Raw genomic sequence first — 121,896 nt, forward strand, 5'->3', positions numbered from 1 at the left:
CCACGTGAAGTCAAGGCAGCTATGGATCAGATGCACGTAAGAGCTGAGCGTAAGAAGAGAGCCCTTGCTCTAGAGTTTGAAGGTCTTTAATTTTTACTCTTCCTTTTAAAATTGTCCATTATTTATATCTAATATGCTTATAACCAGTACTTAAGTAAAAATGGGTAAATCGTCGTGATCCTGAGGCGTATAATGCCCAATGATTACAGATTACTGTTTCGAATTAGCAATGTTTTGTTGTACATAATTGTTACGTAAAAAGTTAATTCCGACTAAGTTAAATTCACTTCGGAGAGAAAAGATATTTTTTATCTTTGTTTTATCTTTGTAACATGTGAACACCATAAGAAAAACAAAAAGTTGACTTCGTCATGATTAATACAAATTAATTAAAAGTAGGTTGGAAATCGTGAAAAATTATATTTCATGATTTTAAAATAGTAGGAAAGATTTATTGGAAGCACGTATTAAATAGTAAAGGAATGATATTAGAAATTATTTTATATAAAAAAGTTTTCAAAAATGATAGGAAAGTCAATATTAAAACGAATTTTCTATGGTGTGCCCATGGGCATACAATAGTCACTAACTCCCATGAGAATAGTAGCTTTTGATTGGTGGATAGATAATAAATATTAATGGCCCCCCTGCATTTACATCAAGTCCACCAATCAAATGAAGTCATTTCCATCAGAGTTTGTGCTTATTGTGTGCCCTTGGGCACACATTAGAAAGACCGATATTAAAATGTATAAATTGCGCATGCGTAGTACTTTTTGTTATTAATAAATTTTTACTATTCTATTATGTCAATAACTAAATTTGACTTTTTGATATATTTTATTTATAATGTCAAAGATATAATTTTAATAAAAAAGAAAAATAAGTGTAAGCAAATAAAAATAAAGTAAAAATATGCTTCCATTCATATTTGTGGAGAACACATGTATCAACATAAATTATTCATTCATCATTTAGATAACTCATTTATTTTAGAGTTAATTGCAAATTGCATCCGCTTGATTTCGCCTATTAGCAAAATGGGTTCAATAGTTTTACATTAGACACTTTACATCCTTTTATTTTGTTTGAAAAAATAAATTTGCACCTTTTCCGTTAATTCTAACCGTTAAAATTATCAGGGGGCATTATAGGAAATTTTATTATATTTAATTAAAATCAGACATTTGTTTTAATTTTCTGACCACCTAAACGATATTTTTCGGAAAAATTTAAAGAATGAAAGTTGCAGAGAATAAAAGATCTTCTTAGAACTATAAGGTTCAAAATTATCGTAATTCTTTTTATAATTATTTTAAAAAAATTCAAAAATTAGCAATCTTGTAAAAGTGAACAATCTTTTTTAAATAATTATGTAATTTTGAACTTTATTGTTCTAAAAAGATCTTTTTATTCTCTACAACAGTACAACTTCATTCTTTAAGTTTTTCCGAAAAATATCGTTTAGATGGTCAGAAAATTTAAATAAAAATCTGATTTTAATTAAATATAATAAAATTTCTCAAAATGCTCCTGATAATTTTAACGTTAACGGTTAGAATTAACGGAAAGGGTCCATAGTGATTTTTCAAACAAAATAAAAGGATGTAAAGTGTCTAAAGTAAAACTATTGAACCAATTTTGCTAATAGGCGAAACCGAGGGGGTGCAATTTGCAATTAAATATTTATTTTAATTTATATTTATAATTATTCTGTATCTATATCTTCATCCATTGTACAATTTTTTTATTCATCCTAAATTCATTCGCTTATATATGATAATTTTTTTTGTTTATTTATTCGATTAAACTTAAATTTGGTAACTAATGATCTTAATTAATTATTCACACTTTTCATTAATTTCATTCTGTTCAGATCTTAAATTTATATTTATGTGCGTGCGTAATTATAGATAGGCATTTTTGATTCGAATTGCGATGAGGTGTGTATCTGTGTAGGTGTTGCTTTTCGAAGGTTACGCCGTTATGGAATTGCTTCAGATTTAGAAGCTGTTTAGTTTTGTTGTTTTTCGTGAGATTGTGTCGATTTACGAACATTTAGGCTGTGTTCACTTCATGGAATGGAATGGGGAGAGAATGGAATGAAAAATTATATAGAAATTTTAAGTAGAAAGAAGAAAGTATGAGATAATGGTGACAAAATATGAATGTAGTTAACTTTTTTGTGAGAAAGATTGTGAAGAAACATGATGTTGAAATGGAATAAGCATTCCTTCCAAAACATGTGAGTTAGAGTTATAGTTAAAATAGTAAGGTTAGAATGAATGAAAGAATGAATTAGAGTATAAAATTCATTCCATTCTCCCTCTATTCCATTCACTCCAAGTGAACACAACCTTAGTTTCCATTGATTTTTAAAATGATCTTGGGTCTGATGTCGTGAGATCAAATTTCGTAGTGTTTTGTAGTGTGTGTTTATGAACATATATAAATAATTATTTCTTAATGAGATGTCGTGTTTTATTGGCTATAATTTCATTCAATTGAAATTAGTTATATACTTGTCACGTCATTTGAGAGAAAATTTGAAAATATATTTCAGATATGTACTACTTATATATTCAGATTTTTCAAATAACTCTTCATACATGATCAATATATTCTAAATACAAGTAAATGATCATATTATTTCATAATAAATTTTTACTGGAAACTCCCATCCAGCGCGGACTTAAATTTATAAGATTGGGGACATGAGCCCCAATCAAATTTAGCCTAATAATATTATTATAAGCTATAGAGATATATAGATATCCCTTCAAAGAAGCTCAATTAGTTAAATTATGTTTTAAATAATACTTAATAGGTCCAATTTACAAGTAATAAGCAAGTCCAATATCTAAAATAACAAGTCCAACCCATTCAATGATTTGAAGTAATAAGTAAGTCCAATATTTAAAATAACAAATCTAATGCATCAATGATTTGCAGTAATAGGCAAGTTTAATATGTAAATAATAATCAACCTACAATATAGATTAAAACTGAAATAATGAATAAAAAAATCTTAAATTATGTCCTCACTAAATTTTAATCTTTGGTGGGTCATTAATCCCATTACGATGACAATGGGTTGATCAATCTCGGAAAAACAAAAAGATATACAAATTGATAGTTGATGGTCATATATAGGGATTTCAGTAAAATTCCGTAGCCGTTATGGTCTTATTTCTGGTATTTGTGTCTCGTGCTTAAAAACCATTCTGGTGTCTTCATGTTCTTATTTATATTAGGTGAGGTGGCTGCCAGAAAGATGAGCTGGCTAGTCTAGAGTGTATAGGTGGATGAGATGGATGGGCTATGTGGCACAGGTGGAGATTGATCCGGTCTTTCAGAGATGACATGGTAGTAGAGCGACTGCCACGTGTTCAGCTACTTAAGGATGATCAGTATAATGCTTACAAGTAACTGGATCACCTTCTTTGGTTGAGTTTACGATCCTTCGGGAGGGATTTAGTGGCTGCTAGGGGTGGATGCCGTAGGAGAGCTTAAGAGCCTACGGATTTGGAAGCCATCAATAGTAGTACTGTTTTGTTCGTCTGTCACTACTGGCCTTATCCAGGTACTAGTTTCTTCTATGAATACGTACAAAAGGATCACAATGCAAAGGTGCTCTTATGCTCTGCTTGTCCATTGATAACATCACATAATGTTGCTACTTAATTACAACATGCATGACTGCATGAGTCTCAATATGTAACATTGTACTGGTTTGGTCCATTATGATTTCCTCAAATATGAAATTGACCAATCTTTTTGTATTCTGGAAACAAATTAGCTAGGACGACATTTATTAACATGAAATTATTTGTAATTTGTTTTTAGCTTTTAAGTCATGTTTAGGTAACGATCTAGGACATGCCAAGACTTTCCCCTTAGTCAAATTATATATAAGTGTACGCAGCCCGGTGAATATATATACTTATTAACTATGATCTATATTTTATAGAGTAAATGATAAAATGGTAACTGTAGTTTTCTCAAATTTTATGTAATATTGGCTGGATTTTAAAAATTACGGAATGATAGCTCAAGTTTACTTCCACCTTATTAAGGTGGCGGTCGTTAAATAATCGTTAACTACATTTATATGATTATTATTATGCTATATGATTATTATTATGTGTTTGTTCAATTTTGATTATATCAGTAGATTTCACATGTTTTTTCATTATTGAATTATTTATTTATTTTCAAAAAATAAATAAATTGTAACTTAATATCTAAAGCGAACAAAAAAAAAGTAAACTACAACGATGAACTTGACTTCAGGATAGAAACATGTAAGAAGACGTGAAACATATATATTGAAATTATTTTTAACATCTTATATTATTAATTAGATTTTGCGAACAAAAAAGATAAACTACAACGATGAACTTGCGTATTTAAATATGCATTGAAATATAGCTCGTATTTTACATTTTGAGTAAAACTCAGTACGATAGGTTTAATACAACTAATAATTCAGTAAAAATGCTAGAGCATCTAAAATTAACTTCAAGGACAATGCAAGTCATTGTTTAATTGGTTACAATTTATTTCTATATTTAAAACGCACCATCGACGTCACAATCATTTGTAAGATATCGGGGCCGTTTGGGATAGTTTAAAAAAAGTGACTTCTTACTTATAGTAAAGAAGTGGAGTAGAATTGAGAAGTAAATAAGTTAATAAAGGGTTTGAAAAAAAAAGCAAAAACTGTGAGAGAAAGGTTAACATTCTCAGTTTCTTAAAAATACTTCTATTTCTTTACACAAACGGATAAAGAAAAGTAGAATTCAGAAGCATGCTTCTCTCGACCAAAGTAGAATTCAGAAACATGCCTCTCTCGACCAAACAGGCCCATCAACTTTGAATTTCCATCGTCGCTTATAATTGAGAGACGGGAGAGTATTTATCAAACAGACTTAAAAGATTCCGATTGTCTCAAACGATTACAAATATGTAGGGAAAAGAGCTAGAGGGAGGGGCTCACGGTCCCCCGGGGTCAAGGACAGCAAGATTGCTCAGCTTATCGACAACATACTAAATTTTATATAGATACTCATTTAATGTTTTCTCCTTTGAGATTGCACGAAGATATCGTGCGGTAATACACCTTCGGTTCTGTTCCCTCTCATTGAATTTGGACTCGCATTTTAAAGTCCATTGACCGTATAATTATATTATTCATTTTTAAAATTTTATTTTTGCAAATAAAATTTAAATATGAAATTTTCGTTACAAAGAAAAATTAAAAAAATTTATTTTAGAACTATAAGGTCAATGCACCTTAAGTTACGTGCACAAAATCAACTAGCTCATCTAATTTGGGATGGAGGGAGTATTTGACTGTGTCCCTTTTTATACGTTGACTTTGACTTTTAGCCAGTGAAATTGATTATATTTTGACCAAAATTTATATGTATTATTATATAATTAAAATAATAATTAAAATTATATCATAAAAAAATATATTTTAGTCTATTTTAATATGCAACTTTCAAATCAATATACTTATATAAAGGAGAAACGTGAGGCGTGTAGGTGGCGCCTCTCATATCGCTCCGTTCTATTTTTCTAATTTTCTGGAATTTTTGGATGAAAAATACCAAAAATTAGAACTACCTTTTTTAGTTTCGGATATATTAGAAGCAAGTTTCAGAATCTGATTTTGTTTCAGATTATTTATGGAATATAGTAGTTTGAAAGTTTTAATTTGATTTTGTTTCTATATAATCTGATTTTGTTTCAGATTATTTATGGAATATAGTAGCTTGAAAGTTTTAATTTTATTTTGTTTCTATATAAAGAAGGAGCGAGGGGTTGTAGGTGGCGTCTCTCACATCGCTCCGTTTTATTTTTCTAATTTTCTAATTTTCTGAAATTTTCAGATGAAAAATATCAAAAATTAGAATTGTTTTTTTTAGTTTCGGAAGCAAGTTTCAGAATCTGATTTTGTTTTTGTTTCAGATTATTTATGGAATATAGTAGTTTGAAAGTTTTAATTTGATTTTGTTTCTATATAATCTGATTTTGTTTCAGATTATTTATGGAATATAGTAGCTTGAAAGTTTTAATTTTATTTTGTTTCTATATAAAGAAGGAGCGAGGGGTTGTAGGTGGCGTCTCTCACATCGCTCCGTTTTATTTTTCTAATTTTCTGAAATTTTCAGATGAAAAATATCAAAAATTAGAATTGCTTTTTTTAGTTTCGGAAGCAAGTTTCAGAATCTGATTTTGTTTCAAATTATTTATAGAATATAGCTGCTTGAAAGTTTTAATCTGATTTTGTTTCAGATTATTTAATTATGGGAAAGAGTAGCACACAAGTCTCTCTGCATCTATGCACCTATAAATACCCCTATAGATTGTAGGGTTTTGGATCATCTTAACACAACCTTCTCTCTCGGTATCACAACCCTAGCTCTCTCTGGTGATAGTTCTATTGCTCGATTTCTAACTCGGTGTTGCCGTTCTTCTGGTGAAGGCTGTTTATACGGTATTAAAAAAAATAAAGGTTGTTGTAAGCAAAGGTAGTTATAGACCGTTATGTGGGAGTCGACAAATCTAAACACGGGAGAAGAATATAGTCTTGACATGATATTGATGGATGATATCAATAAATTAACTATTAGTGATGTATGTTTGTTTGTTATTCTTTTATAAAATTTGTTTTGTTCATCGGACATGTTTGTTGTTGTTAATTTTTATATGATTTACTTTGCACACAAGAAAATATTATTCATGCATTATCTGTTTGCTCCGTTCAAACAACTTTTAAGTGAAGACTGTTCATACAGTATTAAAAAATAAAGGTTGTTGCAAGTAAGGGTAGTTATAGACCGCTATCGCACGGATTTAAGTTAGATGTTTTTGTGCACAATCAATCCAAAAAAATTGGAGGAAGGTGACAATATAAGAACATGATTACTTTTCAAAAAAAAAAAACACAAATAAAATTAAGATTTGTCGTGCTTTAAATTGTTAATTACGTGTGGAAATTTATTTTCATATTTTCAACATGAATTATAGTCTAATTTGCAATTTTATATATTAGTATTGGCATTACATCAAGATTTTTATAATATAAAATTTAGTTTATCCTACAAATATTAATTTTTAATCATTAATATATTTTTTATATACAGCCACAAAATTATTGCATTCTATAAATATTAATATTAGATCGTTTATATAATTTTTATAGGCCGCCGCAACGCGCGGCTTCTCAACTATTTATTATAACCACATTTTTGTGTTAATATGATCATATGTTTCATGCATTTCAATCTATAAAATTTATAATGAACGGGTAGTTAGGAGTGAAATTATATAAAATTATTTTATAAAAATATTATATCAAAAAGAAACATTAGTGGAGTGAGATGGTATTGTTGCTTTTTTCGTCGATCCTTCGTGTCCTCTGGTCCTGCAGATCGTTCATGGTGGTTGCCGAGTGGTATTTACTCGATTGCAAAAGTATCTCGTAGCTTTTGTTTAGACTTTAGTTATAACAAAATAATTTACACTCGAGTACTATATACTAGCCATATTTTCTTGAGGTACTATATACTAGCCATATTTCTCCTAATCCAAATTAAAGTACTGCATACTCCGTCCCACGGATTCTTTACTTGCTTTTTAACATGTATTTTACAATTTATATAAAATATAATTTCAGAATACTTTTTAAAAAAATTTCTTCTCTGAATAAAAATTTGACGTTAAATTTTTATTCAAAGAATAAAAAATAAAAAAAATATTATGAAACTATATTTTATAAAATCTCAAAATGCGTGCAAACAGTAAATATAAACAATCCGATGAGATTGAGGGAGTATATAATTTCACGAAGTCATATTCCTCGAATTCAGGTACTATCCTCAACTCTCAAGTCTCAAGAAAGAAATATTTCCTTAAAACAACCGCCTCGAAAGATCCAGGCTTCTCTAAAACCTTCTGTGAAGCATTCATTATTCACATCAAAAGCAAAAGTTTCTACTCTATCCAGATAATTTAACTCTCTTAACACATGAGCAGGTCTCCACAGCCCTGGTTGCAATACCATGGGGATAGCTAGGTACTGGGACTGGTTAACAGAATTTAAGAAGCTTACAGCATCATCCTTAGAATCGAAGTGTCCCGTCAACAGAATTGTGTAGTTTCCAGCCCAAATCGAAGTGTCCCGTCAACAGAATTGTGTAGTTTCCAGCCCACACCACAAAATCATCAACGGCCGAGACATAGAATTTCCTGAGAGTAATTTCTGCAACATATATTATCATATTCATGTTGAAGATGGAATGAATGAAGCTGTTACTGGAGATTTATAGAGGGTCGAAGTCTCTACTAGTTTTAAATATAATGAATGATTAAATTATAGAAGGAGACTGGGAAGTATGTTAATAATTCTGAGCTAGCAGCAGTGCTTGGAAACAAATAAAATTATTGTATATATTCCAAAAGTAATACTATCTCACAACAAAATATGATTTCAAAACCAGTGACAGAGATATTAGTTATTGGAAAAAAAATAGATGTAGGTAGAAGATTATATTTTATAATAAATATGAATGGTAAATTGGTGTTTGGAAACAGAATCCTAACTGAATTTAACATTGAAATTAGGATGTAACTTCGATTTGTCCTTGTGTCTTCGTAACCAATCGCCATCGCCCTTATCATCACCGACGCGAGTTTATCAATCAGTCTCCTGAACATGAAAAATATGACAAACCGACAATAATTTTTGTATGGTGCATCCATGACACATACTTAAACATTAAAATTTATGAATTTGGATGATTTTCAATATCAAAATAAATATATATATGTCTGTGTAATAAGTAGCCGGCTTGAAATCAAAAATAAACTAAAAACTAACTTAAAATCATAAGTCAGTTTGAGTTACTTTTTTCGGTAATTTAATTTTTTTTGAACCACTAATTGTTAAATAGAACTGACATATGCAGTTGATTATGTGTTGCCGAGAAAATTTTACACCGTGTACAGGGGTGGTCAGTCTGGTCACCGCGGTCCGAGCCAACATGAACTGTAACAATTAGTTAAAGAAACAGGTACATGATAGCCAAACGTTATCGCTGAATCCATCTTTCCGCAGTTTAAGATTTGATTTTTTACGTGAAAAAAGAGTGAATTTTATGACTAAAAGACTCGGTGTTTGATATTTTCTACGTAATTCTCAGTTAAAGATTAAACAGTCCTTCGTCAGTCGTCAGTATCAACTCCCATCAGTTAAAATGACAATTCATTGTAGCCATAGTTGTGGGCGGAAAGGAAGCACGTTGAACGTTTGAAGATTCACCAAGTGATCACGTAGACAACAAAAAATTCATTGAAGGGCCGGCTAGCTAGTATAAATATTAGTACTGCTAGCTTATCCTCCAATACCAGCGCATTTGCATATATGTATTGTGTAGTAGTGACAATGAGCTATTCGAGGGGCATGAAGAGTGCTGGAAATGCGGCTTCAAAGCTGCGAAAGGGTGCATGGGATTTCGAGGAAGACGCTCTTCTCCGGAAATGCATCGAGAAGTATGGAGAAGGAAAGTGGCACCTTGTTCCTCAGAGAGCTGGTATTTTAATCTCTCCCTCACCCTACATGTTAATTTTGTTTATTAGCTGATAATATATATGAGATTCGTTAGAGCGAAATAGGACAAAACCGACTGATACTTAACCGCCCATCATTTTTGATGATCGATTTGATCATGTTAACGGGAATTATAATAATTGAAAATAATATATATAATTATAATTATTTATTGATAATTATTTATTGATATTGAAAAATTAGCCGGGATTTTAATGAAAAGTATATTGCTTTTAAAAACACAACATGGCTACAAGTAAAAGTGAGAAGTTTAATACTCCCTTCCTTTCAAATTACATTTCCGCTTTCTAAAAATCACTTAGTTTAAAAAAAATGGATTTTGAAAAAAAAAAGTTGTATTAAGTCATTAATTGCACATAATATGCGGCATATAATTGATTTTAGAAATATAAATTTTGAAATTTGAAGTGAACAAATATATTGGAACAAATTTTTCCTCTAAAGTGGATATTTATTTTGAAACGGAGGGAGTAATTTTCTGACTCACCCAGTCACCCGCATTCCGTCCATGTACATGTCTAGTCATTAATTCATTTGACGTATTAACTGTATTTGCAGGGTTGAATAGATGCAGAAAGAGTTGCAGGCTAAGGTGGCTTAACTATCTGAGGCCTACCATCAAGAGAGGAGAATTCAGTGAGGATGAAGTGGATCTTATGATGCGCCTTCATAGGCTGCTGGGAAACAGGTAAATTACTAATATTATTATATTATATTATTTGTCTGCTAAAATGGTTTTTTAAGAGTTTTAAAATGAGAGTCGAACCCTCTGCCCCAAACATATATTCCCTCCGTTTCAAATTACATGTCCACTTTAAAAAAATCACATAGTTTAAGAAAAGTGGATTGTGAGAAAAAAGATGTGTATTAAGTCATTAATTGAACATAATATGTGGTGTATAGTTGATCTTGGAAATATAACTTAGCAATATGTGAAGGAGACTTGATTTTGGAAATATAAATTTACATTGAGAGTTGAAGTAGACAAGTATTTTGAAACAAATTTTTTTTTCTAAAGTGGACATGTATTTTGAAGCGGGGGGAATATATGTTTGGGACAGAGGGTTCGACTCTCATTTTAAAACTCTTAAAAAATATAATTTCATAAATTGTGTTAAAAAAAAAATTCTGAATAAAAATATATAAATTAAAGAACTGTATATTTTATAAAAATCTTAAAATGTGTGTTAGGTATTGGAATTTATATAAAATGAGTGGGCCGGAAAAAAAATAGTTATTAAGAGCGCGATTAAAGTGTCTAACGAGTTTCCCTGGAAACATCAGTGATTGTACTTTTTTTTTTTTTTTTTTGATAATGAGAATAAATCTCAACGAATATGACTCGGCAATTCACCGTGATAATTCTTTCATTCAAGAAAGCTTATTATCTAACCGTCGGACATGCAAGATGACCGGGGAAATTTAGACAATAAAACTTTAATGTCCGAAAAGAAAACCGGTCTTCTTCCAAAAATCCTGAAAATAGAACAAGGAAAACAAGAAAAATATAAGTCAATATATATAACAGATTATATCAAATATTCCCACAATCATGATAACTCATAATTGAGACAATTAAACTCTCAATTAAGGCACAATTAATAAAATATTAACGTCCTTAATTAAGACACAATTAACACCCTTAATTAAGGTCCAATTAGCGCCCTCAATTAGGAGACACAATTTACGCCCTCAATGGCACAATTAAGGCCCTCATTAAGAGGCACAATAAAACGTCCTCAAGGCACAATTAAAGCCTTCCTTTTTGAAATCGGATCACGTACTGATCCCGGAGCCTCTGTCACCGCCATCCTCAGCCACCATCGCTATGCTATCTCTCGTACATGACCGTTTCGATCAAAATTGAGAAAAGAGTATACCAAGAATAAGCATGAGCAGATTCATGACTGCGTCGAGAGCTGGAGGAGTGATTTTATTCGGGAGTCCAAAACAGATTTAACATAACTAAATCCAAAAAACTAAACAAACACATCAAAATTGCCGACAACAAGCATTCCATAGCCAAACAAGGTGCAGTTTAAAATACATACATAGCCAAAAAACAAGAACTATAATGAACTAACACACAATCTATTACCTAATTAAGATTATCAAAAACGCAAAAACAAAATGCAAAATTAAAGGGTGTCCAAGATCTGACACAAAAACAAGTCTTGACACTGAAGTGAACCAAAATCAATGAGATTAATCTCTCTAAAAAGAAGAAGAGATCTAAATAATAATAAAAATAATTTACATTTGTAGTGCAATAGGAGCAGATAAAAGAGGAACGGACTCACCGGACAGGCTTCAGACTATAATATGATGGCTGATCGGATGATGGAGACGATGGAAATATCGATCAACGAATCCCGAAAATCATAGTTGGAAAGATGAGCGTAGAGAGGCTGAGGATGAGGTGGTGCCTATCCCTTATCGGGGGTCTTTTTGATTTTGTTGATGGAATGAGTTTAGGCTGATGTTGACGATTAAAGCAAACAGTAACAGGAATTATAACCAAAAGACTGATCCTTTTGCTTATATGAAAAAAGAGAGTATACATATGTGACTGATATGAATACAGGGTTTTAGATGGCCGGAAAGGTTTCAAATTTGGCTTCCTCTTCTCCATGGATTCCCCGAGATGATCTCCTCTTAAAGAATGCAGTCGAGGTAATTAATTTTTAACTTTTTTCATTTTTTTATCAGTGATTGTACTTTAGTTACACTTAAGTAATCACACTTGGAGGTATGTAAATAGATTGTAACGCTGTACTATATCAAAATTACGGAATAGTACCGCTGACACCTTTAATAAGTCTCATAGAAATTGGATGGTTAAAGACAACAAAGGCAAAGTATAATGATAGTTAAGTTTAACGTGTTCAATTTAACATAAATTATAGTAATCCAGTTTTCTCAAAATAAATACTCAAAAATTCAGCACGAAATCCAGTACCCCTAATTGTTTACATTGTGAACGATATGTATTCTAATGCTATCATAAAATAATAAAATATAGTTTGATAAATTATTTTAAACTTTTTTTTCCTTCTGAATAAAGATTTACTATCTAAATTTTTATACAAAAAAAAATTCAAAAAGAAGTTATGAAATTATGTGGGTGTTTGGGAGGGCCTTTTAAACCTCACTTCTGCAGTTATAAGTTAGTAGCACTTATTCGTACCGTTTGTGTAAAAAATCGAGAAGCACTTATAAAAATCTATGATTCCTAACTTTTGTTTCATAACTTCTACATTTTTCCTAAACGCTTTAATTACTTATAAGTCTTAACTAACTTCTAACTCCCACTTCAATTTTTTACTTTAAGCAAAAAGCACTTATTTTAATCTCAGCCAAGCGGTCCTTATATTTTATATGTGCCTTAAAATGAGTGTTGAGCAATGAAAAAAAGTGTAAAGAACTGAGAGTGACAGAGGGAGTATAATGTATGCAGATGGTCGTTAATTGGGGGGAGACTGCCGGGAAGAACAGCTAATGATGTTAAGAACTACTGGAACACCAACATTCAAAAGAAGCTCACTACTGGCAGCAACCAGAAAGAGGTGGCAATAAGAGAAGAGATCGTTCAAAGAAAACAAGACGGTAACGTTGCTGCAACTAGTACTAGTGATCGTGCTACTACTGTTATCAAGCCTCTTCCCCGGATGTTATCCAAAGGCACAAGCCTACCCTGCTATAATCTTAATCTCAAGAATCGCGTGAGCTTTGGTTTAAATGACAAGACACTACAGAATAACAACAATGAAAACAACAAGAAGCCATCATTGCCAGCAATGCTGCCACTGAATGACGAAGGCAATGAGACCTTGACACCGGATGAAGATGGCACAGAGTGGTGGAAGAATTTGTTTGCAGAAATAGATATTGATGGTCAAGAGCAAGATTCATCACAAGGACTGTTGATGGCATCTTCGAGTGGTTTAGAAAATGCGGATGCAGACATAGACCTAATGCGGAAAACTGATAAATCAACCACTGCAATAATGGAATTTTCAGATGACTTGAGTGACATTTGGGATCTTCTCGATCCACCAGACTATATCTGGTTGAGTCGGTTATAATATATAAAAATCCAGCAAATATTCTGTTGGTTTTATTAAGTTAAAGGTTTGAAATAATGATGTAATTTCATGATCTTGCTTGTTTTATGTTTATGTGTGTACTGCTCTTATTCTGCTTAGCATTGAACTTTGTTGTTCAATTCTTTGTCTTTGCAAGTATATTTTCTTTGATATACACTGTAATAATTCTTATTTATTATTCAAGATTTGGTGATGGGATCATAGTTCTACTTTTCACTAAAATCAAAGTTTTGGTAATTTCTTGACTTGCAGAATCATTTACACATATTTTAGCCATATCTACTCAAGATCTAGGCTTCGCATTTAGCAGAGAAAAAAAAGATCTAGGCTTCGCAGAAACACAAACATTTCCGACTCACGAAAACAGAGTTTATCGATCAAAAAGTCATACCTGTATGAACTCGAGAAACAAGAAAATACATGATACGAAAGTACACGACTATACGATCCAAGCCAAAATTGTGAACTGAAACACTGCTTTAATTGATTCACAATTATTCTCCAAGTCATAATTTTCACATTCACGGCTCTTCTGGTTCTCCAACATGACGGCCTTGATTATGATCATCTGCGTCTGAGGTGAAATCTAAAGTAACATCAAGAAAACGTAGCAAGCTCACCAACACAATGCAGGAAAGAAACATAGGAATAGGTCCAAATATCCATAGAAACAGAGGAAACGAAAAGTAGAAGGCCCTCAACCCCAATGACCAAAAATAACTTCCACGGTTTATTGTTTTCGCGACATACTCTGAACCGAGGCGCTGATCATAGCTGTAATTGTAAGTAGCTGATAACTTCTTGTAGGGTACATTGATTAAAATGCTTGCATGGCTATAGTATCGAATTGATTGTACGTTTAGCAAAAATGCTGATAAAAAGCAGACCATTATGCAAAACAACTTCACGGAGTAGCTAAATGCGCTTTTGTCACCGAGTACAAACACGGTCGTGCGATCACCCAGTGTTCCATTCTTGTTAGTCATTAACATGGCCATGAGTGAACTTAGCATAATTGCTGTTGAGGCCAAGAGGGTTGATGCCATTATGTTGTTTCTTAATGTTTGTACGGCCAGAACACCCTTAGATGGATCCTGCAGCCATTACAGACCAAGCTAAAATTCTTCATTTATGTTAAATTGAAAAATAAAATTCTGAAGCAAATGTTAGTGAATATAATATATGCAGCAGGGACAAAAATAAAAAATTGGTCATTTAGATGACACATAGAACCTAAAAAAAATTACAGCACACCACTTCTTGACGGAATAAAAGTGCACGGGCACATCATGAAGAAATTTGTCAAAAAATCAGTCCAATACCAGTAAAGTAATAAAATCTCCAATCTTCTTGAACCGAATCTTGGAGAAAAAACATATAAACTTTCATTTGCTCGATGTCATAAATATATCCATATAAGTGCTACAATTATGCACACATGTTCAGTGCAACATAGTGAAATGATATTTCACTATGAAAGGAACCTAACTATACCATTTAAGCGGCTCTTGTCCATCACTTCAACAATATTAACTTTCGAACAGGTGGAAAACACATTAAAACTCATAAATTCTGGAATCTGGTATCTGGATCACACAGAATATTCTAATCAATTTCTGAAAATGTATATAGGCAATATAGCAACTTTTTGAAGTACCAACTATCTGAATTCTGTCTTTAAATTCATAATTGATCATGCTTAGACTTTTACAGGGAAACTCTATCTTAACATCCATAATATATAGTAAAATCATATCAATGTAACTCATGAATTGTTTCCTATCCCAAAATTTCATCCTACGTTAAACAATAACAATCATCCTACAATCGAGAAAAGCAATATTGAATTTTCACTGCAATGAACCATATTCTCAATACTTATTGTTTAGAAACAAAGAAAAGCATGGGGTATAGGGAGTGGCAGAACCTAAACTCCAAATTAGAAACCCAAATTAACCCAGTCTAAAATCCAAATTTTCAATCAGTAGGGACTTGTATGAAAAAATATACTGAATAATTTTAGGAACAGAACATTACTGAAAAATAACAAATTTTATAGACTTTTTCCTATCTTATTCGGATTTTCACCTATCCCAAACAGAGTTTATTAGCAACCTAAAATCGAAGGTTTCAGTAAGAGCCATGGAAAAAATTAATCAGATAACGAATTACAAATCACGATAAGGGTAACAAAGTTTTGAGCACATCTTACCATATAATTCTCATATAGGTATCTTATATCAATATTATATCGATAAATATACAATATTAACGTACCTCCATCATAGCGTTCACCCAGAAACGTCGATTAATAGCATTAATACCAATAACAGTTCGAGATGGACATTTGAGAATCTGAAAAACAAGCCAGACATGATATCCCACCATTATCGCCAACCCTGATGGCACCATCACGTAATCCAGCATATCTTTCTCCATATTTCGAGTGTATTCTTGTAGCCTAATTTCGACAGAAAATTTTTGTCCCGAATTTTATATATAGAGGAAACTCAGGAAAGCGATGTATGAGACTCCAAATGTGATAGGGGTGCAGGGGTTTGAGATTTGGTTTATAGACACTCGTGAGCACGCATGATATTGAGCCACCTCTTGTGTAACTTGCTTTCTTTAAGTGCCACGTGAGCATTTCTCGTATTGCTGAACTTTTATGAGCACAAAAGGTGGACTTCGTACGTATGAATTAATGCTTCTTCTATCCTTAGTTCACAGTTGACACGGCAGTATTAAATGATGGGATGATTTAGGATTTTAGAAAATTCGGAGTTTTTTTCCCTCTTGCCCTTTCAAGATAATAATTTTTCAATTTTTTATATGTCATTTAAAATAAAAGAAAATATTTTTTTAAAATATTTTTTTCTAAAAAAATATATATAAAAATTAGATTTTATTTAAAAAATATGTTTAAAAATATTATATTAAAATATAATTTTTATATCTCAAATTACACACAAAAATCAAAATAACTATTATTTTGAATTTGTTCAAGTTAGGAGATAGTTTTCTGTTCATATCAATCAATGCTTCTTTTATCCCCCAGTTGAAACTACAGATAATTTATTGTTTAAAAGCTTAGATTTGGAAAAATCTGTAATATAAGTTAATAATTTATAATATCCTTTTATAGTATCTCTTTTCTTATTATAAATATTAAATAATACCTTTTTTGATTAAAACTATATTATTAATAAATATCTTCTCGTTTAATATTTTAGATTTTAGATGAATGGATAAGAATTTAATTTAATAATTTTACTCAACTCTTAATTATATGTCCATTTAAATAATCTATACTATAATATAATAAGCCAACATACGTTTAATTTGTAGTCGTACAAAATTTTGGTTTGGTCATCTGTTTTATAACTACAAGTCGGTCACGCGTAAACTTCTCTTACTCTTACAATATTAATTTATAGTCGTACAAAATTTTGGTTTGGTCATCTGTTTTATAACTATAAGTCGGTCACGCGTAGACTTCTCTTACTCTTACAATATTAAAGAGTTTTATACCGTTCAAATTACAAACACTTGTGATGTCATACAAGATAAAAACTCCACCATTATTTTTTTAAATATAATTTATATATCAATTATATACTATATTATAATAAACCGATATTGGTATAATTCGTAATCGTCCAAAAAATTTAATCAGTAGTCGTACAAAATTTTGGTTTGGTCATCTGTTTTATAACTACAAGTCGGTCACGCGTAGACTTCTCTTACTCTTACAATATTAAAGAGTTTTATACCGTTCAAATTACAAACACTTGTGATGTCATACAAGATAAAAACTCCACCATTATTCTTTTAAATATAATTTATATATCAATTATATACTATATTATAATAAACCGATATTGGTATAATTCGTAATCGTCCAAAAAATTTAATCAGTTGGTAAATATAATCTGGTTAAAACTTAATTCATTAATACTAAAATACTAATAAGATTAAGCCAACATAGGTTTAATTTGTAGTCGTACAAAATTTTGGTTTGGTCATCTGTTTTATAACTACAAGTCGGTCACGTGTAGACTTCTCTTACTCTTACAATATTAAAGAGTTTTATACCGTTCAAATTACAAACACTTATGATGTCATACAAGATAAAAACTCCACCATTATTCTTTTAAATATAATTTATATATTATTTATATACTATATTATAATAAACCGATATTGGTATAATTCGTAATCGTCCAAAAAATGTAATCAGTTGGTAAATATAATCTGGTTAAAATCTAATTCATCAATACTAAAATACTAATAAGATTATGTTAAAATTTAAATTATAATTAATAAATTACGAATTCTATACCCGTCCGTACTTCGCACGGGTTAAAGGCTAGTATCTGTTTAATAATATTTTATATTATTATAATAGTTAAATTGTAGAATTAGGTGATGGATGTTGAACAATATCGGCACTGTGTCTCAGAAAAAATCTCGTGTGACATAGACATACACAATCTCGCAAAACGTACAAGAGTCGATTCATTTTTAAATATAATCTGATTTTAATATATTTACAATAATTTTAATTAAATGTTGTATAAAGTTTAAAATAGTTTAAAATCATAAATAAATATGTTAGACATTTTATAATAATTTAAATTATTGACTGAATATCTGATTCTGATATAGTTTGGTTTTCAAATTATTTTTTTTTGAAACACTGTTTTTCAAAATCTTATTCATGAAAATTAAATTTTAATTTTCATGAATAACTTTTTTGCGGATCTTAATAGAGCACTCCTAATATCCCAATGTGAAGAAACATTTAATAATATATGATTAGTCCTCTTTCAAATAAAGAATCATGTATGCTTTTAAAAATAAAATAAAATTTTAATAATCTCAATACAATATTTCTCAAAAGAAAAATATTCTCAATACTATTAATAATATTATTATCAAACTTTTACTTCGTTTTTATATTGTATGGACTATGGAGAGCAAGTTGGGGATGCGCGGATGCTGCCGGGGATTTCGCATGCATTAACTTTTTTCTTTGTATGGCTATTTTATTGGGTGGGTTGTTACAAATCTGAACAAGTCAGCAACCTAAATATATTATTTAGTTAAATATGAGGCATATCATTAAGAAACTAAATGTCGTAATATTTAAATTTCAAAATATAAATTAACTTTAGATAATATAACTTAGCTTTATAATATTAACAATTTTTCACCCGAGAATAAAATGATCTTGAAGAGAATTTTATGAACGTGGAGTTTTTATTATTGTTTATATATTCGGGTTGTTGGTGCTCCCATATTAGTTGATTTGAGTGATAGTTGTGAACTTTGGCCAAGAGATGGTAGTCATGTCATATTAGTAGTTTCATAAATAATGTAACTTGGAATGCTTGAAATATCATTTTAATAATTTTTAGATTAGAAAATATGAATATTCCATGTATTAAGAGATCTTTAAATAAAATGACTATTTGTATAACTCGTTTTTTTCCACAATAATTGATAGTTTGGAATTTGTTCTTTGAATTTTAATATCTGCCTTGTTAAATGTTTGTATTAATAAAATTATTTGTTTGTCAACAGTAAATTTTAGAGGGTAAACGTCCTATATACTCCCTCCTTCCCATTTTAATAGTCCACTATGCAAAGAAAAAATTTCCCATATTATTTGTCCTACTTCTTTGTCCAATACAATTTAATACAAGTTTCAATGTTAACATTTATTAGCATGTACAATTTTCATGATTTACAATGCAAATTATGTTGACTTTTAACAAAATGAATGAAAATTTAGTAGTGTTTTTTATAACCAATGCATAACAATGATAACAACATATCACATTTAATTTTTCTTAATATGTGTGATTTGAGCAAAATGGACAATTAAAATGGGAAGGAGGGAGTAACCTTTTTTAATTAAATATTGTCCATAATGACTACCGGCAAATTAGGTGTCCAAAATAACTAGAGCCACACGCATATGACAAATGCGTGTACTGTATACACATTCATGAGAAGCGGAAAGCTGCATCACTCGCTCATCCTCCTCACTTAAATCCTCAATCTCCACATGCTGAATCTTTGTAAAAGCGTAGTAGACGCATTTGTAATATGCGAAGACCATGTCGACGCATATATAGTATGTATTTTATTACACCCGGCTAGGCCTGTAAATGGATCGGATATCCGATCCGACCCGATCCGATCCGTGGTTAAATAAATGGATATGGATCTTTATTAAAAAAATCCGATCTGTTAATAATCCGATCCGATAATAATCCGGTCCGATAAAGAATGGATATGGATATGGTCAAATCCGATCTGTTAACGATCCGATCCGATTCATGCTTAACTATATTATATATTTTATATTATATTGTATTATAATATAATATATTATTAATAATATATTACATACAAAATAAAAATTTCTAAAAATACAAGACGAAACCCTAAATCATATTTTCTTCTAATCGATCAGCCGCTCCTAATTCTTGACATGGCTCTCACTTTTGTTATCTGGTTAATGTAATAATCACTTTATTAACCACTCTTTTTTTTATGTAGAGTGAGTATAAACACAGGGGCTAACTCTTCCACTTAAAACCTCCTCAATCACCTAAATCCGTATTTAAGACATATTTATCGATTTTAATCTTTATTAATAGATGAGCAAATCATAATTTGCTTCCTCCAAAAGTATTAAGCAACTTATTTATTATTTTTCTATTTACTTGATAAATTTCGTGTTGAAGTTTTTATAGGAATAACCAACAACGTTTTTATTAAATACTGCTTTATTAGTTTTTTTTACCTACCTATTACACTAAAGTTTATGAATTAATATAGCTAGAAATATCACTTTTTTTATGGAAGTTAAAACATTGTTCACGGTGAAAAAATATATTTCATAATTTTTAGTGGATCGGGGCTCCGATCCGATTATCCATGATCCGAGTGGACCGGATATGGATTGACTTGTAAAATATCCGACTCTCGATCCGATCCGATCCGAATCCGATAAATTTAAATGGATTAGGATATGGATTTAGCTAGATCCGATCCAAATCCGATCCGTTTACAGGCCCACACCCGGCACACGCGGCGTGTGTTTACGCATAGCCTATATGCGTTTTTGCTAGCAACAATACGTGAACGTTAGTGAGAATGGAATGCAGCTTCTCTTTCCCGTGCTCGTTTCGATAGTTGATGTTTTATTTTTGAGTTAAAATTAGGAACAATGCACGCATTGGGTAAAAAAAACACAGTAGTCTGACAATTGTTATTTTGGGCGGCCTATATATAAAATAACGTTATTTTGGGATTTTCTCAACGAGGATGAGTAATCACCTCTCGGCCCACGTTAAAGTCTAGGTTGGCCAGTTAAAAGTCCAAAAGGCTGCAATCATTTGATACCGAACCTAAAACTTGAAACAAGCCCAACAGATATGGTGCATAATGGCCTAACTATTTAAAAAGAAAAAAGTGCCGACCCTTGTGCGCATGGAAACAATTGAAGGACAAAACAGTTATACTCCTGGTAATGACTCACAATTTCTAAGTTTTTGTCCTTGGAAAAAAAGAAAAAACCTCAAACATTAGGATTTTGTCCTCCATAACTTACATGAAGAGATAATCTGACGCTCTAATCGAAAGAGATGGCTGAAGAAACGAGCGAAGAAAATCAAGAGCCCCTTATGATGAGGGACTTCCAAGGTGATTATTTGGACGTTGCTTCCATCCCTTTTCTCGCGAAGATTCTCGACAAACAAGGTCACTTTTTCGATCACTCTAACGCTATGCTGTCATTATATATGTGTCATGTGTGTGTGTGAATTGTGATGATTAGTAAGTGTTTGTTTGGTGCCATGAATTGTTTTCTTGCTTTTGCTAATTTATCATGTGATTTTGGTGTGTGATCAGAGCTTGATTATGGAGATCGTCAACAACAAAACTGAATATAATGTCATTGACTCATCTTTTAGTGTTTAGGCATGTTCTCTGGGCATGCATTATTTCCCGGACACTGATTAGTGTCCGGGAAATACAGTTTGCTTGTAATAAAAATGATTAGGAAGGGGATATAAATTTCGAAACAAGATTAAAGAGGAACTAAAGAAAGAAAGAGGAAGCATTGGAAAATTAGAGTCAAAATTTTTTGACATGAAATTGGTGAAGAAAAGAATCGGAAGGAGGAATGGGCTCCACCCCAAATCGGCATAATCAAGCTCTAGTGTTAATATGTACAAATGGAGTAAGCAATAAAACCGATAGATTTTTTTTCAGAGCATGGTATGAAATTATTTCTTCACACCTAATTTTGTTATGTCCAACCAAATGGAGCATGATGTTGTGTTCGGGGAGAATGGAACGGGATGCAATGGAATGAGTGAAAATAAAGGAAGAGAATGGAGGTAGGAGGGAAGCTTTTTTAAAAAAATAAAAAATAAAATGGGTGAGTGCAAAACTCTATGAAAAGATCGGGGGGGAAATGAGTAGAGGGAAAATGGAGCATTTTATTTTTTCCAGAATAGGGGGTTTGAACTATAGTTTAGTTTGTTAGGAATGGAATGGGGAAAGGAGTGAAATCTTGAAAAATGTACTCATATTTATTTGAATCTCATTTCATTCCTTCCAAATTCGTTCATCCCAACCAAATACAACATAAGTGTTTGCTATATATTTATGTTTTCTCTATTCTATTCTATTGTCTGATTTAAACAGAGTTTAATGTCTTCATCAAGAGGTATGGAAGATTCTGCATAACGATAATGTAAACTGATGCACCTGCGCTTAGAGATACAAATTTGGCACTTAAAATTTGACTAAAAGATACAGGACCTCTTTTAACTAATGGAGTACAATTGAAGAGAAACCTTTGTTTCCTTAAAAGGAGAAGGTAAATTCAAGGCATATAATGGCAGTGATGCATCAAATATTGTAATGAATGAAATCATCTTATTTTGAGTGTCCCTCTGCAAATCTGATATTGATGCCTCTAAAGTTCGGTTCTTGAATGTTGATATCCATTGTAGAACAATCTATCATGCTATTAACTTCACACCAATTCTGCAGGTGACAAAATGATATTCTTTGCAGACAAAGTATTAAAATTTACCAGCACTGGGAAGATGAAGAAACGCATTCTTCTTGTCACTGATTCTGCAGTATACATGGTTGACCCAGACATGGGGACAATTAAGAGACGCATCTCTCTAGCTGCTGTCGAGAAAGTTTCTTTGAGTGAATTAAGTGACAATTTCTGTGCCATTATTATACCAACAGAGTATGATATTCTCTTGGCTAGTACTCGGAAAACTGAAATTGTAAATATGTTAACGGAAGCTACCAAGACTACATCAAACTTTGAACTTGAGGTTTATATATCAAACAGGTAAATAACATGTACATATATTTATTTATGCTTTTTTTATGGTAAAGGAATTTCTTCACCTGAGGTGATTAAAGTGTTGCCGTGGAGAAATTAGATTTTTTTATACTGTGAATGTGGTCTTTCAACATTTTACATCCAATCCTCAAATTACATGTGTTTGCAATACCTAATACATATCGGAAAGTTGATGCTGAGCAAAAGGTCCAGTATCACTAGAAATGGTGCCGAGAACAGGGATCATTCTTAAATATAAGGGCTTATACTAAAGTGCTGTCCTTACTCAACTTTTTGTACTCTTTAATGTTCTGAGTTTCCCTCTGAAATTGTTCCCTAAAATCGTTATATCTACTCTTTGTTTTTATTGAAAATATATACTGTAAAAAGCTAACATATACAACTTCCTATTCTTGGCTCCGTACCCTTCTATTCAACAAAACCAAGCAACTTCTCTTAGTACTTTTTGTTAATTGTTACCTCCTGTCACATCATTATTCTTTGTCACACCGACCTTATTAAGCCCTGTGATATATCTTTAGAACTGCAAGAACTAGTTTTCCAACTAGTGCCTTAGGACACACCACCCCGTTTTATTTAACATAATATATGTGCTATGGATTTGTACAACTCTAAATACTCACACTGCATATGGACAAAATTGTGTCGTTCTACAGTAATTGTCTTGGAAGTCATCATAGACGGTTTATCTACAATGGACTATTTAGAGGAATGTTGTAGTGTTATCAGGAGTATACTTAATTTTCTATGGAAGTCGTGAGCTATTAGCTGTATTAATAGCTGGTAGCATTGTACCATCATCAGTATATTAGCATTGAGGAAAGTCTCCTCCATTAACATGATTTTGCGCAATTTTGATTGTAAACCTGCCTTTTTCTTGACAACAGCTTTAACTCTTTAAGCACAATGTTTTCTGAATGCATTATTTATCACTTTTTGCAGTTTTGAGTACAATGCGGCTGCTGATGTGGTGAAAGAAATAATATTTGAGGAAGTTGAAGGTTGGTAATACTGTATTCATAGGAACTTACTAAAAGAATATATCTTTAAATGCTAAATGTTAGGGTTATGTGAAACTGTCTTCATGATAGCCTTTAATATTTATACATATAAATATGGGTCATGAAGGCACTGTATCTCCTGATTGCTCTATGTATCTTTTAAATTCAGGTGGAGTTAAAACTAAATTTCTTCGGAAATGAGTTGCAGTTTGGTTAGGACTTGATTCCCAGATTGCTGTTGCTCTGACCTATATGTCTCGAGTAAATTGGGGGATTAATAATGGCCATCAGCTCATCAGCTTATTCTGTAGAAGTGATAAATTCTTTTGTTTGCTAAGCTATCTTGTCAGCCTTCTCCCTAACCGTGACAGGTGTTATACATCATATTTCTTGCAGTAATTGGTATTTGTGTATTTGTTTGATTTACCCATGTATGTACAACTTCTGATTATAAATCCTGATTGAGCGCTTTTGAGTGCCCAGCAAATTTTTGGAAGCAGAGAATTGAGTGTAAAGAAATAAATTTGTCTTCTATAAATATACGCATATTGTTAGAAAAATATTTTCCGCGCTGAGGAATGATATATTTAGTTGAAGCAGGTCATCTAAAGTGTAACATTATATCGAAGCAACACATACTTTGTGTTTTAAACCATTCCTTGTCTTTGTTCCACATTGGTAGTGGAAAAAATTAGTAAATATTTTTTATGATTTGATGAATTATTACTTAACTGCAGAGGTGGTCTCGTAGTTGGGTTAAAATTTTGACTTGCTTTGTCCTTCTGATATACTTGCTGAAGCTGGCTGACATTTTCACCACCTCTGACATTCTGCGGAACCTTAAAAGTTCTAAATAAGACACTTGTGCAGTCCATTCCCGTCCTCTTGGACGACTAAGTGACCCATCTTACCCAGTGGATGACCTGATCACCTCCTGCTGTATGTATTGGAGACTTCCAGGTTAAGATCTCAGAGAGCAGGACTCCAAACTGTAAACATCAGATGTCTGGGATACTTTGTGGGTGTCCGTTCCTTCTGGTGCTAGGTACCCTCCTAAATATGGGTTTGCCAGATAAGAATAATGAAAGTGAGGCTGATTGATTACTAACGTACCATGTGATATAGACTGTAATAGTCATACACCACCGGCTTTCATCCTTACCATGCTTGATACTTCCAACAACCTCCATCTGCTGAGATTATCATCGGATTGATGTAGCACTTGGAGACTAGAGATATTGAGATCAGGTAATTCACCCGAAAGCAAGTTGTTAGCAAGGTACAATGATTTTAGGTGAGTTAGATTTGATAGAGGAAGGGATACTGCCATTAAAAGCATTGTTCGACAAATCAATCATGGTACAGAACGAAAAACCTCATGGCAGAAAACCTTACGAGTTGCTGGATTGAAGGTACAGGGCAGCAGTTAAGTTTCGAAGCTTATCTAAATCACAAGGTAAAGGACCAGTTATGTTGTTGGATCTCAAACTCAATAGCTGTAATGCTAACAAGCTGGTAAGCGTGTTGAAGGGTATCTGGCCTGAAAATCAGATGCCAGGCAATCCAAGGGCTATAATCCTAGAATTATCACGATTTACATGTCACTCCAGTCCAATTTCTACAGGAACAAGATTTCTCAGACGGTGTAAATGTGACAAATTATGCGCAAAATCAAGCAAAACCTCATTATCTCCAGAAGGCTTCCTAGTCACTACCAATAAAAATGATGCAAGTATGCAACAAACAAGAGAACTGCCAAGAACTTGAACTTCAGTGCCAAGAACAAGCGAACATGTTTGCTGGAGGAAATGAACTCAAATTCCTCTCCACTAACTTGGCTTCATCATGCTTGTTCCATAATTTCATGTGGTCTTGTTATGAAATCTTTTTTACTTGTATCTGGATCATAGAGATCGAAGATGATTCTAATTCAAGTACCAGCACTATACACCAATCAGTTGTAACTCTAACAATCCATTGCACTAAGACACTCTTACATATTACAGGTTAAATATATCCATCGTTTAGCTTTGGTTGTACACTCAATAGGACATAAAGTTGCCCACTGTTCTTGTTTCAGATGTCGATAAAGGAGTTGGTGGTATGGCGGATGTGGAAACAGATGACAATCAAGTAGGAGTTGGTGGTATGGCAGATGTTCGAAACAGATGAAACTGAAGTGTCTCAGTGATGCAAAATATCATACAACCCGCTTCTTTGTAGTCTCAGGGGTGTATTCAACCGGGTTTAATGGATTGTATCTGATTTTGATTTTATGCGGATTCTAGATAAAATGCAGCACTTTGCATGTAACGTCCGTGATCAGCATCCTCACCTTGCTTTACTTAGAACACCTCAACCTACTTTTCTTACATAAGGTTGTTTGTCTTTACATTACTATAATTAAACAAGAGACATATATATGACATGCCTAACCTCCACTAGTACTTATCTATTTTATGTTATGTACATAAAAAGGAGTTGAGTAAATTAGAGTTGATCAATGGAGAAAGCCGAGCTGAAGTGGCAGATTGAAGAAGAAGCACCAACAATTGAAGATTTGCAGGTGAGGCAGTGTTCGCAGTTACCTACTAAGCATATAGAAGAAGGTCACATGAAACATGTGGATATTAATTGCGAAGTTGATGGTGATTTGGTATATGCATTACCAGAGGAGCTTCTATCTGGTGACAATGGAGCACTTAAATTCTCACAAGAAGAATTAAAAGAAGAAGTTGATCCAAAATGCTCGGAGAGATGTGTATATTACCAAACTGATGAAGGTAATCAAATCATTACAGATTTTTACTTGCATATACACACACTTAAAACACTAATAGTTCCCCTCCCTCCCCCCTATGATTATTTGTAATACACCTTTCTATTTCTTGATTATCTGTCCTGGATATGTGTATTGCTTCTCCTGTATGATGCGTTTTATCAAGGTAAACAATGCAGATTTGCTTGAACATGTTTGTCTAGGATTCAAATTGATTACAAACTCTTGTTTAAGATTAGTTTTTTTTATAATACTTTAGCAAAAGAAAGGAAATAACTCTGTGTTAAGAGTTTGTAGTCATTGTGAACGGAGGATCAAAAGTTCATGTTTTAAGTACGTCTAAGTGATGCTTCAATTTATGCAGATAGTCAGAGTTCTGTGAGAACTGTAGGTGCCCTAACTCCTCTGTAGACCTTGTACTGGATTAGTATGTAACCAAATAGGAAGTCTTGCAATGTCATATATAGAAACATCGATCATGTGTTCATACCTTGCAGAACTGTTACAGACAACATAAGCACTTAATTAAAACCAGTTTCTTTCTTTTTGTGTGTGTGAAGGACTTTGGAAATGTCGAAAGTGCTGTTGGACCTACCAAAGTGAACGCGTTTATAGTGATGATATTCAGAACTCTAAGCAACAGTTGCATGAGCCAACACATTTCGGTACTGAAAATCAACAAGAGTCATGTTTCTCTTATGAAACTAGAGGTCAGCAGATATTTATGGTATTTTGTTTCCTAGGACTTAGAATGCAATTTTTAAGCATCGGTCAGTTGATGAGACTACAGTCTACAGCATGATATATATCCATCGCCAATTGTTATTGTTAAGAATTTCATGTATAATTTTAAATAAAAGAGGGAGGATAACAGTAATCAACTCCAGTGGGTAGGCCTGCCTATATCACCAGGTCTCTTAAGCAAGCATACACGAAATTTCTGTTTTAAGTATGGGATTTCCTCTTTACATTTGAAAACGACTTTGTAATGGAAACATGTATTAATTCTGTAAATCAGGTACAGAATGCACTGGCGGACAATTTTTGAGTGGACAAAGTAGCATTTTGCACACCGATCAAGATGAAATTCACGCTGACAGTATATTAGAGGTGACAAAAGAGAGTTCAGATATTGAACAGCATTTGAGGCAGGAAAGTAAACTTGAACATGAAACACAACTAAAGCACAGCAGTTGGTGTAGTTCGGATATCTTGCCTTCTGAAATTTCTCCTGAAGAAGATGGCAAATATTTCAAGTCCTCTAGATATAAAGAAATAAGAAGTGGAGATGCTAGCCTGGTACATGAGAGTGATTGTGAATCAACAGAATTGGATGTTGAGAGAGTATTGAGTAAACAAGATACACATGACTTGTACTGTCCCAACTGCAAATCGTGTATTACCAGGAGGGTTATCATCCGTAAAAGGAAACGCAGACTTCGATATTCAGGTGAAGACAGTAAACGCAACAAATTAGAGGAAGGTTTAGGGTCTGACCCTATTTCTGTATCAGTAGCAACAACCATAAATCCATTTCATGGTACAGTTGACACTTGTTTGGATGGTATTGCAGCACCTACATCCATTAATTATGTTCAAGATCAAGAGCCGGAAATATTCAGATGCTTATCTTGTTTTAGCATCTTCAGTCCCACAGGTAAATATTGGTTTTGTAATTGAGAATTTCTTTCTTTCCTGCAACTTTTTGTTATATTTCCATTTATAAGTTCTAATGTTGATGATGAATTTTTTCACCAAAATTATTGCCTAAAGTTAAAGTTTGAAAATTAATGACATTGCAAATGAAATGCTCTTAACTTTCTCAAGCACAAGGTTGAACATGGTAGACTAATATTCTGTCATGATTTCTTGACGGATATGTTTTAAGTTATCGTTAGTTAAATGAGCCTAACTTATTATCACAAACATTAATCTCTTATAGCATAGTCCCTTAGTATGGAGGAGACATTTTGGTATACTTGTGCTTAACTTGGACAACATTGTTTTGATGGAAGTGCCAAATATATGCTATTTGCAAAGTTTAAGGATAGGTGTTCTGCGTGTTTTACTAGTTGGCTTGTTGGAAAACAGCTGGTCTCGTATTACAGGTAATATGCTCATGCTTTTATCTATATTGTAGGTAATGGCTTCAAGCTGCTAAGAATGTTTGGAGACAGAAGAGACGAGGATAATCTGCAAGATCATCCACAAACACCAACTGTGAAGAAAAACTGGTTTTCAACTCTTTTCAAGATAGACAGAAGTAAGTACTTAATGGAGTAAAGTAGCATTGAATGTATAACACCGTATTTTAACTAACTGATAGTGAAAGATAGTATCCTGTGAGCTCAGAAAAATTGTAAACAACTATCTTCATTAAATTAATTATTTTATCGTTTGAAATTGACCTCTGCTGAAGTAATCAGCCTTGGGTTCCAATCTCAAGAATGATCAGCAATGTAGGTGTTGATTGACCATGAGGTATAAAGAATGTACTCCGTTATCTCATCAAAACCTGCGCTGAGCTTCTGGAATCATCTTTTTAAGTCTTATCCTATGAAAGATAACATGTTTGTTAAAGGAACTGACCTCAAATCCTTTCCACGAACTAGGCTTCGTCATGCTTGTTCCATGTTTTCATGTGGTCTTGTTATAAAATTTTTGTTACTTGTATCTGGATCATAGAGATTGAAGATAATTCTGATTTAAGTACTAGCACTATACAAGCTGTTACACTACAATCTCTTGCATTATAGGTTTGTTCATCCCTTAGATTTGGTTGTACACTCAATAGGATTATTTCACTATAAAGTTGCCCACTATTGTGTCAGATGTCGATAAGGAGTTGGTGATATGGCAGGTGTGGAAACAGATGACACTGAAGTAGGAACTGGTGGTATGGCAGATGTGGAACCACATGACACTGAAGTGCTTATTCCTTCAAACTCCACAAGGGAAACTGGTATTATCTCAGTATTACACAATTCTTCCTCTCATGCTCAGACTGATTTAGGCAGAGAATATGTGGAACCTGGTGCTCCAGGATCTACGGAGGATGGAACTAATGCATTACCTCATCAAGAAGTTAGTTTGGGAACATCTGGAGGCCAGGAAAATCTTGATTATCAAGTATTTATGAACATGGATAAGCAGAATGGGGATTCCTTGGGAGGCGAAGCTCCCCCACCTGCAGTTTATGATGATAGAGAGATTGTCCAGAGTGAAATCACTGGACCCGAGGAAGGTGGCAACAAAGTTCTGTTTCCTTCGTCAAAAACTTTCACAGAATATAATATTCATTTGGTTGGCAGCGGAGGATTATCAGACAGTTCAATATGTAAGGGCAAAGGTGAGTAACAGCGAATAATAAAAGACGCCATTACATTTCTTGCTGACTTGATATTTTATCAGTTTTTCGTACACGTTCCTGCAATTTCTTCACCAACACTCAGTCTTGTACAGACTATGTAGATTGCCACTACTATATTTTTCCTCAGTTTCCTGTTCTCCTTCAGGTCTGAGATTTCAAGATATAATTTTCTACAGGCAGAGATCACATTTCACCAGACGAAAATTAAAGTTCAATGTGAAACTGCCAAATAAAAGTTCAGATGCAGGATTCGATGCTATAAAAGGCAAATGGAAAATCAATTCTTTTCTAGTATTCCAATGCTTATACTTTGAACTTTAAATATTGCTAGGAGTTGAGGCAAATTTATTGTTTTACATCTTACGAGTTATTTTACTAGCAAATGTATTGGTATCAAAATTTGCTTTTAATGTAATGCAGATGAGATAACTGTTGAAACCTGTCCAGTTGAGCCACTTGCTGCTCAAAGAATGCAAAATTTAACAGATCCAGCAGAATCTGGAAATTTACAATATCCTGAGATTCGAATGCAAATAAATGAACAAAGACACACATCTACGGAAGGAATTCAAGGAATGGAGATAATTAAAAGCATTATATATGGAGGGCTGGTAGAATTAATAACAAGCCTTGCTGTTGTGTCCTCTGCGGCTGGCTCTTATGTCACAACGCGTAAGTTTTTTTACATTTTGTGCACTATAATTGTATGTTGAATATCTTACATCACATTTATTTGTAGTCTTCAGTAAACGTAAAGAAAACATGGATCATAGGGGTTTGTAGGTTGATTTAATGGCCAACACAGTTATGATTTGTTCAGCAAAATGTTTTTGGTAGTCAGAAATACTCTAAATATCTTCCAATGTGAAGACTGCTACCTTACATTTTAAAATCATTTCAAGGTTCTTCAGTTGTAGATATGGTACTTCATAATTCTTATTTCACTGGGTCGAATGTACTAAAGCCGATGTCAGAATAAGAGCGCACTAATTTGTCTTTTATTGCAGTGAATGTTTTCGCTTTGGGAATGGCTAATCTCATCGGAGGACTATTCATTATCGGTCACAACGTGAGTAATTGTTTTTATTGAAAAATAAACGGATGCATATCTGTTCCTACCAGATATAGATAGTTAATTTGACAATTCTAATAGTTTAGGCTGTAATTTAATTTTCGAGTAGACTTGTTTTATACTACAAGTCTTGCAATATGATTCAGAACATTAATATTATCTTTGTTATCTTTCATATAATATCTGCAAAATCTATGTCTGGTTATGCATGTATAGCCAGAGCACTTGCATTATTAACAAAATTTCTATCTTTACAGCTTTCGGAACTGAAATATAATCAGAAGACTGAGGCATCTGATCAATCAGCTGAGCCAATAGACCAGTACCATGAACTACTAGGGCAAAGAAGAAACTTTCTGCTTCATGCAGTCTTTGCTATTTTATCATACCTTATATTTGGCTCATTACCTCCTGTAGTCTACGGCTTCTCCTTCCAAAAGAGTGACGACAGGGACCTCAAGCTTGTAGCTGTTGCTGTAGTTGCAGTTTTAGGCATTATTATACTAGCTGCTGGAAAGGCCTACGTTCAGAGGGCGCCAAGATCATACGTAAAAACTGTATTGTATTATGTTGTTACTGCGCTGATGGCCTCAGGCGTTTCTTATGCAGCTGGTAACCTGATCAATATGTTCCTGAAAAAGTTTGGTGCCTTCCAACCAAATTTAGTTGTCACTCTGCCAGAGACTACGGAACCAGCAGCATGGGCATCCTTCTAATGCATAGTTGATACATGAATCTCATATTTCACAGACTAGCATAGTAGTCTTAAGAGAGATGCTAACCTTTCTGTCATAAATTTATATTACTTTTAATCGCCCTCTTGGTTTTATTACTGTTCTTCTTGAATCTACATAACAAGATTTATATGAATTTGTTTCAATAATTTGTGGTGATGTGGGTATATTTATATATATCAATTTCAACAAATTGATTAATTGTCTTTTCTAATGAATTGATCAGCGATATAATATATTACTCCCCCTGTTCCCCTGAGTAGTATATACTGGGGACGGCGACGCGGCACGGAGCACAATGTAGTTGTGCAATCTATTTTTAAAATTTTTCTTTTTTTTAATTAAAGTTTGGATTTTATATTTTGATACAAAAAAAGAAAATCTCAAAAATAAGTTACGAAACTATATTTTATAAGAGTATTGAAATGCGTGTCGAGCAGTTAAAAGGAAACGTATGGAATTAAATGGGAGGGAGTATATGTTATATATTTGTTCGATTAAAATATTTTTCTAATATATTATATAAGTTTATATATATATATATATTGAAATAATAAGTTTATATTGTTAAATTAGTTCCTCTTAAAAACAATTCATGATATTAAAAAAAAACAATTCAAATATCGCATATCTATCCCAAAAATATAAAATTTGACGAGAGAAGAAAATTTGGCGCACCGAAACGTAAATACGTACAGCTTTTCCCAACCTGTAAACTCAACCTCACAAATATCCATGGCGACAAGCCTCCCATGGCGCACCTCACTCGCATCCAAATCACAACCGCTCCATCTCCACCACACAAGAACTCGCCTTTTGTCCACGCGCCACTCCACGCGTCTCCGCGCGTTCCGCCGCAACGACTTCGATGACTTCTCCAGCCGCTTCTCCTCCGGCAAGCTCTGGACCGACCTTTGGAAAAGCGCTAACGACGGTTTCGAGCAGTTCGCTTACGAGACTAGGAAGACTGCCGAAAAAATCGACCGGAGATTCGCGGTTTCGCGGCGATTATCCGACGCGGCTGAGTCGGCGAAGTATCGCGCCAAGGAGATTGATCGTGATTTGAGGATTATGGATAAGTGGAGGAGTTTTAGCTTTGATTTTAGTAGAAATTGGCCTTCGGTGAGTGTTTTTATTGGTTCGATTATTCTTTAGTGTTCGATTTTAGGCTAATTTGATTTTAGGTTAATTTGTGTGAAATGATTGTGTATTGATAACTTTAATTGAAACATGTGTATTTATAAGTGAAATGATTTTATGAATTGGCTGTGAATATGTGTACTATATAAGTGAAATGATATTACAAATTGGCTATGATTATGTACACTATATTAGTCTATAACCAACTCTGAGAGTTATAGGCTCGGTTAATGTTAAGTGTGGTTCGATCATTTGCGTTGATAAGTTTAATTGATTCATATATGTGTATTACTTTTAGATTAGGTTATGTGAGATGATTGGTTGTAATTATGTATATTAACCAAAAGTAAGAATTAATGATTTGATTAAAGTCAAGTGTTTGAATTTATCTTAATCTGTGTGAACTGATTGTGTACTGATATGCTGAAATGATTGATATATGTGAAACGATTTTTGATTTGTTATTAATATATAATTGAGGGTTGATAAGTTTGAGTGTGTTTGATTTTGGGTCAGGTTATGTAAATTTTTAATTTATTGGTAGCAATTATGTATTTGATAACCAACGGTTAAAATATCGGTTTGACTAGTGTTATGTTTGATAAATTATAGGTTAATTTACACGAACTGATTCGTTATGGTGACACATATAGTGTCGATTTTAGGTTAATTTATGAGAAATGATTGCTTATGATGACACGTATAGTGTCGATTTTAAGTTAGTTTATGAGAAATGATTGTTTATGATAACATGTAGTGTTGTGTTTGATTTTAGGTTAATATATATGAAATGAATGGTTATGATGATGTATAGAATATCTAATATATTTTTGTTATTGTTGCAGTACAGGAAGCAGCTTATTGAATTTTTCGATACTCCGTTAGGCAAAGGAATTACGGTATGTATTGTCGTCTATCGCTGAATGTATGAAAAAATTTAAATAGATTTGCTCATGGTGATTTTATCATCAAAGATATCGAATTAAAACATGATAAAGAAGTATTCTGAAGTTGAATTCCAAAACAAGTACTAGAAACCTATGATAGTACTTGGTAGGCCTCTTTCAGTTCACGTGATGCAGACTTGTTTTCTTAGCATTTTAGTAATAATAAACATACGATATCTTAATATTTGTAATCATTTATATTTATCTTGATAATAAGATAACATAGAATTCCTGTTAATGTTTTTAGAAGCAACTATTTTATAACTGTTGACAAAGTGCCGGTGACTTTATATTTGCTGATCCATCAAATGTTACATAGGATACCTTGTTTGCCTAAATTTTGTCATGGCTTAATGCTGTACAACTACAATGTTTATCTTTCTGCCTAACAAACACAATAAAAATCAGGATTTTAGCTTATTAAATCTGATGTTGCTTATCAGTATTTTTTTTCCCCCATGGTTGTGTTGTGGAAAAAATATCAAGTTTTCAATACTAATATTTAGTCCCGCTTATATAGATATAAGAGAAAGGGAGGATTACCTAGATGTTCCTTCACAAATTATATATAGAGTACATGGGATGTTTTCGTAAGTATGATACACAAGTTGTTATATTAATAAATTAAAAAGAGAGGACAGTTGATCAGTTGTTGCGGAATTACTTTAGTTTTTAAGCATCCTCTTTCTGTAGGTACACTACTTATATAGACACTTGATGCCTCATTAATTTGTTTTTTGTACATGTAGACAATCGTCTTCTTGTGGGTTGCGCTATCTGGATGGTTATTTCGGATTGTAATATTTTCAATATGGGTACTACCATTTGCTGGTCCTCTTCTCTTGGGAGCTTTTGCTAATTTTCTTGTTATCAAGGTAAAAGCTGTGTGCAGTAATTTTTTTTAATTTTTTGAATGTTTTGCTTTTGGGATAATAGATAATGAGGTGCTTGACTGCTTGCATATTGTTATTATCTGGGATGTAGACAGCTCTTACTAATGCATATTCTTATTCCACGCGTGTTTCGTGATTTCTGATTACAATAACAATATGACTTGCACTAGTATTATATGCCTCTTATATTTGATTTTTCCAGAGACTACTGATAGATATCTACATACCTTAAGCCATCAGGAGATACCAAGTCACTAGAAACCATGTTTTGCAGCTGTTGAGCAGAACTCTAAAACAATCTTAGTTCTATCTCACTTGTAGTTCGTGCAGAATTGATCATTACTCTTGTGTCTGATAGATGTTTGTTATGCTTAATATTACTAGATCTGATATTTACTATTTTATAGAAGTTTTCCACTTTTCGGTGGTTGTCTTACCTCTAAAGTCCAGGCCTGCTGATCTTACTGAAAAGAATAGACTAGTTTTTGGTCTTAAGACAAAAAATAGTTGTTTAGTCCCCTTCGCTTCGGAAGCTGTTTCTATTTCTACACCTGTTTCTTTGGCTCTGTGATCGTGATGTGTATCATTGTGGTAGAGAGAATACTTATAATCAATACGTTTTAAGAAGAAATATTTGAATTAGGTCTTGGGTTCGATTTTCATTTTTCTCACCCGAGAACAGACACTACTTTATTAGCTTATAAGCTTACTATAAAAACAATAATATTCAGAATTTACATTGAGTAGGGAGTTAAAAAATCTTGCTACTTTTTCCAGAACGCAGTCCGATATAACCGTATCCGTGTATATATATAAAAATCTATCTTTGATGCTGTCATTTTGAAATCTCCACCTCCACCGTTGTTTTACCTCCCAAAGGGCAAAGCGGGCTAGATGAGCGCAGTGAGGAAGTGGGAGCAAGAAAACCAATAACATATATTATACGTATATGTTAGATATTCGCATGAATGTCAACTCATAATTTCATTTAGTAATTTGGAAAAAGTTCTACAAGAGAAATGCACATTTGAAAACTTATTGTCTTCTCCACGGTTGAAGTTATATTTAGAATTTTGTTTCTGGGTTTGGTTTTAGTAGCATGCTTTTTCTTGTTCATCATTAGCAGTTCATAATGCTTTCTAAAATGAGGGCTCATGTATAAGTGTGTTTCATGTAGTTAAAGCATTCTGGTCTGGTGCCATATTATCTTTTGAGAAAAGCCAGATATACATAGATGTATTCTTATTGATTTATTTTCATTAGCAGGGGTCTTGTCCTGCCTGCAAAAGGCAGTTTATTGGAGCCAAAACCCAAACAGTCCGCTGTGCAGGTTGCGGTAACATTGTGTGGCAGCCACAAGGGGACCTCTTTTCAAGAGGTAGTCAAGGAGGTTCCTCAAGCTCGAAATCGGAGATTATTGATGTGGAATTTGAAGAAAAATAACCGCTGCTTCAGGAATGGGATACAATCTCCCACATCGATGCAAGATGGAAAAAGGGCCGTTCAAGAAAACGTTGGAACAAAAGGTTTTACTATTTTATACCACGACTATAATTTTTGCCTTTGGGGAGGGGGGGGGGGGGGGGGGGGGGGGGGGGGGTAGCATGTAATAATTGCTAGTCTTGTTGCTAGTTAGGAGTCTTAGTACTTCTTCAATGTTGTCAATGTAATATATAACTACTTTAGTTGATTAAGTTAAGAAAGTGAAGCAATAGTACGAGGCCCTTGTATACTTTTTTTTTTCCTTTGTAGAGTATCCTTAAATGATTGGTGAATACTCCTTGCACGGTTTTAAATAGTGAGGTTCATTCTCTTAATTATATTCTTTGTATTCTTTCATGCAGTTTTTGCACTTAGCTTTATGGTTTAAAAAGTTTTGCCAGTGTCAAATATCAGTATAGATAATGATGAAACTCTTCATATCATTGAAGTACCCATTTTTGTTTTGACATGGGTAGTCGGACACTTGGACATGCAACTACTATAGAGGCTCCTAGCCTGAGTCCAGATAACATAGATTGCAGGTCTGTTCAGGTATATATGTGCGCCCTTTAAAGTGTACCGATACAGCTGAATAACATAGCACGCATCTGGAAGATGAACTGGAAATAAAAGGGATTAATTTACAGAAATTCCGGCTTCCAAGTGTTTCATTAAGTAATCCTTGTATTAGTATCCTATGCCATAAGAAAGAGACACATGAACCACAAACAGAAATTATCGTACTTAGCCTATTTCGTTCATCTCGTCTTTTCTCTTCCCGCAGCATCTGGACCAAGTTGAATTCAGTCGAGCCATCCTTTGAGGCAACTTGGCTCAAGAAAGAGCATGAATCCTGTTGTCCCCTCCAGTGAACTACTCCACAAATACGGCTGTGTTTGGTGAAGGTTCTGTAAATTTTGCCTTCTCACTGAGCTCCTCGAATGATGTAACAAGGTTCTGAAGCCTTGCAACAAACTCCATCAGCAAGGAAGTGAAGGTAGCTAATGACAGCGCACTTGCACTTTCATATGTATGTACCTCGCGTTCATTAAGAACGGTGTCACCAAGCATGGATAAACGTGAGGGCCATTGTTGCTGCCTGGAAATATCTTCAGACGAAGCAACTCCAAACGACAGAGCTTGGCTCATGTTCGGGTGCTTTGGCGTGTGCATTGATCTTAAATGGCCCGCTACTTGACTGAGGGAGCTTATAAGCAGATTCTTGTTTTCAGAATCCTTCAGTTCTTGTATATTGTTGGGATCCTCAAATTCCTTTGGCATTCTGGTACTTGCCCAACTCTCAGCATTGATCAGAAGGTATGATTTCTTGTCAATTGCCAGTTGCAACTCTTCTGCAGCCTCATGCACTTCTGCTAGCAAATCTTCCGGGCTTAATTTCTCCATCCTTTCAACCTTCGCGCCAAGCTCAAGTAACACTTTAGCACCTGCAGTGCCAACTTTCTGAATCTCACTCCTGAAAACCTGTCTCAACTCAGCCGCTGCCTACAAAAGTTTAATTCCAGCATTGATTCTATGCAAGTAACTCTTAGAGTGGGAAAGCATAAGTTGTTTTGTTACCTGTATCTCGCTAAGTATACATCCATGCATAGCCATGATTGTAAACGCGCAATGCCTTAATGCACCACTGACTTTGACATAGGTACTCCACGGATAATTGAACATTTTGTAACGACCATGAGGCGGTTCCCATACAGCAAAACCTAACTACAGAACAAAGAAACAAAATCTACGTGTCAGATCATTTCTTAGCCAGGTCTGGTATTCGAGCTATACAGCAAAGAATGATGTATACCAAGGTTTCCTCTTGGCTAGTAGACTGTACAGCAGCTCTATATCCGCTGTACAATGGATCATCAGAAGCTTGATATACAAGAATTTTTGAAGGAATTCTTTCATATTCGACACAGTCCAGGTACCTCTTAACGCAGCCTGTAGGAAGGAGAATCCGAGGTAATGTTATGTTCAGTCCCCAGAACAAACAGAAGATACTTATAGAAGAAAAATTCTGACCTTCCAAGGAGTTGGCAACACCTCTGAAGTTTTTCACAACCAATTTGTGCAGATCCTCTCCTGACCAGATGGGGTAAATGCATATGTTTATGACCATACAAACACCAGCTCCGACAGAGATCAATAACAATCTTGAAAAAGCTGTTTTAACAAAATGTGACATCCCGGATACCAGAACAATACAATACGTCAACAAGAAACAACGAAATCCATATTCATATTGCTTCATTGCTGGATGTTGTTTCAGATAGCTCGCGAAGAAACCTAATAAACAATATGCAAATGACAGAAGTCTCAGAACTATTAAACCAGGAAGGGGAAAGGGACATTCGAATCAGATTCATGAGTTTTGGCAACAAAGGGATAGCGTAAAGCTGGAGCAGGCCTTCCTATCCTAAACTTACGCCCATGAAACAGACGCGGTGAAGAAAACCAGACCTGCAATGAAGATGCTAGTAACAATCACAACTTCTTGAAACTTTCCAGCCATCTGGGATAGTTCTGCATTACAAAGAGCCAACGCTCCAGCTAAAAGCGTCCCCACAGCACGGTTAAATCCCTTACTAAGCGTAGCTCCTATGAATTTACACAAATCCAAAACACATACATATTAGGAGAATCAAGAAAACACATAGATAACTTTGAGTAAAGAATTTCAAGCACAAATATAACAAAATCAATTTTGAAAAATGCTAGGTATCCCAAGAATTGTTCCCAAAATTTTCCCAGCAATGTCTGATTCGTTCTACTCACATAAAAATGGGACCCCTGTATGCACATAAACCACCCAATCCACGTCATTTGGTAAAAAATTTGGGACAAAATTTGGGGTACGTAGCATTACTCGTCATTTTTATACCTATACTAAATTCAAACACAACCACGACAGTAAGAATTGCCCAGATTGACTGTTGCCCGATATAAGACAATGGCTCTCTAAAGAAAATAAGAAGCGAAACAATCACCAGAGCCAACCCCATCTTAGCTGCAAAAACAACTTTCCTGGGATCTGATCGACCCATTTTAAAGGCCTTAAAAATACCATTCTCAACATCACATCTAAATTTAATGAGTTTTTCGTGAAATCTTGACCAGAAACTCTCATCTTCATTAGGATAGTCGCCTTCCAGAAACCCCAGTTCAGGATAGGTCTTTCTTGATAGCCACCTATCTCTAGGTGTTCTTAGGAAACTGTGCTTGAATGATCCAAAATTACCCGCCATTTTTCTGTTAAGCTACCATGAAAAGAGTAACGATATGGTTGTGTTTTCGACAAGCATGAAAGTGTACACATATGGAGAGAAGAACAGGGATCAGAATGGGACTAAATCCTCCTGGAAAATTGGGTAATGTTACACATCACAGAGGTCACAGCTCTCATGCTTAACTTGTGAGTTTATTAAATACAAGCCTGTGAATAGGCAAAAGTATGGTTAATAATTTGTTGATACAAATAAAATGATCAGTCTGATTTCTATAAATTTTAGTAAGAATCCCTTATGATAAAGCTGTAATACATAAAACTGAATCAAAGATTTTCCTTTTTTGAATCATTTGACAATATGGCAAACAAACTATTTTAAGGATAGTGACCCTTATTCCCTGAACATGTATCGTAATTTAAAAATTCAACTTCTTTAAAAATGTAATATGGGATGTTCTCCTAAGAGCATATCTAAATTCAGCTCAAGAAAACAGAAACGATGAACAAGAATTGCTGGACACCCTATCTGTTTTTCTTTCTCGGCCTCCTATATCAATCTTTTCAACAAAACCAAGAAATTCAGAAGTAACCCCTTCTTTAAGGATCTTGACCCAAAACTGAAATATCATTGCATATGATTACATACTTGTTACTAGATATCAGAACCAAAAATATCATTCTGGCAAAGAAATTCATAAATTTCATTAAAGAAGAAATCCACACAAACTTCATTACTGACAATGATATAAAATGATGTCCTAAGAGAAAATTCAAATTCAAAATGTGGGTGGCAAAGCCAAGTGACCAGAATGGCAGAGCACTCTACTTCTTTTCTTCCTTCTCGGCCTCAGCAGCTCTCTTCAACCTAGCACCAAGATGGCGCTCATTTGTTCTCTCTGCCCTAAGCTTGGAATAGGCTTTGAATGCCTTCATCTCATCTGTTACCTTAACCAGCTCCACAGTTGGCTTCTCACGAACAATTGGCATGTAGTCCCCTATTACTTGAGTGGCATTTGCCAGCTCCTCAGGAGCAGAATCACCACCCTAGAACAGAAAATTTGTTCAGATAATTTGCAAAGAACCTGTCAACATTTATTTATTCAGTATCAGATCATCGGCCATACCTTAACCTTGCGAGCACGCCTTGGGAAGACAACAAGCTTAGCTTTGTAGGTCTTTAGCCTTTGCACATTTGTCTGGAGGCCTTCCAGAGAACGATTGCGACGGCGATGGTCAACTGCAATGCCAATGGTAGGGGCAAGTTTCTTTGGGATAGCTGCAGCCTAGTAGTAAATAAAATAATTGGTTAGCAGGCAGTTACGAGAAAAGTACCAAATAACATGTTATCATACTTCCACTCACCCCTAATAGTCATATATTCATCGACAGCTGGTGTAAAAAGAATGGTTTTCATTGCCTGTGTGCTAAATGATTCTAGTATTAAAGTTTGAAAATGTGCACGCACTATAACACACTATAGCAGAAAAACTACAAAACAAGTTCTACACAGTTAACATTATGCAGCAGCACAAGCCATAAAGAATAATCTTCACAGCAATGTCTCTAAAATTCAAGTACAAATTCAATATATTAACACCAGAGCCATATCATTAATTTAAATAGCATGTACACTTTAAAGTCCAAACTAGCTACACGCTGCCTAAAGAGTAGAGCCTAATAAAAGACAATAAGACCAATTTTCACTCCCTAAAGAAATAAGAAAGTCAAGAAAAACCATGCTTTACTGTATTTAGGCAAGAAAAAAGGATCATGCAGGACAAGTAATCTGAAGCAAGTAAATAGTTACCCACCTTAAGCTCCTCAAGAGAAAATCCCCTGCCAGCCCTAACTTTCATGTTATACTTCAGTGTCTGTCCATGAACAATGGGACGAAGAGGCCCAGCTGTGGGACGAGGGAAGGTCTTTACTGCCTTCTTTTGCCTAGCTGCATTAATAATAGAAGATACAGTCTCAAAACCCATTTTCATTCTGTTAATTATTCACTTTTTAGCCATAATCTTACAAGCAATGAACTATAACAATCACATCTGGGAAAAGGTATACAACGGAAAGAACACTATACCATTCCTTCTCCTGGTCTTGCGAGCAGGCTGGTTGAACCAGGTCTTGATATAGTTCTGCCAGTGCTTCTTAAAGTGACCATTGGGAATAACATTGTTATGCTTCATCTCTTACCTAAAAACATCAATATATACCAGAATTTATTAACACAAATTCAACTCCCCCGACTATACAACACAAGAAATTCAACCAACATCTCGAAACCATACAACAAACATCATTCCCCTCCATAATTCAACATCCACATTTTCCACCGACAAAGCATCGAAAAACAAAACAAAACTTCCGAACCACTATCTAATCCACCAATTTTACGACTCCACTATATAACTCAAATCTCACACTACAAAATACATATAAAACATCAACAAAAAACAAATTAAAGTTCCGAAACAGCCTATTCAACAACACGATTGTAAAAATGATCAACCTATACATACAACATACATACAAAACAACTGAAATCACAAGTACACAACAACCTCGCATCTCTTCAACATTATTAATCACACATTTCAAATACACAAACAATTCAATAAAATCAATTTATATAACAAAAAACAAAACGAGGTAATTGAAACAACTATATACAATCTGTTGAGTAAAATTATATGATATATGGATTAGAGATACCTGTGGATGTGACGGCGGCGGCGATTTTTCCGGCAGAGCTGTGCCTCCTCTCTTGTGCTAAGGCCTTCTGATTTGTGGCGTTTCTGAGCTTTTATAAAACCCTAGAGAGAATAGTGAGTTTAGGGTTTATCGGGCCGGCCCAACTATTTCATTCTTGGGCTATATAATTTGGACTGGATTGTCATTACCTTTTGGTAGGGCTGTCAAAAAAATCCGAAAGATCCGATATCCGTCCGAAAAATCCGTCACCGTATCCGGGAAAAAGCGGATATAATCCATATCCGGAATAAAACGGATATTATCCGTATTCGAATCCGGGGTTTGCGGATACGGATATGGATATAGGCGTATTCGTATCCGAAAATATCCGTATCCGAAATTATTATTATATGTATATAATAATACATATATAAATTTATTTTTTACTTATATTTTTTATTTTATCATATAAATTTTGAAAAAGAATTAATATTTAAAATAAAAAAGAAACATTAAGTATCTTGCAAATGGAGAATGGAGAAAATGGAACTATCTTCATTAAGCTTTTTCTTTTTAAAATTGTTGCAGATAGTGTTGTTTTGTGATTTAAGTTGTTAAAATTAATATTTTGTTCGAAATATTTGGCCTGAATGCCCAAATTTCGGTTAAATTATGTTATTAATTTCCGATTGGGTATACATTTGCTGTTGAACGGTTCAAAATATGTTTTTCTAATTAATCTCAAAATGTATATTTGATTTTTAGTGATGTTTGAAAAAAGGGATACGGATATTATCCGTATCCGGATAATATCCGGCCGGATACATATCTTTTTATTCTAAAATTTGCGTATCCGTATCCGGATCCGAATCCGATTTTGAGTAGGCGGATACGGATATGGGCAAATCCGTATCTGTTTTATCCGTTTGACACCCCTACCTTTTGGTAATAGACAAATAAATTACGGGATTTAATAAAATATATAGTTATATTTTATAAATGGGATTCCAAATAGTTATCATTAATTTATAAGATAACTAGTTAATAAGCATATTTTTGGGTGACATCGCAACATTTTTCTAAAAATCATAGACAAGTAAATCAGTACCAATCATGTTATATTACATAAATTAGCTAAAAATATATATTACAAATTCGATCATATGAATGAATTATTTTATTTTAAAAAATTTATATAATATATATATATATATATATGTGTGTGTGTGTGTGTGTGTGTGTGTGTGTGTGTCTAGGGAAGGGTTCTGGTACAAACTTACAAACTTTTTTTGTTCAACACATATATAACTTGAGTTCAACATTTTTTTAAGATATTATGTTGAACATCGATTAAAACTGTGTCGGAGAAGTACATAAACTAGTTTTGCAATATTATAACTAAGTTAAACTTATTATATAACCAATATTTATCTTTCTAGACCCTACCCAAACCCCAGAGGTATAGTTTAAGCATCTCTATAAATATATTCAACACAATGGTAATTGATGTTCTACACCCAATGTTGAACCCCAGTTACGAATGTGTTGAATGCACGATTTATCTGTGCGTTATTTTTGAAATTATGATGTTTTTTTAATAATTTTCAACATGGATATTTTCTATAATTAAGGATTAACAGGTTGAGAGAATAAAAAAAATTCAAAAAAAAAGTTTGTAAGTTTGTAACTTAAAAAAAAAAATATTTGACTTTATCCCTATATATATATATATATATATATATATATATATATATATATATATAAATGAATGTTTTTACTTGTGTTCTTATATGTAAGATAACATACAAGTTGAGGACAAAGTCGACTCTGGTTGTATCAAATTCGCCTAAAGTATTTAATAACAAATAACTAATACTTAAAATTATTATTATTTACTATACTTTTTAGTTTTCATTTATATAGACACACACACACACACACATATATATACATATATATAGAAATCAATAAAATGTAAGAAACTAGAAACTACTCCCGCAATTATTGTTTATAGTTACAGTATCACTTGTTCATACACTATTAGTCGCTATTATAAAATAGTTAATATTTATTTTTATAATTGAGAAAAATTTCTTATATTTATTATTGATTTATTATTGATGGTCAATTATTGATGATTAATCATAGTTATAGAAGGTCCGTGATGATAGCAAGGAACGAAAAGAGGTATGTAGTGGTGGTGAATAGTCATCAATAGTGTCAAGTTAAGCAAACAACGATAGGCTAAGCGTGATTGTATGCGATGACGACAGTATTGAACAGGTCGATAATGATGTTAGGAGGTTCGTCAATATGAGTGAAAATGATGATGATATATGTACATTCTATATATGTGTATTTATATTTTTGTATTTGTAGTTGAAAATAGTGATAAAAAATTGGTCAATAACTATTTTCTAGTTTCTAACCTAATTTGGCTTTTAGTATATATAAATGTACATTGGAATATATGTTAAATTTTAAAATTAAGATGTATAAGTCGTTTTCTAGGTAAACATGTTTAAGGAGAATAAAATACTTTCATTGTTTATCAGTCTCACGATGATAATTCACTAAACACATTATAGCATTTATTGAACTTATTTTATAATATGATCCCGAAGTTTCACCCATATTTTTGTTACTAATTTTAAAATTAAGATGTATAAGTCGTTTTCAAGGTAAACATGTTTAAGGAGAATAAAATACTTTCATTGTTTATCAGTCTCACGATGATAATTCACTGAACACATTATAGCATTTGTTGAACTTATTTTATAATATGATCCCGAAGTTTCACCCATATTTTTGTTACTAATTATAAATACACATTCTTGTTATATTTTTTAATTAACCAATACATTTCTAAAACTTGAAGGGGGTTACCGAGTGAACTTATCATGATTATATTATTTTACACGCTTGCTTAATCGTAGGTATTATTGAACCAAACAAAAAAAAAATCAAATCAAACATGTCACCTTTGTAGTACTTCAATATGATATTTCTCCCTCAGCCCCGGACTTTTTAGGGGCAAAAATATATGGGCCGGTTGGGTGGGCCTAAAATAAGTGCTTCTTGCTAAAAATAAAAAAGTAAAACAGAAGTTGGAAGCAAGTTAAGACTTATAAGTGATTAAAGTGTTTGGAAAAAAGTAGATACCATAAAACAAAAGCTAGTATTCTTAACTTTTTATAAGTACTTCTTGACTTTTTAAACAAACGGTACGAATACATGCTTTTAACTTACAACTCCGCTTAAGAGCCCGGGCCAGACACCCACATAGTCTATCGGGGTATTAAAAAGTTTAATCATTAAAAATTTAAAATTTTGATTTTTAAATAATATTATTTAAGATGATGTTTTGAACTTGTCTAATATTAATTCTATGTTAAAAATATTTTTTCTTTTGATGTGAATGTTAAAATTATTATTACTATCTCAATTTTAGTTCATATGTTTAACACTAAAAATTGACTTGAAACTTGTTATTTTTGGAAGAAATAAAACAATAATTAAATATAATATTATGATAAACTTAAAAGTTATAGTAAATATACCAAAGAAAAGCATTAAATTATTATTTGTGTAATATTTTGATTATGAGAAAGGTCGGTTCACAAAATTTATTGATATATACGCCATTTAATATCTTGTGTATAAAGAGTCTATAAAACCCACCATCCAACTATCCAAACCAATTAAAACTCTGTATTATTAAATTCTCATTAATTTTATAACTTACTCATCTTTGTCGAAAGTAACTTTTACATCCTCGTTATTCCCGAATTCATCACTCAGATCTAGTTTGATTGAAGACTTTACATGATACATACAACTATATTCAAGAGTTTGCAAGATACATAACATTCAGATTTCATCAGGTATTACTTGGTAAGTCATTTTCTAATTCGATTCATATTCAAATTTTTTTTACATTTATTCCAAAACAAAACGGGCTGAAATCAATCTAATTCGATATATTCTGTACACGAATTCATTTACGTTGTTGTTTCATTCTTAAAATGTCGATTGATTTGGATTTGATTGAAATTTTGTGTTTCAAATTAATCGCGTTGTATCGAAACCTCGCGATTGAATTTGATTTTAGATATTTGGGTTAGATTCAGATCTTAATCAGTATTCATTCTAAAAATTTTGTTTTTTTTAGAATCAACCAATCTACATATTAATATATTAAATTGTGGCACAAAACTATTAACACCGCTTATTATTTGATTTGATTTTTTCGAAACTGCACATATCATGAGACGTATAAGATATTTTTTACTTGATTATTATGAATTTTTTATTTTAAAATAACATATTAGATTTTTTATTATAATTATTAATTTTATAAATTTTTATGATGCAGGAAACAATGAAGAAAGTGCTTCAAATAATTGTCTTTTGGAATGGGCAGGTTACATTTTCATATTTAATCTCCGGAACAGGTATTGCACTAGCATTTAATTTGATAATTTATAAGTTTCTTCTTTATAAAGAAAATAAAACACAATTTAATTGTAATGCAGGTATCACCTGGCTAACAAGAATCATCTTTTTAAGCGGAGTTATGCTCATAAAAGCTTGGTGCCACTATGAATGTCGTATCCTTGGCGCATTTCATGGTTTACTGGCTACATATGCTTTGGAAGCTTTGATTCTATTCATATTCCAGCTGTTCAATTCATCTTTAAATGGACTTCTAGATTGTGTGTGTATGACATTGTAGTTATTTATGCATTTGATGAGCATGTTTGTTCAGTATTGTATTTTACTCTTTTTATCCGTGTAGGTGCTTTATCGATTTTTGGATTATTATGCAAACTTTGATTGGAAGAACTGTTGTATCAGTTTGGAGGGTCAAGTTCTCACATCATCCCTTCCCAACCTAGTTGGTAAACATATATTTACAACTAATGTGTCTATCTTTATCGTATAACTACTAAGATAGTGGTAGAAATGATGATTTTTTTTCTTTTGTGTACATGTAGTTACTAATCAAGGGAATGGCAGAGCATAACCATTGCTTTCAAGAAAAGTTATGAGATTATATACCGAATTGTTTTCATCATATATGCTTGGTTGATCTTCTTGATGAATTCGGAAAGCTACACGATTCTTATGAATACATAAAACACGTGAACCAGATTTTTAAGGGGCAAACATTTTATTCGACTTGGATCATGAGAATGCTTGATATTATATTTTGTTAACTAATATGTATATAATTACTAGAAGATGGAGCAATATTGTTGATTTTAGAAGCCTTGTAACTAACCAATTAATGTTTTTCTCTTTTGGCCTTAAAGATTCAAGTGGTTTACAGTTCACCATGCCATCTCAATAGAAGTAGATAGCTTGTTCCTTGCAAGTTGAACCTATTACTTTATTTGGCTAGTGAGTAAGAGTGCCTGATAAGTGGCAAAAGATTATTTAAGTGTTAGCACGAGATAAATTATCAAGTTATTAGCAAAGTTCACAAGATTCGGTATCTGTTCACGAGGCGGCAAATAGCTTTACTAAAGGGAGCTTAAGATGATAAAGAGATAACTTATTCCATTATCTTCTTTGTAATATGAAAAAGATGTAGCTTCTTCATATTAGAGATTTAACGAAAAAATGCTTACTATTCTGTCTGTCCATTCAAGAAACCATATCTGTCACTTCTTTTCAACTAGCTAGACATGTTCTGGCGATGGTTTGAGTTAAAATTTAGACACAGATAAGGGCAATAACAATATAATTTGACCATGTCTTTTCACAGTTAGCTTTTGGCATGCAGTTAAGATTATAGTAACATTTACCTCTTTTGCTTCCGTTGAATTACCAGAAGCTGTACATATATAAAAGTATAATAACCTACTTATCATCTTAAGAGGATCACAAAGACTTAATAAGTAATAGACCATGCATATTGGTCTCAGTATCATGATTAATGAACATCTACTTGTTTCTCTTCAATCTACAAACTTATATTCATCATCTTATCACGTTGCCCCTGACCTTGAAAGTCACACTTTACATTTTTCCAAGGAAAAATTAAAAACAGAGTAAATATTAAATGCTTGGACTTCTCTTATTAAATTACCCTTACTTCAATGCTCAAATGCTACTATTAGCAGTAATTTTGGGCTTATAATTATGTCAAGACTGCGGGCTTTGCTTAAAAGTCAGCTGAATGTAGGTTGCAATACCAGCGACAACTGATTAGCCAACAACATCATCCGCCCAGAGGCTAGCATCAAGCAGTTTGTGAAATTTTGTAACAAACTTTGTCATCTTCTCATTCACCTCACATTCTCTTTCATTTCTAGCACCACAGCCTGCACCGTCAACTCTAAAGAGTAGGTTTGTACTACTAAGCGTTGATGCCTTCTTTTGAATATTGTTTTCTAAACCTACATTTGATGCATGTTCTGCCTACGCATTTTTCATCACCTCCTACAAATTTAATATTTTAAAACATATATTATACACCAGAAGTTTGTTAGTAATAAAAGTAAACAATTTATAAGGGGGCCAATAGTTGCAAAAGTGACGAGAAAATACCAGTAATCTAAAGTTATCAATTGTTAGTTTCTCTGCAGTCACTGGCGATCGGTTAATTTCGGCATAAGTGTCATACTTTCAGCAGTTAAAAGAGTCTACTTCTATTGCAAGTTCTTCATGGTCCCTTCCTGTGAGAGAAAATTTTACAAAAATGAAATGAGGTTTCTACACCTACCTTCAACTAATCAAGCTATCTAATTTTTCACTGAACAAAATGTATGCAAAAAACTGGTACCTGTTTTCTCAGCCCTGACCTTGCAGATTCACGATTAACCTGCTTCCGCCTTTCTCTTCAAATCTTGCTCATTCTATACACAATTTGAGGCAGCAAAATCATATTCATGATGATATCTAAGATCAATTTAACTGAAATAACTGATTATGTAATATATGATCCAGAATCTTTCTATATGTAAGTATTGCAACTTGTTCATCTTGATGAGCTTTTAACAATGTAAAACGAAGATGAATAAAACTAAAGAGGTACAGAGATCTCACGTGCAACCACGAGTCATTTAGTATCATAGCAGAAGGTTGCTGACCATCAACTGGACTATTTATTGCAGGTTAGAGGAGGTATGAATTTTTTTATTTTTATTTTGAAAATGAGAATGTATGACATTATATTTTAATGCTCGTTAGTCGATGACGTGGTACTAATACTGCAGAGTATATTAATGAATAATATCGTTGCGAACATGTCCCCTCCCATTCGAATTGAAAAGTTATAGATTTATTGATAAACATACCCACACTTCCATCTTCAAAGCTCAGATATATGGATTGGCTATCACAAGATATGTAGCATGTGTGATTGGACCACTTGCTTCTCATGGAACCGACTACAAACAAGAAGGGGGGAAAAATTAATGGTGTCAATTATAGAACCTATGCCCAATAATAAGTTTTGGCAACTGAGGAACCAACTACGTATTCCTGATACAGATGACTATAATATGCCACCACAATAATTTGCTGATGGTGCAGTAAAATGCACCAGGCAGCATGACATGAAAAAGATAAGAGTCATGCAGACAATTTTAAGTAGTTATGGTTAAGAGTAGTACACAATACCTGCTTGAGGCATTCAAGTTTAGGTGCTTCATATATTGCTATCTGTGTTTCATGGACTGCTATCAGATGGGTCTGATGCTGGTGAAATTGCACACGGGAATCAGCAAGGGGAGCTGCAGCCCGACCTGCCGGAATTTGCAATTGTCTACTTGTTTGTTTTTCCCATCCATCTGTGCTCCAAACACATAGATGTACAAACAAATAGCTATAATTGGCTGAACAAAAAAGAACTTGCGTTTTAATAATGTATCTGGTTTGGCGTGTAGCATTCTAGAATTCCATATGTTATTACTGGTTTGATACAAAGCTATTTCTGGTGACCACATATTCAGCAGCTTGGAACAAAAGCATGACCAAGAAGACATACAGCATACGATAGTAAAAACCCCAATCCTTAGGGCCAAATGTTCAATAGATGCAAAATGTAAAATAAAATTATGTCAATAAATCCTTAGAAGAGTCAATGTAAACATAACAAACAATATATCACAAATTATATATGCACTTATGTAGTCTGAAGGGAGTTTAAAAGTATAAAACAAATTTACATGTGAATATCTCTTCCTTTTAATGAAGCCAGCTACTGCAGAATGTAACCATGTACAGAGAATTGTAGTAATTTATGTAAATTGATACTTGACCATTGATCCCTTGTTTTAATTTACTACCAGACTTTATTTGTCGCAATGATTTAAGTATACTTGACCATTGATCCCTTGTTTTTGACATCATTTCATTCTCACTATTTCTATAGTAGTGCTAGCCCTGAACAAGGAGAGTAGATGCTAAAATCAGACACAGAATATTTAAATCAGACCCAAAAATATAAATACCCTTATTTTGTCTATGATTTCAAAGTTTATATACACTCACACAACTGAGTTTCTCTAAATACAATCATTATATTATATTAATAATCATATGAGCATTTGCCACACCAGAAAATGTCTCTAAGATGCAAAATTAAATTGAGATACAGATATATAAACTCGATGATAGAATTCTTACCAATTTTTTTTTGTTTGGTCTGTCACCACTCACCACCACAAAGTTGATATTTTCCCTTAAAAGTTGAGCTTCTGGACTCATGCTACTCCATAAAGAAAAGAAAGGAAGGTAATTATAAGATAACTTAAGAAGTGAGATTGTGGTCTTATAGCATAAGCATCACTGTGGCCATGATAGGCCTATTTGTGTTATTTTCTTGTACACATAGTATCCCGATGCGAATACATTCTTTAATTTCATTTATTGTACCTCAACTTTTTCTTAATAATGCACCTCTGACACTAAGAATACGCTGCTAACATATATCCATCATAATTTATGCATAGTATTGAATTGTGTAAGATCGTGAAATGAAATTCGTTCTTATTATAGTGCTTAAAAAGTATGTGTTCTTATTATATGTATTTTATATCCTTTTGACGATAAGTGGCATTCAATGGATGGAGAGTTACTATATTCCTATGATTCTACTTGTAGTCCTCAAGTCCCGTCTAAATTGACTAATCTTGCGAATCCTGGTAAAATCTTTATATTATAATTTTGCCACTAATATGCCTATAAATTAGCAATCTATTACAAATTCTATCACTAATAATATAACACCTTAATACCTAAGGAGCCTGAAAATTTTGTTAATTTAAGTTAACAGAGTTTTAATTTAAACATTCTCTTATTTTGGTAATATATTACACATCTGCTGAGCTAAATTGCAAGATATTCTGTCCAAAACTTTTGAATATACTTGGCTGCAATAGAAATGTTTGTGGTGAAATGATGATCTCCTCAAGGCAACCCCATGTACATAATTTAGCATTATATTGACCTTTGAGCTTAGGATATCAGGTTCGGAAAATTTAAGAGATCAGCAACTTAACTTAGACCAACACTTGTGTATTATAGAATGTAACTGTATATATTGATTAAAAAGGTACTGTTATGACAAACAGCAAATCACATAATAATCGTGTAAGTTGAGAGTTTTAAAGAAGGCACCAAATAGCGTCGATACCAAATCAAAAAATGATAATAAACCCCTTGACCGGCATAGAGCATCTGAAGCACTGACGGGGATATGCTGATCTGCTATCCAAAGGATAGTTGAGATATAAGTTTATTGGCGTTAGAAACATGGAAGAGGTGCAGCAATTATAAATAGCAGATGACTAATGGAGTCATAAGAAAACAATGATGATATTAAATAACAGAAGGATAAGATGAATTGATGGAAAGAGATAAACGTAAAAGTTCTTTGTATATTACCACAGAGAACCCTGACATTAGAGCTGGTATGGAGTTAATATCTAATTCATGGCAGGCACTAAGCCAAAGTGATGGAAAGTAGCACCGAAGGTCATATAATTCAGAATGTGCAAGTCAGCTAGAAATAAAAAGTAACCAGCAGGCCGCTTCCTAAATTAGTAGATCATTATCACCTCTGCCTGTTTAGGCCTATCACTTGGATCGAGTATTTGGAACTGAAAAGTAAACACTTTGTCAACACACTCATGGGAAATCAGGATATACCTCAAATTTTGCTCTCTTTCGAAGTTTTGGCTTTTCAAAATTAGATCAGTTAGGATGTTTGCGGCACTTAGTTTTTGCAAATAATGAATCGCCCTCTTTCCAATGTTCGCCATGTCTATGACCTGCGAAGAAACAAAGTTACACTGTAAAACCAAAACTATATAAGCTTCATGTAAAAATGCCTATATTAAGTAATTAGCACCAAGGCTTCAAACATAAATGCCATTAAATTAAATTCCTCTGGTACTTGAGCACCTAAATCTACTGATTCTGACTCCATATGATTATACTTCTTAAGCACCTATCACCACAAAAGAATATGATGAACATAGAAAGAATTACCAAATTCCAACAGAAAAATTACCCTAAAGAACCATGGTAAAAGAAAAAAAAACATTAAGGGGGACTCGGTTTTACCTTGAAGCAGATGTCAAGACAATTTATCAAACAGGCAATAGACGGTTAATAGTTTATATATCTAACATGATCTTAAAGAAGCCAGTTCACATCTTACCTGTCGGAGAGGACCAACTTCCCGCAAGAAAAACTGTAATTGTTCATTTGGCGTCCTACGCTAAAGTCTTCCAAGCACGAGCATTGAACAAAAATATTGATGCAAAAATGATCTGAAGAAGTCTGGAGTCGAGGAGTCACACAAATTAAGCGAGAGAAATAGAAGGGGGAGGTGAATGAGTTTGAGAGGGAAACATACAAGTACGTAACGGAGGTTTAACAGAGGCGTGATGAAGGAATAAATTGGCTCATGGAGAGCTGACGGAACCCCATGTTGGAGTATTATATAGATAATAGATTACAATATAACACAATGCAAATCAATCTATTATATATATATAATGTTTTTTTATTGAGATGATATTATTTCTAGTATCTTTAGTAGTTCATATTGATTTCATAATTGTTGTCGTAAGAATCATTCTCCAGTCCAGAGATAGTAACAGAAAAATAATGATTTGAAATATAAACATATTGAGCCGTAGCCAAACTATATGTTATTATCCAATTGCATGTTGTAATTATACTTTTTCGGTAATATCATTATCTTTATCATGTTCTGTAAGTTGGAACCAAGAATGTAGAAATAGAAAGTGGTTACCTAAAATTAAGAAATGACTTGCTCCGCTAAATGATAAGTATCTAACAAATTATGATTAACATATACTAACATTTCCTATGATAGCATTAGAAAAATTAAACATCCAATACAATACAATGCTCTTAGATCTTTGATCATATACCTTACCTTCAGTTATATCATGGCATACACAAGTGTCACTGAAGAGTATCAATAACCTCTAGGTGGGTTCAACCAGACATCCCGAACAAACGCTGCGACAGTACCTAATTCAACTTGAACAAAAGATTCAATACTACTGTATTCAAATCAAGAGATCCAAGGTTTCTAGCCTTGTCATAGATTTCTGGTTCTGCTGCTAGACAACACCGCATTGCCATGGGAAAACCTCGATATCCCCGACAAAGGTCACAAGATCCGGTAGCTCATGAGGAGTCACATACATAGACTAAGGGAGGCTAAAGTATTAACAAAAATTAATTATTCCGTCATCTTTTATGTAATATAGAAAAAGCTCATTATTCTGCCAATTCTAATTCACAGAACCATAACAGTTTTTCCTTCCAAAGTACAATATGATACAAATCAGCAGTGATGATAAATACAGAAAACCTAAATGATGTCCATTAAAAAATCCAATCAGTACACGTCACAATAAGTGTACGTGTTGGTTTTTTTCTATTCAGTTGCGCAAAATCAACCTTTTTTGTTACAAGTGTATAAATAAACAAAGCTTAATGTGTTATGCACAAATAAATACATGGTATATCTTCTAATCAGTTAAAGGGACCTCAAACTGAAATATATATATGTTAAGTCTTTAGTACTTCTATGGTGGTTCTTTAAATATCCTGTTGATAGATCACAATAGTCTTCTACTTTACCGAATGCGATTCAAGTGAGCAAATGGCTCTTGGGCTGCCTTTGGTGCAGGTTTTGCTACTTCAGGAGTTCCAAAAACATTCCAGAATCTGAGTGTTTCATCTGCAGCCGCCGATGCAACAGTACATCCATCTGGGCTCTGAAATGGAAGGCAGAAAAAAGTCAGAAAAAGGAACATTAGGAACAAAACTGTATTCACTCAATCATTTTCATAAATTACACCACGCACTAAAATTAGATATGTACCTGAGACATGTAAAGTACCCTAGATGTATGACCAGTAAGTTCTGCAATCTTGACCATTGACGGGTACTTCCAAAGAGTAAGTTGATTCTGAGTAAAACCATGAGAACTGAGCAACTCTCTCTCATTTTTATTCCACAACAGAGAACAAACTTGTGATCCTGTGTCAACAGAGTTCAAGCATGCACCAGTGTGGGTGTTCCAGAACTTGATGCATCTATCACCTCCACCTCCTCCGGAGGCAAGCAAATTCCCTTGAAATGGGCACCAGGCTAGAGCTTTGACAGCAGCAGTATGGTCTTCGAGCCTGTGAAGCCACTGTGTTGGAGAATTAGAAGAAGCCGTTGACCTATCCCAAATGTGTAGGAGATTATCATTTCCTCCACTAGCTAATTGCTGACCGGAGGCTGACCATCTTAGTCCACAAACCTCTTGATGGTGTCCTCTGTAGGTCTCAACAATATGATCTCTAATTCTTACATCGTTGTTGACAATCTGACCATCCATCCCTCCAGTAGTCAAAATTTGATTGTTCCAATCAAGTGCTCCAACTCGGGAGCTGTGGCAACCTCTCAAAGTCCTTAGCTGCAAATAAGGTATACAAATTAGGCTATGTAATTTGCTATAATAATGTTTTTAAGTTAATCACTGAGTAGCACATGAGAAGTGACAAACCTGTTTATTGGCTGTTGAATCCCAAAGCTGAACCTCAGAGTTGTTCAAACCAACAGCAATGTGGCGCCCATCAGGAGCCCATTTGATGCTTGTCACTGGACCACTTTCCTCATCAAGTGTGACTAGTTCAGAAGTAGCGCCATTAGAAGCATCCCACAGGTATACTGTGTTTCCAAGAGCAATGGCAAGAACATTTGCACTACCCCAGTCCAATAAATTCAAGTAGTAATCATCCACAAGATCGGGAGCGTCTAAGGTCCTCTCGGATGTCTATGATATCACAAAAAAAAACAGTTATAATGCGAAAATATAACAAAGATTTAATTAAGACTAAAATTGAATAAATAAATGGAAAACAAACACTAGGTGTGGTGTGTGCCTCTACCTGTGGAATGTAACGACGTGTCTTGGGCTTTGCTTGGTGAACAGCTCCCGACAAGCAATCAATTTGAACAGCCTTGGAGGGGGTTGGTGGCTTGTTCTTGAAAGCTAAAATTCGAGTTCTGTTCATGTTGAAAGTTTCAGCTAGCTGCTTCCTGTAAGCTTCTCTCGATGGGGAGCTCACAGCTGGATTTTCCTTACCTTTCCTTGCCTCCATCAGCATGTATTGAGCATAGTCAAAATCCATGGCAGATCTATTCGGAATAAACCTATCCAACTGCAAGTACCAACCAATTATAAATACATCAGAACAATAATCAACAAGAACATATAACCTCACAAATCAAAGACTCAAGTCAAGTCAATCATTAACATCGACAATGGACAACCAAAACAAAACCCTGGATCATAAAGTCAGTGCTTACAACACATAAAAGTATAGGAAAACTGAAATAAATCTCAAGATCAACCACTCGCTAACTTTAGGGGAAAAACATAAGATAGAAGCGTAAATACACACATATACATGTTTTAGAAATTCAGACTCATTTCAACCAACAAAACAATTACACACATGTTTTAGAATTCAGACACATTTAAGAGCAAACACACACACACACACCGCAGATTTTAATCACCAAACCTAATTTCAACCAACGTCAATTACACAAAACCCAAACTAACTCGATACAAAACCCTAGCTAATTTCTTGAATAAAATACGAATCAAAGAGTTCGTGGCAATTAACAACAACCAAACACACACAAAGACAAACACATTAATACTAATTATACAGACAAGGAGATCACACATACATCGTCTCGAGAATTCTTTCTCTGCAGAGGAGATCTATAGTTAGTCGCCTTGTTATACGAAGAATTAGCGGCTCCTGCATCCATAACGTTAGCAACAACAGAAACAACACACAGATATATAATAATAACAATAATAAACACACAAATCAAAACAATCAAAGACAAAACAGTACTGAATTCCTGCAAAACAAGAGTTAGTTCAACAGAGATGTAATAAAACTCAAGAGGCAGAACACAATCAGGAGATTAAGATGAAGAAGCAACGAAATCAAAGGATGTTTGATTTGATTGCTTTCTTGGAGTTTGAGCGGCGGTTGTAATGAAATTGAGGATGATTATGAGTGTGTTTATATACTGCTAGGTGAGTAGTGAAATTAGGGTTTATGAGGATTGGGGGAAAACTGTAACGGCTAGTTATTTCGGTGAGGAATAAGAAGCACGTGTACAGAGACGTTGAGATAATGATGTGACGGAAGTACCCTGCTGCTGCGTTGGGCTTAGTAAATGCATTGGATCACTCCATGGTTGTCTGAAAATATTCATGGGCTTATGAATTCTGGATTTCTGGTTTTTGGTCCCAAGGGCCCGGTGGGGCCGTGTGTTGTCTGCATTTGTTGAGGAGCACATTTTTTATTGGAAAACAAAAAATTCAAGAACCAATAATAAAAAAACTGTGCGTTATATAACTTTTATTGATATAAAAAGTTAGAGTTAATATTTATTGTTAATATTCTAAACAGAATTTAATATTAAATTTCTATTTAATATTTATAATATACTTTCTTTATCTCAAATGATTATTTTTTTCCCAATTTACTTTATGTTTCTTGTATTAAAAATTTAGTACTTTTAATATAAAAATTTACTCTTTTATTTAAGTATACTCGTTTTCTTATGATTTTACCTTTGTTTTATTATTTATTTTCTTGATTTTATGTACAATCAGCATAGTTAAAGTCAATTTAAAAAGGGCTTTTTTCATAAATACCTAAGTTTAAAAGAAATTTTTCAGAAATACTATCATTTTTTAAAACAAATTGCAAAAATACTATCTTTCAAAAAAAATTGCAAAAATACGGTGGTTGCATATGCAACCATATTTGCAACTCCTAGCAATCATATATGCAACCATAAATGCAACTTTGAAACAATCAGTTGAAAATTACATTTAGTTGCATAATAAGTTGCAAGCGGTTGTAAATAATGATAAATGAGCGCCCCTGCAGGGCCGGTATTAATAAGACAAAAACAATCCGAAAATCAACTAAAACAATCACAAAATCAACTAAAAGCAACTAGATACTATATATCAACCTCAGTACTTTCAGTCTTAAATGAAAGTCCACCACTCTCTTCCAATCCCTTCCGCTTGTGTACACCACACCCCTCCGTTTCGGATCCCTGACAGTTGCAAATCGGTGAAACCTGTGATGGTGAAAGAGAGAGTTAGAGATGCGTGTTGAAAATGGAGGTGGATGTTTAAGAGGGACGGAGGGATGGTGAAGGTGATTGACGAATAATCCACTAATTAGATGAAGCTGACGAAAGGTGTGAACCAATGAGATACTCGATTAAATAAGAGAGAGAGAGAAAGCGTGAGAAATAGGAAAGAGAGACGGCGATTGATTGGGAAAGAGAAAAGAGCTGATGGTACATACTGTAATAGTACAGGGCAAAATGTAAGAATAAAATAACAAAATGAAATAAAATTTTAAAATAAGTTACATCGTTTATGTATATATAAACTAATTTTCAGATTCTAAATATTAATACATATTCCAAATATTATTTTTAATTGTTTTACATTGTTGTGTGTGTTCAAAAATAATTTCAAAATAATATACATAAATTTTGAGGGGTCACATAAGGTAAAGTAGCTGTTAAAAACTAATATACACACTATTACTTCTCAAACATTTAAAATTAACGACTATTTTTAACAGGGTTAGGGTTACAAATCGAAAGCTAAATAAAATTTAAAGTTACAAACTGTCATGTTTCAAAATAGGAGTGATTTGCTAATGAACTAAATTCTGCGGTCCAATACACTCATTTTACAAATAGGAAACATCTAACGTGGACCCTGTTGTATCACCAAAAGGTCCCACCTCACAACTCCTCTGCTCTCCGCGTTTTCGACTAATCAGACCACTCATGTTGATTCACCTAGCTCTCTAATCACTGATCACAACCAGGTACTCTTCACCCACTAATCTATCTTTAATTTACACATTTCTTTGCTAATTTTCTTTAATTAATACTGCAAATGATATTATCTGTGCTTTTTTAGGGTTCTTGATAATTGGGATTTCAAATTATAATTTCTTGTTATTGTTCGCTTACTTTCTCGTGTTTTTGAGAAACCCTTTTTAATCTTTAGTTGAATTGTTGTTATTGTTTTTAAAATAGCTGTAGTTTGATTGGCAGTAATGAATAGAATCAAGGGCTTTCGTATTTCTAGAGCTAGGGAAGAGATATGGAAATGTGCGTCGTTGTATTCGGGTATGATGAAGCTGGAATCTTTTCTTGTTGATGTTGTGAAAGTTCGGTCTTTTCATTGTCGAGGACAAGGAGACGGTGGAGGTGTTGCTGGAGTGAGCAACGGGGATCTTGATGTGGGGAAGTTATCCGTAGCGATAAAGAATTTGAAGCAGAGGTTTGTAGTGTCTTCGAGCTATGAAGTCAAAGGTGGGAATTTTTTTCGGGGATACTCTTCGAGGTCAGGAAAGGATCCTAATATAAGCCGAGATTTTTTAGTTCAGCTTTGGGTTGATGATCGGAAGAAGAGAAAAATTAAACAAAAGAGAAAGCAGATCAGGGAAAGCTCTGTGAATGTAAATGATGAAGAAACAGTGTATGATAATCCAGCTTCTCTGCAGCAAGTATTTGGAAAATTATTTTCAAAGGCATTTGTTACAGATGAAAAAACTAGTGAGCCGGAGAAACCAATTCTGAAGCAACCGCCCCCTAGTCAACGCATGACAGGCCCTCTAAAACCAGCTACATCACTTGAGGTGGGTACTGTTTATTTCACTGTAGTCAACTTATTGTGCAATGTTTACATTGGGATATTGATGGAACTTATTTGTGCTTTTGATTTTTGTTTACTGCTCAAACGTCTTGTGTTCTGTAAATGTATAATAATTATTTCAAAGATATAACAATAGTCCCTCTCAGAAATAAAATTAAACAAGCATTTGGATCATACTTTAAGATCGAATATCGTATATTATTGATAGTTTCAATGATCATTGATGTAAGAATAAAAAGAACGGAAAGTCGCTCTTGTTTAGTTTAGGACACACATACAGCTTTTTCCCTAATTGGTAGCAAATTACATGGGTATACCATATTTTTTCCATCTCGATAACTTCAAATTTGTAATCTGTGGATTTACCTGAAAGTTGTAATTTTTCTATATACCAAGTTTATTTTGGTATAGAGATCTGTCAGTTGCACAAGCTGAACTTCTCTTTTCCCTCTATTTTTTTCCCCCGATTACATATTTTTCCCTTCCCGGGTATTTTACTGTTATGGTTGGGCTTCCAAGGAACCTCTTTATCCTTCCCTTTTATGTTTTTCCATTTGTACTTCTCTCCTGTACCTTACAACAGTGTTGTTATATTTTAAGGGTTTTTTAATTGCAAGGAACAAAGATAACATATGCTGTTGATGAAAACTATTTTATGCATTGAAGTCCTGGCTAATTGTTTAGAGAAAGAGATAGTTAAAGTTTTCTTGCAAGGACTTAGGTCGCTGAGCTGTTGTAGTGTTGAAATTTGGACCTATTACAAATATATTTTATTTGATATGTTATAAAAGCACACATATATATTATCCTACCTAAAATTTCGTATCCATGTGTGGCCACACACAACGAAATTGATTGTTACAATTATCGGGAGTGTGAGTGTATACTGTCTAAATCTAGTATTCCCTTTATCCTTTTGTAGGTTTGTGGAACCTATTGTTGTATTATGAAAAATGACTATATGTCCATTAATATCTACAGGCTCAGGTTGCACCTCTTCTTGCAAGATCCACTTTGTTAATTACCAGGGATATAGAATGGGCCAATCTCATGCTGGGTTTTGAGCAGGTAAAGTTATACTTCTTTCATTATAAGTATGTCAGCACTTGATTGCACTTAAGCTCCACGCAAGTAAAAGTTTATATAGATTGATATATTGTACATTCATAAAACTAGTGTCTACTGCAGATAAATCACATACACTAATTATGTATGTTAAATTTTAGCACAAAATTAATAGAATAACATAGAAACAAGTCATTCATTGACCCTGATCTCTATAAGCAAGTTGTAACAACACCTAAATTTTCATTGTGAACTGCGATGCTCAAGGTGAAGTGTCTGGTTGCAATAAGAAGGATCCGACTAAGATCCTGTACCCACACCCATGTCATGTCCGGTGGACACGGCTATAAGCACAAAAATGGAGTGTCCGGGTAATGTAGATTAATATAATATATTTTATTTATAACAACGTGAAATAATAACAACAAAATCTGTATGATTGTCTTCAGTTGTTAATCGTTGTGATGAGGTTGTGGTATTTAATAACTATAGTAATTTTATACCTCTTCTATGTTTGTTTTATTTTAGTTTGCTTAACCACTTTAATTTCAGTCTTCAATTTAGAATACAGGAAATTGATTTTCACATTTTTACTTTTAACATATAGCTTTAACTGATTGAGTATTAATGTATCTCTTGGAATTGTAGGAAAATCGTTACGGTATAGTTGATGTCAGCTATCCTGGAACAGTATGTGCCCTTTTCACTTCTTTTGCAGTTTGCTATATATGATTCTACTAAGAAGCTTTTGAATTTTGTATGGAAATCAAAGGCTCTTTACATGTGAATCTGATATCAGTTCTTTTAGCCTGTAGGTTTGATTCGTGAGCAGAGTAATATAATTGCCAGACAGGTCTGTTTTACACTTTGAATGACAGTTTTATATTTGTATTGGTATATGTTGGATGCTTAAACTTCAGATGATTATAAATCTAAGCTAGAATTCTTGCCATATGAATGTTGTTTTATTTCAATTTTTTATGCGATCAAGCAGATCTTGGAACACCCGGAGATAGTACTCCCTTTAACCTATATCAACACACACACACACATATAGAGGGTCGTACTCCAATACAAACCACTAAAATACAAACTAATGCAATTAAGGGGGGAACGTGAATGGTTGTGGGGCCCGGGGATACACCCCAAGGTGGGGCTAGATGGGGACTGGGTGGGCCTAGTAGGGTCGTTGTGAGGCCTAGTGGGACTGGGGTGGGGCCAAGTTTTTGCTCTTGGGCTGTCTGTAGCCTGTCCATGAGTCCGTCTGGAGCCTTTGTGAGACTCTGGTGGTCCCAGCGTGGATTGAGTGGGGCCGGGTGTGGCCCTGGGCGGGTGATGTCATATAGGGTTGTTTTCCTTAGTTTGTATTTTAGTGTTTATTTTAGTGGTTTGTATTTGAGCAAGTACTTACATTATATATATGTGCGTATATATAATACATTTTATAATAAATTATATGGGCTTCTCAGTGGGTAACTAGTAAATTGGGTAACCTAGTAACTCTCTAAGATAGTTAAGATTAGTAATACGCCACAAAAATAGGCACATTACTTATTAAAACACACAACCATTAAAACCTAAACAGAGACGCGTGACATATATGATTTGTTTATAAAATATAATGTAGAAAAGTACAAAACATATACACGGTACATGATATTAAATTTTGTTGGGTACTATATTTTTTTGTTCTGTATATATATTTTGTGCTTTTAAGTGTTATGTATTTGTTTTAGTACAATACTATATATTTTTATTTTTTTGCTAAATGCTTACAGTATAATTCTTGCTTGTTTGTGTAATTCTTTTTTATTTTCTTAGTTTACATTCTTTTAGAAATTTTATTTTATACATAATTATAAAATGTATAAAATAATTTTTTTAGGAAACTAAATATATTATACTAATACATAGAAGAATCTTATAATCAAGAGAATACAAGCAAACTATGAAAAAAATAAATAATAAATAAACATATTTTAATTATTTTGTGTTCTGTATTTTATATATAGAATACAGAACATATAATATACAGGATATATTTTAATTTTGTTTGTGTACTGTATTTTTTAAAATTATTTGTATATGTTTGTTTTAATACATGGAAGGATCCCATAATTTACAAGAACGCAAGTAACTTATGAAAGGTGGGTACTGTACACTGAGAGGAGCAGTTACACACAAAGGTAGGTACACATGAGGAGCAGTTACATAAAAGTAGGAAAATTTTGTGTGGCTAAGATTGAAGGTTACCCCACGATAGGAGAGTTCCTCATTGAATCATCCCCCCCCCCCCCCCCCCCCCCCCACACACACACACTATTAATGTTTTGTGATGAATTTTAAATCTTCGATGTCATTAACTTCAATAGTATTACATTGCCTCAACTAAGCAACCAATTGAAGGTACTATAACAAACTCATTTTACATCAAAAATGAATATGATTGAAATGAGAATATTTACATATGTATCGACTAATCCACGTTTGGTTGTTTGAATGCTATGATAATACTTTTGGCTTATGCCAGAGTTTGTACTTCTCTGCAGTTGCTACGCACCAGACGCCCTTTCGTAGCTCACATAACTGATGCCTCCGGTAATGAACTTTTCAGGGTGAGTTCCTATATTAGCTTTTACAATATCTGACATTATCCATTTACTTGTGAAGTTATTAGTTCTATGAGAGTTTTTATCTACTCATGCCTGGTTTTAGGTTCGTCGTCCCTTTTGGTGGATAAATAGCTCAATCTATGCAGAGATAAATGGAAAGGTGTGTCACCTTCTGTGGTCCAAAATGTAAAATAATTTCTGAAAATGTTTTGTGCCCTGGACCCTCATGTTTGTGTTATGTGGTTTCCAGGAAGTTGGTGTTGTGCATAGAAGATGGCATCTTTGGAGGAGGATTTATGATTTGTATTTAGGGTATGCGTATATGTAAAATATTACAAAGATTCTATTTTTCGTCACGTATATTAGGCCACAGTTTTTCAATCAAAGTGTGATTCAAAAAAATAACAAGACGGATAGATACCTTTAATATCAAAATCCAGTAAATATTTTGAAAGCCTTAAATGTAAGCAACAACCCTGGATTTCTTTATCAACAAACAATAACTTTAAGATTGATGGTGCATAATTTTTCAGTTTCTTTTAAGTGACAATGTTTTTGTCTGTTTCACCTAATTTAATTTTAAAAGATGTCATGAAGCATTCAACTGTATCACTGTATTAGATCCTCGACCTAAAATGAATAGGTTTTCGTGTTGTTTGGTTACATATTGCATATTGTACCTGAATGAAAATCTGTGCTACTGAAATTTGTGGTATGAAAATCTCTTTATCATAAATTGACATTTACTTTACAAGTTTCTGTTTCCTAAATCTGAAAACCGTATTTCCTTTTAATCACTACATTCAAATCATTAATTATGCGTATAGACGTTGCTTCTTTCTTGCAAGTTGTCAAATATTCAATATCATGTTTATGTGTCCAAGCAAATCTGTTTATGACTTATATGTAGGAATGAGCAGTTTGCAGTGGTTGAAAATCCCGGGTTTTGGAACTGGACATTTACTTTGAAGGACGTTAATGGGGAGGTGCTGGCTCAGATAGATCGTGACTGGAGAGGTTTTGGTTTTGAGGTTGTTTTCAGACCTTTCTATGCCTTTCAGTTTGTATATATTTTTGCAGTTTAATCTAATCTTTGAAGTTTTGTCTCCCTCCAGTAACTTTTAAGTTGAAAAATGTATATGGAACAACAAACGGTTAGGACTTTTCATTTTGCTTTCATATAATTTTATAAGAAAAAAAATGTAATGGCCTACATGCTACGTATTGACTTTAAGTATTAACCTAGAGTCTAACACTTAATGTGTCTACAAGCGAAATCTTTGTGCTGATTTCATCGATTATTACATCTTTTACCATCTTTACATTTTCTATCTTTTAATCTCTGACGCCTTCTTCTTTCCTCTCTTATTCTTAATCGGGCAAGTTGAATAATGGTTTAAGGACTCATATATAAGGTTTGGGACTGTAGTCAAAATAATATTTGATTGGCAGTTCAGCTTTTATATCCATGAAACTAATGTTACGTCTACAAATTTAAAGCAGTGCTCTTCTTTCTAGACTTTTTGAATTTTAATTTTGTATGAGGTACTGGTTTCTCTTTTATTTTTGGGAAATTAGGTATAAAATGTTGAAGGTCCAGCTTTTATATCTTTTAGTTTTACAATCTTCTGCAAATAACTTTAGGACGATACCTTTCTTCTGATTTTAGATAGAAAACAAATGTTAAACGATCTGAAACATTGGAATTAGATGATTCTGAGCGAATTCTTTTTGCCCTTGTGCACCTTTTTGTGGGGGTGTCTTGAGATTTGATTGGCTGTGTTATTTGTGTATAGTGTATAAATATAATTACATTTCTGCCTATTTGGATGTTTCTTATGTTAGTAAATTGCAGATATTGACAGATGCTGGTCAGTATGTGATCAGATTTGGGACTTCCGACATTGTATTAAAGAGTGGTCCTGCATCACTGGTAATTTACTAGGCTATTTTTATTAGTTAAAATTTTTGTTATATGTTTATAATCGACTAAGCTTCTGGTGTAGACTGAAGAGTTACAGGTAGTTCGACCTTTGACTCTGTCAGAAAGGGCAGTAGCTGTAGCACTTGCTGTGTCGCTAGATAATGATTATTTTTCACGACATGGTGGATGGTAAGCTATTTAGTTCTTAATTTATTGTTCCTTTGTCACACTCATCAATAGCAAGTGCTTGTGATCAGCTCTTCATGGCAATTGTGGGCTGAACTAGTACCTGATTTGTGTACTCTGTATAAGGAGACCTCCATGTATAAATCTGATTGATAATTACGTAAAAATTTCTATCACTTTCATTTCTTTTGCAAGTACATGCTAACTAGACCTGCGCGTGATCTATTCCCAATTCATCACACATTTAAGCATTTGTTGTTATGGAGGAGGCAACTGATTCGTGGACTCCAAAGTATTACAGGGCCAAGACATAGCTTTTATAGAAATGCTAAACTTAATTCTATGTATAAAGATATTCTTTAAATTTCTTCTAAGATTATATTAATAATATTGAAGATCGGTGTTATTCCTTCTATTTCATAACAATTTTTATTTCCTAAAAGGCATGCCAGTTCAATTGATAGCAATCCTACTTCAAGAGCTTTGTTCAGCATAATTCATTGCTATTATTTTTGGTTGCTTTATCTATATAATTTTTAATTGATGGAATAGTCAGTTGACTTGACTCAATTCTTTTTGCACAGACTTTCGGGTGCTTTATTTTTTGACAAAGTTAACTCAACTCTAGGTTACTAATATGTTTAATATAATAGTAAGGTCTTATTTCCTTTTTATTTCGTGGTTGCTGAAGGGGCAGTGTAGCCACTGTCTTCTTTGTAGTGTGGTTTTGCCAACATAGAGTTAAATGTGAAGACATGTGACTAACATTGTCTAAATTTGTTGCCAGGGGACTTCCTTTTATTGGAATAGACGAATAACTGACATCAGAAGTAGTCAGAGTCATTGCAGATTGATCCCCTCAGCGCCACCTTTTTTAATTTTCTCAGCTAATTGATATCCTTGTCTGAAACTTCTGCTTTTATCAGCTAAAACCCGACAGTGCTGAATGTTATGATTTGAGTCTAGCCCTAGCAGAGTGATCCAGTCATAATTGATATTGACGAAATATCAGTAGTATCAGTGATCTCTAGTCTTATTGTGTTTAACTTGCAAATTACGTTAACAGGGGTATGTATATTGCACGTTTGCTCTTACTGTATCAGCTTGTCTGTCCTCGGTTGTTTGAGTTCTTTCTTTTGGTTGAAGGATGGGGCGTAAACTTGCATTATTGCTGTTTGCCTCAAGGTTGGTGTCATAATTGATTTGAATTTGCATCACATTTTTCCGCAGTCAAGTAGAAATGATAAGTTTGATAATCCTCCCAGATAAAGGTTAACTAAAAATCAGTCAGAACATCCAAATGTTGAACAGAAACAAAGAAACTTGCATATTTTGTTGCATTTTATGCTGAAGAATTCTCATTATCTTATCACATTAAATGCATTTTGAAATGCAACACTTTTTGTGTGATATATGAACATATATTTACCATTTTTAGTATTTAGAGTATTAGAGTATTAGAGTATTTAGTTACTCTTTGTTCCCATGCTAATTATTCTAGTAAGTTCTGTATCAAGATTAAGATATTATAGAAAACTAATTAGTTGATTTTAATTATTTGTTTTTGATGGAAATTTATATTGTTTGAATTTATACTGTTTGAATTTGACACTGCTGGAACGTACGTGATAATATAAAAATATATGTATAACTATAGCTAGAGGCGAGCAGGAAAAACCGAAATCGCAAAAAAAAAAAAGTCTAAAAAACTGAAAATCCACACCGAAAAATACCAAACCGAAAATAAAACCGAAATAAAAAATCGAAATTAATAGTGCGGTTTTATTTTCGGTTTTATACTAAAATCGTACCGAAATTAACAGAACCGAAACATATATATATATAGAGTCATGTTCCAGTAAGAACCAATTTTATGGTGGGATATGAGATCTAATATCCACCACTCATTTAAATACATTGTATTCATCTCTCACCATTCATTTAATATTTTAATATTTCATCATCTTCAAATTCAACTACCTATCACCTTCAACCACCGCTGACCAGCACCACCACCTCCGGCGACCACCAGAAAATCACCGTCAAACATAAAATCACCACTGGAAAACATAAAATCAGCGCCGGAAAATAAAAAATCAACTGCAGAAAATTAAAATCACCTCTGTAAAAACAAAAATCACCACCAGAAAACAAAAATGCCACCGTAAGAACAAAAATCATCACACCACCGCCATCTACAAACAACCACCACCACCAACTACAAAACAAAATAATCATCGGAAAATCAAAATCACCATGATTTACTTGATTTATGTCACATAACTGAACACCTACCGGTGCCGACTGTGTTGACTATGTCGTACACGATCTACGCGTACATTCATAACACATCAAATGCGTCGCAAGCTAACTTTATTTTGCTCCTGTGACGGAGCTCGCGATTTACGGGGAGGCGGAGGGCAAGAGGGACAAGGGAGTGTGTTGAAACAACAAATCTGGTGTTAGGGTGGAGAAAGAGAAGCAGATGAGTTTGGCGTCGGGGAGATAAGGGAGAACGGAGAGAGTTGGGCTGCGGGGAGAGATAGGCGGCGACGAGGTGTGGTGAGTTGATCGGAAGTGGTGGCCGGAAGGTTGGGGAAGAACAAGGTGGAGAGGTTGGAGATGGAGTTTATGGAAAGTGAGAGAGACGGGAAAGGTGGGTGTGATGTGTGAGAAAAAAAAGTGAGTGGTTAAGATTTAATAATATTTAAACTTTTAATGGCTGATATTAGATCTCATATCTCATATTAGTTGGGGTTCTTATTTGAGCACTTGCCTATATATATATATAGGCCAACATTCCAGAGAGGGACTCCTTATATGGAGTTACATAGCGCGCCACTGTAAATCATCAATTTTATTATAAATTCTGTTATAGAATACATATAAAACGTGATTATAATATAGAATACTATAAAATATGTCTATTTTAAGTAATTTAACACTTAAAATTTGATAAAAAAAAGTATATTTTCAAAACTGATTCTACAACAGAATAATTCTGGATGATTATTATTCTGCTATAGAATCATGTTGAGATATTGCATAATTTTAGATGATTTTTGAAATAAAAAAATTGTATAACTTTGTTTTCGGTTAATAATCAAAATTTGCAATTATATTTCATAAAAAATATATTATAATATATATTATGTATATATTTATAATGGTGTGCTACGTAACTCCATATAAGAGGGTATGCTATGGAGTGCTACCCTATATATATATATATATATATATATATATATATATATATATATATATATATATATATATATATATATATATATATATATTAATAATAATAGTAATAAACCACTTCAATCATTTTTAAACTTCTCATCTTATTTTATATGGAGGCTTGCTGATTAAATAACCGGGCACCTAAATATTTGGAGGAGTGGTTAATCGAAGACTAGGGCTATTGCGATTTGCCACAGAGCATAAATATTTCTGTTGTTAATCTGCTGATCAAATTTTATTATGAAACATATTCTACTTGTTTTATTTATGTACTTTTTGAAGACTTTTTATTTGAATTTCATGATTAGTTGATTTTGAAGATTTTTTATTGACTTGACATCATCTGATTCCTTGTCGAAATACGTATGTTTTAGTTTTTATTGTGTATTAAGTTTTTTTAGATGAAAATATGTAATGTTTCCTATATCCTCGTATGAAAACGTAAGCAAACATACTATACATGTTCATAGAAATTTTATATTTTTTTAAAAAAATCATTATGCATAGAAGTAGCAAATAATAGTGGAAAAACTGAAAAAAAAACCGCAACTGACTAATGGTTAACCACAACTGAAAAACCGTTTTAATTGGTGTGTTTACGGTTAATGATAATTAACCGAACCGAACCGCATTCAACGGTTCGGTAACGGTTAATGTCCGGAACCGCACCAAACCGCACCATGCACACCCCTAACTATAGCTGATGAAATGTAAGGTGAACATGATAATATAAAAATATATATTATACATATTAAATGTATCGAATTGTGTAGGTGATATACACTGATTAGTTTTCCAAAAAAAATTTCAAATATACATTTTCTTAAAAGAAATTTACGACTATTATTTTCTAAAAATATTTTCAAAATTTTTAAAAAATAAAAATATATTCCAAAGAATTTTACGACTTTACTGTTTTCCTAAATTTACAAAGTTCATCACGAATCGACACTTATTAACTTCATAAATAATTAACTTTTCAGAATCTTGATAAAAAGAATTACCTTCGTTGAATAATTCTATATAACTAGTTTTATTAATATGTTTTAACTAAACTATTTGTAGAAAAAAATTGAAGAAAAATAATTATATTTTATTTAAACTTGCTATTAACAAACACAACTAAATAAGAACACAACGTAGATAGGATTCGATAACAAGTTCATCACGAATCGACACTTATTTGAAAAAAAATCCAAATTATAAACTCAAACCTGAATCGATATTATAACAGAACTAAACTTTAAATTATGATTCATCTCAAATTTGAACTAAAATAATTGAAATATATCTAATTTTATGATTTATCAACTTGATATGGTTTCATCTAGACAAATAAACTTTTAATTTTTTTTAAGTCGAAGAAAATTAAGCATATCATATGCTTTTGTATATAGACACCACATCAATTAAAACTTAAATTCAAATCTCAAAACTGAGTTTTTGGAATATACATACATATATACATAAATATATATATATATATATATATATATATTTATATATCATTTAAATGACCATACACTTTTTATACTAATCCAGCTAAAAACATTATAATATATAAATGTTTTTCTTTGTTAGGATAATATAATTTATATGAAATATAAATGATTTTCAACTCTTTCAAATTTTAGTTGTTCTTCTCTATTTTGACTGTCAAGAATCAAAAAAAATAATTAAACTTATCTAAAAAAAAAAAAAAATCACCCATGTATTATCAGGAACGGAACCGATCCTAAATTTCGCGGTTCGGTTTCCGCTATGACCCTATGTTCACTCGCCAGTACAAACCACTCACAAAATACTACTCCGCGACTTTCAATTTCCAAAGATTTGTTTCCAAAAACACTGAAAACTAAATGGAAACCATTAAAACCGCAGCTTCCCAATAAAACAAATCGACAAATTCAAATTTAAATCTTCCGCGCTTTCTCTTCCTCTTTACCATTCTCTCAACTCTATAAATACCCGCTCAAAACTTCTCATCCTCTTTACCATTCTCTCAACTATCATAAATCTGTATCTCGATCTATACATACACACGTTTGTATCACACACGATAAGATATTGAACACTATGGATTTTCATTGCCTTGCGCGAAAAGATCTCCAAACTCTGTGCAAAATGAACAAAATTCCGGCCAATAGAACTAACGTCGCCATGGCGGAAGCTCTCAGTTCTCTGAATATCGTAAGTATATAATTATTCGATTCGGTTCGTTTATAAGTTTTTTTAGTCTATATTTGAGAAATAATTTATTTTAATGATTTGTATTTATCAGTGTTTACTGTAATTTGATTTGTTTTTGTTGTTTGTTCTTACGTAATTTTCATGATTTTGATGTATAAAATTGTTCTGATGATAAATATGTGTGTTGTATAATTTAATATGTGAATGATTTTTATGTGTGTGTTATGATTTGATTTGATTAATTTTGTTGTGTTTATAATGATCAGGTGAAAGGAATCGAGAAGTACTGTAAATCAACCGAGTCATCAGCAGCGGGATCATCGGTGGAGTCACCGGAGAAGAACGTTGTGACATCCCCAAAGACTATTGGAAGGCGAAAACAAGTAACAGCTACACCAGTCACTCGTCGAAAGAAAAGAGTTTCTCCTGTGAAAACTTTGCAAAGAGTTTATAACACGAGGCTGTCTGCTAAGCTGTTGAAGAAGGAAAAAGTGGAGTCGGAAAAAAAAGAGTGTTTAGAAGCACTTAAATTTAATTCGGATTGTGAAGTTGTATCTGATTGTGATCTCGGTGAGGTTTTGGAGGATAAAAGTGTTCCAGGTATGTTTTGGTTCGTTGTTTTGTCCTTTTGTCGAAGTTGCTACTTTGAAATTTGAATGCATATGTTGTTACTGTTTTAGTAGTAATAATATTGTTCTGTTTATCATTGTTGAAACTTGAGAGTATGCTTAGCAAAGGCTTGTGGATGTGAATTTATCATCACTAAATTTGAGGGGATTGTAGTGGTCCATGGAAAAAGTGGTGATTTTTAGAATTAATCTGTTATAGTGGTTGAATTCAAATCTCAATTATTTATATTGTTTATTCTTCAATACTATAAGCAGCTTTAATGTTTTTATGCTGACTTGAAATATGTTATGGCATGTCTTACAGGCTGTGATAATGTAGGAGAAAATTTGTCCGTGCCTGAAATTGAACAGCAAAATATGTCTGTGTTGTGGACAAATGCCAGTGAAGATCTGGATTTGAAGGAATCGTCTGCAACAGAAATGAAATCTGTTCCGCTGCAAAACAGTGGTAGATTGAACATTTTATCTAAGACTTTTTAATATAAGTTTTGATATGGTCATTGGTCGAATGTTCTATATGTTCTTTACATATGTAGCTAATAGATTATACAGTAATTTTACCTGTTTATTCACAGATTATGGGTTTAGAAGTTTAAAGAAGCCAAACGACAAAGATATGGTGGTATTAGAAGTGCCATTTTGTGAAAAGAACGGTAACTATTGTAATTCTTTCATGTCATCATTATTTATCAATATTTTTATTTCTTGTGTACACATTAGCAGCTTAATGTTGCTGCAACTTTATCTGATTCTGATATACTTCGCTACATTTTCAGATGATGTTGGGGTTGGTTTAATTTTCTCTGAAGTACATGCTGAAGTGATACCAAATGAAGGTTGGTCGAACATTTCTTTTTCAATTTATTATATTATATATGTCTTAATGTTATGTTTTTGTATCATATCCTGGGGCTTCTCCATTATTAGATTTAAATGGCATGTTATTTTCACAGTTAAAGTGTTCCAAAAAGATGCTAATAAGGCTGAGACGCCGGTCAGTGAAAGGAAAGATGCTATACCAAATTTATCCCCGCAAGAGAAGGGTAAGTTTAAAACAGTGACTTTTACTAGCACCATTTTCGATCATTCAAATTGTTTTGCCATTCTAGTCTTTGTAAAAGTGTCCAATTCTCCAAGAATTTTTTTCAGGGTCTCTTGATGTTGGATTTTCATATTCGAAAAATGAACTCGGAAGGGGGACTTCACGGAGGGGAAATGGTGAGAATTTGAATGCTCAGGTTACTGCTATAACAGATATGAATGGTAAGTGTAGGTTGAATTGTTTCTCATCCAATCTGTTATTATGCCTTGATCATGCATTTGTTGTTCTTTGCATATATTCAATATTCTGATCTGATGCATTACATGGTCAGATGATACTGGAGTTGGTTTAATTCACTCTCAAACAGATGCTGAAGTGATACCTAGTAAGGGTAGGATGAAATTTCTCTTTTTCAGTATATATTTATTTGTATCATATCTTGGGCTTCTCCATTATTAGATTAAAAGGCTTGTTATTTTCAGTTGAAGTGTTCCAAATAGAAGCTAATAAGCCTGAGACGCCAATCAATGAAAGGAAAGATGCTATACCAAATTTATCCCCGCAAGAGAAGAGTAAGTTTAAATCATTGACTTCACTTGTACCGTAATTGATCATTCAAATTGTTTTTTCCATTCAAGTCTTTGAAACTGTTTCAAATTTTTATAAACTCCTTTTCAGTGTCTGTTGATGTTGGATATTCTTATTCGAGAGATGAATCTAAAAGGAGGGCTTCACCGAGGGGAAATGGTGAGAATTTGAGTGCTCGGATTACTGCTGTAACAGATATGAATGGTAAGGGCAGATTGAAGTTTTTCCCTTTAATTTGTTATCATGTCTTGATCAAGAATTTGTTGCTCTTTGCATACATTTGTATATGTTCTGCAAAGGTGAGTTGTTTGCCAAAAAGACTGGGATCAAAAAGAATAAAAGATGTTAAAGCTAATTCGATTAATACTAAAGTTCTTGCAATGAAAAACAGAAATATATTTGTTATATTTAAGCAAAAGCAGTGGTCAATATTTGAATTTAACTTTTTCTATACTTGGATATTGTCCTGTATCTTTGAATTTGTTTGTTGTTTAATGCAGTAATCAGCTGGAAGTTGTTGATTCTTTTTTATTGAATATGACCTGAATATATGTTTCTGTATCTTACAGGGTCTGATTATATGGGAGTTGATTCCTCTTATGAAATTGAAAAAGTAAGGGGGTCTCTGAACTCGAAATATGCTGATAGAGATCTGGATTCAAAGCACACAGCTGCAGAGAATATGAAATGCAAACAGTTAGAAAACAATGGTAGACTGAAAAAAAATCTAATTTGGACTTTAATCTATGTGTGATTTTGTCATCGGTTGTTTATTTACATTTTTTTAAGTTCTTCATGTAAGTTGCTAATAGCTGACGCTGTCTTGTCACTTGCATATACATAGTTGAAGGGTTTCAGATTTTGAAAATGCCAAGCTGTAACACTATGGTGGTAGTAGACGTGCCTCTTTATAAAAAAAAAGGTACCTTTTGCAATTCTTTTATGTGATTATAGTTTATACATTGTATATATTTATTGTGTATTTATAAGAATCTTAAAGTTGGTGTAACTATATCTGATTCTGATACTCTGCATTACATGGTCAGATGATGCTGGAATTGATTTATGTAACTCTGAAACAGCTGATATTACTAAAGTGATGCTAAATGAGGGTATATTGAACATCTCTCATCCCTAAGCTGTTGTATGAATTTAAATCTTATGTATATGTATCATAGTCTGGTTGTTCTCCATCGTTAGCTTAAAAGGTATTATGATTTCACTGATGAAGTGTTCTATGTGAATTCTATTAAAGTTGAGACGCCAACCAGTGAAATGAAAGCTGCTATACCAATTTTATCCCTGCAAGAGAAGGGTAAGTTTAAAACAGTGACAACTTTTTACTAGTGCCATTTCTGATCATTCAAATTGTTCCAAATTCTTATAGAATTATTTTCAGGGTCTGTTGATGTTGGATTTTCATTCCTGACAAACGAAGTTCAAAGTGGGAATTCAAAGAGGGGAAGTAGTGACCATTTGGATGCTCAGTTTAGTGCTTTGACAGATATGATAGCAGGAGACTTGAGTAGCAAGGGTAGGTTGAATTTTTTCTAATACTCTGCTATATTTTGTTGATCATGAATATATTGTTAGTTATCATGTCAAAAACTTTTAGATTGCATACACTTAGATGTGGCTTGCAAAAGTTAGCTCTCCAAATGATGAGGGATCAAAAAGAACATAAGCTGTGGAAGTTATTTTGTAAAATACAACTTGTTAAGCATATAAACTTTAAAGGAGCTTAGTTAAAATGGAATTCTGCAAAAGCTGGGTTTAATATTTAGTTTTGACTTTAAATACTCGAATATGAATCTGTATCAATTCAAGTTCTTTGTTCTCCTATGATTTATTCAGCTATAAGGTGTTGATAATTTTTTATTGAATTTGACTTGAATATATGATTGATGTCTTACATGATATGATAATATGGTAGGTAAATTTCATCTTTCTGAAATTGAACAATTAAGTGAGTCTCCAAACTCAAAATATGCTGATAAAAAGCTGGATTTTAAGGACACAGATGATACAAATTTGAAATCTGAATTCCTTACCAACAAGGGTAAGATTTTTTATTTTCGTATTGATCAATTCTGGCCTTTTCTGTCATGCATGTTTAGTACTTATGTTTCTACATATATGTTGCATAATACAGTATGTTGTTTTGTAGCTAATTGTTGACATTATGTTTTGCAAAGGCTCATAGAATGTAAATTTATCTACAATACCATCAACTCAGATGGGATTGTAGTGGTCCATGAAAACAATGGAGATTTTAAAATGATTTCGTTATAGTTAAATGCTAATCTCCAACTCAGATGGGATTGTAGTGGTCCATGAAAACAATGGAGATTTTAAAATGATTTCATTACAGTTAAATGCTAATCTCCATCATCTAAATAGTTGTTCTTAAATACAATAATGTGGTTGCGGTTTTTCTGCTGACTTGAAGTTGTACCCATATTTGTAACAGGGTCTTGTAATGTTGAAGCTGATTCATCTGTCCTGGATATTGAACAGCAAATTGAGTCTTTGAAGTTTAAAAATGCTATTGAAGATGTGGATGCAAAGGAATTAGCTGCTAAATATTTGGAATCCATTGTGTTAAAAATGAACGGTAGGTGGAAATAAATCTTTTTTGATTGTTGAATTTGTATTTTGCTTAGTTGTTTACTTGTAACATTTTGTAAGTGCTTCTCGTTGTATTACCAATAGCTTACACGGTCTTGTTTATTCATAGTTGATGGCTCTAAAATGGATGCTGTAGATGTTCTAGAGGAGATACCATGCCGCGAACATATGGTGGTCGTAGACCCACTGCACCATAAAACGAAGGGTAATATTTTGTTTGTACCCTTTAGTAGCTTAAAGTTGCTGTGATTAATTAATATGATACTGAAAGATTATGCCTTGTATTACTAGATGTAGATGATGTTGATTTCTCACCCCGTGAAATTGAAATCACAACAGAAGTACGAGCCAATGAGGGTAGGTTGAATAAGTCTCTTCTTTAAACTAGTCTCAACATTTTAATCTCACATATCTGTTGTTTATCATGTCCCGTTCCATTTGTATTGATAGTAGCTTAGAAGTTCTTTTGTTTTTAGCTAAATTTTTGCCGAAGGGTACAGAAAACGCAGAAGTAAAGACTCCAATCCAGAGAGCCAAGGTTACCGAAAAGGTTTTTTCACCAAAAGAGAACGGTATGCTTCCTTTACTCATACTATTACTGATCATCCATATTGTTTATTTATATGTATTTGAAACCTTCTTATAATTATGATAGACTCCTTTCCAGGGCCTGATGAAGTTGGAGTTCATTTTTCCTTCTCTGAAGGGTCTGATGATGTTGAGCTACATTTTTACGTTTTAGAAGCTGATAAAAACATGGATGCTGCAGTTAATTTTTCAACAGAAAGCTATGGTATGTGAAAGTGTTTCTCATTCAGTTTGTTACTTTGTATTGAACATGCATCTTTTGTTTAGCATCAGGGCCCGACCTTTTCTCCTAATTTATGTTTTATGAATCATAATGTTTATTTCATTGATACTTTCAATATAGAAAGAGAGAGTCTGAAAGAGCATTTGAACATGGAGAGCTGTGAAAAAGTCGGCTTCGGTGAAGGGGTGCATGATTTAATGATCCAGCCAAAGTCAGAGAAAGTTATGTTGGAGTGTTTGTCCTCCGGTGTGGACAATTCTGTAGATGGAGAGAATTTTGATAACAGTGTAAAAATTCTGGAGGATATAAGTTGCAATTCAGAATCAGGTGCGGCCTATGGTGATGTCAAAGGACTTGCATCTCAGGAGGAGATAAGTTGCCAAGCAATTGCCTGTGGTCCACCTATATGCTCAGAAAGTAGTGAAAGACTTGAAAACTCAATTCACAACAATTCTGATGATGATACTTCCATTGATACAGAATTCTTTCAACACAATGCTTATTCCAAGCAATCGGACAGCAGTAGAAAATCTTCTGAAATTTACAGCTCTGATGGTGCTTTCAAATATGCTGATAAATTAGAGATGAAAGGCTCCGTCAAGGCAACTAATGATTTTTCTGGCAGAGTACTATCTGTTGATGAAATGGGTGATAAAGATAGTTTTTCTGATGATCCAGAAAGCAACTCAAAAACATTTGACAACAGTTCTTGTGATACCGAAGCTGAATCTTACTTCCTAGAATATGCGATTTCTTCCAAGCAGCAGAACAGAAAGAGAGAATCTACAGCCTCCCAAATTTTTGACAGCAGTTGTACAAGAGAACCAGCGGATCAGTCTGAAATGCCAGAGTCATTTGATTCATCTATTGGCTACTCTAGTGAAATAGCAAGTTCCAATCAACTTTCTGCAAAATCTATATCCAAGGAATCAAGATTACCTGTTGCAAGTGATATTTCTTCTTGTTGTTCAGGAATCAAGAAATTGAGCTTTGATGCGAGTCCAAAAGCGTCAGAAGCTAAGTCTCCCTGTTTCTTGAAGCTAGGTGGACAGATGTGCCCCTCGTCAGCACCGCCAAGTTTACAGTCCCGGAGAACCAAGATTCATTTGAGGGAGCAACCCCTGCTTTTAGCAGATCATCCATTTACTGAAAAGGTCTTATCCAGCTATATGCTATCATCGGGACCATGTCAATTTGCCAATATGTCCAATTACATGCCACTGTCTAAGGTGGATAGCAATGTTTTAGATGACAAGGAAAATATCGAACAAAATGATATTTAGGTGAAGCTTACACAAGAGAAGGCATGCAATAGTAAGGATGCAGTTGTTATCTCTGAGAATCATGAAGTTTAGGTGAAATTTTGAGGATTCCTTAATATGGTGAACTTCGACATTGAGACGCTGAGTTTGAACTAGAATATGGGCTTGCTTCCTGCAGTTTTTGTTAGTTATCTTTTGCTTTAGTTTGTCTAAGATATAATGGTGATTTGCATTTTGATGGATTTCTTCATTTTGTCAAGTTTTGGAGATTTATAATATGAATGATTTATGTTCTCTTAATTCTCTATCACGATCTTGTTACTGATTGGAGTTCACTTTAACTAGCCAAAATTTTGAAGCTTGTCAAATGTGAAAATGAGGAAAAGGATATGCAGCAAAAAGTTTTATAACAAATCTTTCCGGTTATTGAATGGTAGTGAAATTTAAAGTTGATGCTTCAAAATATTTGTTTTTAATCTTTTGATGTATTGTGAAATTTTGATGCATATTCTCACTTTGTCTCTCCTCCGATCTTTGTTGCAACAGCGTATTATACGGTTTTAAAACGATAGTTGTAATTTAAAATCAGCTAAATAATAATTTCACAGTCCCCTTTTATATGTATATTTTAACTTTTAACCAGTAAAATTGATTATAACTTAACTGAAATTTATATATATTATATAAAATTATATAATCGAGAAAAATAGTAAAAATTATACCGTTAAAAAGTATATTCAATCCATCTTAATATGCAACTTTCAGATTTTAAAAATAATGAATATATAATTTGTAATGTTTAGTCAAAAATTGGTTTAACTACGAGCACTGTTTAGCAATTAGGTGCAAGCTACTCAAAGGCTCAAAGCTATTAAACTAACTGTCTAGCTCAACTTCCATTAGTTCACCTTCCTCCTACGTCTGAATACTTATAAATTTCTTAGAAATTATGCAAATGGTGACATTTTTAGCACAATTGCTCACAATTGTTTTAGTTAACTTGGTATTACTTTCTTGTAAGTGTTGATAGTTGTTACTCAAGATAAATGATGGAATATATGCCACAAGATTACTGTGCTCATATGGTCTATGCTATAATGCTGTGGTCAAAACTCATAATCATAAATATAAAAAAGAAGATGATAACATGGGGGTCGATAGAACAGACAAATTACTTGGCCCAATATTTTGTGTGAGAGAGAAGCCAAATCATTGTAAATCCCCTTTCTTAATTCTATTAACATTCAATTGCAACGGGCAAGGCACTTGTACAACCCAAGGGCTTATAGTAATATACAGCGGAGTTCGTGCTATATCAAGTACCAACCATGATATATTTTCATTAGCACGCTAGTTCATAATATCTGAAAGTTAAGTACAGCTACAGCACAAAACGTGCTGAATGCGCACCTTGAGCATGGTCAAAAAGTTTATGTTCGAGTAAACCTGTGAAAAAAGACGACCAGAAATTGTAAGGAAAATATTTCCATCTCCAAATGTAATAAAAAGTATGATATAGGTATCAACCTGGTTAATCAGGAGGAGGTGCCTATTGAGGAATAGCCTGCCGCCTTCAACTCCTTTAGAGTGCTCGCCAACCAGTCCAACCCTTCATAAAGGCCATCTCCTTTTAGAGCGCAAGTCCCCTGTATATGCCATTTCCTGTTTTTAAGATCAAGGAGGCCCAAGCCTTCACATACCTCCATAGGTGACATTGCTCCTTTCTAAACAAGGGAAGATATAACATATAAGTATGAAGCCTAATTTGTATGGCAACACTACTGCATATGCAGCAGCAATTCAAATCTTTAAATCTACTCAGTAGGCATTGGGTGAGTGTTTGTGGGTATTTAATTAACATGGCTATTGTTTAAAAAAAAGAAAAAAAGATACAGGATCTTCCCTAAAGTCTACAATTTCAATTTTCTTTGCATATGTGAGATCTTTCAAAAAGTTCATTCGTGAAAAAACTCAAGAAACAACAAATATAGAAAGGCTACGACGTTTTTCTTATGTTGTAGACCACTTTATAAAAATTTAAAAAATACAAGCAGGACTCTAGCAACACGTGCACAAGTCATGTTCGGTCCTGATCTGAACTTGACTGACAGTAATTCTATTCCCAAAAACCATACCAATTCAGGAGATCAGGTAATGTAGATGATTTAGCAATAGTGAACATTCTGGAATTTAGTCGCTATACCTTCAGAGGCTCAGTAGTCATGAGGATTTACTAATGTAGCCCATATTCTTCAGGGTGAACATGACACTACAGTTCCTTCTATCTATTGCTAATTGACACTACTCTTGTTCATAAACAAACTTTAAATTACTAGATCAAAGGACTCGGGCATAGGTGTTAATGAGTGGTTGTGTCATTCGGAGTGACCTGACAACTCAATACATACCTAACTCCTCTATTCATGTATCAACATTACTAGTATAAATATAATTGTCTTGAAAATTCAGAGCATACCATGTCCTGTTTGTTTGCAAACACCAAGATGATGCTATTAAGCATAAATGGATCTTTGATAATTGCCTGAAAGAAAATAAATAGGTCAAGGCATATAGATTCCCCCTTACTAGAGTATTAATCTACAAATGACTTAAAAAACAAGTATTAATCTGCAAATGACTTAAACTATAACCTGGAACTCTGCCTTAGCTTTACCAATTCTTTCACGGTCGAGAGAGTCGACAACATAGATCTGCAAACACAAAAGTGGTAAAGTCCAATATCTGTTTAAGCTTTCTAGAACATAATAAATTGGCTCAGTAGGGTGAACTGAATCAACTATTTACTAACTTTAGTACAGAAAGTGACTAGCTTGTTCCCCATATTAATTTTAACGAGGAAGCAGAAGGTAAACAATAAGGTTGATGAGACAAAGTATTATATCTGCAATTCATTTAATTCAAATTTTAATTGCAACTTTTTTTGCTCTGCTTTCCTTTAGCCCAATATTTATTTGGAAGTGGAGATAATTTTATTCCCCTTATATCTGCTTTCCTCCCTATTTAAAACTTAGGAACATGGCATAACTGGTCCAACTTAAAGTGACTGTGAAAGATGAATCAATTTGACCCTTAATGATGTAACAATGGCACTTTGATAATTGGCGTAGGTGGTGTAGGAAGATTACAAAAGTGCGCTAACAGAGCCATTTCGGTATGAAAAAAATAGACCAGCGGTGAACCATGCTAGAGTCTTGACCATATATAGCATGTAACAACTTATAGGTTTTTAAACCAAAGCATGTAACAAGTGTAAAGTTACTAAACCAAATTGATCTGGTCAGGAGTTTACCAAAGGCACTTATGGAAAAACTATATAAAAAATGTAGGACAATCGCACTCCATGACTCCAACAAGTTTCCTTCAACCAAGACATTGCAGAAAAAAAAAAAAAAACAGAAACATGTACTTAGCAGTTGCAACTAAATTCTACAATTATGAAAGCATCATTATTTATTTAATTAAGGATATATAAAACCATTATGTTAATATACTTTATACTTAAAATACAGCCGGGCCCATTTAGTATTTAAGCCGAGTATTTATTAGTTTCCAAATGTTCACCATTTATCTATGGTAAATGTTGAGAGAATCTACATGCATCTTAAATGACAGTGCACAACAAATAAATTAGTGCCAAGGACCCTTCTCTCTACAGTCTACATGGTAAACTAAATGATCTTTTCACAGAAACTAGAAAGGCTTCTGACCAATACATGACCCACCCTCCCCCCACAAAGCAGATTTCAACTGGATTCAATACATCATTGAAGATTTATTATATAAACAGTATCCAGTACAGGAATAATGATACTGTGGGCCTGTGGCTGTATTAATTGCATACTAAAAATAATAGCATACAACAAATTATTTTTATAATGAGGAAAATTGACTTCCAAAAGTCAAAATAAGCATACTGAAGGATTAGAGCACACGGAAAGTTAAATAAAGGAGATAGCTATGACTTGGTCAAGCGAGGACATAAAAATATCTGGCCACAATTTTCAAGGAATCATTACCAGTCCATCTGTATTATTGAAGTAATGCCTCCACAATGGCCTTAATTTCTCTTGTCCGCCAACATCCCAAACAGTGAACACCACATTCTTATACTGAACTTTCTCCACATTGAAACCTACACAGGCAGAAATTAAGAATCAAATAACATCAGCTTCCCACTCAGTCTCAACATTGTGAAGCCCAAGGTATGAATTTCCAGTGGCATATATAGATGATGAATTCTGCACATATAGCATACCCTTTTTTTTTTGCTAAATACATTAAGTATACATATTGTGCACATAAACTAATTTGTCTTATGATAATACAGAAATCCACATCCAGGTTTGGCATACAACACGGCTGCGTGTCTTGCATTAATAGAAGTGACCATTTAGAAAGAAAGAAAAAAAATGACAAGTTAAAAGATGAAAGAGAATTAGTTCAACAGAAAGAATTACAATAATATAGGCTTGACCCAGAGGAATGTCCAGCACACAAGCATCTAATATGATATGGAAACATCGTTGAGAATGTCTAAATATGGTGTAGCCAACCTAAAAAGAGTGCAAATCACAAACTCTGACCACAAAAAGTTCCCTTAATAACCAATACGCAGGATCATTCATTATAATACTGAGTAATGAGATACATCTTAAAATTGTAATTGGACTCCAACCAGAGACTACGGTAACTAGCAAATATATATTTTAGCATATTTCTAGTGGCCGTACCCCTGTCATGCTTTACTGGAATGGCATCTCCGCAAGCCTTGCATAAGCACTGGAGTTTCAACAATTAAAAGATTGATCTAGCTCCCCACTATGATAGATTGAAAGGGGCATTTAATGATTGATTGAATATAAACAGATTGCTTATCTAATGAGCTACTACTCAAATACTATCATCATGTTCATGCCTCTGCATATATGTAAACTGAATTCTGCAGAATATGAAAGGAAATTACTATCTCAGCATACTTCCGTCTAAGAATAATAATCAAGAATAGTATTTTTTTTTTTTAATGTATTAATTAGTTATGCCCGACGGGATAAGCAATGTGAAACCACATATACAATTTACATCTGTATTTTACAGTGACCTATCACGTGTGCGCGCGCGCGCGCCAATTCCCAATGTCATATTGTTCAAATTTCCCATATATAATGTTTACCTATTGTGGGAACAGTTGATAGAACTTCTCCAATGTGCAGTTTGTATAATATAGTCGTTTTGCCAGCCGCATCCAGCCCAAGCATTACAACCTGGCAATCCGAATAATTTAGAAATAAACGAGGCAAGCATATTAGGCAAGAACAGCAAGAACAACATACTGCTAGATATTATGCTGAAACTAATTCATAATTTAGGTAATCATGATAGGAAATGTTGAAACTGAGAAGTTCTACAATAATTGCCTTAAAAGTTCCGTAGCGCCATAAAAATTATTTCCATTTACTTTTTGTAAATATAACTACAATAGTTTAACAATAATTACTCAATACCTACAGTATACAGATACGCAGCTGAAATAGAATCAGTAACACTTACTGCGACTTCAAAAGAAGACTCGGTAAATGCAGAGAAATGCAACTATACAAGATTTTCAATCAATATCTTAAACCGGAAATTAATCGCTTCACATGTTTTATTCTCTTAATCTTTATATCTCAATCATCAGACACAGACACGGGATCAAGTACTGGATAAATTCCATTAAACCAGCTCAACCGAAATGCCAAAAATCAGTTTACGAAAATTAACAGCAACTACACACATTTCCTAATCCGTACCGATGACAGTGTGACACGATGAAAAAAAACTAAATCTCAACCAGAATCAGCATAAACAAATATAAAGCAAAATTAAACATACGCGCAAACACGATACATACAAATGATCAAATAAGGAAGTCATATACGTACACGCATCTCACTGTTACCGAAGAACGTGTCGAAAAGCTTTCGAAACACTTGTCCCATCGCTACCGGCTCGAATTAAACCCTAATTTTTCGAATCGATGAATTTGATGAATTGAAGCTCTGTAAAGACACGAATGAGTGTAATTCAGAGCTTAATTTGAGTGATTTAAGAGGAATTGATGGATCAGAATTGCTCCGTGTTTGAACTGGACTGGTGATTTGTTGATTTCTAGAGAGAGAAACAATGGAGCCAGAGTGTTGAATTCCTGCTGGCGGAGGTTGTAGAGAGAGAGAGGAGCGAGAACAAGGTTGCGTTTGGGTTCTATTATTTTTATTCCTTTTTTATTTAATTTTATTGATGTCGTTGAGTTGGTCGAGAAGGATATTCTTCGAAGACTATGTAATTAATGCCGAAATACAACGATTTTGACATGATATTCTGTTTATTGTTGAGTGGTGGAGCTGTATTTCTAAGTTGGCAAAAATATTCGGTCCCGAATTCATCAAATTCGATTCGATCCAAAATCGGAATACTTATCCCGTATTACAAAAGTTTGGAATAAATTATAACATTAATTTTTTACATAAATTTAAACTTTATTATTATTATTACAAAAAGTTCAAAAATAGTAATAATTATGTAATTTTAATAAGATTAATGAAATTTTATATCTTACGTAATTGATATAATTGTAATAATTAAATGATTATATTTTGTATAAGAGCAACTCCAATGCACTCATTCCTTACCTATATTTGATCTACATGGACAAGATTTGAGGATTGAGAAAAAAAAGAGCTCCTCCAACGCAACTCCCTATCCCCTATTAATTTTAGGTGAGAGAAAATTCAACCCCTTATTTGAGGGATGAAAAAGCAACCCCCTATATGCTCCATGTCATCACCAGCTCATATCTTCTCTTATTTTTCTGTTATTTATTAGTGCAATTTTTCTCTCTCCTTGAATTGTATATATAGATTTAAAATATAGGGAATCAAATAGAGAACACCGTTGGAGCAAAATAGCTTTTTGATCCCTAATATTTTAGGTATTCATTAATATATAATATTTTAAGGGTTGAAAATAGGGAATTGCATTGGCCTTGCTCTAATGGATCCATATTCTATCCATAAATTCGTTTCATAGATTTATTGAAGTCATGTCTCCTCCGATTCATTTAATGTTTTGTGTTATTAATTTGGATTTATAATATGCTGAATACTAAGAATTTATGAACACATATTTAGTATTCTAAACTTTGTCGATTAAATCTTGATTTTTAATTAATTTATCGACTATACTTTAATTTGATTAATAAATTTAATTTATCTAAAAGTTGTCTAATAAATCTCGTATAAATTTGGAAAGAGTAAATCAACCGGATAATTTAAATTCTCAATCTATATACACATGTGGTACATAAGATGGGATTTTCATTTATTTTATATTTTATATTCATATGACTAACAAGTCTCCTTCTTTGGATAAAAAAATGGGTTTCTATTTTTCATAACCGTTTGTGTAAAAGATCGGAAACACTAGTAAGTTTTAGTTTATTTTTCAATTCCAGTTCACTTCAAACAAGAAGCACGTTTTTAAACTTACCCAAAAGACCCTTACATGATTTTCGTTATATCCTGCTCCTCCAACCCATATAAACATGTTAGCTAAATCTGTAAATACACCTAGAGGGGGTGAATAGGTGTAATTAGCTACCAATGTCAGTTTTAAACTTTTATCGGATATTTCAGCTTACTGTTTTGCAATTATAGCAGGCTGTTATGAGAGCAGATATCAAAACAGTAAATAGCAGAAAAGTAAATCAGACACGAGCGATTTTAGCCAGGTTCGACCCCTATATCTAATGGTCTACGTCCTGGTCCCTTACCAACTCGGTAAGAGAATATATTATTACTGAAAATCAAACAATTACAGAATAATAATATATCTCCCCTTTACCCAGTCACCTAAAGCAGCTTGCTGAAATCTTGAGCAGACAGAAAACAGCTCGACACTTTAGTCCTCTGTGCACCTGTTCTTGAACCTCTGAATTCCTTGAGCTTCCCTCCTTGAATTCACCTTGTTCCTCGAACCTTAGCACCTCAGACCTTGTGAAGACTAATTCTATCTAACTCCCCCTTTGTTCTATACCAAGAACCCCGCTAGCTTTAGTGACTAATCAAATACAACTTTGAATAACAATGAGAGATTACAACTCAAACTATATTCTCTAATAAGATATGAATCAAACACACGATATAAGCTCAGAAGAGAATTTCAGAATGTTTTCAAGATGGTGAGTTGTTAACTATACTTGAAAACAGCAAGCCGTATATATACTGAAAGCTATAACGGCTATATTGAAACAAACCTCCATGAACGTTGCACAAGTGAATGTTGCAGGTTGTTAGTTCAATATTATACTCCATAGAAATAGAAGACTGAGTTTTAGAAAGACGTTTGAAGCAACAGTCCCTATTAAAATGGGATAAGGAAGTGTGTTTGAAAAAGATAAGTTTAAAGCATAACCACTTCCTTGAATTTAGGAAACGTTTTCATTTAAATAATCTGAGCTTATAATATGTATATCTAACTCATATTCAGATTAGAAAACGTACACCTTAAGTCCTAATATTTGTAGAAGTCAACAACTGCAATCTTTGAAGTGTTCTGCTTCTGGTAGGACTCTATTATAGCTTGCTATTATAAAACAGCTCGCTATAATTCTGGTATAGTAAATTTCCTGCAACACAAGATTAGAAATACAAACAGCAGGCTAAAATACTATAACTTAAACATGTCAAGCTAAGATATGACAATAGCTTGCTATATCTCCGTTTCCTGCAGAATCGGATTAGACAAGTAATATGGCAGGCTATAACAGAGTAAATATAACATGTTAAGCTGAATTGAAAGATAGCTTGCTATTATGTGTGATCATCAAAACTTGTGATTTACAAAATCCTGCTTAGTGACTAATTAATATGTATAAAAAAAAATCAGATAACTTCACTTGATCTCTGTATTTGTTGATTTATTTTCATTATCTATAAATATATCCCTCATCTTCTCCCGACTTTATATTTATATATTACACTTATTGCACGTCAGCTCATCTCCCTCCAATAATTATAATAATAAGATGGGATATTTTCTTTTGAGATATAACTAACGATTATAACTAATAACATTGAAATAAAGCCATCTTTTCAGCTAATTTTAGATAATAAAACGATTATAACTAACGATTATACATTCTCTCCGTCCCAACCATTTTTTTAAACTTTCCATTTTTGGATGTCCCATCTAATTTTATACATTTCAAAATTTATCAGATATAATAAAATTTTATAATATAAAATCAACCACTCTTAATATTTTTCTCCACTATACTCACTTTATACATTAAATATTAATAGCTCACACCACTATCCTCACTTATTTTCTTCACCATGTTTTATTATATTTTCCTAACCTCCCAACTCAAATATAAGCATTTGAGTGTGACATGAACTAATATTTTAGTTAACAGGGATTTACATGGTGTTCTGAAAATCGTCGATTTAACTGATTTAACCCCTCTCCGATCGATTCGATTTTTGATATCCGATTAATCTTTATAAGTTTTTCTTAATCAAAATATGTAGCTAATTCATTAAAATTAAAATACTATATTATTTTAAATATAAATAATTATAGAATTTATAATATAATAAAAATATATTTATCAATAAATAACTAATACAATAATAATTAAATATTAAGTAATATTTTAATATTAAATTATGCCCAATCAGACCCGATCCTGAACTTTGCGGGGCCCTAGGCCAAAAAATAAATTGAGGCCCCATTATTTTTTTAAATATATTTAAAATCATCAAATATTTATTTAACAAATATTAAAAAAATACAAAAAATTATAAGTCAAGATTTAATACACAATCTAACAATTCATTGAAAATGAGTACGTTATAAGAATATTTCGAGATGCAAATCGTTGATGATATCATCGGAATTAATATTTTCTTGAAATTTTTTTTCGATCGATAAAATTGCAAGACCATTCAGGTATCATTCTCGTGACATTGAGAATCTCAAGTAGGTTTTTATCAACTTTAACGTTGAATAACTTCTTTTCACTAATGTCATCACCACCGAAAATTTGAGCAACTTCTAATTTTTTATCAATCAATTTTAATATTTTCTCTTATGACAAAAAATGGATATTATAATTACATTGAGTAAATTTTTACAAATACCGTTTTTTATTGGAGACCTTGCATGTTCTGCAATTAAAATATTACAAAACGTATAATTTTGAAAATTATATTTATGAAAATTAGAATTTAATTAAATATCTTGAAAAATCATATATGTTTTGCTAGTAGGACATTGCATTGTTGCAATACATGTCTAGCTTGTAAAATATATATATATATATATATATATATATATATATATTTTAGATTTATAAATGAAATAACACTATTTATAGTTTGCATAATGAATATGCTTTGTAAAAAAATTATATTTTGTTATATTTTGATGGTTGAACCTGCAAGGTTTTTTGAGTTCTCCAACAAAAAATGATTTACACACAATTTCGACAAAAAGATTTTGGGCCCCTCCTAAATTTGAGGCTTAGCCGTTGCTCCTCTCGCCTACCCTCGGAACCGGACATGATGTCCAATTTTTCCTCTCATGTTGATCTCTAATTTTTGATTAATCCTCGTGTGAACCGCTTAGGTCCTTGTTATGAGTAATGTGGTCACCAACAGTGGAAAAAGTATTTTTACCATTCAGCATAATCTAGCTAAGAGAGGTGTAGCACAGGGTGAGGTGGTTACAAAGCAATGTGGAGCATGCCCAATCTGATTACGACAGCTGGCACTCATCAGCTTTATATTCAGTACTGTTTAGCTATAAATAGAGTTGTAATGTTAGTTTCTTTTCCAAGTTAACATTCTCTGTTTTGTAACAAACTGTTTCCTGAGAGCTCAATACATACAGTTTTCTTTCTGATTACATCTGAATCTATCAAAGTGACAGTCCTGCTCCCGATTTATGCCCGAAAGGATTTATCTGCTGGATTTACCTAATAGCATGGTCTAACATATGGAGCTCTTCTTTCGATGGAGTTAACCGCGGTCATAGATTTAAACTTTCGTAAATAACCCGTTAAGGACCAGCGTCACCGGGTCGTAGGCTTAGGGAGTTAGGGTTCATGTTTACCCTTCTAGAACAATTATGAAAGATGGCGGCGGCGTTTAGCCATTGTACAGGAGCGAAGGACAGCAACGTGGCTCCTGATTCTCCTCTTTATACTCATTGTTTGACACAACTCCTCAAACCCATGTATGTGGTCTTTAGTACTTCTGTTAATCTGTTTGTGTGTGTGTGTGTGTGTATAATATATTGTATCTCCCACTGATCTTAGTAAAGAGAGTAGTTTAGAGTTGACTTGAAGTTGTCAAGTGAAGTGTTAATTCTTAGATGTGTACTATTTATCCCGACTTGGCTGAAAGTGACGATACGTGTTCAAGTGTTGATGTTCAATTTTTTGTATGTTAGGCCTAAATAAAGGATGAAGAAAATTGATTAATCCAGGTAATCGAGCTATAATTGATATGGTTGAAAGATGTTTGTGAGAGACTTTAGCCCGTTTGTCATAGTGCCCCCAAAATTGATATTCTTCAAGGTGTAGTACTTTTGTCGGTGCTTGTGAATAATGTAGCCCAACTAAGGTCTAAGCAACGACAAAGGTATTACACTTGAGGCATATCTGTTCGGGATTGATTCTGCTTCTTCCGGTGATCATCTACAGAATGGGGCAGGATACCCTCTCTGAGTAGAGAATGGATCAAACAGGGGCCATATGTTGCTTTTCCTAAAGGTCTTGTTACTGAAGGCCATATTTATGCTATCTTACTTGATTTTGTGCAATTAAAAACTATATTGATAATCGCAATCTTACTTCAAAATAGACATGGAATAAACTCTGTGACCTTGCTCAACACAAACCTTATGCAGTTTGGGCTCTTTCCGTCTTTCAAATTGCCTTCTTCCGTGGTTTTACAGGATGAAACTGAAATGACAGTCCATGTCCACTTAATGACCTCGGGTGACACTTTAGTGTAAATGCCATCTTTGCTAAGTACTCTCTTGTGATCTTTAAGGATTGTCTACTTCTTAATAACTCTATAGCCTAAAAAATTCACTATACAGGTAAGAATATCAGTCGATGCATGGTGGAGTGAACTATGACGCGAAATGGAAAGATGGACCGAAGTCACATAATGGTGTCATGCTATTTTGCTCTAGTTTAATCAGCCCTAAATATTGCCGTTTGTTTCATACCAGTTTAGAGCAATGTTTTATGAACTCTTATGTACATTCTCTAGGCGTACTGCTTAAGTAAGAATGCAAATATTAGTTTTTGGATTCAAATCTTCTGGACTGTTTACTTTGATGTTCGTATTATCTGAATTCTGGTGTATATTCTTTCCCAGTAACTTTTTGGTTAACTGTATTTGGTTGAGCATCTGTAACATCGCTTTTAACCAATCAGGTATCACCAAGTAGTTAAGTAAAAATAAACATTTGCTGATTAATTATTGGCTAATATAATATTCTTTCATTTTTTATTTTGCAGGTACCGGAGAAGAATATTGCTCAAAATCTCTGTAATCAACATCGAAGTCCAGCGAATTTGAGATGATGCTATGTTAGTATTTCCCTACCTACAGAAATATATCTTTGATTCTATTTATTTCAGTATCAATTTTCCTATTTGTTCAAGGTAAAATAATGTGTCATTTATTCCTCATATAATATTTAAATGATAATATATGTCCTTTTATGATAATTTTATATCGGTCCATATATATGTATGAATTTTATTGAAACTTTTCATTTAGTATTTTAAATAGAATAAACAACTGTTCTGTTAACAGAATAATAAATAGAGTGTATAACATGTTACAAAGGTTATTATGGTTCAAAAATTGGAATTTATTGGAAATTACAATAAATTTTTTAATTTAGATTTTTTTCATATGCGTTACAATTGTTTGTTGATGAAATTTCTGGTCCAATCTCAATATATAATACAGTACTTTCAATATTTCATCAACAAACTTAAATATATCAAATAAGAGGAATTATTTTTTCTTTATTTCATATTCATATGACAAACAGAGCACAAGAACTCAAGAAGGACAAATATAAGCAAACTACATAGATGGCCTTCATTCCCTCATGCTTGTCCATCACAATTCTATGTGTCAAGCTTCCTTAGTTTATGCTGCAGAACCAAACGACAAGTGAATATTATTATGAGCAGTTGGTTTCTATAAAATCATGTAACATGACTTTGTATGTGCAAGTTTGCAAAGGCCATCTGTTTCAAAATCTAAAAATTGAAAAACTTGCGAGTTGCAGTTGAAGTTGGGATCAGGAGAGAAGGAGACCGGAACGCCACATTTCTGAGGGATAGCAGCGACATTTGAAAGCTGGACACCATGGACTGCGGAAGAAGATTGCTTAAGGCAGTTGCACAACACTTTCCTATCTTGTGAGGTTTTAGCCATTGCATACACTCCTTTCACCGCGCTGCAACATCCAGGAGATGGCTGACCCACTGCACCTGTCGCATATGGGCTACACTGTGAAATCGATGCACCTAAATCTCCACAGCTCAGGGCCTCCCCTCGATCCACCATCAAATCAGCCACCATTCCAAGTACCATTATAAGGCAAGCAATTCTTAAAGATTTTGCCATTTCTCTAGTATATATGTCTTTGTTTATGCAAGACTTGTGAAAATGCTGAGGATGAATTTGCAACTAGACAATGCAGGTATTTATAGGCTTGTTTCGGATTTTTTTATTAAATTGCTTAGGACAGGAAAGTAGGCTGGATTTTATCCGTGCTATTATCTTCAGATATATGAAAAACACTTATCTTTTTGTTCAAATGGTCAAGACCAGAGCCGAGCATGGTTTCCGGTTAGACTTTGTTCATCAAGTTTCTTACTATTTCGAGGTAATATTACTTAATGCCAGACAGCATAAACTTAAAAGCTGGGGGTGGTGTTTGGTTGAGCAGTTGAGATATGAGAGGCGTGGAGTTTCAGTCTTGATTGTATACTACTATTAATCTAAGATCGCATCACTACAATGTCAATTTAGAACATAACATCTTGCAGTTGTTAGGAAGGAGTTTGACCGCATTTACAGGTATATTAGCAACATCATATGTTAGCTACTACTCCCTCCGTCCCCTTTTACATATCCATTTTGGTTTCTAGAAGTCAAATTGACCGATTTTTGACTAAACATTACAAAGTATATATTCATTATTTTAATAATCCGACAATTACATATTAAAATAGACTAAATATACTTTCTAATGATATAATAATAATTATTTTTTTAATTATATGATACGTGTAAATTTCGGTCAAAGTATAATCAATTTGACTAGTCAAAATTCAAAATGGACATGTAAAAAGGGACGGAGGGAGTATTTTGTAGATAACTATTCGAATGACACAAGTTTAATTTAATTTGTTAGTACTTTTTATTGGTATTCTCTTAAAATTTCCTTCTTTCTATTGACATAATTTAAACATCTAAGGTTCGATCCCATCAAACTACATATTAAATTTTAAAATATTAATTTTAAAAGATATACTTTATTGTAAAATCTTGACAATTACATTATACTTTATTTCAAAATTATTAAAAATAAACCATCAAAATTAGAATGTGCACACAAATTGTAAGTTAGTATTATATATTTCCAACTTTTCTATATTGTGGTCTTGCCCACAAATTTTGGTAAATGGAGGGGTTTTGATTTGAGGTGAAGTTGTCAAATGAAGTGTCATTTCTTAAATATGTATTATGTTATCTGGACTCGGCTATTTCCAGCATGGATATCACTTATGAGGATATGTATAGAAAAACACGGATATGTGTTTGACGTTTAAATTTTTTGTATAGTATGTTTTGGCCTAAATGAAGATCGGAAAAGGACAAATTGAACGAATGGTAATAATTGAGGTTTAACTTCCAAAGTTCATAGATGTTTTACCTAAGCCCGTTTGGTGTTATCGGAATAGATATTCCTCGTGGTGTAATACTTTTGTAGATGCTTAGGTAGGCTACATTATTCACACGCATCTATAAAAGTAATACACTGTAGGCATATTTGTTTGGATTGATTTTGCTTATTCTGGTGAACATCTTCATAATAGTGTAGAATACCTTTTCTGCTTTTCCATCTCTATCTCTCTCTGTATATATGATCCTACTCTAATAGAAACCAGTTAAATAGAAACTGTGTAAGAACCAATGCTATAATAAGAAATGGGAAGGGTTCTGGGTCTAAGGATGGACCCCGAGGTGGTCGGAGTAGGACCTAGAGGGACCAGGGTGGGCCTAGCGGGGTTCTCAGGCGTGTCTAGATATACCAAATCAAGTCACGGGATATCATATTTTAATCACATCTTCGTTTTATATAAATTAAGAAAAATTAGTCTTTAATTTGGTATATCTTCGGGTCAAATAATTGAATCAAGATCATATATATAAGGAAATTTTTTATGGACAACACTATTTTATTTGAAACCATATATGTCCTGCGAATATGCAATATTGTGCTTCCTTGCAAAATATTTATCAATATATTATTTGGTATAGATTTAAAATATTAATTTTACCATATTAAGATTCAAATTAATAACTTATAAATTGTTGTTATAATAGTGATGAATATAATATATTGAATGATTTAAGATTATAATCCCATTTCAGGTTCATAAACTTATGAGTTATCGTCTTTGATTTAGGATTTTTATGCCTAGTTATGAATATAATTTTTTTGATTTTCGATTTTTTTTTCTTATGTGTAACAATGTTTTAAAATATTTGAAATTTGTGAGAAAAAATATTAAATGAAAATGTTTGCAGGATGACAGTTTGTGTGAGATGTTGAGACTGGACCGGAAATTTCATGAACAAGCTCAAATATATCAAATAAGAGGAATTTTTTCATTTATTTCATATTCATATCATCACATGACAAACAGGGTACAAGAACTCAAGGACAGATATAAATAAATTACATAAATGGCCTTCAACCCGCCCTGCTTGTGCGTGATAAAAGTCAAGCTTCCTTTAGTTTATGCTGCAGAATCAAACAAAAAACTAATATTAGTATGCGCAGTTGGTTTGTATACAATCATGTAACATGACTAAGTATGTGCAAGTTTGCAACAGGCCATCAATTTCGAAATCTGAAAATTAAAAAACTTACGAATTGCAGTTGAAGTAAGGATCAGGAGAGAAGGAGACCGGAACGCCACATTTCTGAGGGATAGCAGCAACATTAGAAAGCTGGACACCGCGGACTGCAGAAGAAGATTGCTTAAGACAGTTGCACAATACTTTCCTATCTTGTGTGGTTTTAGCCATTGCATATACTCCTTTCACCGCGCTGCAACATCCAGGAGATGGCTGACCCACTGCACCTGTCGCATATGGGCTACACTGTGAAATCGATGCACCCAAATCTCCGCAGCTCAGGGCCTCCCCTCGTTCCACCATCAAGTTAATCGCCATTCCAAACACCATCACAAGGCAAGCAATTCTTGAAATCTTTGCCATTTCTCAGTTATAAATGTCTATGATTCTATAAGACTTGTGAGAAAGCTGAGGATGAATTTGCCACTAGACAATGATGCTATTTATAGGCTTGTTTCTGATTTTTTTTTATTTTATTTGCTTAGAACAGACGTATTGTATCTGCTATCTGCTGTGGATATATTGAATCGTTTCAAACACTTCTCTTTTTGTTCAAATGGTCAAGACCAGAGCAGGATGGTTTCTGGTTAGGCTTTGATCGACTTTCTTTCTATTTTGAGGTAAAGTTACTTATTGCTAGACAACATAAATTTATGAGCTGTGGATTTGTTTTTGGTTGAGCAGTGGAGATATATAATAGGCCTGGAGTTTTATCTATGATCACATCACTACAATGTCAATTTGGACCAGAACTTCTTGCAGTTTTTAGGAACAAGTTTGAGTGTTTGACATCATGCACTGGTGTATCCGTAGTATTACAATCCAACAGGAAACAACTGTTTATCAAATCAAACCATTTAAGATCCCTTCTTTTTTATATGAAAATTATAATATTTTATTAATTCGATATCCCTTCTTCTTTTTTTGAATTATATTGATTGGTTTTGTTCTTCCAATAATATTGATTGGACATACTAGAATATTTTTATTTAAAATTTTTAATATGTTGTAAATAAAATAAAACTCTAAAATAATAAAGTTAAATATAAATTTTTATGCTTCAATTCGCTAAAGTTTATTAACTATTTATATGTCAAGCAAAACTGGCAACTTGAAATACTGACACAAAAAATATATAAATCGATTCACATTTACCATACACAAATATAAAAATATACGAACATAAAATAAAATGACTAAATTTAAGTATCACATACTCCCTCTGTCCCATTTAATTGTATACGTTTCTTTTCAACTGCTCGACATGCATTTCAATGCTCTTATAAAATATAGTTCCGTGACTTATTTTTGCGATTTTCTTTTTCTGAATAAAAATATAACATCCAAACTTTAATTCAGAAAAAGAAAATTTTAAAAATAAATTACACAACTACATTTTACGGGAGCATTAAAGTCCGTGCTGCGTCCCCGTCTCCCAATGTATACTACTCAGGGGGACGGAGGGAGTATGTGTCTAGTCACTGCCAATTCGCGGATACATGACAAGTAAAAATGACTTGAATAATGAAATAATAAAATAATAAAGCTAATTACATAAGTGTCATCTTATCTTTTTATAATCATGATAATATTTTATTAATTTTCATCATTATTATATATAAGTATTAAAAATTAATTGAACACTTGTTATTTTTTTGTAATTTCATTATTAAATTCATGAGTATAATCGACTTTTTTAAAAATAATAAAATTAATTCAATAATAAAAAGTCATACGTCATCTACAAGAACAATCGAGTCGAACAAACATAAAACAGATCATATCGCTGATTAATTTAGTCTTTATAAAAACACAATCAATCGATTTGTTGAAATTGATATATACACGTATAACTTTCATCAAATCAATCGATTTGTTGAAACTGATATATACACGTATAGTCTTCATCAAAACCCGCTTGAGCTATCAATCGTAACTGCAATCTCATATAAATCTTTACCACCGAATCAATCCCTTGAAAATCTGACAGATCTAACGTCCTGGATATTGAATCACACCAAAACACACCAAAACACACATCAAACTCTCATAAGGTGTGAAAAAACAAAACCCAAATAAATTGAGAACAAAACTCATCCAAAAAATTTTTTATCAAACAACGATACAATCTTGAAAGATAAAAATCCTTACCGGAGGAGTATTATTGAAAAATAAGAAAAAAACAAAAAAAATAATTGATTTGGGGCTTTCTACCGGTGTGGAAAGCGGTAGAAAGCCCCTCACGACGGCTGAGGAAAGGGAAAAAGCTTGAGAGAGAGAGAGTATAATCGATTTTAATCAATTCATTTAAACTCGAGTGCACTACGATAAAATACAACTCCTCTCCTTTATTACAGAAACCGGGTTCGATCACAATTTTCAACTTGTTTCACTAATCCAACCGGTCAAATAAACTCGTATAAATACTCCCTCCGTTTCAAAATACATGTCTATTTTAGAACAAAAAAATTGTTTCAAAATATTTGTCCACTTCAACTTTCAATGTAAAGTTATATTTCCAAAATCAACTCTCCTTCACATATTTCAAATTTATATTTTCAAGACCAACCATATACCACACATTCGGTTCAATTAATGACTGATCACACCTCTTTTTTCTCAAAATCCATTTTTCTTAAACTATGTGATTTTTTTAAAATGGACATGTAATTCTATGTGATTTTTTTAAAACGGACATGTAATTTGAGACCGAGGGAGTATTAAATAATACTTCCGGCCAGATCCGAATTACAATTAACACCCATCCGTAGGGTTAGGGTTCATGTCTATACTTTGATAAGAAATATGGAAGATGACGGCGCGTTTAAGCATTGTATAGACCGAACCAGAACAACGTGGTACTCAACTCTCCTCTGTCTACTCATTACTTGATTGAAGTCTCTCGTACTTGTGTGTTTGTGTACATCTCTTAATGTTTAGATCTGTTGTAAACCCAAGTGGTTGCTTTATTTTAAGTTGAATTATTATATATCCCAACTTCACTTTATTGTGGCCTTGCTCACATATCCTGGTAAATGGAGTAGTCTTAGTTTGAGGTGAAGTTGTCAATTGAACTGTTATTTTTTAAATGTTTGATATGTTATTCGGACAGTCGAACTCGGCTAGAAGTGTCTAGCGTAGATATGTCGAGAAAGGGAACATATATACGTGTTCGAGTGTTTGATGTTTACAGTTTTTGCTTTTATCAGCCTAAATGAAGACTGACAATGGATGAATTGATGAATCGAGGTTTAGCTTTCATGGTTAGAGGATGTTTGTCATGGTGCTGCCGAAATAGATATTCCTCAAGGTGTAATACTTTTGTAGATGCTTGTGAATAATGTACTCCAACTGAGCATCTACAGAAGTATTACTCCTGAGGCATATCTCTTCGGGATTGATTCTGCCTCTTCCGGTGAATTGTACAGAATGGCTCAGGTATCCTATCTTCCCCTCTCTCTCCATATATATCCAGTGACTAGAAAATGGATCAAACAGGAGCCAGAGTATGGCTTTTCCTGATGATTTTGTTTAGCAGGATATAGATTACACTATTGCAGAAGTTCATTATTTTTCTATCTTGATTCTGTGCAATAAGAAATTGAATCGATGATTGCAACCTTAGTTACTAACAGAAGTTCATATTTTTTTAAATCTTGATTCTGTGCAATAAGAAATTGAATCGATGATTGCAATCTTAGTTACTAACAAAGAGTAAGTCTTTAATATAGAAGAAAGAGATTTAAGCTAGTGTGTATAATATTGACACAGAAAGGAAAATTCAATGAACACACATATATTAAAAAAGAGGGATCTTCTCGTTTATTTCATATTCATACAATGACTGATTAAAACTACATAAATGGCTTTTATCCCCTCCTGTAGCTTCTCCATGATGCATGTAAAGCTCCCTTTAGTTTATACTGCACAATGAAAACAAAATTTGTTATTATGCATGGTTTTTTATATAATTATATAACATGACTTTGTAACTGAAAGTTTGCAACAGGCCATAAATTTCGCAATCTGAAAATAGAAAAAACTTACGAATTGCAATTGAAGTTAGGATCGGGAGAGAAGGAGACCGGAACGCCACATTTCTGAGGGATAGCAGCGACATTCGAAAGCTGGACACCGCGGACTGCAGAAGAAGATTGCTTAAGGCAGTTGCACAATACTTTCCTATCTTGTGAGGTTTTAGCCATTGCATACACTCCTTTCACTGCGCTGCAACATCCAGGAGATGGCTGACCCACTGCACCTGTCGCATATGGGCTACACTGTGAAATTGATGCACCTAAATCTCCGCAGCTAAGGGCCTCCCCTCGTTCCACCATCAAATTAACCACCATTCCAAACACCATTATAAGGCAAGCAATTCTTGAAAACTTTGCCATTCTCAAGTATATATGTCTTTGTATATACAAGACTTGTGAGAATGCTGAGGATGAATTTGCAATTAGACAATGTAGGTATTTATAGGCTAGTTTCGGAATTTTTTATTACATTTGCTTAGGACGCCAAAGGCGACTGGATTTATCTGCTATTATTTTCGGATATATAAAACCATTGCAAACACTTATCTTATTGTTCAAATGGTCAAGGCCAGAGTAGGATGGTTTCCGGTTAGGCTTTGATCAACTTTCTTGCTATTCTGAGGTAAAATTACTTAATGCCAGACAGCATAAATTTAAAAGCTGGGGTTTTGGTTTTGGTTGAGCAGTTGAGATATAAGAGGTCTGGAGTCCCAGTCCTGTTTATATATTCTACGATTAGTCTATGATCCCATCACTGCAATGTCAATATAGAGGATAACATCTCGGAGTTTTTAGGAAGTAGTTTGACAGCATTTATTTTATTTTTGTGGATAACTATTGGCATGGCACGGGGTCATTTAATATTTTAATACTTTTTGCTGGTATTATTTTAATGATCCCCCTTTCTTCGATAAAATTATAATGTTAGAACTTAGAATATCTTGATTTGCAAATTAGTTTTGTTTGTCTAACAATTAGTATACCTATATTAATTAACATTTAAAGTTTTAAAATTATAAAATACAGTTTCAACTCCGTTTCAAATTAGTAGTTATTTTTTTTCCCTACTTAAATTGATTGAATCTGAGCTGAAATTTACTATTACAAACATTATATCAATAAAATATTAAAACTTGTATATAGACCGAGTTGGTGAACATTCGGAGAGTTTGGATGGTTGTCAGAGGTATGGGAACGATGGAGATGGGAATGGGGGTATGCGTAAGTGTAACCCAAGGGTGTGGATGGAATGTGGTTCTCATTCCACACAAAAAATTTGCTAACCCAAACATAATGTATTGATACGAGGTTCTGATTTTCGATTTTCGTTAACCAGACTCATTAATCATGAATCACCAGACAGCCCCTTAGGCGTATATGTTCGGGATTGATTCTTTTAACCAACCATCTGTCATCAAGTAGAAACAAACATTTGCTGATTGATTATTGTGTAATGTGTACAAATTATTTACATTTCAAGATGATAGCAAAGGATATCCTGAAAATTACACATTCAGATAATAATGTCAGAAATTTCAGATCATCGTTCCATCAGACGAGGATCATGATCGCATGTTAGCTTCTGAGTACAAGATAAAGTGCATGTTTGGACAATAGCACTTCTAGCTTTTCTCGATAAGAAGTCGGCTTCCATTTTTCTTCATACGTTTGTGTAAAAAACCAAGACCATTTATAAGAAGTTTAAGCTTAAAATGTTAACTTTTGTTTTAGAACTTCTACTTCTTTTCCAAACAGTTTAATCACTTATAAGTCTTAATTAACTTCTCATTTATAACCCACTTCTTTACTTTAAGCAAGAAAGAAACACTTTTTTAAATTTACCCGAACGACCCCAAAGTAAATCCTCCTCCGACCAACCCATCCATTTCTTTGTTTTCCTTTTTTTGATATTCCTCTTTCTATTATTTACAATTCAATATTGACTTAAACAGTAAATTTCTATAATATAAAAACTAATCCAGTCCCGGTTTCATTTACTTTTCACAATCTAACAGTAAAATATTAACAAGTCCCACTACCACATACAGTATACTTACACACTATACATTTTTTTAAATTCCGTGCTCAATCCATAAAAGATTGGAAGGGACGAAGGGAGTTTTTTAGGAGGTTGTGGCGTAAGAAACTTTAACTCACTACTAAAATTTACCCGAACACAAGTATTCAAGTAATAAAACATGAGGAATCAAATACAAATAATAGGAAAACTTCGATGCTTCTCCAAAATTGACACACCCAATCTCTCAGTTATCATAAATTACAACCAGAGCTTTTCAAGCAAAGATTCTTAAAAAAAAAATTCTCACCTTCTAGATTTACCAAGGAGTTGGCACACTTCATTAATAGCAAAAATGCAATTGCTAAACAAAAACCTCAAACTAACTTGTGTAGTGAAGGTCTTCTTTTGGTATCAATAATCAAGAAGCTACAATTTGCTGCGACAAGGTAAAAACCAGAGCTACCTTCTAAACATTCCTGAACTTTGAAGTGTTCTGCTGTACTCAGCAATGATTGGTGAGTTCTTTACTAGATCCCATACCTTGGCAGAATTCTTAAGCCAATCACGTTCAGAAAGAGTCCTTGAAAAAGATGGGGTATCCATCGATAAAATCTGGAGCAAATGAATTACCCCATTGTCAATTAATTCATAATTCAGGTAAAATATAAGTAATAACTACAAAATCACACAAACATGTATAGGTTCCAAATATGTATCCAGAGATGTAATATTACTCCCCAGTACCTACCAACTATATGACACACCTAGTCTTTGAATTTTGCATAGCTGATGAGCCATCTACATTGACACAAAGGGATGACTACTTTAAAACAGTTATATAGATACATAGGCATAATAGCTTATCAAGGAAATCCATTAGAGTCTGTTTCTCCCCTCCAACTATAAACATATGCATATGACACTTGTATATATACCCTTAAGTCTTAATGTATTTTCTCTTACAAATACCAGTATTAATATAAATTATCGGAAGACTGTCATAGTAGACATTTACTCCCTCAGTCCCATTAAATTGTATACATTTGGGACAAACGGCTCGGCATGCATTTAAGGCTCTTATAGTTCCATAAAAAAAAAAATTCTTCTGCATAAAAAATTACTAATATTTAAATTTTTATTCAGAAAATTTAAAATAAGTTATAAAACTATACTTCATTGGAGTATTAAAATGCGTGCCAAGCAATGCAAAAAAAAAAAAACTGTATAGAAATGGGTGGGACGGAGGGAGTAATATTTTATACATATATCTAATATGCGTTCCCATTTTCACATGGAGCACAAAGATGCCTAAACACACTCAGAGGCATACATACATACATACATACATACATACATACATACATACATACATACATACATACATACATATATATATATATATATATATATATAGAGAGAGAGAGAGAGAGAGAGAGAGAGACCTGATCTCTTATGTTCCACAACATTGTTGCATAGCTACTATATTGCGCCTTTGATGAACCATCTTTCCTCTGATACGGGAGTAAATATAGTTTCACTTCTGACTCTAAATCATATATCTGGCTTATAAGATTTTCAGAAGAATTGTTGGAATCTTTCACCGCATTTTGGTTTTTTGATCTCACAAATGAAGAGGAGGTAAAATATTGAGCAAGCCCTTTCTTTAGGTGCACCAGAGTATGAGGAGCAAGATCTTGATCAAGCAACCTAAAAGAATGAGAAACGATAAAGATTAACCCCTGCCATCGAGCTCACCTCTATCACCGAGTAAAAAAAAAAAAGATACAATAACAATGGAGTTATCTAATCAAAAGGCAGTCACATGTTAAGCCACATATTAAAGCAAACTCCAACGCTATGCTTGTACCATGGAATTAATTATCCCTCTGCAATTGAACCATTTGATATGTTTTGCACTATATTTTATGAACTAAAAAAAGAATCACTCCAACAACAAATGAACAAGAGAGCAAATAAAAATCTATCATTGGATTGTTTTAAAAGATCAAGTATATAACAAACTGATTCTCGGCAGCTTGCGATTATAATCCTCGCAAACAAACATACTTCCATTGTTTGGGATCATAACTTTCAGGTAATATAGATAGATTTAACCAAAGTAATAATCCTTTGACTCTACTCAGGAAGAATAAGGTTCATCGTGTACTTGTTTGCATTCCATTAGTGTCAGCCAAAAGATGAATCCAGGAAACATGACATGCACGATTAACAAATAGGTCATAAAGCAGCCATTGGGCATTTAAGAAGTGTTCTCTTTATAACTTCATTTAATTGATAAATTTCTGCAGCAGTAGGAAGAAAAGGATAAACACCAGCATTATTTTGCAATAAAACTACTTTCTTTATTTATTATTATTTTTTTTGCTAAATCAATTTGCAATACTTACTTTGCATGTACAAAAACTGGAGTAGCCACGTACTCTTCTCCACCATCCTGAATTCTATCTTTGCTCTCCTTGTCTGAAGCACCCAAATTGGAGCTCTGAGGGTATTGAAGTGTTAGGGAAGAGGGGTCTGGAATGCCATGCTTTAACAAGTCCACCTGCTCAGAAAAACATGGCAAAATGCGACAAATTGAATACTCGATATTCAATGTAGACACAAATACCAATCTAACAAAACATCAAGTTGCAATTAATCCAAGAATCTGAAAACAAAGTGCAAAAAATTGTCTCTATCACTATTTCCTCTAAATTGACATTAGGTATTAATCAGAGATTAGCCCTCCTAAAAATTAACTACGATAATTTAAAACAATGTAGAGACAATAGAATAGGGGGAGCACTTTTTTAATAATACAGTGAACAGAGATGTTGGATCAGATGGCTGCTCAAGTAATAAGGGTACATGATAACAGAAATATAAAGATGAATCGTTTACTAGTGGTCAAGGCATACTTAAGTGATTTCGGTAGTACCTGTCATGTTTGATGACTACATTAGAGCTTTTAAGGGCCAGGGGGCTACATTGTGCTTACAATAAAGTTTAACAATGAAGATTTGAACCAAAAAAAAAGGGGTAAAAAAAAATAATTAAAAAACGTAATATCATCCGTGACATTCAATTTTACGACTCTAAGTTGTACTTTGCTTGCACAATAAGGAAATGAAGGAATACTCGAATGTCATAATGAATTCGCACGGCCAGAAGGCGGCAGCTTCCTATCTTGTGTGACAACACTGTTTGGCCCTACTTTTGGGTCATTTTGTTACTAAAAACAGAGGACGGGAGAAGGGAACTCGGTATCAAAGATGACTTTGTGCCGAACCCGGTAAAAAACCATTTCAATAGTACAGTGCTGCAGTGCAACGAGGCCCAACCTCTTTTCTATTATAATTTATCTTTGGCTGGATATAAGATCACAAGGTAATAGCTATCTTAGGAAAATTTTTCCTACGAATTATTGTAGAAATATATGGGTAATGCTAAAGAGGTCACAATATACATAATAATTATATCCTTTATGGCTTTATAACAAAAATTTGCAAGGCAGTTGGAAGAAAACTTCCGATTTCCTCTCTAATCTACTCCTTACACAACTCACAAAAAAGTGTTGCTGTTTTAACACATTTGATAGAAATCTACAATAAAAGTAAAACCAAGTTGCATATAGGGGTTGGGTGCAAGAAGAATTATGATAACCATTTGACCTAAGATTTTAAGAAGTTTTAAATGTTGAACATGAGCATGGTACAAGTATAACCATCTTCTAAAGAAGTAGATCATCCGTGCTAAAAGAACAAATTACATAAGTGATAAGGATAAAGAAATACCGTTGACATCAAATTCCACATGTTCATATCATGAAGTCCATCTGAAACCACCACTACTATGTGACAAATGGATGTGAGAAAAACACCAAGCTAAAAGGATTCCTTGCAGCACCCAGGGAAATATAAACTAAGTAAGCATTCATTCTAGTTTCCGCAATTGTATGATTGCTCTAATATTCGAAGAAGACAATTTATGAAACTATCCCAAGTGTAGCTTGGTTAAATACATATTATGCAATGAGCATGGAATTACCTGTATACCCATCAATTCATGAGCTAGTTCAGCTGATAAAGATTCACCACCTAATACAGATATTGTTGATGAACCATCCGGTCTGATCATCTCAGCTAAAACGGAAGGACTATACACAGGCTGCAAAACAGAGAGTAGTGTAATATGTTAAAAAACTGGAAGGAGGTAAGAAAATACTATTCTTTACACTTGTGCACACACACACACAAAAAAATATTAAGTTCCTCTCCGCATCTTTATATGAAGGCCTGGGTAAAGAAAGTGAAATACAAGCTAATGCCACAGAATCTGCAACTAACCTTAGCCTCAGCACAGTACAAGAGATCCTGTGCCTTCATGTATTGAAACTAATTTCTACTGTAAATTATTGAGATCATCAATTTCTACACATATATTATCTCTTCACACACATATAAATAAGTACTCACAAAATACTAGAGCTTATCCTTATTCATTAATAATCTAGTGAAACAAATATGACAGTGCTGAGGAAAAATTATCAATTGACGAGACCTGAGTATCAAGAAGTATGATCCTTTCATTAGAAATTCTGGGTTCTATACCAACAGTACAATGCCTTGCGGATGCCTTTGTTTCTTCTGATTCTATTGCAAAAGGAGGCAGCATTCCTGCAAAATTCAAAAATCTGAGTGCCCAACACATCTTCCCACGAGTATCCTAGCTTCATGCTTTATTTAATTAAATCAGCAAGTAAAAACCATGAGCATGCATGCAACTGTTTCAAATATATAAAAAAAATATTTGACTTTGTTGATTAAATTTAGCTTATAAGAAAAGAAAGTTAAAACTAAGCAGGTGTGCACAAGGTCATACCATAGATACTTTAATATACTTAGATGAACACAATATACCTGGGGATGTTCCATCAAAGCCATACAGCTCATTCAAAATTGTAGACTTGCCCACTCCAGGAGGCCCAATTACCCCAACCACTGTGAAATCAGTATTATCGGTCAAAAACTGCAAAAGAAAAGTCCATTCCCAAGTTATCATACACCAATATGAAAATTTTAAAATAAAAACCAAAAACTTTACTAGTATATCAATTGTGTATCAGGATTGTACAGCAAAAACTTTTTATAAAAACTGTGCTCTGGGAAATAGCAATGGAAGTGCACTTCAAAATTATGGGTTGCCAAGCTGGGAGTTGTAAGAAAAAATGTAGCTCAAGAAACTAGGTGAGCATACTTCTTTCATTTTCATTCACTACATCAGTACTCCGGTAGACCAGTTCAGCTATAAGTGAACTTATCAAAAAACTCTCTAAATTTGAAATTATCTTTGCACATCTTTGTTATACATCGCTCTTCATAACAAATGAAGTTTTTAAAATCATTTGATGATTATTGATTCTTTCTTTTCTAGAACAACTATTGTTTCCGCTTGTACTGTTATTAAAAGCATGCATATGCGAGATGCGATGCAATGCACATCTGATGCAAGCGACAAGCTCGCTTTTATGTGCCTCGAGCGCTTGTGAGCAGTTCAAAAAGCGCAAGATGAGTTCGCATCTGTGAAGATGGATCATTTTTAAAGGAAATAAGTCAAAGGAAACCCTACACAGTACACACCCCTTATAGCAGCCAACACAGATAGATACAAACCAGACATACAAGAACGAGAGACAAATTCAACTCATCTTATTATATGATTCTTGCATATAGATACACATCTGGTATAGACTGATTTATATATACACACATTTCTTGTATATATACATACGATTTCAGGATGATGAATTGATGAGAAAGACTTTGTTGAGGATCCGTATTATATTATATTAGTGAAGGATATGATTTTATGAATCTTCATGATGAATAGGAAGAAGAATAATGGACAACCTTCGCATTCTTCGTTACTTTGACTATTGTTCTACTTTGGATCTATAGGATGATGAATTTGGTTGTTTTATTAATTAAATGTCTTCGTATCTATAAATTAACAACATTTACATTATATACCATTTATATAGGTATATTTATTTGTCTTCAATGTATCTGTGTGTTGCATGTTACGCTTATGCTCCATGGGAGCCCGGCCACTGGGAGTGGCTATAGATCATGCTGAACCTAAGTCAACAATTTTAACAAATAAGCATTCTTGTCTTTATGTTTCCAACTACTAATCGAGAATATGAACACATCACATACTACCAATCTTTAATAAAAGTTCCGTGCACATTTGAGGCTTTAGGTTTTGCACATTTTCCTAACCACTCTCTATCATAATTTGTCGAGCTAGCTTGACCTAATGTTTCTGAACACTAACCATAATCACCGGGTAAATCGTTCAAATGTTCAAAACCTAACAGTTTTCAAGCAAAAATTCATGTTGAGCATTGATTTTTAACATACACGCTAAAATATACATAGAATTGTAGAAAAATGTAAGATATGTATATAAAGTATATATGTATACATTTAAGTGCTGGAAATCAATGTAGGGAAAACAAGAATGCAGAACTCTTGTACTGAAGTTAAAAGCTAATCTAGGAGCATATAACTGGATGAATTTATACATACAGGAAAAGTTGTACACGGAGTATATATTAGGAATGAAGCAATTTCTTGGGAGCTTGAATGTGTGAACTAGACTTTAACAAACATAAGGAAATCAAAAGTTCCGATTCACAAAAACAAGATTCATTATATTTATCGTATTCACAGAGCAGAAAATTTCTAACAAATTGCGAGGGGGGAGAGAGAGAGAGAGGGAGAGGGAGAGGGAGAGAGAGAGAGAGGGGGGAGAGAGATAGAGAAAGAGAGAGAGAGAGTACAGAGAGAGAGAGAGAGGAAGAGAGAGAACATACAGGAAGAAAGCGATCGGCGTGAAAATCCCAAGAGGAATCGGAGATGAGATTGAGAGAACCGATGGGAGGAGTTCGAGAGCGAATAGAGTGTGAAGAAGTGGAGTCATCGTCGGCGCCGGAGCGATTATATTTAGCGGCGGAAGAAGTGACCAGAGCTGGTTTAGCTAGTAATATTTTAGGAGCAAGAGACGGCGTCGTATTTGAAGAAACTCCGCTGCTCCCTGCCATTTCGCCTTTTGCTTCTCTCTTCTCGGCTTTTACCTTCATTTCATTTGTACACCGTAAACTCACAGCCTATACCGCAAAACAATTAATTTTAGTTGGAAGAAAACAATCTATGATCACTATTCTAAAAATCTCTCATTTAATCGATTAATTCCTTGCAAGATTAGTCATCGATCCGATTTTTGAAATCCGATTAATCTTTATATATATTTCTTAATTGAAGTATATATGATAAATTATTAGAATTAAAATACTATATTATTTTAAATATGAGTAATTATAAAATTTATGAATATATTAAATAATCCCCTGCAAGATCGGTCATCGATCCGATTTTTGAAATCCGATTAATCTTTGTATATATTTCTTAATTGAAGTATATATGATAAATTATTAGAACTAAAATACTATATTATTTTAAATATGAGTAATTATAAAGTTTATGAATATAGTAAATATATTAGTTACTAAATAACTAATATAATAATAATTAAATATTAAATAATATTTTATTATTAAAATAAATCTGATTTATCCTTCCGATTAATCTCCGATTTCCGATTAATCCCTGAATCGGTAGCTCAACCGATTAGGTCCGATTCCCGATTTCTGTAACACTGCCTATAATACATTTCATTAAAACAAATTTACTAATTATTACTATATTTTATTATACTTTAAACATGCTTTTAATTTAAATTTAAAAATAAAATAGAATAATATGTAATAGTTGCACTTTATGCTATTAAATTAAAATTTAATATATGGTTGAATTTAAACTTCAAATATATCTTATATTTTAAAAACAAAATATTTTTACAAATAATAATTACAAATCCAATTTATCTAATCTAATTGGATAAATAAATAGATATAAAGCACTTTTACATTTCAATTTCTCATATTTTTCTAATAAATATATAAATATCTTTTTAAATTTGAGCATTTAGTATATCAAAAATAGTCAAGCACAGACCAAATGACCAATTGAGACCCCCAATTTTATTTTTTTGATCTTGCGAAAATGGCAGCAAGAAAACAAGGCTATTCAATGGCGTCCAATCTGCTCAAAACCCTAATCAGATCCCCAAATCTCCCTTCTTCATCCCCTTTGTCATCTCTCCACAAGCTCAGATTCGTCAGCGGCGTCGTCAATAGCGAGGTCGCCACTTCTCACACCGCCAAATGGATGCAGGTATACATACATGCTTTCTACCTATAATTTTCATCTTTTAGCTTCTAATTTGGTTGTATTGTTGTTAAAGTTTGAGTCTTTTTGTTTGAATTTGTGTGTTCTCGTCGATTTTGGAGGTTTTTGAGATTATTTGCATTGTAGATTTTAGGGTTGGGTGTGAAGTGAATTTGGGAGTTGTTTAATTTGGGGGTATTTGGGTTGTTGATGAGAATAGGAATGAAAGGAAAATGAGAATGAAATGTAATTTTCGGGTCGAGTGAGGAAAGGATTACTTGTTAATAGGAATGTGTTACGGTTCCAATTAAATGAATTATTGGACTAAATGGATTGGGGATTTCTGATTTCTGTTAAACCGGTCCATTAAGATTGAACCAAACACATCTTTACATGGGTACATCGTATATTGTTAGGTTGGTTTTCATGTACATGGGTACATGAAATGTCCTGATTTTTTTATATATTACTGATGAAATAAGAGGATCTAGTCCGCTGTATGGAATCCGGAATAAAAATCATCGTGTCCTTGTGTTGATCTTAGTGACAGAATACTTTATGTCAGCTCCATGAGCTAGAGGTTATAAAGTGAGCTGTTAATGTCAAAATCCTTAATGGCAATGAATTGTGAACGTTTTTTCATTTCATGTGAAACCAAGTTGCTTTAGTGAAACTCCCCATGATGGAGTTACTTGAAGAAATGCTGATACCATAGGTTAATATGTGAGAATCCAAAATATCTTAACATCATTTAATTTTAACACTGCATATGTTCACAAGCTTTTGAAAATCAGCATCAAGGCATTCATGTCAATGGGCCTTTATTTTTTTGGGTGTGAAGTAGGAGACAGGCGTGGGAAGAATGTTGCAAACATTGTCCTCACTTATTTGCACCTTTACAGCTGTTAGTGTCTCACTAATAGTGCCTCCTATATATTCTAGTAGTTGTTGTCGAGTATTTTGAAGAGTATCGTTCGCAGGGAAGGACTGGTATCAATACTAATTTCAAATCTCTTATCTCTTGCAATTCAGAAGTGTGGAGAAGAATTTGGTGGGTTTTATCTATCAACTAATTAATATAATAAATCAATAAATATAATAAATATGAGAGAAAACAACCCAAGAATTAGAGTTCTTCAATGGCTACCATGAATGCATAATTTGTGTCTCTTGTTTGCTAAAAACAATCCTTCGAATAATTATAAAATCCTCTCCCAAGGCAAATTATAATATCTACAATTATTCTCTAAATGCCACTCCCATGATCAATCAAAGCACAATTGTAAATTACTAAGCACCAAGGATCTCATGTCTCATAACTCGCATAATAATCTCCCAATTAATTAATTGGGTTATGTCTGTCATATCATGTACTAGAATTATAACTCCTCTCCCGATTCGTTATAACTCCTAGAGATTCAATCACAAGTTAGCTACTCTTGTAATTGTATAAAGAGCTCAATGACAGATTAACAAATCAAGGGAAAACACAATCCAACTAAGCAAACATAATAAGCCAAAGAATACTACCCAACTCTTGGATCAAAGGATTAGCTACTCATGATAAGATGAAACAAATATATATATATATATATATATATATATATATATATATATATATATATTTATACCACAAACCATGAGAGTAAGAATTTAAGTACGAAGAATACAACTTGACGAAAGTGCTTGACGTCCGGATGAATCCCTTCACTCCTTCCAATCTCTCTCACAAGTGTTTCTCTCCCTTTTCTCTCTAAAAAGGCTATTTCTAAATTATTCAATATGATACAAGTTAGTTGTCTCTAATCTCTATCAAAACCCTAATATATATAAGAGTTTTCTTAATTTACAAGAAAATAAAATAATATCCTAAAGCGAGTTGGATTCTGATGCTGAAATTCGTAGGCTGCTGTTCAGGCCTGATTCTGGGCTGATCCAGTTAGATTTTGATATCTGGACCACCTTAAACTTGTAGAAAATTCCAATATCTTCGCGTGGGCTGTTGAATCGCCCAATTCTGACATCCAGAACTCAAGTTACGGCCCAAACAAGATTTTCTTCGCTGGCTATTCATAAAGTTCGAATTTCCATCTAATTAAGCCCAAATAAGCTTGATTTAATCCAACTTTAGGAATATTTATTTTCCTGAAATTAAACACTTAAAATCAATTAGTAACATCCCGATTATTTACAAAATACTAAAATTATGGGAATAAAATCATATAAAAACATATATAAATATATGCTCTATCAGTAGTACATTGCTATCAGCAGTATGTTTGTTGCTGTCTTTTGATTCTTCAATGACAATTGTATTATAATTATACAATGCATAAGACCCTTCGAGAACCTTTGGGGAAGCATTCTACAAAGCCTTTATATGATTGTACCTTGAAATTTCGAGAACTTGCATATGGTTGAATGTAATTACCCCCTCAGTTTTTATCTTAAAATAAGTTAGTCATCCCTGAGCGTTTATCGTTTACTAAATGTTTACCAGGCTACTGACAAAAAATCACCAATGGAGCTAATCAATGAGGTTCCACCAATCAAGGTTGATGGAAGGATTGCTGCTTGTGAAGGGGGTTAGTTTGTCTCATAAAGCCTTGGGTTAAATTTTTCCTGCCGACAATCTTATCTATACAGACCCTAGTTCATAACTTAAAATCTATCTTAAGTTCATTTAGGCAAAAGAAGCTTTCGGTTCTATTGCTTTTGCGGCTTTCTAATCTGCTGCCAATGTGTTGCAGACACGAATCCTGCACTTGGGCATCCAATTGAGTTCATATGCCTTGATAAGGATGAGCCAGCTGTCTGCAAATATTGTGGTCTTCGCTATGTCCAAGATCATCATCACTAGGAGCTCGACACTTTTACATTATTGCTGCGTGGGGTGATTCATGATTGTCACTTGTGAAGAGTTAGTTCTGTACTCGCAAACTTGTTAAATGTACGGCCAGTTGTTACTGCCAGCAAAAATAAAATTTACACTCTTGTCACTGGTCTATATACTCATAGCTGATCTTCCCATTCTCTAATTGTATGTTGTGCAATTTGGATTTTTTTATCTTGCAAGGGAAGGATGTCATTCCTCCAGGTTTAGTTGGCCAAGGTTAACTGAATGGAATTGGTCTTTCTTTATTTTTTGAATAGGCATTTTATGTACCTCCGAGTACCATTCCTCTCCTAAGAACACCTTCCAGTCGGACTAATGTCAGAATCGTCTCGAGGTATTTGGTTGAATGTAGACTACCCGGGAGCCTTGCTGTTTCTCTTTACATTCACTAGCCTTGCGTTGCTATTTCTATCCCTAAAAATCCATTTGTTTTTGCTGCTGCTTTCTTTAAAGCATCATCTGTCAAGCCCTTAATATCCATCTTCTGGCGTCAATTCCTGAAAATATTTACTTGTGACAATCCTAACTTTCTTTCCTCTGCTTGTGTGTACACTTGTCGCCATAAGGCGCCCTCAGAAGCTTACTTTTTACATGTCAGGAAACTTAGATTTTGAAGAATCACTGCGGCATCTTTGATTCAATTGTTAAAAATGGACATTTTGTAAATTGTCAATCTCGACAAAAGCTAATCGAGAGAAATATGATGAAGACTTTTAAATCGTGACATAAAATGTAACACAAGTGTGCCCTCACCTGAGTCACCTCCCATCAACCAGTATATAGGAGCTCATCACCTCTCATTGTGGAACTAGATTGGGGCTACTGGGAACTATACTCACTTGAGGGAGAAAACAGGTGCTGATATTTGATGAGCTTGGTGGGAACTTTACACCTCTTATTGGAGCTATATAGGACCGGTGAGTACTATACTCATTAGAGCAACAAGAAAAATGCTAGGAATATTTTATGGAGCTAATGAGAACTATCACCTCCTATTGGCGGAGCTAGACATTAGCTAGTGGATGGTAGACCACTATACTCATTGTAGCGAGGAATATTTTTGTTTGGATATTTAATGTTATGTTAGCCTTACCTACATATTTTTTGGGTGTTGGCCCCAAATATTATTATTTAGCAAAAAAAATAAAAAATCTATTAACACATTATGAAAAACTGACCAAAAATATCATTTTAAAACGCAATTTCATGTCATGTTTATGATACTGGACAAAAATGTGATTTTAAGTTGTGATTTCAGCTAAAAACGCGACTTCGAGTTGTGTTCCTCACAAAATTAAAACACAACACGAAATTGTGTTTTAAAATAATATGTCAGATCATTTTTTTCAAAAAAACATTATAACTCATTTATGATTTATGATTTATATTAGTGGTGTTTTGCTACCTTTTCTCATATTTTTCTTTCTTCGGCCCCTAAAATTGAAGACCTCGTTTGTGCTTCCTAGTCTGCATATGTGCAGAGTACAACAACACACTCATCTCTATGTCTCTGTCATTTATGTACATAAATATATGCATGTTGATCATTTACTATGCCCAGTGCCACATTAGTCTTTTTCAAATTACTCCCTCCGTCCCGAAATAGTTGTCACATTTCTATTTTTATTGTTCAAATTGACTAAGTTTTGACCAAAGATTATAAGTCAATCACTCGTTATTTTAAAAAACTGAAAATTACATATTAAAGTAGATTAAAAGTTATTTCTGTGACATTTTTTTTATTTTGTCAATTGATAAAATATTAATAAATTTCAGTCAAACTTTAATCAATTCGACCGGCACAAAACCGACAATTATTTTGGGACGGAGGGAGTAGCACACAGGCCATTAATTAGGCTCTGGCAATGAGCTTGAAACCTTCCCCTGTTTAGTAGTTGTATTAGGACAAAAGCTCAGTCGGTAAGCTCGCAACTTGTAATGTTTAAAATTAGTTGATAATATTAAACGAGGCGTGCCCTGAATCACTTGTATAAACTAATTCGAGATATCTGAGATTTTGAGTTGCCAGGAATCTTAACAGACGGCTCAACCATCTCTCGGATAAGCCGATAAAAAAAAAAAAAAGAGAGATGTTAACTGTGGCATTATTTTATAGTTAATTTTTTCAATGATATCATCACATTTTTACTTTATAATTCTGTATATTTGATTTTTCCGGGATAATACATTTAACAGTAAAATGCAGGAGATGACTCTTATAAATCTAAACCATAATTAAAAGAGTGAGATAGAAATGATGGGTGTCCGAGGTGGACAGCGACGCTTAAGACTTGCTATCTTAAGATCACGAGTTCGATACCCCCGGTATTCCGGGAATAAGTAGGCTATTAATTTCTCATTCGTCACCTAAATGATGTAACGGTCGTTAGCTTTAACCTACTACTGCCTATAAAAACATAGTCATGACAGTCTATTCAGCCTCACACTCACATCTTAAAACCAAACCAAAAACACTTGTCTTATAATACAAATACAAAAAAAAAAAACTCAAGAGCAAAATGGCAAGCTTAGCCATGGTTTTAACGCTCGTTTTAATCGCAGCAACCGCAATGCCACCAGCATTCTCCGGTACGAGCACCGGAGAGCCAGCAGAAGTCGAAACCTGGTTCAAAAGGCTGGGAACAAAACAAGAAAAGGTGACAAAAATGCACTATTTTTTTCATGATTTAAACCGAGTCACTTCTGAAGTGGTGGCCAATGCTAATACCACGGCCACTTCACCAACATTATTCGGTATGGTTAAAGTGTGCGATAATCCTGTCACGGCTGGCCCTGAATTTAACTCGAAACAGGTGGGAAGCCTGCAGGGCACGTACAGCTATACTTCTGTTAGGGATATTGTCAATTTTATTTGCGATTTTACGTTGATTTTTACTGATGTGAGGTACAATGGGAGCACAATAAGCATTTTTGGCAGCAATCCGCCTAGTCTGCAGCACCGCGAGATGGCGGTGGTGGGGGGAACAGGGGTTTTCCGGATGGCACGAGGGGTTGCGGTGCTTTCAGCTTACTATTTTGATGTTGCTAAGGGTAATGCCACGGTTGAACTGAATATTGTAGTTCAACATTATTAGCATTTTTTGTGGTTTTTCTGGCCAAAGTTCAGTGATTAAATGTGTCGAAAAAGGCGCGTTTTTTGTGGTTTTTTAATTTAATTACGTTGGATTTGATTGTGAGAATGCAGTGTAAGTTCTGAAATGCATGCAGTGATGCTTTGTAGTACTGTGTTTATTTATATCCCATTATAAGTGTCCTGTTTTGACTTTAAATGGTCAAATTGACCAATTTTTAACCAAACATAAAAAATAAATTTGTTATTTTTTTAAAAAACTAAAAATTACATTTTATAGTATATTGTACTATGTACTTTATAATGACATAATTTTTTTCACTTTTAACAATTATATTATATGTGTAAATCTCAGTCAAAATTTGGTCAATTTGATCATTCAAAAGTCAAACTGGACACTTAAAATGAGATGGACACTTAAATTATTTCAATATGTTTTTTAAATCGAGTAAATCCGAGAATACATAACTGTTAAAATCAATCAACTTTATTAAAATAAATTCTGGTTTATAAAATAGCATTAGATTTTGAAGTATTACTTTTTAATGGGATTGTTAAAAAATGGGCAGTGCATGAACCCATTTTTCTTATCCGACTCCATTTATGTATCAGCTCAGTAAAAATCCATTTTCTTTATTCGACTCCATTTACATACTCTCTCCGTCCCATAATAAATGTTGTAATGTTTTTCAAAAAAATTTACACGTTTCCAAACTTATAAAAAACATATTTGTAGATATTATTTTTTTCGTGTTTTTTGTTTTCTATAAAAATAGGAAGTTCAAAATTTTAATACAAAATAAAAATACGATAAAATAATATTTCCAAGTATGTATTATATAAAATTGGAAATGCATGGAAAAACTTGAAAAAAATTAGAACGTTTATTATGGACCGAGGAAGTACCAACTAAGCAAAATACGGACTTGAATACTCTAACACATTAGCCCCGGCAAGCAAGATTTCTTGCTGTAGCTGCTGATAACAGTACTATTTAATATACTGTTAGTATTATCAGTCAATACTCAATAGAGAAGCATAATAACAACTAAAGAAGGTATAAATATACTGTTCGAAGCCAAGAACAATACCACTTCCAGCATAAACTCTATAGAAACATACTTGTCAATTCTTCTAATTTATTGATTGGTAGTTGGGACAAAATTTGAATTACCTAAACCCAAATAATTACGCGCATTCACTTGAATACTCAGCCGCTCAATGTTGTATGATACAAATGAATAACTCATCTGCTCAATCTCTATGATCAGGCACAAAACCAAGAAAAATAGATAAAAGTAACAATAACCTATGATGCACTTTTAACGGCCATATTCCTTCTCTGTTGATGTTCCGCAACTTTATAATCTATGACTTCACGGAAGAGATTTGGGTCAAGGACGCAGTTCTCACTCCCATAAACAGCAGCCTGAACACCAGCCATCAGCTTTGCTATCTCTCTCCCCGAAAAACCATCTGTTCTTGCTGCTGCTTCCCTCAAAATATCATCAGTCAAGTCCTTGATTTCGATCTTCTGTTGTTCTTTCTTGAAAAGATTTGAGAATAATCCCGGCTTTCTTGCCCCAGCTTGTGCAATGTACTTATCCAGATAAAGCTTGAGAAGCTTGAATCTTTCATCTTCACCAGGCAAAGGAAATTCTAGGACTTCATCTATACGATCTGCAACTGCTGAATCAAGATCACCAGGACGGTTTGTAGCCAAAGCAAGGACTATGTCTTTAGACTGGTCGCCTGTGCGGAAAAGGAGGGCATTGAGGGCACTCCTTTGAGCTTCACTCATATAGGTTTTGTTCCGCCTGAAAGCAACCAGAATCAAATTCGGAAATATCAATACTCCACCATAACATATGGGATACGGTAGGTGCAGATATCTTTACTTGATCAAAAATTCATCAAATGACAATAAAAATTAAATCGAAGAATCACATCTGTGGTATTGAAATTTATGTATAGAGCGAGTGTTAAATATGCTTATTTCCTATATATTATGCGAACAGTTCTCTTTCTAAACTGCAAGAAATTGACTAGTCCTAGAATAAATAAAGCTTCCACAACCGAAGAGCACCATAAACAACTCATGTTTCAACTTTGAAGACACCAACATTGATATATCACTTAATCAATACATTGTTATAGAATTATGTTGCGGCTCACTTACTCGCATAAAAATGCATCTGCTTCATCTATAAACAGTAACAACCCTCGGTTAGATTTCTTTGCCCAATCAAACAACTGGTGTATCTTGGTAACAGCTTGAGCACCAAGTGGAGCAACATCTCCACCTGTCATTAATGCATAATCAAGCCCCTGAAAATAAGCCGGAAACACATCACATACATAACAAATATAGATGGTCAATAAAAAGTATAGTCAATTAGATTTGCATCCTATACAGTGCAATTATAAAAACTAAAGGACCGGCAAGGTATGCATGGAGAGAAAAACATAAAGTCTCAAGTGCAAATTTTTTGTGAACCCCAGAGCAACTCAAAGAACAGTAAAGAATACAGAAATTTGAAGGCCGTGGATTTTGATGTCAATACAAAAAGCGACTTTTGAGGAGAATAGTAAAGTGAGCAACAGAAGCACACAAGTTTAAAGCTCATACCGATTTGCGAGCTAGTTCTCTTGCAGCCATTGTTTTTCCTGTTCCAGGAGGACCAAAGAAGAGCATGTTACGGTATGGTGCCTGATGGGCTTTTGTATTGGCTGTTGCCCTAGCCAATTGCTGAATTCTTTTTTGAAGAGATGGATGTAAAATGACATCCCCAAAGCCATTCCCATTTTTCGAAGTAGAGCCAGTATTTCCCCCACGTAAGAGAGTGCTAAAGCGACGTGAGGAGCCTGACCAAGGGAATTTCCCGATGGTGGACTCTCTAACCAGTGATGGCTGTCCTAATATTCGATCCACATAACTCCAAATAACCTTTGCCCCTTCTCTACAATTGCAAAAAGAGACTCCCATTAACCATTGTTCCACTGAGATCAGACATATGGCGAATAGGCTAATACGGATATTGACTTTAAAAACAAACATAATTATTGAAATATTGATTCAAAAACGAACACCCTGTGACATCTTTGAGTCTAACTCATTGTTTAATCAGAAATAAAGGCAATGCTGTGCCCTTAAATGTTTATAAACAAAGAAAAGAATAAAATTTCAGATAGAGCGTTAAAAACTTAAAAGCAATGTAATAGTATCACGAGTGCAATAACATTTTTGATGGAGAAGGGGCCACAAAAAAGACATCAAAAGCTAAAGTATAAACAGAATGGCAAATACAAGATTATTTAATGTAAATCAGTAAAATACCTTGTCGTGTAGATTCCTGCTGCAAGGGCTGTCACTCCCCCAACAGTTACAACTAACTTGTTTTGATCAGTCAATATTGCTCGTAAACCCCCTAGATGCAAAAGATAAGTCATTGTCAGACAACTTAAAAAGAACTATACTATAAAAAGAAAGGGAAAAAGTATTGGTGTTTGACTGCAACTAGTAACAGGAACTGATCAACCCAAATTATAGTAAAATAGACAATCTATAAGGCGAACAAGAAAATCTTGGACTAGATCACATACAAAAGCAAAACAAGAAACCTAGTATCTATGTATTTTGATAAGGAAATATTATCCCATTTGACATTGTTTCCCTAATCACAGAGAAGGATTCCAAAATTGTTTTGACAAAAGAAAAATAAAAAAATTACAGTTCAGATGCCTTTTTTTATAGTCAATTCTTTTATATGTAATCTTTGGTAACTGATAAATGCATTTGGGAATTGCAAAGTGTTTGTCAGGTGGACCTAGCACCAAAAAGAAAATGTATACCATTAATTTGGAACTCAGACTATGTAATCATATTGCTTACAGTGCACACACCAAATACCAGCAACTAAATATACAAATAGTATCTTTTTTCATAAGTCAAGACAGTTAAAGTTTCAAATTAGACTGAGTGTCGCTCTGATGTCTATTATAATATATGGAAATAGCAAAACAGAGTTCCCAAGTATGACTTAAAAACATTTACAGTATAGTTATTTCTTGATGTTACCAATAAGTTCAATCAAAATATTCCTCTACAAATATAGTGCAAGGAAGTACCTCCAATATGATCAAAAGTTGTATTAATAGCTGCAACCCACTTCTCTCTCTCTGCACTTGCACGTTCCACTAGCATTCTTCTGTTAACATCTTCAGCAAGCTTTGCTTCATGGGCTCGTCCTTCTGCTTCTGCCATGGACCTAACCCTAATTGTTTCTCTCTCTATCTCGGCCTTTTCCCTCTCTGTTTGCCGTCGCTGTGCCTGGATTTGTTCTTCTGTAGCTCGTCTAGCTTGTTCTTGCCTGATGGACGACTCTTCCTGCATTTTTACAAGCTCTTGGTTTCTTGTTCTGTGATGTTCATTTTCAGCCTGGACATGTGATTAGAAATTTAGTCATTAGTCTCCCTCCAATAACGAGGAATTTAAACAACAAATATAACATGCCTGCATCCTCTTCCTTGCCAATTCATCCTCATAGCGAGCCATCTGGGACTTAATCTGAGCCTGCTGCTGAGCTAACTTTTTTTGTTCATCATATATTACCTTTTGCCTCTCCTGTAAAATAGCATAACTAATATTACATTGAAATACAGTAAAGTGGCTATCTATGAATTGTGGAACTGGAAATATGTATTTTTAGGAAACATAGGTAACAAGTCATCTACCTACAAATAATTCTAGATTGGACACTCATTTTTGAGCCAAATAGCTCCGGCCCTTCCAGTGGTCTTATAGCGTGAGGAGAAGTCGTGTCGGGGATGGACATCTGCAACGTCCTCCCACGCCTTTCTTTTTTTCTTTTTTGCCATGGGTTTAATTACTTAATTCATTCATAACAAAACTGGAACAAAATCACATTAATGTAGAAGATTGATTGTGGTGACGGCTTTAGGAAAGGTTTTTGCTAATGTGTTTATTTCACAAGTTAATAACTGTCTTTAGCCTCTGGCTCATTAATATCGATGTTCGGATAAGAAAGTCCCAGCCTTGTCACAATCTTTATAAACTCGATAAAGTCTGTTTCTAATCTCCGTAACTGTAGAATATTGTGCCCTCTGGTTCCTGTTGTGTAAATAGCTACTAAGATGGTAACGTCTAGCTAACTGAATATTATAATAGCCATTAAGTTTATAATGGACCTGAATCACAATTAACCAAAAACAACTCACATCTTTTGGCAATAATAACTATAAAATTAATGATAGAACTTGTGCAGATAGGTTAATATTAACAAAAGACGATACAATAAATTGAAACTAAATCAAAGATATATAACGATTTGACGTGTAAGACAAACAAACGAGAAATGCAGTCAGTTAATCAAATAATCATCTTTATGTAATATATTCTCAAACAAAATGACAACAATAAGTCAATAATGTAGTGGCATACAAATTAGAGCTTACAGTTTCAGCCTGAGCTTGCAGTGCCTTATATTCTGCTTGCTTAGCAATCAATTCTTTCTGCCGTGTTTCTTCTTGCTTTTTCATCGACTCAAAAACCTAAATAACACCACATAACAATTAGTTGTGCAGCCTGTATAACATCCAAAGAAGAAAACATCATAACGCGATTAAACAGCTCGACTATCAACATGTCACCATTACCTCAGTCCAAAAGAAACAATATATGAGCATAACTATACTGTGGGGTACCATATTGACCATCCTTCTACCGAAATACTACCAAGTAATAAACCTATACAAACAAGGGTTCTGAAAATTACTAGCCTGGTCTAGACGGTTAAGTCGCCTTCTATCAATTATTAGGCGATCAACCGAAAGATACAGGACATATCACTAATTATTCCAAACTATACTTACTTCAACATAATTACTTAGTTTATTAATTCATTTATTAACTACTATACTTATCAGTTTTTTTTAAACCAAGCTAACACTAGGAAGGATTTAGTCAAAAATCAAAACTTTCTAGGGACTAAAAGTAACAAGAGGAGCCAATGCAAACAAATAATCCATTACCAAAAGCTAAAAGTTGATCTTTTACGGGGCAATTGTCAATTACAGACACAACACGAGGCTCGACCTAAAGTCACTACAATGCTATGCATAGTGTCATCATCTTTTACAGCCAATTGACAGGCAAAGCTAATTTCAATACATACATAGATATCTACACATATACAAAGCAAAAATATCAAAATCCATCCACCAACTAAAATTTACAAGACCTGTTTAGCATGAGAGGATTTATTAATCTCTTTCAAAGCCTTAGCACCTCTCTCCAACGCTTCGGGATCAAACCCAGCAGACGTAGTCCTCGGCTGATCATTCCGAACACGATTAGCCTTCTCCTCACTTTCCACCCCCTTCCCCTTATCCCCTGCTCCACCAGAAGCTCCAGGAGCCTGAGAATTCGACACCGGAGAACCCGAAAGAGGAGCAAAATTAAATGGAAGCCCATCAGCATAAACACACTCAACCCCGCCAATTGCAGAAGCTATGGCGGAGAAAAGCCCTGCTGTTGCCACACCTTTCACCATTCTTGTCAAGATTCAAGAACCCTCAGATGGGTAATTTCAAATTGGGGGCAAGATTAAATTTTTATAAAAACTGTGTGTTTATTTGTAGATTTTTTGAAATGGGTCAGTGTTAAACAGGGGCTGTTGAGATGTCAAATGTTGGCTTCTTGTTCCATGGGAGCTGGGAAAAAAAGAGTTCAGGGTTTTTGTAGGGTTTGGGGATTAGTTGAATCCTTTTTATTTTGTTTATCAGTACAAGAAGAGTTCACAATTTTCGATATGCTAAAATAGTGAATAGTCAGGTAATTGGATGTTTTTTCAATTAATAATTTTATAATAGAAATAAAAATATTAAATTATTATTTCAAAAATTAAATTTATCTATTTCAAAAAAAAAATAATTAAAGTTATCATCACTAAATACAGAGTCAAATTTTTTCAAATTACTTGAAAATTTAAATCGAATCGCATGATGACTTCAATAAATATATCGTATTTTGTTAGCTTGAAAATATTATTTATATATTTTGGAAAATATGATTATGTTTTCTGAACTTTACAACTAGATATAACTAGATTTAATTAAATATTATATAGAGTTTGGGGATTAGTTAGATACTTTTTACTTCAATTAAATATTTTATGTGGTTCTCTCACCCGTCCTTTAATCATACTGCTTCGTGCATCTAGTCAAAATTTCGACATTCAAAATAAAGGTATACTCTTCCCAATTCTTAACTTACATATTTATTTGACTTTTTATTTTCTTAATATATAAAATATTGTAAATTTTTAAA

At 33.5% G+C, this 121,896-nt stretch overlaps 16 protein-coding genes and 4 long non-coding RNA genes across 29 annotated transcripts; 9 read left to right on the forward strand and 11 right to left on the reverse strand.

Moving 5' to 3' along the window:
• The first annotated feature begins 9,454 nt into the window (after positions 1–9,454).
• LOC108212072 (transcription factor MYB113) lies at positions 9,455–13,740 on the forward strand. Its single transcript, XM_017383803.2, has 3 exons — positions 9,455–9,602; positions 10,199–10,328; positions 13,098–13,740. The coding sequence occupies exons 1-3, from the start codon at positions 9,455–9,457 to the stop codon at positions 13,723–13,725; spliced, it is 906 nt and encodes a 301-aa protein (XP_017239292.1). The 3' UTR covers positions 13,726–13,740.
• LOC135151188 (uncharacterized) lies at positions 10,979–12,584 on the reverse strand. Its single transcript, XR_010289768.1, has 2 exons — positions 11,941–12,584; positions 10,979–11,116 (listed from the first exon to the last, which is right to left on the reverse strand). It is a non-coding gene; the product is annotated as an uncharacterized LOC135151188 (long non-coding RNA).
• A 308-nt stretch (positions 13,741–14,048) lies between the features above and the next one.
• On the reverse strand, positions 14,049–16,345 carry LOC108213682 (uncharacterized). Its single transcript, XM_017385476.2, has 2 exons — positions 16,024–16,345; positions 14,049–14,840 (listed from the first exon to the last, which is right to left on the reverse strand). Exons 1-2 carry the CDS (start codon positions 16,183–16,185, stop codon positions 14,268–14,270), a joined length of 735 nt encoding a protein of 244 aa, XP_017240965.1. The 5' UTR covers positions 16,186–16,345; the 3' UTR covers positions 14,049–14,267.
• Positions 16,346–21,252: 4,907 nt separating this feature from the next.
• On the forward strand, positions 21,253–24,663 carry LOC108211960 (uncharacterized). Its single transcript, XM_017383690.2, has 4 exons — positions 21,253–21,522; positions 22,825–23,143; positions 24,101–24,159; positions 24,329–24,663. The coding sequence occupies exons 1-4, from the start codon at positions 21,408–21,410 to the stop codon at positions 24,358–24,360; spliced, it is 525 nt and encodes a 174-aa protein (XP_017239179.1). The 5' UTR covers positions 21,253–21,407; the 3' UTR covers positions 24,361–24,663.
• A 139-nt stretch (positions 24,664–24,802) lies between these two features.
• On the forward strand, positions 24,803–32,209 carry LOC108214065 (membrane protein of ER body-like protein). Its single transcript, XM_064090968.1, has 9 exons — positions 24,803–26,537; positions 26,638–26,942; positions 27,499–27,648; positions 27,957–28,595; positions 29,079–29,201; positions 29,799–30,287; positions 30,729–30,980; positions 31,316–31,377; positions 31,638–32,209. Exons 2-9 carry the CDS (start codon positions 26,663–26,665, stop codon positions 32,094–32,096), a joined length of 2,454 nt encoding a protein of 817 aa, XP_063947038.1. The 5' UTR covers positions 24,803–26,537; positions 26,638–26,662; the 3' UTR covers positions 32,097–32,209.
• A 551-nt stretch (positions 32,210–32,760) lies between these two features.
• LOC108211094 (uncharacterized) lies at positions 32,761–36,933 on the forward strand. Its single transcript, XM_017382600.2, has 4 exons — positions 32,761–33,236; positions 34,100–34,153; positions 34,951–35,076; positions 36,361–36,933. The coding sequence occupies exons 1-4, from the start codon at positions 32,850–32,852 to the stop codon at positions 36,535–36,537; spliced, it is 744 nt and encodes a 247-aa protein (XP_017238089.1). The 5' UTR covers positions 32,761–32,849; the 3' UTR covers positions 36,538–36,933.
• A 120-nt stretch (positions 36,934–37,053) lies between these two features.
• On the reverse strand, positions 37,054–40,337 carry LOC108213463 (aluminum-activated malate transporter 4). The gene is made up of 6 exons (XM_017385259.2): positions 39,467–40,337; positions 39,046–39,183; positions 38,608–38,871; positions 38,390–38,526; positions 38,155–38,301; positions 37,054–38,079 (listed from the first exon to the last, which is right to left on the reverse strand). The coding sequence occupies exons 1-6, from the start codon at positions 39,828–39,830 to the stop codon at positions 37,450–37,452; spliced, it is 1,680 nt and encodes a 559-aa protein (XP_017240748.1). The 5' UTR covers positions 39,831–40,337; the 3' UTR covers positions 37,054–37,449.
• Positions 40,338–40,488: 151 nt separating this feature from the next.
• Positions 40,489–42,671, reverse strand: LOC108210625 (large ribosomal subunit protein eL13z). The gene is made up of 5 exons (XM_017381991.2): positions 42,527–42,671; positions 41,895–42,007; positions 41,623–41,756; positions 40,936–41,094; positions 40,489–40,855 (listed from the first exon to the last, which is right to left on the reverse strand). Exons 2-5 carry the CDS (start codon positions 41,998–42,000, stop codon positions 40,634–40,636), a joined length of 621 nt encoding a protein of 206 aa, XP_017237480.1. The 5' UTR covers positions 42,001–42,007; positions 42,527–42,671; the 3' UTR covers positions 40,489–40,633.
• A 3,556-nt stretch (positions 42,672–46,227) lies between these two features.
• Positions 46,228–47,841, forward strand: LOC108213879 (uncharacterized). Of its 2 annotated transcripts, none has more exons than XM_017385668.2 (5): positions 46,228–46,399; positions 46,881–46,959; positions 47,041–47,222; positions 47,304–47,406; positions 47,503–47,841. In XM_017385668.2, the coding sequence occupies exons 2-5, from the start codon at positions 46,887–46,889 to the stop codon at positions 47,529–47,531; spliced, it is 387 nt and encodes a 128-aa protein (XP_017241157.1). In that variant the 5' UTR covers positions 46,228–46,399; positions 46,881–46,886; the 3' UTR covers positions 47,532–47,841. The 2 variants fall into 2 exon arrangements, with proteins under 2 accessions (XP_017241157.1, XP_017241158.1); XM_017385669.2 differs by having other exon boundaries at positions 46,228–46,389.
• A 560-nt stretch (positions 47,842–48,401) lies between these two features.
• On the reverse strand, positions 48,402–51,133 carry LOC108214461 (uncharacterized). Its single transcript, XR_001805629.2, has 5 exons — positions 50,135–51,133; positions 49,810–49,902; positions 49,296–49,368; positions 49,061–49,188; positions 48,402–48,952 (listed from the first exon to the last, which is right to left on the reverse strand). It is a non-coding gene; the product is annotated as an uncharacterized LOC108214461 (long non-coding RNA).
• A 3,224-nt stretch (positions 51,134–54,357) lies between these two features.
• Positions 54,358–57,299, reverse strand: LOC108214460 (cell division cycle 20.1, cofactor of APC complex). The gene is made up of 5 exons (XM_017386462.2): positions 56,756–57,299; positions 55,945–56,217; positions 55,560–55,829; positions 54,888–55,469; positions 54,358–54,780 (listed from the first exon to the last, which is right to left on the reverse strand). Exons 1-5 carry the CDS (start codon positions 56,837–56,839, stop codon positions 54,640–54,642), a joined length of 1,350 nt encoding a protein of 449 aa, XP_017241951.1. The 5' UTR covers positions 56,840–57,299; the 3' UTR covers positions 54,358–54,639.
• Positions 57,300–58,795: 1,496 nt separating this feature from the next.
• LOC108215370 (phospholipid scramblase family protein C343.06c) lies at positions 58,796–66,792 on the forward strand. 2 transcript variants are annotated; one of them, XM_017387860.2, is made up of 12 exons: positions 58,796–58,950; positions 59,183–59,769; positions 60,768–60,854; positions 61,500–61,541; positions 61,660–61,704; positions 63,401–63,466; positions 63,567–63,623; positions 63,714–63,775; positions 64,374–64,494; positions 65,319–65,396; positions 65,470–65,576; positions 66,361–66,792. In XM_017387860.2, the coding sequence occupies exons 2-12, from the start codon at positions 59,185–59,187 to the stop codon at positions 66,389–66,391; spliced, it is 1,281 nt and encodes a 426-aa protein (XP_017243349.2). In that variant the 5' UTR covers positions 58,796–58,950; positions 59,183–59,184; the 3' UTR covers positions 66,392–66,792. The 2 variants fall into 2 exon arrangements, with proteins under 2 accessions (XP_017243349.2, XP_017243350.2); XM_017387861.2 differs by having other exon boundaries at positions 58,810–58,950; positions 59,171–59,769.
• Positions 66,793–67,389: 597 nt separating this feature from the next.
• On the reverse strand, positions 67,390–68,311 carry LOC135151633 (uncharacterized). Its single transcript, XR_010290394.1, has 2 exons — positions 67,869–68,311; positions 67,390–67,791 (listed from the first exon to the last, which is right to left on the reverse strand). It is a non-coding gene; the product is annotated as an uncharacterized LOC135151633 (long non-coding RNA).
• A 2,322-nt stretch (positions 68,312–70,633) lies between these two features.
• On the forward strand, positions 70,634–78,270 carry LOC108211718 (uncharacterized). Of its 6 annotated transcripts, none has more exons than XM_017383392.2 (22): positions 70,634–71,006; positions 71,273–71,606; positions 71,940–72,083; positions 72,211–72,288; positions 72,412–72,471; positions 72,589–72,678; positions 72,785–72,898; positions 73,009–73,068; positions 73,160–73,249; positions 73,356–73,469; positions 73,835–73,975; positions 74,110–74,187; positions 74,312–74,377; positions 74,521–74,580; positions 74,665–74,799; positions 75,199–75,324; positions 75,736–75,879; positions 76,003–76,098; positions 76,185–76,250; positions 76,370–76,465; positions 76,549–76,686; positions 76,825–78,270. In XM_017383392.2, exons 1-22 carry the CDS (start codon positions 70,893–70,895, stop codon positions 77,985–77,987), a joined length of 3,507 nt encoding a protein of 1,168 aa, XP_017238881.1. In that variant the 5' UTR covers positions 70,634–70,892; the 3' UTR covers positions 77,988–78,270. The 6 variants fall into 6 exon arrangements, with proteins under 6 accessions (XP_017238881.1, XP_063946564.1, XP_063946565.1 ...); XM_064090494.1 differs by having other exon boundaries at positions 76,394–76,465; XM_064090495.1 differs by having other exon boundaries at positions 76,394–76,465; positions 76,561–76,686.
• Positions 78,271–79,067: 797 nt separating this feature from the next.
• Positions 79,068–84,275, reverse strand: LOC108210564 (uncharacterized). Its single transcript, XM_017381903.2, has 7 exons — positions 83,909–84,275; positions 83,158–83,248; positions 82,004–82,119; positions 80,618–80,677; positions 80,443–80,508; positions 79,494–79,690; positions 79,068–79,412 (listed from the first exon to the last, which is right to left on the reverse strand). The coding sequence occupies exons 1-6, from the start codon at positions 83,963–83,965 to the stop codon at positions 79,502–79,504; spliced, it is 579 nt and encodes a 192-aa protein (XP_017237392.1). The 5' UTR covers positions 83,966–84,275; the 3' UTR covers positions 79,068–79,412; positions 79,494–79,501.
• Positions 84,276–88,662: 4,387 nt separating this feature from the next.
• LOC108211944 (uncharacterized) lies at positions 88,663–98,795 on the forward strand. Of its 2 annotated transcripts, none has more exons than XR_010290392.1 (6): positions 88,663–90,474; positions 90,559–90,630; positions 91,347–91,660; positions 94,236–94,549; positions 94,704–94,833; positions 97,423–98,795. It is a non-coding gene; the product is annotated as an uncharacterized LOC108211944 (long non-coding RNA). The 2 variants fall into 2 exon arrangements; XR_010290391.1 differs by having other exon boundaries at positions 88,663–89,261.
• LOC108211907 (non-specific lipid-transfer protein 1) lies at positions 93,939–94,706 on the reverse strand. Its single transcript, XM_017383625.2, has 2 exons — positions 94,227–94,706; positions 93,939–94,097 (listed from the first exon to the last, which is right to left on the reverse strand). Exons 1-2 carry the CDS (start codon positions 94,574–94,576, stop codon positions 94,088–94,090), a joined length of 360 nt encoding a protein of 119 aa, XP_017239114.1. The 5' UTR covers positions 94,577–94,706; the 3' UTR covers positions 93,939–94,087.
• Positions 98,796–100,433: 1,638 nt separating the features above from the next.
• On the reverse strand, positions 100,434–107,436 carry LOC108211127 (uncharacterized). The gene is made up of 8 exons (XM_017382646.2): positions 107,148–107,436; positions 105,190–105,298; positions 104,831–104,946; positions 104,318–104,437; positions 104,065–104,154; positions 102,679–102,833; positions 101,713–101,977; positions 100,434–100,882 (listed from the first exon to the last, which is right to left on the reverse strand). Exons 1-8 carry the CDS (start codon positions 107,412–107,414, stop codon positions 100,730–100,732), a joined length of 1,275 nt encoding a protein of 424 aa, XP_017238135.1. The 5' UTR covers positions 107,415–107,436; the 3' UTR covers positions 100,434–100,729.
• Positions 107,437–108,335: 899 nt separating this feature from the next.
• On the forward strand, positions 108,336–114,730 carry LOC108211030 (NADH dehydrogenase [ubiquinone] iron-sulfur protein 6, mitochondrial). Of its 2 annotated transcripts, XM_017382508.2 has the most exons (3): positions 108,336–108,567; positions 111,062–111,146; positions 111,312–111,702. In XM_017382508.2, exons 1-3 carry the CDS (start codon positions 108,397–108,399, stop codon positions 111,419–111,421), a joined length of 366 nt encoding a protein of 121 aa, XP_017237997.1. In that variant the 5' UTR covers positions 108,336–108,396; the 3' UTR covers positions 111,422–111,702. The 2 variants fall into 2 exon arrangements, with proteins under 2 accessions (XP_017237997.1, XP_063946793.1); XM_064090723.1 differs by lacking the exon at positions 111,062–111,146 and having other exon boundaries at positions 108,427–108,567; positions 111,312–114,730.
• Positions 114,731–115,579: 849 nt separating this feature from the next.
• Positions 115,580–121,271, reverse strand: LOC108210909 (uncharacterized). The gene is made up of 8 exons (XM_017382366.2): positions 120,809–121,271; positions 120,024–120,119; positions 119,062–119,172; positions 118,677–118,986; positions 117,886–117,976; positions 117,178–117,508; positions 116,728–116,876; positions 115,580–116,365 (listed from the first exon to the last, which is right to left on the reverse strand). The coding sequence occupies exons 1-8, from the start codon at positions 121,118–121,120 to the stop codon at positions 115,858–115,860; spliced, it is 1,908 nt and encodes a 635-aa protein (XP_017237855.1). The 5' UTR covers positions 121,121–121,271; the 3' UTR covers positions 115,580–115,857.
• Positions 121,272–121,896: the final 625 nt, after the last annotated feature.

The sequence above is a fragment of the Daucus carota genome, chromosome 3 (assembly GCF_001625215.2).
Source record: "Daucus carota subsp. sativus chromosome 3, DH1 v3.0, whole genome shotgun sequence".
Taxonomy (NCBI): domain Eukaryota; kingdom Viridiplantae; phylum Streptophyta; class Magnoliopsida; order Apiales; family Apiaceae; genus Daucus; species Daucus carota.

What these genes read in the sequence shown, in the direction of transcription:
- LOC108212072 (XM_017383803.2), top strand. Translation starts at nt 9,455, where the DNA reads ATGAGCTATTCGAGGGGCATGAAGAGTGCTGGAAATGCGGCTTCAAAG. An exon ending in CCTTGTTCCTCAGAGAGCTG is followed by an intron (nt 9,603 to 10,198) that starts GTATTTTAATCT and finishes CTGTATTTGCAG; the next exon opens with GGTTGAATAGATGCAGAAAG. An exon ending in CATAGGCTGCTGGGAAACAG is followed by an intron (nt 10,329 to 13,097) that starts GTAAATTACTAA and finishes TAATGTATGCAG; the next exon opens with ATGGTCGTTAATTGGGGGGA.
- LOC108215370 (XM_017387860.2), top strand. Translation starts at nt 59,185, where the DNA reads ATGAATAGAATCAAGGGCTTTCGTATTTCTAGAGCTAGGGAAGAGATA. An exon ending in AACCAGCTACATCACTTGAG is followed by an intron (nt 59,770 to 60,767) that starts GTGGGTACTGTT and finishes TAATATCTACAG; the next exon opens with GCTCAGGTTGCACCTCTTCT. An exon ending in TCATGCTGGGTTTTGAGCAG is followed by an intron (nt 60,855 to 61,499) that starts GTAAAGTTATAC and finishes TTGGAATTGTAG; the next exon opens with GAAAATCGTTACGGTATAGT.
- LOC108213682 (XM_017385476.2), bottom strand. Translation starts at nt 16,185, where the DNA reads ATGGAGAAAGATATGCTGGATTACGTGATGGTGCCATCAGGGTTGGCG. An exon ending in GGGTGAACGCTATGATGGAG is followed by an intron (nt 14,841 to 16,023) that starts GTACGTTAATAT and finishes TAATGGCTGCAG; the next exon opens with GATCCATCTAAGGGTGTTCT.
- LOC108210564 (XM_017381903.2), bottom strand. Translation starts at nt 83,965, where the DNA reads ATGGGACAAGTGTTTCGAAAGCTTTTCGACACGTTCTTCGGTAACAGT. An exon ending in TCAATAATACAGATGGACTG is followed by an intron (nt 80,678 to 82,003) that starts GTAATGATTCCT and finishes TTGTGTTTGCAG; the next exon opens with ATCTATGTTGTCGACTCTCT. An exon ending in AAGCTAAGGCAGAGTTCCAG is followed by an intron (nt 80,509 to 80,617) that starts GTTATAGTTTAA and finishes ATTTTCTTTCAG; the next exon opens with GCAATTATCAAAGATCCATT.
- LOC108210625 (XM_017381991.2), bottom strand. Translation starts at nt 42,000, where the DNA reads ATGAAGCATAACAATGTTATTCCCAATGGTCACTTTAAGAAGCACTGG. An exon ending in TTTCTCTTGAGGAGCTTAAG is followed by an intron (nt 41,095 to 41,622) that starts GTGGGTAACTAT and finishes ATTTACTACTAG; the next exon opens with GCTGCAGCTATCCCAAAGAA. An exon ending in GGCGTGCTCGCAAGGTTAAG is followed by an intron (nt 40,856 to 40,935) that starts GTATGGCCGATG and finishes TTTCTGTTCTAG; the next exon opens with GGTGGTGATTCTGCTCCTGA.
- LOC108210909 (XM_017382366.2), bottom strand. Translation starts at nt 121,120, where the DNA reads ATGGTGAAAGGTGTGGCAACAGCAGGGCTTTTCTCCGCCATAGCTTCT. An exon ending in GCAGGAATCTACACGACAAG is followed by an intron (nt 117,509 to 117,885) that starts GTATTTTACTGA and finishes TTGCAATTGTAG; the next exon opens with AGAAGGGGCAAAGGTTATTT. An exon ending in GAGAACTAGCTCGCAAATCG is followed by an intron (nt 116,877 to 117,177) that starts GTATGAGCTTTA and finishes GCTTATTTTCAG; the next exon opens with GGGCTTGATTATGCATTAAT.
- LOC108211094 (XM_017382600.2), top strand. Translation starts at nt 32,850, where the DNA reads ATGGCGACAAGCCTCCCATGGCGCACCTCACTCGCATCCAAATCACAA. An exon ending in TTAGTAGAAATTGGCCTTCG is followed by an intron (nt 33,237 to 34,099) that starts GTGAGTGTTTTT and finishes TTATTGTTGCAG; the next exon opens with TACAGGAAGCAGCTTATTGA. An exon ending in CGTTAGGCAAAGGAATTACG is followed by an intron (nt 34,154 to 34,950) that starts GTATGTATTGTC and finishes TTGTACATGTAG; the next exon opens with ACAATCGTCTTCTTGTGGGT.
- LOC108211960 (XM_017383690.2), top strand. Translation starts at nt 21,408, where the DNA reads ATGGCTGAAGAAACGAGCGAAGAAAATCAAGAGCCCCTTATGATGAGG. An exon ending in GAAGATTCTCGACAAACAAG is followed by an intron (nt 21,523 to 22,824) that starts GTCACTTTTTCG and finishes CCAATTCTGCAG; the next exon opens with GTGACAAAATGATATTCTTT. An exon ending in GAGGTTTATATATCAAACAG is followed by an intron (nt 23,144 to 24,100) that starts GTAAATAACATG and finishes CACTTTTTGCAG; the next exon opens with TTTTGAGTACAATGCGGCTG.
- LOC108211127 (XM_017382646.2), bottom strand. Translation starts at nt 107,414, where the DNA reads ATGAAGGTAAAAGCCGAGAAGAGAGAAGCAAAAGGCGAAATGGCAGGG. An exon ending in TCATACTTCTTGATACTCAG is followed by an intron (nt 104,438 to 104,830) that starts GTCTCGTCAATT and finishes TCTGTTTTGCAG; the next exon opens with CCTGTGTATAGTCCTTCCGT. An exon ending in CCAGTTTTTGTACATGCAAA is followed by an intron (nt 101,978 to 102,678) that starts GTAAGTATTGCA and finishes TCATTCTTTTAG; the next exon opens with GTTGCTTGATCAAGATCTTG.
- LOC108213463 (XM_017385259.2), bottom strand. Translation starts at nt 39,830, where the DNA reads ATGGCGGGTAATTTTGGATCATTCAAGCACAGTTTCCTAAGAACACCT. An exon ending in TGTTGCCAACTCCTTGGAAG is followed by an intron (nt 38,527 to 38,607) that starts GTCAGAATTTTT and finishes TCCTTCCTACAG; the next exon opens with GCTGCGTTAAGAGGTACCTG. An exon ending in CTAGCCAAGAGGAAACCTTG is followed by an intron (nt 38,302 to 38,389) that starts GTATACATCATT and finishes TTTGTTCTGTAG; the next exon opens with TTAGGTTTTGCTGTATGGGA.
- LOC108211030 (XM_064090723.1), top strand. Translation starts at nt 113,977, where the DNA reads ATGGCAAGCTTAGCCATGGTTTTAACGCTCGTTTTAATCGCAGCAACC.
- LOC108211718 (XM_017383392.2), top strand. Translation starts at nt 70,893, where the DNA reads ATGGATTTTCATTGCCTTGCGCGAAAAGATCTCCAAACTCTGTGCAAA. An exon ending in TTTATCCCCGCAAGAGAAGA is followed by an intron (nt 73,250 to 73,355) that starts GTAAGTTTAAAT and finishes ACTCCTTTTCAG; the next exon opens with TGTCTGTTGATGTTGGATAT. An exon ending in GCCTCTTTATAAAAAAAAAG is followed by an intron (nt 74,188 to 74,311) that starts GTACCTTTTGCA and finishes TTACATGGTCAG; the next exon opens with ATGATGCTGGAATTGATTTA.
- LOC108211907 (XM_017383625.2), bottom strand. Translation starts at nt 94,576, where the DNA reads ATGGCAAAGATTTCAAGAATTGCTTGCCTTGTGATGGTGTTTGGAATG.
- LOC108214065 (XM_064090968.1), top strand. Translation starts at nt 26,663, where the DNA reads ATGGAGAAAGCCGAGCTGAAGTGGCAGATTGAAGAAGAAGCACCAACA. An exon ending in TCTTTTCAAGATAGACAGAA is followed by an intron (nt 29,202 to 29,798) that starts GTAAGTACTTAA and finishes GTGATATGGCAG; the next exon opens with GTGTGGAAACAGATGACACT. An exon ending in TGGCTCTTATGTCACAACGC is followed by an intron (nt 30,981 to 31,315) that starts GTAAGTTTTTTT and finishes CTTTTATTGCAG; the next exon opens with TGAATGTTTTCGCTTTGGGA.
- LOC108213879 (XM_017385668.2), top strand. Translation starts at nt 46,887, where the DNA reads ATGAAGAAAGTGCTTCAAATAATTGTCTTTTGGAATGGGCAGGTTACA. An exon ending in ATATTTAATCTCCGGAACAG is followed by an intron (nt 46,960 to 47,040) that starts GTATTGCACTAG and finishes ATTGTAATGCAG; the next exon opens with GTATCACCTGGCTAACAAGA. An exon ending in TAAATGGACTTCTAGATTGT is followed by an intron (nt 47,223 to 47,303) that starts GTGTGTATGACA and finishes TTATCCGTGTAG; the next exon opens with GTGCTTTATCGATTTTTGGA.
- LOC108214460 (XM_017386462.2), bottom strand. Translation starts at nt 56,839, where the DNA reads ATGGATGCAGGAGCCGCTAATTCTTCGTATAACAAGGCGACTAACTAT. An exon ending in CACGTCGTTACATTCCACAG is followed by an intron (nt 55,830 to 55,944) that starts GTAGAGGCACAC and finishes GTGATATCATAG; the next exon opens with ACATCCGAGAGGACCTTAGA. An exon ending in GGGTACTTTACATGTCTCAG is followed by an intron (nt 54,781 to 54,887) that starts GTACATATCTAA and finishes CTTCCATTTCAG; the next exon opens with AGCCCAGATGGATGTACTGT.